This window comes from Sander vitreus, chromosome 23 (genome assembly GCF_031162955.1).
Source record: "Sander vitreus isolate 19-12246 chromosome 23, sanVit1, whole genome shotgun sequence".
Taxonomy (NCBI): domain Eukaryota; kingdom Metazoa; phylum Chordata; class Actinopteri; order Perciformes; family Percidae; genus Sander; species Sander vitreus.
In genome coordinates this window covers 10,738,464-10,882,642 of record NC_135877.1, presented here as the reverse complement: position 1 = coordinate 10,882,642, position 144,179 = coordinate 10,738,464, and the positions used below count along the sequence as shown (strand labels likewise).

Genomic DNA, 144,179 nt, shown 5'->3' with positions numbered 1-144,179 from the left:
ATCTTTTTCTAGTTTCGGTTCTCCTTCTGAATACTGTGCACATCTGTCTCTCCTTTACTTAATGTAGAGCGCAGGAAGGCCAAGCCAGCTGTTCCTCTATTGTCCAGGTGCTTAACAGGATTACAGGGGGAGGGGAGGGGGTGTGCAAGGCCAGCCTCTTACACACACACACACACACACACACACACACACACTTATATGCAGACTTATAGCACAAGGACACATCATACCACGGCTTTGTGGATAAGGGATGAAGCCATGCTTGGCCAAGCATGCAGATATTGTGTTATTGTGATGCTCAGTGTTAAAAAATAGTGTAAATAAAAATTTAAAAAAATACCACACTGCAAAAAATATACATTGTTTTCAGTCAGTCATTCAACCCTAGTTTTAGTAGTTATTATATCTGCATGTTATTCTTTATAGAGTGAACCTGGCGGTTATATTAAATGTTTTGTCACTATGCTCTGTCTGTCTTCCATCAAGTACCAATGTGATGGCATTTGGTTCAACACGATATACTTAAAGCACATACAGTTTCACAAAACAGGGTTATTAAGTGCTTCAAAGAAAACAACAACAACGCTAACATACTGCTGTTTGGCAGGTATAATGTTTACCAAGTTCACCATCTTAGTTTAGGGTCTTAGCATTCTAACATTTGCTAAAACCACTAAACACAAAGTAGAGCAGAGGCTGATGGTCTTTAATTTTGCAGGTATCTGGTCATAAATCAATGTATTGTTCAAATTGAAAGTTTGACCAGATGATTGAACTAGATCAAAATCCAGAGGCTCACCAAAGTTATAACAATGTACCCTGAGGGGTATATGAGTGTCTGTACCAAATGTCATAGCAATCTATCCAATAGTTGTGGAGACCTTTCACAAATAAACACAAATGTCAACCTCATGGCGGTGCTAGAAGAAAAGCCAGTGGATCATCGAAGTAATTTGGATTCATTCTTTGTGCACGATGAACATCTGGACAACATTTTATGGGAATCCACCCAATAGTTGTTAAGATATAGTCGGGAAGTGGTGGTGGACCAACCTTCCGACTGACAGACATCTCCATCCATAGAGCTATGCCTCTAGCATTGCCAAAAGATGTCAGGACTAGATGAACCGCTAAAGAACTTGTAACTCAGTTAGTAGTTCTAGCATTTGTTTGTAGTAAAAGGGCACCTCACTCAGTAATCTGAGTAAGATTAATCTATAATGTGATCTCTAGTGGTTCACTTTTTTTCCTTTTCCCCCCTTTTTCTCTCTCTCTGTTCTTTGGGTTATCCTGGAAGTCTTTTAAACTGTATCACTCGGTCAGGTTGGGTTTTGGAACGATCCTTTATGCACTTTATATTGAACACATTCCTTAGGTTGCTGTTGGTTTGAAATCAAGAGCAGATTCAGACTCATAGGTTGAACATTATTTGAGCTGGAGCTTGATTAGAAGATAGACCTCAGCTGTGCCGGTGAGCCAGGTGCCCAGGAGAAGCCACACCCACACACACTCACACACTCACCGACCAAAACAGAAAAACGCAGGACACAAAAGGAAAAAACACTAAAAACAACATGAGTCACGGATACACCGTGACAAATACACTATTTTCTGGCTGAGGGAGTAAACAACTAACCTCTTTCTTTATTGAGATTTACCAATTAAAGAAACAAAGTGATTTTCAAAATACAACTGTCTGATTTGGGCTAAAACTCAAACATTTCTTGAAGGTTTGTTGTGTAATAATTTATGGTATCAAATATGTGAATGTGCTGTCATTTTGTCAAGCAAGAATTTGACTAAGGTGTAAAAAGCTTATCATAATTATCTTGATGGTATTAATATTTTTTTATGAAAGGAAGGCACTAGATTTCTCCTTTGAAATTTCAGTCTTACTCTCTTTCTGCTGCCCACTCCTCTGCATTCCATCTTCCTCATGCACATCCTCCCATGGCGGAGCATAGCCCTTTGATTTTTATCAGTGCAATGGCTGGGTTTAAAAGGGCTTCCCTGTTGTGAATTAATGTGGCTTTAATCTGGCCCCCCACACACGGTGATAAAGCGGTGTGAGAGACAGAGTGTGTTCGGTCAGAGGACACAAGATTAGCCATACGCCACTGAGCTCGAAGTGGGGACTGCAATGTTGTGTGCTGTCTCACTTCCTGGTTCCAGCTGCTGGTGCCCCCTTTCCTGTCTTATCCTAACTGAAGACAAGCTACTGCCTGCCAGGAAGGTAAGGAACTATCCATTGTCTCCCTGATCCTCCTTATGTCGGCATATTACGGTGCTTCATCTGGGACAAAAAAAGCACAAACACATGTTATGTTTTTGAACCAGCCCGCCTCACCCAGAAAACGACCACATCGGTTTGCTTATACAAACAGCTTAATGGCCGACAATTAACAGTTTCTTGTTAGGCGGCGACCTCTTGTGCTTTACAGATCTAAATCTGTAACGCAATGACGTCCGTGATGTCACGTTACGTCCTTCTTTTAGTAGTAATCCCTGATGTTTTACTAACCTTAGCTAAGTATTTTTGTTACCTAAACTTAACTAGTTCCGTTTCACAATGTTTACTACGTGTTTAAAACTGTGCTTGTTACGTTACAGTGACTACATGTTGACTTTATGGAACTTTTAAATGTTTCTGAAACTGTGTAATTCTTCATCTTATTATCATGATAGCCTGTAACAGCAAGCAAGACTAAAAGTGAAAAGAACGCTTTTTTTATTTATATATAGTTTTATTAATGCCTTTGTCTGGGACCGATTTTTCCCACAAAGTTACAAAATGATTTACGGCACGAAGAACAGCTGTACAGCAACACGTTCCAATGAGTTACAGATTTTGGTATAACACCGTGTCAAGCGAGTAGCATTGTAACAACCGGAAAAGCCTGTGTTAGTGAGTAGCCAACCAGGTAAAAGGTAGCAGAAGATTTCTTTATATAGGCCTAATTCTATTTTAATTTTATATTAGAAGTTATCTTTTAGGGCCGTCACAGAAAAAAAGGAAATTAAACGAAGAACAACTAAAAGCTAAAAGGGAAAGTGACAGACGACGGGCAAAATCCGAGTCACACTCGGTCGGGCTTTCAACAGATAGTCAGACAATCACGGGATTGTAAATTATTCTAAACCGACCTCGAATTGGCCCTCAGGTATGTAATGTCTATTTTATTCATAAAATACCTTTACAACGCGTGATGTGGTTGAACGTCAGTAGTCTACATTAAATTAAGTCAGCCTTCCAATTAGCGCCCGTTTTTTTGTGTTTGTGTTGGCCTACTATTTTCTTTTCCCTTGTCCCCCTGTTTCTGTGTAAAGCATCCTTGGGTTTCATAATTGCTCTATTTTAATCTAAGTTATTATAATGTTGGTTGCTAAAACAAAACTCCTAATGCTTTGGCTCGTGACACAATAACAGTGATACTTTTACCCTGTTTAGCTCACGATACATCCAGGCTAAGTTACCGTATGCAACACTTGAAATGCAACGCTGCATCTGTAACGTATTCTCTTAATGTAAATGAATATTTTTTTTGTCTGAGCAAAACATTCATCAAGTAACTCTAACTTTTCTTTCTTTTTTTTCTTGGTTGCCAGGCAAGCAGGCAAGCAAATCTCTACTCCGGCAATAGGAAAATAAAATAAAATGTCGACCTTCTATTATAAACGCAAATGTTTTGATGACGTCAATTCCTTTCCATGGCAGGAAGAGCCCACATTGAGTTCACTTTTGAATACCTCATGTGCGCCACATTGTGTCCATACCAAAAGGGGCCCGAGTCCATGTAGTGAATAAGCACACAGTATTGATTCGGGGCCATCTGTGACTTAGGGTTTGGCTGGCTAACTAATACCGGTTGGCCTTACAGTCAATATGTTCAATAGAGTGCAGATTGTAGAACATACAGTGATTTGGCAAATCCTAAAGAACACAGATCTATACTGGGTAAATCTATACAGCAGGTCAGCAGGGACATACAGTACATGTCTATTTTAACAAATCATTTGTTGAGTTCTTTACTCATAGTTGGGCTTATCCCCAATGTTTGACTAGCAAGTTCATCCTAAAGCCATGCAAGATCAATTCACTGTAGCCAAGAAGAGGTAAGACAAATGTCTCTACAAATATTAAATAGATTTTTTCTTTTTTTTTTGGTAGATGATGAATTTAATGGAAAAATGAGATAGACATGATTAAAAAAATATTTTATAAATGAACTGTATCTTCAGATGTTATTGGTGGATAAGGCCTTTCAGATAAAGCCAGACAGATAGTTCAGGTTGTTGTTGTTGTTGCATCATGACCGTAATGAAATCACCAGATAAACAAATCTAAGCATTACACTGATCTGCTACCCGATCCATCCCACAATGCTTTTTATATTATGTACAGTCAGGTCCATAAATATTGGGACATCGACACAATTCTAATCTTTTTGGCTCTATACACCACCACAATGGAGTTGAAATGAAACGAACAAAATGTGCTTTAACTGCAGACTTTCAGCTTTAATTTGAGGGTATTTACATCCAAATCAGGTGAACGGTGTAGGAATTACAACAGTTTGTATATGTGCCTCCCACTTTTTAAGGGACCAAAAGTAATGGGACAATTGGCTGCTCAGCTGTTCCATGGCCAGGTGTGTGTTATTCCGTCATTATCCCATTTACAAGGAGCAGATAAAAGGTCCAGAGTTCATTTCAAGTGTGCTATTTACATTTGGAATCTGTTGCTGTCAACTCTCAATATGAGATCCAAAGAGCTGTCACTATCAGTGAAGCAAGCCATCATTAGGCTGAAAAATCTAAACAAACCCATCAGAGAGATCGCAAAAACATTAGGTGTGGCCAAATCAACTGTTTGGAACATTCTTAAAAAGAAAGCACATCTTGTTCTTTTCATTTCAACCCCATTGTGGTGGTGTATAGAGCCAAAAAGATTAGAATTGTGTTGATGTCCCAATATTTATGGACCTGACTGTATTTCATCTGCTGGAGAGCCACAGGGCGTCTGGGTGGACAAATGTTCACTGTCTGTCGTTCACTTTCTTTTTAATGCTCATAATATGTCCAGATATTTTGAGACAGAATGTCTCCAGAATTATCCACACACAAATAAATGTGATTGACGGCTTGATTGACTGGGCATGCCTTTAGCACCCTGCTGGTCCCAATGTTCATGGAAAGTGACCAATAAAAAATGTACTGTCCCCACGTTGGACATTCAACAGTGAAAAAAAAAAAGGCTTTACGAGGAGAAGCTGACCCATCATAATCCAATTGAATGGTTGCATTTCATTCTGCAAAACATGTATGTGTAACAAGAAAACATTTAGATCTTAAAAGCCCAAAATTACCAACATGAAATAGCAACAGGGGTTTTACATACTTGTGATGACATGTGATTCCTATGATGTACAAATACAATAAGTAAAATTCAAACTCAAGCAAAAAGGCATAATAGCAAGGGCTGTGTTTTGGAAGTAACAAATAAAATGCTAAACAGTAACCATCTGTTTAACATCGACATATAGGTCATTTCATAGATTATAGACTACATGGTTCAAAGCAGCCTGAACACAGACGGTTTAGTACACACACAAAGCTCTGACACTGGCTCTGTTATGACCACAGAGGTCAAAGCGATGCAAGGATCAGATGGCCTCAGTCTTTACAATGCTAATGAGGATTGTGGAGGACCCCTTTTTCACAAGTGCTGCGTATGGCAACACAGACACAAAATTGTGTACCTCAGAGAGGATCTTCTATTGACTTTGTTCCATGACCACCAACCTACTTTAAACTCAAGCTCTAAACTAGCCTTTTAAAGGAGCGAGAGCCAGTGCAAATTATTTCATTCATTTCTAAAGTATAAACCCACACCAGAAATCGTTACAGTGGAGATAATCTTTGGTTTTAGCGAAATATTTTGTCTAGAAGCTTGGTAACATAGTGACTACTTGTTACGGCTAGTTTTGAACTGCTGTAGGCTAGCGGTTTCCGCTAACCGCTCACTCGCTAACCGGCTGGGCCTGCACTAGTCAGTGCACTGGTCTTTTAACTCATCTTTACATTTTCTTCACCATTGTTCACCATTTTGTTGAATAAAAAGTTATCGAAGGAAATAAAGGTATTTTAAATAAAGCACTTTAAGCTAACAAGCTTGCTAACAGTTTCTTTAAAAGACATATTTGTACCATTAAACCAAACCAACCATTCCATCATTTTGTGGAACAATTTTTACTCCAATAAAGGAGGTTAAATAAAAGTGCAAAACAGCTAACAAGATATGATAGCTTCCCCAATTTTGGACTCTCTGGCTTTTTAATGCCCTCAAAGGTCAGCAACTGTCTATTGGTCAACAGTGCAAATTTTGAAGTTCAAAGTTCAGCAAAATTAGACTAGACATTTTTTTTCTGCTGATTTAGCTCACCCCTGCAGGTGAATCCGTAAATGACGGCAATTCCATTTGAATTGTTTTAAATGCTTGTGTGACAAGGATTAACCCTAAAGTTCTCACAAGGATAGAGCTACAAGAACATTCACACTCTGATGTTTACAACTCTCTTTTCACCTTATAAAATCTCTTGTTTTTCTAATACAACAGCAGCCTTGTCAGTTATTTATGATCCAATACCAAGCCATTCTTTTTACAGCCACCCTGGACACGGAAAGGCACAGAAGGTCAGAGTGTAGGTTTTTATTGGCACATACCAATGGTGAAAGTCATAATGCTGTCATGTCATTTCACAGCATTTTAACTGCTTGTTAAAGACATATCAGCCTGTCAGATATGATTAACGCACCTGCGTGCACAGTATATACCATATGTTTTAATCAAATTAATCGTATTTAAAAATAGTAGGGTGTCTGGCACTAGGGCCTTATTTGTTACCTCCCTCGCTTGACTTGACATCATGCCGTGGTTGTCATAGCAACCATGCAATATGACAGAGCCAATGACAGAGGATCACTAAGCGAAGATCTGTCACTGAAATAGCCTCATATGGTGGAGCCATGCTATAATGATGTGTGTACCTGTGTGTGTGTGTGTGTGTGTGTGTGTGTGTGTGTGTGTGTGCACACAGATGAATCAACACACTTCTTCTGCTGCATCTACACAAAAGCCAAATCATTTTGGTTTGATTTGACCTGGGAGTTCTCCTCTGACCACTAACATGACAAAGAGGAGATGTCAAGTGTGTTTGGACAGTATGTCACATATTGATGGCAGACAAAAACAAATAAGGTTTGTCTATGTGGTTGTGCTTGACTGAAGGTCAGGGTCGCAGGAGTAAAAGTAACCTGCACAAAGACTTCTTACAACAGTAAAACACATCTGACAAATAATGTTTGAGAAGCACCAAAACTTATTTTGTCACCTTTGCAGGAGGTTGTGTTTGGTGGCAGAGGGTCGCACACATAAACACAATGGATAAGGCATTTCTTCATTGGATACTGGAAATCTCTGCATGTTGTTGATGTCTTTGCAAAATCCTTCTGTTTTTTAGGCCAGTCACTTTTTATTTGAAATTTGAACTACTGTTAGAACGTGGAAGAAAATTAAATTGTCGGTCTGTAATGCCGTATACAAGCACAACAGGCATTGTCTTGTACTCCAGCAGGGGGTACTCTTAAAAATACAACCTGTTCCTCTGCATGCCCGGTTGACTAGTCAGTGAGCTAGGCTTTTGTTGTTCTCTGTGCTAACGGAAACTAGAGACAAATACCGACCCAGGCTACTGTTGTTATCAGGACATCTCACCATGTGAGGAAGCATTTTGTATTCCACAACATATATGGAAAAATCCTGGATAAAGTAAATTCTAAGCCTATGTTAATTCTGCAAAGTATTTTAGGATTAGGCTGCATGGGTTGTTTTAAAATTTCTTCGAACAAATTATGTTAGGGTTAGGGTTAAATTCCTTCAAAATTGATTTTTTTTTTTTTAAAGCGCCCATATTATGCTCATTTTCAGGTTCATACTTGTATTTAGAGGTTATATCAGGTTTACATGGTTTAATTTTCAAAAAACAATATTTTTGTTGTACTGCACATTGCTGCATCTCCTATGTTCACCCTGTGTGTTGGGCTCTCTGTTTTAGCTACAGAGTGAGGCATCTCACTTCTGTTCCATCTTTGTTGGGAGTCGCACATGCGCAGTAGCTAGGTAAGGACTACTAGCCAGTCAGAAGCAGAGTATGAGGGCCATGCTAGCAGCTAGGCCGTTCTCTTAATACATCCATGAGCTAGGCAAGCATTATAACGTGTGTTGCAAAGTGACGCACATTCCTCACGGAAGTTAAGGCTGGACTACAATAGAGCTGTTTGGAGCAGTTTGTGAACAGTGTTTTCTGTTGAAGATGGTAAGTCCCTTTAGGGTGGACTTTGGGATTTTTCACTTTGTAAACCTATTACATGCACAAAATATATATATATATATATATATATATATAAATCACATCCTTACTTTAGTTGCAATTCTTGATGGGAGATAGTGGTACATCAGATCATGTGTTTGTGAAATGCTTTCAGATTTCTCTGCACATCTCTTGTCAAGATGAAGCACTTTCTCCTTTGTTGACCTTTAGTGGTCAATTCATCAGAACAGAGCATAAGGGCATGTTAGGGTCACCCTGTGTCCCAGTGGGGATCCTCTTCGGTCAAAAAGATCAAAATGGTTAAGAGGCTAAATCTCATGAGAGGGAAGCTTGTTTAGTAGATCCACGATGCCAAAAGGTCAGTAATGTGTCAGAGTTCAAAAGGCACCACTCAACCTTTCATTCTTTCTTTTCAGCTTTCTTTCTGTAAAAGACATAATCATCGGGTGAAATGTTTCAGAAGAAAAAGAGTTCTGTTACTTCAAAAAGTTTGTGTTTAGCCCTTTAGGGGGGGCACATGTCTGACCCCACATATCTCTGCAGATCAAACCTCTCATCAGCCATCACTCTTGGATTTATTACTGTGTTTTTCCATTTCATACAACTCCACTGTGTTGGAGCAACAGTGGTGCAATGCAGTAAGTTTTTTCCCCATGTTTTCTATACAGTGCAGTCAAGTACAGGAACTCTAAAAGTATGCTGCTAACACATCCAGACATATCTGGCATTGCATTTTCACAGTGCAGTTGTAACACAGTTGTGTGTGTGTGTGTGTGTGTGTGTGTGTGTGTGTGTGTGTGTGTGTGTGTGTGTGTGTGTAAAGGAATATTAGAACTAGCTCTTACTCATCTCACCCCCTTCACTACAGATATTACTGCATATAACTGCAGGGAGAAATTGCTTTTTGATTGATTTTGATTCTCAATACTTTTTTATATGCATTGTAACACAGATAAGAGAGAAAATATAGCGATACCTGTGTGAGCAATATGATGCAGGTCATTAAAAACACTTTTAAAAAGTTTGAAGCACCCAGATAAGAAATTATAAACCTGGTCCAACCTCATTGCTGAGTATCTACGTTATTTGTGTGGTTACTTGATCTGAGAGGCCATGTTTGGGTTTTATGATAATTTCAGCGCGGTCTGGCCTCGCAGCATCTATGAGTGTCTTCAAGTGCTGCAGTGGCAACCAAGACCACTCAAAGCTTTTAGAGCATGTGGGATATAAATATGAAGGGCTCTATTAAAAACCCCAGCATCCAATCCTGCCAAACATAGTCATAGTTTAATGTAGGTCTTGATGGCAGAATATTAGGTGCATTTAACAGGCCACTTCACTTCAGGTCTCTTTGCTTCCCCAGCCATTACCTTTTCATCACTACCTCTAATTTTCAGTTCATTTTTCACTTATTTGTCAGCCATTGTCAATTTCTTGCTCAGAAAACTGTTGCAGCATCATTACACATACAAAGAGAGAGAGCGAGAGAGAGAGAGAGAGAGAGAGAGAATTTCCACAACTAAAATTGAATTTAAAACCAGTAAATGAAAAGTGATACCATGTACCATGAGGTGTCATATTATACTACAGCAAAAATAATAGAATGCCTGCAATATCATTGCCCTTGATTAAATATGTCATTGTCATTGTGACCTGAGCATAGAGCTGTAACTAGAGGACAATGAGTTTAATATGCAGTAATGTAATCTTGCCACTGGTAGAGCATATTCAGTAGTGTTGACGAACTGACCGAAGAGCCGGTTAATTAACCCGACTCGTGTCACTGAACCGGGCGAATCGAGTGCCATACGTCAATGAACCGACTCACTCCTGTATTTTTCTTTTGTTTTGTTGTGTGTAGCTGGTATTCTTCTGCTACTGTGTGTGTAGTAATCTAGCTCATTAGCGCCTCCACTGGAGTGGTGGTGGTAGAATCAATCAGGAAATGAGCTACCTAGACCGCGCACCAGGCTAAAGAACGAGACCGAATGTAACTGTGCAACCGGCCGGCCCGCTCGAGTCATGCAATCAAGCGGTGTCTTGGTTCTCGGCAAGTTTGAGTTATTAACCAAGCCTTGTTTCTGGTGCATCTTAGATGATTGTGTTCATGGCAATTCACACATTATCGATGTACATCACAATAAGTACATCACATACAGATACACGTCATGTTATCTTGGTAGTTATGTTGGTAGGTAGGCTGTCACGAGGAGTCCGTGCATCCAGCTACTGAACGAGACCGTAAGGACCGTAACCAAGGGTACTGCATGAGTCTATGTAATCAAACGGGTGTCTAGGTTCTCGGCAGGTTTGAGTTATCAACTGATCCCAGAAGCCTTTATTTCTCGTGCATCTTAGATGATTGTGTATATACAAATTCATAGGCTACATTATCGATGGATATCACATACAAATACACATCATGTTATCTTATGTTAAGTTAAATGTTTGTTACATGGTAGGTAGGCTGTCACGAGGAGACCGCGCACCAGGCTACTGAATGAGACCATAACCATGCCTAATGCATGAGTCTATGTAATCAAAAGGGTGTCTAGGTTCTCGGCAAGTTTGAGTTATCAAACGATAGCAGAAGCCTTTATGTCTCGTGCATTTTAGAATTGTGTTCATGGAAATTCATAGGCTACATTACCAAGGGGAAAGTATTATATCACATACAAATACATGTAATGTTATCTTGGTAGTTATGTTAAGTTAAATGTTAGAAGTGACTGTTGCTACATGGTAGTAGACTGTCACGAGGAGACCGCGCACCAGGCTACCGAATGTAACCGTGGCCAGTGCATGAGTCTAGTGTCGGTTAGTATGAGTGTGTAAATAGTATGTCGAGACCGAATGTAACCGCAACCACTCGAGTCTTCCGCGGTGTCTTGGTTCCTGGCCGGGGAAGTAAACGCACGAAACCCCCCCGCCCGCCGTCGAGAGCACCGAACCGGTGACCGAATCTATAAACTCGGTAGGCCAACCAGCGACCGTTCCATCACTAATATTCAGTGCGGGTGCGGGTTGCATCACTGATCTCCTAGCAGCCGTATTTTACTAAATAACAGGACAAATAAAAGTGAGAAGATAATATGAGTGAGACACTTAATACACATAGTTGTGTGTGTAATTCTGGTAAAAGGTGTAGGCTGATAAAGTAGATTAACTGAATTAAACCATAACCCCCCGCCTCATCCCAATCTCCGTTAACCTTAGAACCACCCCTGTAATTTTTAAATACTTGGTATCTTAATAGTTATAACTTGATGCAGCAGGTGTAAATCATAATTTCAAGCAGCCAAATGTTCTTGGCCCATCCTGTTCCAACATTTCAACAATAAATATACACCTTAAGGTAGAAAGTCAGGAATGAAATGCCATTTTATTATTAGGACTAGTGGCCAAACAGCTTCAAGTAGACACCTTACGTAAAGTGCATGTTATGTTATAAACAGAGACGGGTAAAGAATGCATTAGACATTGCATTCTGTGATTAATACTAAGATGTTTTTGAATAAACACATCGGATGCCAAATCAGTGAATATACCTCCAAATTTATGAAAGGTACTGTAATCATGCCATTTGCTGTCTGTAACACTGTACAGTTATCACACTCTGTGTTCTGTATTGTGTTACCATATATGATTAATATCTGAACAAAGGGTTTGTCAGAATCTTTGACCAGAACCCAAAGCAGACTGAGACAGACAGTAGGTTTCAAACTGTTTATTGTACAAAGAAGAATTAGAAGTAATTAGCAGACTGGCACACAGGCAGGCAACAGGTAAAACCTGAGATTTTGGTTTAGCAAAGTAAATAGTTTGTAGTTGTTGACATCGATTACACACACACTTGTGATACTCAAGGTTCTGGCAGAGACTGCAGCGGTATGGCACTTCAGAGTAGCTGGATGAGGATCAGGTATGTTGATTACTCAATGACAGACAGGTGTGGAAGCGCACCAATCAGGCAACCAGGACCACTTCCTGCAGCTTGATCCAGTGGAGAGACAGACAGGAGAAAGAAAGAACACAAAAAGAAAAACAAAACTAAAACACACTACTCACTCCACACACAACCAAAGAAAGAGGAACTAAAAATAAAACACAGTCATACACATACCAGAATGTGCAATAAGTGGTTGAGACAGGATTAGTACACTAGCAAATCTCTCGACCATTAAAATCCCCTTTAGAAGGTTATATGTTGTACTAAACAACCTTACTAACCACTATGATTTACACAGTGTAATAGCCAGCATAAATGCTGCAGTGTATGTGCGTTGTGTCTACAGTATGGAGAATATAAAAGAAAAAGTATATCGGTATGAACTGCAGAGAAAGAGAGGTGAGAGATATGAATAGAGGACACATGAAAAAGTAGTGTATAAAGAGGAAGAAATGGGAATGGACAGTAAGAAAGAAAGATGGACAAATGAAGAATCCGTTGATCAAAAGATAGGGTTGGCTTGCCCCGCTCTGGGTGAGACAAATAGACAGGGAGACAACCATACTATACTTGATACTGACAGAGCTACTGCTGTCTGTGCCTGTCATGCTCCCCTGCTTCCAATGCATGACAATAATCCTGCTCCAGACTGCATGGACAAAAAAAAAGACAAGACTACATGAAATGACACCCTGCCAGTGTTGTAGTACAAAACCTTAGCTGTAAGCAAGTGCGTTGTGCCTTTTTGACATTTCCTGATAATTTGGTGTTAGAGTGACTGTAATGTATGGGCAACATCAGTCAAAATGATTTGAGAGCTGTGGGAAAGATGTTTGGGAGAGTAAACGTTTCAATCCTCATGGTAATTATTATTTATTAAGAGGTTAACCCTAAAAAACTCAGTCTGCTTTATCAGAACTTTGAGTGTAGTTTGATTACATTTGGTTGACATAACTGGCAATACAAGCAAACAAACCCACAATTGTCATCACACTGACTTAAATGTTAACAAACTCTGATTGGTGCACGGAAGCTCGTGACATCACCTTTTTCCAACTTCAAACTAGTAACAAAACAAAAACAGAAATACAGAAATCGCTCATATTAAATAACCAAAACCGTTCCAACTTTGGCAGACATTTGGCTGGTCATGTAGGACCCTATTGCTCATAGTGAGAAGGTGATTGAGAAAATAGGTTTTCAGGATATTTAAACTGCACTGCCGCTGTTAACACATTTCAATGCAAAAGCAATTTGTCCTGTGCACATGTAGCAAATGTCAAATATAAAATGTAGCATCTCAAAAAATCTTCAATAATAAATAATGAGGTTGCTCCAATTGTCCCCTTCACGGTGTCTAATACGGATTTATGGCTTTGGTCAGAAGCCTTTGTATCCTTTCACAGGTCATAAACTGGGAGTCACAAGAGGTCAGATGAACACTGTGGTCATGACAAAAAACATCCCACACATATCTCGCAAAAAAAAAAGATATATAATATGGTGCGATTTGTGGAAAAAAGCAGAGAATTAAATCCCCCTTGCAATACCTTGGATATAGTGCGACTCGGCCAGGCATGCCAAACACTTAAATATGCACTTCAATATTCAATGGAAAATATAGCGCTTTCAAGCAGGAGAGCGGAGTTCACTTCGCAGCAAAAACAAAATACTTTCATCCAGGAAATGCTTGTTTGTTCCACGGAAATGTCTTCATCCAAACCACAATCTTTTTCCTAAACTTAACTAGTCATTTTGGCACCTAAACTTAATCATCGTCATCGCCGCATGATGATCACTTTTTCTAGCTACATGGCCCCTGAAAGGACCATCATCTGGCGGTGCCTGTACCTGGCTTACAGTCACCTGTTGGCGGCTAAACAACTGCCGCTGGTAGCCGGCGTCCCAGAGCTCTGTAGCCACTAAATACAACCAGCAACTGCTGCTCGGACTTTGTTCTATCGCACTATAGACTGTTCACGTTAGCGCTTTACTTGATTTAAAATACTTCTATTTTAGGTATATAATGGTCTGTTGGTTAAGTAGTATTGATCAATTTGAGGGGGGGATACATTTAGTCTTTTATAGAAAAATACCAAGTTCTGGTTTTCACTACCTTAAAAGAGAATTTTTTCTTTGAAGTCTTATTTTGTAACTTATTTGAATGAATAAAATGCACAGAAAAACCTTTAATAACCTGTTCAGTAGCTGTGTTAAAAACTCTTCAAAGCTGTGAAAGAATTAGACTGTTTTCGCAATTACAAAAGCATCAAAGGCCACACAGCAGGATATCAGAAATGAGATATTGAATTTTCCCCACTAAGCATAATGAATGGATTTGTTGTATTATTTACCATGCTTCTCTGCTTCACTTTATCGGATTTAATGTTTTTTACTTTCAAACTTAGAGCCCCCATTTATTCCTCTTATTGGCCAAATAAAAGTTGGAGAGGGTAATTAACGTGGCAACATAAATTTCAATTACTGATTCCAATTATCTGAAATTGGTTTCACCTCACAATGACAAAATAAAATGAGCTCCATTAACCTCAGCACCCACCCACACAGCTATACACATTGCATATGCACACACTTTCACATGCAGAGGCACACCCCAGGAATGATATAATCTTACAAATTAATGTAATTATTACAAATTTTAAATAATACAGAGCAATTTGTATGCAATCATGAGATGCTCACATCAATTAAACAACACAGTAGGATTCAGAGGGCCGGGTACATTTTTCAGTGTCTAAGGAGAAGGTAAACAAATCAAACACAATTAAAGAGCTGCATTTGAAATTACAGCAGAAGACTCAATGGCTGAATGTTTTAAACATTTAGAGAAATATGCTTACAGGTATTTGTTTTCTTGTCAAGTTAGATGAAAAGACTAATACCACTCTAAGATCTGTCCCATGAATACAGCCAACAGCCGCTTAGCTTAGCACAAAGAGTGGAAACAGGGGCAAAGAGCTAGTGTCCCTGGGGAGTACAGCCTGTGAGTTCGTATGACCTTTTTAAGGTGTAAAATAAATGTTATCAAAATAAATAGTTTAACGCTCTGGAAAATACTATAGTTTTTCCTGCCGAGTGTTAGATAAGAAGCAAGTGCAAGTTTGGTACAAAGGCTAGAAAATGGAAAAAAATATTAGCTGGTCTCTGTCCAAAGGTAACAAAGCACCTCTAAAGCTCAATAATTAACACATTATGTAGTTTGTTTATTTTGTAAAAACAAATCAGTTTAATTTGTTTTTATACTGCCATGGTGCTGGTAGTTTCAGTCTTTGTGCTAAGCTAACTTCTAAGATAGCGAACTTAGCTTAGCACTTCTACTATAAACTGAAGTATCTTGGTGCATATATTAGACTATTTCGAAGAGTAATACTGTATCTCATTAAGACCATATTATAGAGCGAGTGTATGATTGTATTGGGTATACATTCCCTCTGTACATAATGACCCAAAGTATTACATTTTGTAGCCAAGTACAGTGCACACATTTACTTTTAAAGGACAATGTGTTCTTCCATTGAACACATTTTGACAGGACTAGGTAACCTTTATTCTTGTCCTTAATCACATGTGGATACATTGTGGCACAACAGGCACATAAAAGATGTCCCTCTGGCATTGAAAGGCATTACAGTAAACTATGTTCTATACAGTCTCATATCACATATGATGCTTTACATAGGCCACAGAGGAAAACTGCTGGCACACACTCACTGATCGATACCACAGCCAGCAGCTGTTTTAAGGGTCTGCAGGTTTGAAGGTAACCTTGTTTGAGGATTCAGCTATGGAGTTGTGGAGGCTGATAGAGATTAGTGTTATTTGTTTCGCTACTTCCTTGCAGAGAGGACCTGTTGACCCTTCTGTTCAGCTGCTGATTATCTTTTCACTGGTAGAGAAAAATATGTTTCTCATTACAAGCATTGGAGATTGATTGCGGTCTTTTGCCCCAGCGCAGTGTGTCTGATTGGCCTGCGATGGAAATAATTGCAAGTCTTTTTGTCTGAGGAACTGGTTCTCATCCGCAGGATTGTCAGTCTGGCTGCCCACACCAGAGCCCAGTACTTTCATTCATCTCAGGGTCTTCAGGTCACAGTTTTTTTCTTCACTGCACATGCAAATATGCTCCTCTGAATAATACTTTCTATCTTTAGTTGAGGCAAGGATTTTAATACTGGCAGTATTAGAATGAAAGGTTGATCTATTTGTCTATAGCTACATATCTCATTCCTCCACTTTTTCACTGACAAAATCAACATAATTTATCAATCTCTATCCTCTGTATCTGACCTCCCAGTATCTACTCCAGCACCTACCATGGCCCCTCTTTTCCCCATTTCTCCTGACCTCCCGACCCCTCCGCACTGCCTCCTCTCCCAGTCTGACCCGGTCACCCCTCCTGAAATCTCCAAACTCATCAGCTCTTCCAAACCCACTACCTGCTCCCTTGACCCCCTCCCTACTCCCCTCCTGAAGTCCTGCCTCCCCATCCTATGCCCCTACCTCACTAACCTCTTCAACTCCTCACTGTCCCTTGGAACTGTCCCCTCTGCTTTCAAAACTGCTGCTGTCACCCCTATCCTAAAAACCTGGTCTGGATCCCTCCTCCCTCAACAACTACTGCCCAATATCCAACCTCCCCTTTCTGTCTAAAACCCTGGAACGTATCGTCGCCAATCTTCATGCTAATAACCAATTTGAACCCCTCCAATCAAAACCGCTCTCCTCAAAGTCCTCAATGACCTCTTCACCTCTGCTGACACCAGTTCCCTCAACATCCTTATCCTCCTCGACCTGAGTGCAGCCTTTGATACCGTGAGTGATAACAAACTGCTCACCAGACTCAAAGACCTCGGTATCGAAGGTACTGCACTCAGCTGGCTCCGTTCCTACCTTTCCAACAGATCCCACTTTATTTCTCTCCATAAGACCTCTGCCACAGTCACTCAAGGCGTTCCCCAAGGCTCCTCCTCTTCATCATCTACATCCTCCCCCTTGGTCAGATACTCCCGCCAATTCAACCTAGCCTTCCACTGTTACGCCAATGACACCCAGATCTACCTCACTCTCACCATCGACGATACCATTGTCTCCCCATCTCCCCAGGGCCGCAACCTTGGCGTGATCTTTGATGCCACCTTCTCCCTTGAGCCCCACATCCGCCATGTCATTAAAACCTCCTTCTTTCACCTCCGCAACATCGCTAAAATCAGAACCTCTCTCACACCCCCCGCTGCTGAAAGACTCATTCACGCCTTCATCTCCTCCCGACTGGACTACTGTAACTCACTTCTCCTTGGCATCAGCTCTACCTACATCAACCAACTCCAACTGGTCCAGAACGCAGTCGCCCGACTCATCACCCGCACCAAATCCTGGCACCACATCACTCCAGTCCTAAAACAACTCCACTGGCTTCCCATCTCCTCACCTACAAAGCCCTCCACCATCTGGCCCCCTCATACCTCACTGACCTCCTCTCCCCTACCAACCCTCACGGTCCCTCAGATCCACCTCAGCCGGTCTCCTCTCCATCCACAAGTCCAACCTCCACAGTTTTGGGGACAGAGCCTTCTCCAGGGCAGCTCCCAGGCTCTGGAACTCCCCCAAGAGAGCCGCACCTTTGAGTCCCTCACCATCTTCCAGTCCCGCCTCAAGACCCATCTCTTCACCTCTGCCTATCCGTAGCCCCACGCACCCCTCCCTTTTCATCTGTGCCTGAATCTTTTGTTTTGTTTTGTTTTCTACCTTGCCCTGTAAAGCGACTTTGAGTCCTTGAAAAGTGCTATACAAATTCAATTTATTATTATTATTATTATTATTGTTGTCTTTTATTTTATTATTTTTGCCTTAACTTTCAGTTAGTTGCATATTATTTGATTACTTAAGGTACCTTATTCTTGTCTCTGTCTCACTCTCTGTGTGCTTGTTTCTTTTGTTTGTGTAGTCTGTCGGTACCTGGAAATCGATCAATGTCCTCCTGGATCCATATTCTTTATATATGTCTCAATCTGTCTAGACTAGAGTCTTGTCAGCCAGATTGTCCACACTGTGATTTTAATTTACTACGTTGGTGTACTGTACGCAAGTCTGTCGGCCCTGAGGGATCCCTCCTCTGTTGCTTTACCTGAAGTGTCTTCCCTTTTTTTTCCCAGTTTAAAGTTTTCTGGGGTGAGTTTTTCCTTATTCAAAATTAGTGTCTAAGGATTGACACTAATTTTACTGTATGCTGTATAGCTTGTAAAGCCCCTTGAGGCAAATTCAGTGCCACATAAATGAAATTGACTCGACTTGACAGAAAGGTTTTGTTCAACATCAGTGCACCCAAAACATCTGTCTAAATCCTGTCTTCTAAGTAAAGCCTTTTAAAAAATGTCATTGCTTCCTGTCGTTTAATTCTTTTTCCAGGCTAGTTAGTCCAGATGCTACCGCTAATGAAGAACTGTTTCACAAAGCTCAAGACGCACCGCAACAGCTTTGTACCTATCAGCTGCCAAAATGTAATCCATCAGCCGTGTGCCATGTTAGTTTCAGTAACACGCTCTGCACACAGAATTTGGCAGATTACCCCATTATCTGCAAACAACAATCTCCAAATTATGAGCGACAATGTGTTGGGCATAAGCAGCAAGATAAACCAATCTGTGAAGTGTGTCAGATCGTGTTTGCCATGCTGAAGTGTGAGGATAAATACTGACTGTGGTGTATTTTACCATGCTTTCACTAAAGCTTTTAACCTTTTAAATCTTTGAATGAAAGATGGATTAGTGGCCACGGGTCTCATTTATAAAACTTTGCATAGGATCCTTCCTTACTAAAAGTGTACGTACGCCCAAAAGTCAAAAATGGCGTATGCCAAAAAAAATTTCAGATTTATAAAACCGTGCGTAGTACTGCGTACGCACATCTGTAAGCAATGTTCCCTTTATAAATTACAGATTACCCACAAGTGTGCATACGTAAATCAGCCTCTTATCCTGCCCTGTACACGCCCATTTTTAACCATAAATAGTCAATGCAAAGCACCTCATGAATGCTGATCAGTATGTTAATGACCCTGGTCATTACGCCGAATCATGATGAGTGTTGGGCATAAGCAGCAAGATAAACCAATCTGTGAAGTGTGTCAGATCGTGTTTGCCATACTGAAGTGTGAGGATAAATACTGACTGTGGTGTATTTTACCATGCTTTCACTAAAGCTTTTAACCTTTTAAATCTTTGAATGAAAGATGGATTAGTGGCCAGGGGTCTCATTTATAAAACTTTGCGTAGGATCCTTACTAAAAGTGTACGTACGCCCAAAAGTCAAAAATGGCGTATGCCAAAAAAATTTTCAGATTTATAATACACATCTGTAAGCAATGTTCCCTTTATAAATTACAGATTACCCACAAGTGTGCATACGTAAATCAGCCTCTTATCCCGCCCTGTACACGCCCATTTTTAACCATAAATAGTCAATGCAAAGCACCTCATGAATGCTGATCAGTATGTTAATGACCCTGGTCGTTACGCCGAATCATGATGACTGGCGGGGAAAAAGCAAAAAACTTCTCAGACGCTCGGGAATTGCTGCAAATTGAATATAATTTCAGCCTGTTCTTGCACAGTGTAGAGAAACCTGATCTATAGACTACCTATATTAATAATACCGTCTAAAACGGCAGGCATTACGGCACTCTGGGACAGCGTTGATATGCCAGACCTATATGATAAGATTTAACAGAACTATATATTATATCCAAACAAGCCCTAGTGATAAAGTTGAATATTATATTTAATATTTATAAAAAAACACTTTATTTCCCTCTGGAAACAGCCAGTTGCCCCCAGAGTGGCGAGGACCTTTATTTGGACTGGGATGGCACAGATAACGTGGATGATATGGAGTGAAAAAAATGTGCGTGAGGCATCAATACTTGAAAATATTCAGAGTAATCGTTATTCCCACATTTACTTTCTGCAGTCTGACTTCAGTTCACCACTTCACCATCTGCGTCGCCAATTCCCATTGTCTCCAAAATGTGCGTATGCATGGGTCAGAGTTTGCCTGGAGGACCGCACATTCTCTCGTCAAGTTTGTTTTTTATAAATCACAACCTTTGCGTGGGAAGTGGCGTATGCACATTTTCAGCAGAAGTTTTGTGCAGAAGTCACGTTTATAAGTGAGACCCCAGGTCTCTCTCTCCTGTCTCTAACAGCTGCTTACAACCATAAGTATTACTCATTATTGTTCATTGTACTGTAATACTATCTGTCAATAGTGAATGAACTGAATAGATAATCACATATGTATGTACAGTGAATGATAAATAGATCAGAAAAAAGGTCAGAAAGAAATACCCTAGAAGATCGCCTTACATCCGTGACCAATATCTCTAACAATATTAGCCCCCCACCCCCAGCTCTTCTTTGGTTTCTCTCAGCTCTTGAAGATTTGTTTGCATTAAGGCTACAGTAATATAACACTGTCTGACCCAATTACCCTAAAGCCCCTGCCATCTGACCTTTAACCTCATCCTGACGTTCAGGCACACCCTGGGGTCACGCCCTCTGTCCACGATTGTCACTTCTCTAACCTTTTGCATGGAAAGGAAACCGTGTATTTGTCACAAGAGGTTGACAAGCCCCACTTGTAAACCTTCTTGTATGTAACTGTCTTGTTATGGCAAAAAGTTACTATGAGCCATTTCATTATTTATTATTTTTTTTATTTATTTATTACAGGGACAGTGCATATTAATAAACATTTCTGTCAATATGCCAGAGTTAGACAGAAGGCTATTTGTCATCTGCAGTCCCTAGGCGGATGGTAAAAAGTCACCCTAAAAGAAAGTAAAATTACGTATTTACATAACAATATAACATGTAAAATACATTTAGTAAAAAGTACTATTAAGCTAAAATGTACAATAGGAGCACAGCAGACCACAATCAGACAAACATCAGACTAAGACATTAACACATGCACACACACAAGGCAAGAAGCCAGCAGGGGGCAGCGAGAGCAGGTCAATAATTTAATGGTAATGTTGACAGTTATGATTATCAATGTGCCATTTCTTTAACTGGATATTGAATGTACTATATGTGTTTAGATTTCTGATGGTTATCACTTCAAATGCACAGTGTGCCGCCCTAGTCTGTTCATCCACAGGGCTCACCATGTACATTTTAAGGTGTGTGACAAATGGGTTCAGAAATCAACCCTGACAAAAGGTAGTCTGGAATCGATGGTTTGTTGAGACAGGGGGATTGTACATTTCTGCTTTTTGGGATTTACTTTGCTCGTGTTGGGACAGAATACAGGGGAGAATGACGGGAGAGGTGAGACAAAAAATGGTGTCGTGAACCCAATCATGGACCAAACTCAAAAGTTTGAAACACATCACACAGTATGTGCCTTTGTGAGATGACCCATGAGTGGCTTTGTGTATTTGAAGAGATTCGTTCCAAAACAAGACGTTTTAGTAGAGCTGCAGTATCCCTAAGTCAGTAAGTCACTGATAGCACAGAATTGAGACACATTATGATAAGGTCAGGTGAAGTTAGGCTTAGGCTCTATCTCAATATTTATCAATTTATAAATACATATCAAACAAACTTAAACCTGCATTAACATAAGCTCTTCATTCCCCATTGTTTCTATAACATGAAAAACAATGTGTCCTTATGAAGTGTCCTTGAGTAAGACATTTAATCCCTACTTTCTCACACACTTCTTCAGTCTAGATCAGGATGACAGCTAAATAGGTAAGCAGCTTGGTGTGAGGAAATCAACTGTGGGAGCAATTATAAGAAAATGGAAGACATACAAGACCACTAATAATCTCCCTCGATCCGGGGCTCCACGCAAGATCTCACCCCGTGGGGTCAAAATGATCACAAGAACGGTGAGCAAAAATCCCAGAACCACACCGGGGGACCTAGTGAATGACCTGCAGAGAGCTGGGACCAAAGTAACAAAGGCTACCATCAGTAACACACTACGCCAGGGACTCAAATCCTGCAATGTCAGACGTGTCCCCCTGTTTAAGCCAGTACATGTCCAGGCCCGTCTGGAGTTTGCTAGTTGGATGATCCAGAAGAGGATTGGGAGAATGTCATATGGTCAGATGAAACCAAAATAGAACTTTTTGGTAAAAACTCAACTCGTCGTGTTTGGAGGGGAAAGAATGCTGAGTTGCATCCAAAGAACACCATACCTACTGTGAAGCATGGGGGTGGAAACATCATGCTTTGGGGCTGTTTTTCTGCAAAGGGACCAGGACGACTGATCCGTGTAAAGGAAAGAATGAATGGGGCCGGGTATCGTGAGATTTTGAGTGAAAACCTCCTTCCATCAGCAAGGGCATTGAAGATGAAACGTGGCTGGGTCTTTCAGCATGACAATGATCCCAAACACACCGCCCAGGCAACGAAGGAGTGGCTTCGTAAGAAGCATTTCAAGGTCCTGGAGTGGAACTAGCCAGTCTCCAGATCTCAACCCCATAGAAAATCTTTGGAGGGAGTTGAAAATCCATGTTGCCCAGCGACAGCCCCAAAACATCACTGCTCTAGAGGAGATCTGCATGGAGGAATGGGCCAAAATACCAGCAACAGTGATTTTGAAAACACCTTTTTGACCTCTGTCATTGCCAACAAAGGGTATATAACAAAGTATTGAGATGAACTTTTGTTATTGACCAAATACTTATTTTGACTACTAAACTTAACTGTCATCGCCGCATGATGCTCACTTCAACTACAGTGGCCCCTAAAAGGACCATCATCTGGCGGTGCCTGTAACCAGCTCGCAGTCACCTGTTGGCGGCTACTGCCGCTGGTAGCTGACGTCCCAGAGCTCTGTAGCAGCAAAATACAACCAGTAACTGCCGCTCGGATTTTATCGTTCTATGGCACTGTTCACATTACAGCGCTTTACTTAGTTTAAAATACTTCTATTTTAGGTATATAATTAAAAATGGTCTAGGCTATTGGTGAAGTGAAGCTAGCTGTCTTGATTTACCCTGCAGAGATTAGTTTATGCAACCCATCCCTCACAAAGATGAGCATGAACAGAACATATGTTTCTACAAGTAGTATGCATGGGTGTCATTAAATGAGTGACATTATAGCATGACAGGAGCACAGTAAGCATCCTTACGTGGAATGAAACTGGCAGTCTTGTCGTGGAGGTTGGTATAGGAACTTACTGAAAGGTAACCTAAGCATCTGCTGTGCTGTTCATTTTAGCACCCAACTGTGGCACAGTCTGCAGCCTACTATAACTCCCCTGAGGCTTTTACAACAGATGGCAGCAAAGGAAATCAGTCTATTTCTGTGTGTGTGTGTGTGTGTGTGTGTGTGTGTGTGTGTGTGTGTGTGTGTGTGTGTGCATGCACTTTTTTCTGCATATGTGCAAAATGCTTGTACTTGTGTTTGCATCCCTACTGTATGTTGTGTGTGTGTGTGTGTGTGTGTGTGTGTGTGTATATATATATATATATATATATATATATATATATATATATACTGGTCCCTGCAACACAGAAATGTTATATGTGCCTGATTCTCTCCAGGTAATTACAGAGTTAAAATTCCATCTTAAGCTTGGAGATGAATACCGTTGAACTGTGGAGGAAAACAGATGTTTTGTTTGGTGATTGTGAATACAATTATGGTTCGTGAAGCCATAAACAGTCTTTATTCACTAAATGCTTTTGTGTCCAACAGCATGCAACCGATTATTTTAGAAGAACTGAATATTATTATAATATCTACAGTGCTAAAGTTAACATATTTGACTCTAATGCAACAATATACTGTACCAGCATCCCATAATTTGCAGATGAACCCTTTCAGCATTTCAGGTCTAAAACAAATGCAGGTTAAAAGATTTCACCAAGGGGAAAGGACATTAATAAACTGCAAAGTTCGTCTTTTCAGCAGTGACCCAGAGCCATATCCATTAGTGTTTTTCACTTCCTTGGCATAATTTGATGCCTCTCTGGCTGTGAGCAAGGACTGGTCATTAAAAATGCATCTGTCTCAATTAAGGTGATAACACATTAACTCTTTACAACACAAGGCAGTTTCAACCCCTTGTATTTACCCATATGTGTGCAATGATTTTCTTATGTACATCACAGGTGTTCAGCCAACACATTCTCACTCCCATCTCGTAAAATACGGACGCTTGGTCAGGTGCCTTTGTCGTCGTTATTGACGCTGAAAGTCTCCTTTAGCGTCATATAACTCTCTTCAACTTAACGCGCTTGGTCGGGACTATTGGCGTCCCTTATGACGCAGTTGGGTTAAGGAAAAGGTTGTGGGTGGGCTTACGCTTTAGTGACAAGCAGGAAGAACGGGACTCGCTAAACCCTGTGTAGCTGCTGCTCTCCCCGGTACGTTCTACAAACTCGCTGAAGGGCCCTTTTTTCGTTGCTTCAGACGCTGACAGCCACTGTCCAAACGTCAGTATTTTACGAGTTTGGAGTGAGAACGGGTTGGTTCAGCATGTAGCTTCACAAGGTCTTGTGTGCATGAGTGATCATAATGGAATGGGAGCTAGGCTAACTTAAAAAGGCACTCCACTGATTGTAATGTCAAAGCCAATTTATTAATCAGGGAATATTACACAGCCTGTGGAGATAATATAATAAAAAATAATATAATTTTAATTTGTCCACTGCTTTGGTTTATGTCCAAACAAATACTTGGAAAACTAATGACATTCCCATCAGCCCAGCTGTACTTTGTGTTTAGTGTTTTTTAGCAAATGTTTACATGCTAAAATGAACTAAGATGACAAATGTGGTAAACATTATGCCTGCTAAACATCTGCATGTTAGCATTTTGATGATAGCATTTAGCATTAGCAGTACAGCCTAACAGAGCCAGCATGGCTGTAGTTCCATTTAACGTCTAATATCCTTTTTCCACCAAAATTAGCATGTGTATGTTTTTTTTTTTAAAGGCACGCTATGCAAGATTTGTACCTTAATATAACAGCTTCGAAGTAATTTCGATGGTAAACAAGTCGTAGTAGGGTGAATCATCCCGATTGCAAAGCAGGGGAGGGACGCCTCTGAGAAAACCAGCAATGCAAGTTTGGGAGGTGGCGCCCAGCTAAATCTCGCGAGAATCACGAATTGCTTTACGACTGTCGGTTCTGCAAACATCCACTACACCCGCCAGAACCTTTTGGACATCGGTGACCAGCACCAGATATCTATTTTGAGTGTCTTTCATTATACCACAACATCCCAGACGACATAGCGAGACCGCCGGGCTCTTTGTGGATTGTTGTCGGGTCTAGGAGGCGGCGCAGATGGAGGAGGGAGTGGAATAGCGGGGCCGCAGGTCCGGTGTTATGCTAAAGCTAGCATAGCACACACGCCTTCTCTATCAAGCCTGTATATCTCCAATGCCAGATCCCTGGTGCATAAAGACTTGGAATTACAACTCGCTGGAAATCGCTATGTTCGTGACTGCTGTGTTTTGATTATTACTGAAACCTAGCTTCACCCGGGGATACCCGATGCTAGCATGCAGCTAGCATGCCGCACTCTGCTTCGCTGGGACAGGACGGAGAACTGTAAGAGCAGAGGAGGGGGGCTCTGTATGTACGTGCATGATAACTGGTGTAATAACGGGACAATTATAGATAAACACTGTTCCCCTGACCTTGAGTACATGTCTGTAAGATGTGGCCTTTTTTTCTACCGAGAGAGCTAACAGTAGTGATCGTTACGGCGTCAATGTAAACACAGCACTCTCTCTCCTGCTGGACACCATAAACGAACAGCAGCGGGCCCACCCTGATGGTGTTCACATAATCGCAGGAGACTTTAATAAGGCCAACTTGAAGACTGTACTCCCGACATTTTATCAACATGTCAAGTAAACTTGCTTGCAGTCCATGTTGTATGTTGTTGCGCTTGCTTGTTGTTGTTGTTATGTCAGTTTTTACCACCACCTGCCTATACTTTGTATCACATTGCACTTTCCTGCTTTTTTTGCACTTCTGGTTAGACGCAAACTGCATTTTGTTGTCTTTATACTTGTACTCTGCACAATGACAATAAAGTTGAATTTAATCTAATCTAATTTACGAAGTTGTTGATTCATCCATTGTTGATAATAAGACCAGGGGGGAGGCGATCAGGCCATGAGTGGAGAGACAACTCTGCGTGAGTGGTATTTACGACAGTAACGTTAAATACAAGTACTCCACAGCGACTCTAGGGGTAGCTGTTTGACAAAAAACGGAAACTGCATAGTATGCCTTTAAATGCAGGAAAACCCGGTAAAAAATGGTAAACAGTAGATGAGTATGCATTTCCGATTTGTTTTCCTGGTGTGTCACACAAACGCACTAGAAAACAGGGTTAGTAAACACTAGAAAGCAGCCTGGAGGCAAGTGAAAATGTTCTGATTTTTTTTATATCTGTGACTTATTCAGCTTCTCTTTCAAACTGACTAATAGGGAATGATGTTCGAGCGATGCTTGCACGAGACAGACGGAATTTGTAGCTGAGATAGCCGCCCAAAAAGGTTTGAAAATGAGTGCATAAACCTGGTTTTCATGTTTTCATCACTGCAGATCGGAGCTGCAGCAAATAAATACCCGTGACTACTGCAGTCATTTCTCCCGGGAATAAATGCAGATTGTAACCTTTCCCACCTTTGTTAGTGGGTGTTAGTGGGGTTTTTGTCCAGTGGGAAAGGGGCTTAAGTGTTAGGAATTTATTTATCCAATTTTCAATTCAACGTTATTTCAGACACACAGGTCCATATCAGTATAACAATATGTAAAACACAACACAGACAAGACAAAAAAGTTATGTAAATAAAATTTCATAAGATCAAAGTGATTAAAACACATGCAGACATTTTTTCCAAAGTTTCCAAGAGCAAGACGTGTACCTTGTGTCACTCTGTGTGGGGTCAGTTAAAGAGATTATAATTACATTTTTTGAATAAGTTAAGCGACACATAAATTTGTACATCAAATTTCTCAATACAGCATGAAAGGTGGGAACATTACTAGTCACAAACATATGACTCGCACTTGTGCATCTTGGCAGTTTGAGAAAGATTCTGAATGAATCATTAAATGCCAGCTGAAGCTTTCTCATTTTAGCCTTATTATAGCTGCACCATAAGTGGGCTGTATAGAGTGGGTTACAGTAGGCTCTAAAAAGGGCAGTTTTAACATCATCTGTGTACATGTGAAATTTGCGTGCCAGCACATTGGCTTGTGCATACAATTTGCAACACTGAGGCTGCACATCATCATCATCACATAAATCATTTCTGATGATGTGACCCAAATATCTCAATTTGTTTACCACATTTAGTGCTTTGTTTGCCATAAAGAAGGGAGGAAAAACTTGCCCCTGATCCTCCTTAGTTCTTGCAATCATGACAACACTCTTTTTAGAGTTAAATTTGTTGTCATGTTGCACACCATACTGTGAGCAAACTCTAAGCAGTTGTAGGCCAGCACTATACGGAGACAGGACGACTAATTCATCAGCATACATCAGATGAGTAATAACACATTCCCCACAAAACATCCAGTTTTGCGCTCTTCACTTTTTAGAAAGATCATCCATATATAAATTAAGGAGAAGAGCATTCCACCTTGTCGAACCCCATTAATCACTAAAAAGGGTGCAGATATACTTTTACCTCATCTTATCTGCATTGTTTGATGTGAGTACCAAGTGCAAAATCCTTATCAAATATCGGGGGACCCCTCGCTGAAGTAGTTTGTTAAACAATTTTCCATGATTAATACGATCAAAGGCTTTTGAGGCATCCAGAAAACACATAAATATTGAAGTGTTATGTCAGGGCTGACTGTGTGTGTGTGTGTGTGTGTGTGTGTGTGTGTGTGTGTGTGTGTGTGTGTGATATGAAATGTAAAATATTGTTATTTGTTGGATGTTTTCTTTTTAGTCATTAAGCGATGTTTCAATTTTTAAAATGTTGTATTTGTGTTTTTCGAGGGACTGCAGATGTAAATTAGCCAAAGGCTAAATCTGGTGCAATGCACCAAATGGTCACATTTATGTTTTAATTGCACATTGTCTCTTTTATAAATAAACTGAAAACTGAAACTATGCACCAGTCCACCTTTAGCCTTATTACACTGATCAATGGATCAGGTATTATGCCACGCACTTTTCTGTACTGAAAGTTCTTGTAGACTCCCCAGCCCCGTGGAAATCATTATTAACAGAATTAAGTTTATACAGATCTTGTTTGGCTACGAAAGTCTCTTGTATACACAATATATCAGCATCGTCAAGGAGCTTGTCAACAACAATGCCCCACGCTTTCTCCCCAGCGCTTTGTCCGAGGCGCAAGCCACGCAAGTTATACGACACCACTCTAATTTTCATAAAACTCTATCAAAGCTACAAAGCAGCAGATGCCCCAGCATCAGGCAGACACACATTCCTTGTAGCAATAAGTTTACATCCACTGGCACTGCGGTAGCTCTAGGTTTGCGTGGCTCATAGAAACGCCATACAAAAGTCCCTTCTGGCCAGAGCTGCGGCTCATACATTTCGTCATTTCATTTAATTTCCATAGGGTAATTTAGTGCATGATTTTAATCAAATTCTATGAAATGATGCCAAATATTTTTAAAAGAACACTGACTGGCCTAATGGAGGCATTACCATACTTAATTTTTTTTTTTATTTAACCAACAACCAGAACCATAACACCACGTACTTGCAACATTACATTTATCAGCCCAAGCAGAACACCACAAATGCTATCAGTGTCAAATACTCAGACAAAAAAGGGGAACCATTGTTAAAGCTTACAATGTCACACGTTTATTATTATTTGGCCCACACAGGGAAGTCATAATTTATAGTGGGGGACATATTTACTGCTGTGTTGTTTTTTCAGTGGAAATAACATTTTATGATTGACAGAGGATAAAACTTCTTGTTAAGATGGACAGTGTCTGCTGAGTACAAATGCGTGTAACACAATAAGATGCATCGGATCGGTCACCTTACTTAACAACGCAACACCATTAATGATTATGTAACTGCTGCGTTGACAATAGAGCCTGTTTCTGTGGCTGAACCTGAGGCTGCAATACCAATCTGCTAGCCTTGATGACACCAGCCTGAGATAATGTGAGTCTGTGCATGATAGGGATTTCATGTAGCGTGCCGTCAGAGGAAAAAAAGGCGAATTACCCAAATGCCTTTACAACGGAGACAAAGGACTATGCAACACACACTCAGATATAGATGCATAGACAAAATAAGAAGACATAGACAGACAGCACAGATGGCCCATCTTGTTGCATCTGTTCCCACTTCGGATTCAGATGAAGACAATTTTTAAGTATGAAAAGACATTTGAAGCTGACAGCAGGACATCTATCAGTATAATAATGGGAACAGGATTTTTTTTTTGTTGGTGTGGCTCAGCAATTTCATGCTATTGAGCTGTTTCTAAACTTTCACTTTTAGGTTCTACTTTCATGTAATCTCCTCCCTGTTGGAGAAATCTTCCCTGTGAATAGGGAATGCATAATAAATCCTGCCATCATTCTGAGGGTGTAAAGAAGGATGTAGGTGATGATTTTGCCCCACGGGCACTGAGTAATGCCACATCATTTTGTGGTGTCATCTTATTTCCGTCTCTCACTATCTATCTTCTGTTTTTTTTTCCTCCTGCCAGCTAGTTTTCTGCCTCTCTCTGCTTCCACCCTTCAGCTTTTCCTTCCTGACAGCACAGGTATCACATTCCTCTCTTATAAAGCTGACATTCATCCTTCATTGCATGGCCTCTTGTGTGACAGCTGAGAGTGCACCACACTAATGGCTGACGCCCTTCTCTTCCGTCCATACCAGATACAAGGGCAGTCTTGCATCTTCAAGATTATTCAACCTTGAAGAGTTTCAAGAACAAGGCACTAGTATCTGCATTTTAAAGAAGAGAACAAAAGAAGCAGAAAACAAAAATAAGATATAAAAAACAAACTGACCAGAATCATGAGAAGCAATAAAAATAATTATTACAGTAAACTACAGGAGGACAACAGAAGCAATATAAGAAACACCTGGAAAGTGTTGAATGAAATTATCAAAAATAAAAACGGCAAAACAGGAGACTCTAACTATTTTCTGACTAAAAAACAATACAGCAGTTAAGGATATGACCTTAGCTGCAAATTAATTTAATGATTTGTTTTTGTTGGAGTTGGTCAAGGTTTAGCTGAGGAGCTTGCAAAGGCTGGCAGTATAAATGATGTGCTAAGCAAGAATTTAAAAGTATTATTGGTTGTGTTGTTAAACCTCTAACGCATGTATTTAATCAATCTCTGAAAACTGGAGTTTTTCCAGATAAAATGAAAATGGTAAAGGTGATACCAATATACATACACTTTCAAACTACAGACCTGTTTCACTGCTCTCCCAGTTCTCAAAAATACTAGAAATAATATTCTCTACAAGGCTCGACAATTTCATTTCTAAACACAATATACTGTGTGATTAGCAATATGGTTTCAGGGCTAATAGGACTTCACATGCACTTATTCAATTTGTAAAAGAAATAACAACAGAAATAGAACATAAAAAATATACAGTGGGGATATTATTGGATCTTAAGAAGATACATTAGACCACAATTTATTGATAATGAAATTACACAAATATGAAATTAGGGGGACTGCACTTTCTTGGTTAAATATCTACTTACATAATCAACATCAATATGTTGAATTGCAAAACCTTAAATCAAAGTTAAAGAAAATCACCTGTGGGGTCCCCCAGGGTCAGTCTTGGGACCATTGTTGTTTAACTTGTATATAAATAATGTATGTGAGGTGTCAAAAACACTGAAAACCATTTTATTTGCTGATGAGACTAATTTAAAATCTGGAAAAACACTTGGATACAGTGGAAAAAGAAGATGAAGAGATGGTTTGATGCAAATAAACTAACACTGATCTTATAAAACAAAATGTGTAATGTTTGGGAATTGTGCAACAAATTTACACAAAAAACGTATGATGAATGGCATTGAAAAAGTAAAAGAACTTAAATGTCTGGGAGTAATAATCGATGAAAAATTATGTTGGAAGCCACACATACATCATATTAAGGCCAAAATATCCAAATCAATTGTGATACTGTATAAAACCTAATACCTATTAAATCAACGCTCATTGTACATTGTATTGTTCCTTCATACTGCCATATATTACTTACTGTTTGTAAGTGTGGGGAAACACTTACAAAACAAACACTGAACCTATATTCATCCTTCAAAAGAGAGCCTTAAGAATTGTAAATAAAACCACTTATAGAGCACCAACTAATCCACTTTTCATCAAACTAAAAGCACTGAAATTCAAAGATATTGTTGACTTTAAAACTGCACAAATCATGTACAAAATAAATTAACAGTTATCGAACAGTATCCAAGGGTTGTTTCAAATGAGAGAGAGCAAACATCACTTAAGAGGAACTTTTGTATTTCAAAAGAAACTTCTAAGAACAAATGCTAAATATCACTGCATCACAACCAAAGGAGTTACTTAATGGAACAGCTGCAGTGAAGCGATGGAATCATGTACAACAAGGAGCAATTTTGAGAGACTATATAAAATGAAAATATTGAATGTTTACGAAAAGGACTCGAGGTGATAGTATTGTATACCGAATGTATGGTTCCTGGGCTTATCTACTAAATCTAGTTTGGATGGGTTATTATTTGGTTTGACGAAGATAGGAGACAAAGTAGATAAATGGAAAAAGAAAAAATGTGTAACTGTATGCATGTATGTATGTGCATGTAGGTAGGTAGATATACGGTACATGTATGTGTATGTAAACATTTATAAATAAGTGAAGCATCAAATTGTTTTGTATTTAACTAAAGTATAAAAATAGAAAAAGGGGGTAACTTCTTCCTACTCCTTTATAAACATGGGAATTTCTTTTTTGAATCACTTACAATACATTTGGAAGATTGTGCTGAGATGTACATGTTCATATTTATCTGTTATTTTTTAATTTTATTATATATACTGTATTTTTTTTAAAAAACTTTAAAGTAAATAAAGGCACTAGTATCAAATGCACTTTTAAATCATTGAATCTTAATATCTTGAAAATCTTCTGTCTACAATATTCTCATTTCACACTTCAGAAACTTCTGACTTCAGATATTTGTCACTAATTTAAAAACTCAACAGTTGTTAATGTATATACTTTGCTTCCAAAACTCAACAGTTGTTAATGTATATACTTTGCTTCCAAAAAAAGCCCTTCCCTTTCGTCTGTACTAAATATTACATTTTCACTCATAAGAATTATGTATAAATAAGGCAAATAATTCATCTTATACAAGTAATTCTACTTCATACAGACAACTTTGTACTGCTTCATCCTCGTCTTGCTGGCAGTACTTAGGCGCAGAGGTGCTTTGAGCTAAATGCCCACACTAGCATGGCAACATGTTCACAATGACAATGGCAAACATTCTGATGTTTAGCTGGTATATTGTTAACTTATATATGTTCAACATCTTAGTTTAGCGTGTTAGCATGATAACAGCTGCTAATTAGCGGAAAACACAAAGTACAGCTGGCTGCAGGTATTGTAGGTAATGTATGGGACAAAATTTTACTCCATGGTGGCACTACAGGAAAAGTCAGAAGATCACTAAAGTCATTAGGATACATGGTCTGGGAACCATGAATGCCTCTACAAAAGTTTAGGCCAATCCATTCAGTAGTTGTTGAGCTATTTTACTGGATAAGTGAAAACATTGACCTGCTGGTAGTGTAGATGAAAGGTCAGAGAAAGCCATCTAGATAGGGTTCATCATCTGGGGACCATTACTATCTTTAGCAAATTTCATGGAAATTTCACTAAAAACCTAAAATGTCAACTAGCGGAGTAGTCAGAGGATCACCAAAGTCATTAGGGTTCATCTTTTGGGGACCATGAATGTCTGTAGTATAGTTCATGGAAATGCATCCAGTAGTTGTTGAGACATTTCAGTCTGGACAATCAAAGTTGTGGACGACCAACCGACCATTTGTGGCTAACACATATTGGTGCAAATGTCCTAACTTTTACAGTATTATTATAACCAGTGGTGCTACAGATGTCAAACAACGACAGCTGGTATGTCTTGTGGACTCTGGACTGCCCATTTCCTATTTTCAGTAATCCACTGAATGAACATCCCCTAAACAAAAGCTGAAAATCTATTTATAGCAATAAAGGTTCCTGGCTCTGTAGACATACTGTGTTAATCTTTAATTGGACTCAAAGAGGATTGGAAACAGTTTTTCTGGCATCAGCAATACCATGTAGGTATCAGGTCTGCCAGCACAAGAAAGAGAGGAAGAGAGAGGATTTGCCAAAGCAGACAAGGGGGTCCTGGTGCAGAGAGAGCACAAATCTGGCAGAGGGTGATGAGCCACACAATAGTACAACCTGTCTGTTGTTATTTCTGAATTTAGACAGCACTGTCAGTCAGCAGGCTACTGTGTATCTAGGGAATATTTCCACAATGAAGTTTCCCAATTTAGCTAATGGACAGAAAAAAAACATTTTCTGTGAGAGCATACAATGCTCAGTAAGCAATCAATTATCCCTCAATGCCACACAATACATCTAAAATTGTTTCCTTCAGCCTCAAGGTGCACATTCTTTTTGTTCACTAATAGCCAGAGGGCACTTACATCAACCATCAGCCTTACAAAGTACCACCACCAGAAAGAGGGATATGGGAAGGAGCTATTCTTCACAGGGTAAACAGGGTCATAAACTACCCATAGAGGAGGCAATTACTTCCAATCTGACACCGCAACCCATTTCAGGCAATCGAACAGCGGGAGGGGCCTCCAACCATGCTCTTACAGGCTGGTAACCAGGTTAGCTGCGCTACTAACACAGGCCAGCTCTGCCACGCCAAATTGTCTGGAAAATTTAGTGTGGCGCTTTCCAAACCCCGGGAGCCATCTGATGTTGCTCAATAGGCTATACTCTGTTCTGTGGGGCCAGCAGGAGAGGCTTCTCTAGTCTGAGGTTTACTAGCCAGCAAGCCAGGGGGCCCTGCCATGTGTATGTGATTTATAGGCTAGCGCGAAGGCTAATGCAGACTCCTTTGCATATGTCCTAGTTTGGCTCTTTGCTCTCTTTATTTTGAGCTTTCCCATGCATCTGGTGCTTATTGTATTCATATCATTCCCCTTAGTGCTGCAACACTACTGTTAAATTATTGAAAAATGTTTTCTATTTAAATTTATAGTGTGCTGTTGTGCAAAAACACAGCCACTGGTACTAGGATGGGGATAATTCAGAGAATGGAAATGGAGCTAAAAAGGTTGAGAGGATTTGATAAAAATGCAAAAGGTGCATGTGAGAGGTATGAAATCACACAGTCTGAACCTGCTTTGAGCACCAAGGGCTTCACCTCTATTATTAAATCTATTTATGTGCTCCCACCATCACTATGGAGGATTTATTTATTCATAATTAAAATTTAAAGTTCAAGAGAGATCAGAAAGCGAGATCAAATTAAAAATTATTATTTTACTACACTACAAGGAAAAATCATGCCATAATTGAATTTAAAAAAGAAAAAGGAAATTGAAAAAGCTAAGTAGAAAATGTAAAGTGCAATGTAAAAAGTCAAATTTAGAATGCAGAGCTTAAATATATGCTTATACTGAAATCTTTGAAATCTTTTATCGATTGAAAATCACAATGGAAATAAGAAAAGAGAAACATCAAACATGAAACTCTAATTGGGAAATGGAAAAGCTACTTAAATTAAATTCTTAAATAGAAAAAAAGAAATTATTTGAATTGTCTTTGGACTTTATAATTTGAAATTTGAAATGTTATCTTTTGAATTTTACATTTGGCAATTGCCCTTTGACATTTTAAGATTCTCCTCCATTTGGATTTAGCATTTGGCATTTCAAAAACATATGTAAATCAGGAGGCGTGGCCCAAAGGCTGGTGGGAGGGTCTAAAACGAAAGGTGTGCAGAGGCACCTTATGGACAGCAAGGGGAGCTGACTGCTGGGAAGCATACTGTCTGAAACTACTACGGCGACAACACAGCAAGTTGAGGGAGCAGGGCTGTAGGGAGGACTGTTATTTATAAGGCAAGGGCTTCAACTTGGTGAATGTGTTCTTACATGTCTGATCATGTGGCCTCACACACAAACTCGCCAGGACTAAAAAGCAGCATTAACAACTACACGCAGTTCCCTATCGGTCTGATAGCGAGAAAGCAACGGGCCATGCAGCAGGTAAGAGGCTGCCTTTAGCGACTAGCTAACATTATCAGCTGTTACTGCATGACTAGTTAAATTGGTACCATGGCAACTTGCAGAATAGAACACAGGCAGTGTCAAGTCATTTAGGACGCAATATGCTGTTAAAAAAAAAAAAACCTGCTCGACTCGCCTCGATTCTACTTGCCTTTTTTGGTTTTCCATTATGAAAAAAGTCCCTGTTACCTGCCAACAGGTACTTTTTTTCATATCACCTCCGTCGAGATTCCAAGCAAGCTGAGGCGATACCAAAAGGTGACGTGAAAACCTGCAGATTTCTGACTGGTCAGAGAAAATCGTCACTAATCACTACGTCATCGTTGCTAGCGACAGACGGGAGTGTCCTGAACATACCCGCCATTTTTAAATAGTTTAGCCAGCGTTTTTTTTTTTTTGCTGCCTCCAGTTTTGAAACTAAATTTGTCTTCTGGCTGTGGCAAACAGCCACATGCCGAGAGTCAAAAACAACACACCTTCGACGTTCTGTGTGTGTCGCGTTAGGTCACAGCAGTTTCTTGCGGCATCGCTATGACGACCAGCCACGCTCCCCTCACGCATAGGCGGTACTAAATCTGCAATGGAAAATGGAGGACGGGGCACCACGGTCAAGTCGCGCAGAGCCGAGCTGAGTAGAGCTGGTACTAGCAGTGGGTAAGCGTCATAATTAAAGGTGGTGTAGGTGGGATTGTGAAGAGCCAGGATTTAGCCCAAGAATTTGAACATTGAGGGAGAATGAATGCGTGTGCATGAGCAGTGATTGACATGCAGTTAGACACCCTATTCCCCTGCCCCCCCCCCCTGAACATGGAGCGGTGGATTTTTGCAAATCGCACTACAGGCTATAGGTGGTGCCAGAGGAGACAGATTTGTTTTTAGAGACATACTACGTAACTTTTCCCTCTTCGGTCCCCCTACAGGTTGTCTCATTGGAACTACAGCTTAATATGACAGAAAGTTAGTTTTATAAGTCTTACCTACTGCACCTTTAACCTGCATCTGATTCAGTTCTGTGTCATGGCAATGTGTTTAGATTACCTGTTTGGCTTCCATCATTAATGTTTGTTTGATGCTATCATTATAGCTGCTCTGGTTGAACAGTTTATCTGTAGAAGACATAGACATTACCCAAAACACTTTAGTCTAAAAATGTAATAGGCCTGATATAATGCAGGATGAGACTGTTGAAGCAGTGCAGTGGATGAGGTTAAGACCAGCTTGGCTGTTTTTCTGTTGCACTGACTTGTCCTCCTCTCTGGATCAATGGACACCACTAGACTCAGGACACTCCCTTTCTCTAACACATTGCCACATTATTAAAGTCTTGTATTTTTTAGCGAGTACATTTTTTATTTATGATATCATTTCTGGACCTTTTTTATTTTGCTTGTTATATATTTCTATTCCCTACCACTGTGCATATCTGTAATTGCTGCTGTGACACCTGAATTTATCCTATAGGGGAGCAATAAAGTCCAATTTTATCTTATTTGGCCGCCAACTGTATCTATTATAATTCAGTTATGATTATGTAGTTAAAGATTTGTTCTGTGGAAGAATCTGAATTTGTTGAGACAGCAAAAATGATTTGTATTTGTCTTTCAATAAAAGTGAAAATAGGCATTACAATACTGTTTTGGTTTTTTTCATTATGCTTCAAATTATAAGAAAATGTTAAAATAATTGTTCTTTAATAAACTATTGTTACATTGAAAGGTTCCCACATGTCTTAAGACAACCGTCTAGACAACGGTTGTCTTAACCGACCACTCAACCAAACCATGCCTCAGCTCCATCATACCCACAGATCTTTAGTGATGTCACCTCGCTACGAGTCCTGCACTGTGAACTTTTATAAAGTTATATTTTTAAAGTTTACCTTTCATCCAAGGCAATGTATTATTTTCCTCTTTTTGAGAAGCACAGTCTAATATTTACAGTATATATATATATATATATATACAGAATTGTTATAAAATGAAAATTACAGATCCGCAGTAACTATAAGCAGTGATACTGTGGAAGTTGTAGAAATGAGAGACGAGCAGCTTCTTTCTGACTGTACTTCATGCTACACCTCTGTGTAGTGAGCAGCATGGCAGTGATACAATTTCTGAATTTCAAAGCAAAGCTCCTTTTTAGTCCTGGTGATAGTGTGTGTGAGGCCACATTAGCAGACATGTAAGAACACTTTCACCATCAAGTTGAAGCCATTGCCTTATAAATAACAGTCCTCCCTACAGAACTGCTCCCTCAACTTGCTGTGTTGTTGCCGTTTTTAGGGTGCAGAGTGTTCTGCCCAGCACTCAGCCCCCCCTGCTGTCCCTAAGGTGCCTCTGCACCTGTTCCGTTTCAGACCCTCCCACCAGCCTTTAGGCAACGCCTCCTCATTTACATATACGCTTTTGAAATGCCAAATGCTAAATCGAAATGGAAAATGTGAATATTAAAATGTCAAAGGGCAATTGCCAAATGTAAAATTCAAAAAATAAAATTGAAAACTGAAAATTATAAAGTGCAAAGGCTAAAATAAAATTAGTAGTTTTTTCGATTTGAAATTTTCATTTAAGTATTTCCATTTAAGCTTTTCCATTTTCACATTTTGAATTTCATTTTGAACATTTGATGTTTCTTATTCCTATTGCGATTTTCAATATCATCTTTCAATTTAAAAGTTTGAGCGTTTATATTTAAGCTTTGCATTTTAAATTTGACTTTTTACATTGTCACTTCACATTTTAAAATTATCATTTTACTGTACTATACTATGGCTTTTTTATCACTTTTTTCAACATACTATTCTTTGGCTTTTTTATACTTGTTTTTGACACACTATTTTATGGCTTTTTTATCACGTTTCTCGACAAATTATACTAAGGCTTTTTTATCACTTTTTCGACATACTATACTATGGCTTTTTTCGATATACTATACTATGGATTTTTTCGAAATACTGTCATATGGCATTTTAATATTTTTTTTCAACAGACTACATTACGGCTTTTTTATCACTGTTTTCGAAACACTTCTCCGGGAACCATCACCTTATCGTGGTGGAGGTGTTTGTGTGTCCCTATGAACCTGAGGGCTGTGTTGTCTGGAGCTTTGTGCTCCTGGTAGGGTCTCCCAAGGCAAAGTGGTCTCAGGTGAGGGGCCAGACAAAGAATGGTTCAAAAATCCTATGAAAAATCGAGGAAGGGATGAAGTGATCCTGCCCGGAGGAAGCCCGGGGCCCCCGTCTGGAGCCAGGCCCAGATGGAGGGCTCGTCAGCGAGCGTCTGGTGGCCGGGTTTGCCACGGAGCCCGGTCGGGCACAGCCCGAAAAAGCTACGTGGCGGACATCCCTCCATCCCATGGGCCCACCACCTGTGGGAGGAACCGCTGGGGTTGAGTGCGCTGCCACATGGGTGGCAGTGAAGGTCAGGGGCCTCGACGGACCAGACCCGGGCAGCAGAGGCTGGCTCTGGGGACGTGGAATGTCACCTCTCTGTGGGGGGAAGGAGCCGGAACTTGTGCGGGAGGTGGAGCGCTACCGGTTAGATCTGGTGGGCTTACTCTCACGCACAGTCTTGGTTCTGGAACCATACTCCTGGATAGGGGTTGGACTCTTTTTCTTCTCCGGAGTTGCCCAGGGTGTGAGGCGCCGGGCGGGTGTGGGGATACTCACAAGCCCCCCGGCTGAGCGCCGCTACGTTGGAGCTTAACCCGGTGGACGAGAGGGTCGCCTCCCCTACGCCTGCGGGTTGTGGGGGGAAAACTCTGACTGTTGTTTGTGCATATGCACCAAACAAGAGTTCAGAGTATTCGGCCTTCTTGGAGACCTTGAGTGGAGTCCTGCATGGGGGCTCCAGTCGGGGACTCCATAGTTCTGCTGGGGGGACTTCAACGCGCACGTGGGTAATGATGGAGACACATGGAGAGGCGTGATTGGGCAGGAACGGCCTCCCTGATCTAAACCAGAGTGGTTGTTTGTTGTTGACTTCTGTGCTAGTCATGGATTGTCTATAACGAACACCATGTTTGAACATAGGGATGCTCATAAGTGTACTTGGTACAAGAGCACCCTAGGCCAAAGGTCAATGATCGATTTTATAATCGCTTTCATCTGATCTGAGGCCATATGTTTTGGACACTCGGGTGAAGAGAGGGGCGGAGCTGTCAACCGATCACCATCTGGTGGTGAGTTGGGTCAGGGGTGGGGGAAGACTCTGGACAGACCTGGTAAGCCCAAACGGGTAGTGCGGGTAAATTGGGAACGTCTCTGAGGAGGCCCCTGTCCGACAGACTTTCAACTCACACCTCCGGGCGGAGCTTTTTCGTGCATCCCTGTGGAGGCTGGGGGGCATTGAACCCGAGTGGACAATGTTCAAAGTTTCCATTGCTGAAGCTGCGGTGAGGAGCTGTGGTCTAGGGTCTTAGGTGCCTCAAGGGGCGGTAACCCACGAACACCGTGGTGGACACCGGTGGTCAGGGAAGCCGTCCGACTGAAGAAGGAGTCTTTCCGGGATATGTTATCCCAGACGACTCCGGAGGCAGTTGCAGTACGGGCAGCCCGAAGGGCCCGAAGGGCTGCAGCCTCTGCCGTGAAAGAGGCAAAGCAGCGTGTGTGGGAGAAGTTCGGAGAAGACATGGAGAAGGACTTTCGGTCGGCACCAAGGTACTTCTGAAAAACCGCTCGCCACCTCAGGAGGGGGAAGGGAACCATCCAAGCTGTGTACAGTAAGGATGGGACGCTGTTGACCTCAACTGAGGAGGTAATAGGGCGGTGGAAGGAGCACTTTGAGGAACTTCTAAATCCGACTAATACGCCCTCTATGGTAGAGGCAGAGCTGGAGGATGAGGGGGGATTGGCATCAATTTCCCTGGTGGAGGCTGCTGAGGTAGTTAAACAACTCCACAGTGGCAAAGCCCCAGGAATTGATGAGATCCGTCCAGAAATGCTTAAAGCTCTGGGTGTGGGAGGGGTTGTCTTGGTTGACACGCCTCTTCAACATTGCGTGGAAGTCTGGGACGGTGCCTAAGGAGTGGCAGACCGGGTGGTGGTTCCCCTTTTTAAAAAAAAGGGGGACCAGAGGGTGTGTGCCAATTACAGGGTATCACACTTCTCAGCCTCCCGGTAAAGTCTACTCCAAGGTGCTGGAAAGGAGGATTCGGTCGATAGTCGAATCTCAGGTTGAAGAGGAACAATGCGGATTCCGTCCCTGGTCGTGGAACAACGGACCAGATCTTTACTCTCGCAAGGATCCTGGAGGGAGCCTGGGAGTATGCCCAACCAGTCTACATGTGTTTTGTGGATCTGGAGAAGGCGTGATGACCGGGTGCCCCGGAGATACTGTGGGAGGTGCTGCGGAGTACGGGGTGAGGGGGTCCCTTCTCAGGGGCCATCCAATCTCTGTACGACCAAAGCGAGAGCTGTGTCCGGGTTCTCGGCAGTAAGTCGGACTCGCTTTCAGGTGAGAGTTGGCCTCCGCCAGGGCTGCGCTTTGTCACCAATCCTGTTTGTAGTATTTATGGACAGGATATCGAGGCGTAGTCGGGGTGGAGAGGGGTTGCAGTTCGGGTGGGCTGGGGATCTCATCGCTGCTTTTTTGCAGATGATGTGGTCCTGATGGCATCATCGGCCTGTGACCTTCAGCACTCACTGGATCGGGTTCGCAGCCGGCCTGGGAACGCCTCGGGATCCCCCAGTCGGAGCTGGTTAATGTGGCCCGGGAAAGGGAAGTTTGGGGTCCCCTGCTGGAGCTGCTACCCCCGCGACCCGACCCCGGATAAGCGGATGAAGATGGATGGATGGATGGATGGATATACTTTGCTTTTTTATCACTTTTTTCGACATACTATACCATGGCTTTTTTAACAGTTTTGTTGACATACTATACTATGGCTTTTTTCAACATACTATAATATGGCTTTTTTTGTCACTTTTTCGACATACTATACTATGGCTTTATTATCACCTTTTTCGACATACTATACTATGGCTTTATTATCACCTTTTTCGACATACTATACTATGGCTTCTTTCACTTTTTTCGACGTACTGTACTATGGGTTTTTTTATCAATTTTTTCGACATACTATACTATGGCTTTATTAACAGTTTTGTCGACATACTATACCATGGCTTTTTTAGACATACTATATTATGGCTTAATTTTCTCTTTTTTCGACATACTATACTATAGTTTTATCTGACATACTATAACATGGCTTTTTTATCGTTTTTTTCAACACACTACCATGGCTTTATTATCACTTTTTTCAACACACTATACTATGGCTTTTTTCAACATACTATAATATGGCTTTTTTATCACTTTTTTCGACATACTATTCTATGGCTTTATTAAAAGTGTTTTCCGACATACTACACTATGGCTTTTTATCACTTCTTTAGACATACTATACTATGGTTTTATAATCACTTTTATCGACATACAATACTATGGCTTTATCCGATATACTATAATATGGCTTTTTCTCACTTATTTCGACCTACTATACTATGGCTTTTTTCAACATACTATAATATGGCTTTTTTATCACTTTTTTTGACTCACTATACTATAGTTTTATCCGACATACTATAATATGGCTTTTTTATCAAGTTTTTTTCAACATACTATACTATGGCTTTATTATCACTTTTTTCAACATACTATACTATGGCTTTATTATCACTTTTTTCGACATACTATACTATGGCTTTATTATCACTTTTTTCGACATACTATACTATGGCTTTTTTCGAACATACATAATATGGCTTTATTATCACTTTTTCGACATACTATACTATGGCTTTATTATCACCTTTTTTCGACATACTATACTATGGCTTTTTTCAACATACTATAATATGGCTTTTTTCTCACGTTTTTTTCAACATACTATACTATGGCTTTATTATCACCTTTTTCGACATACTATAGTATGGCTTCTTTCACTTTTTTCGACGTACTGTACTATGGCTTTTTTTTCACTCTTTTCGACATACTATTCTATGCCGTTTTTATAATTTTTTTTGACATACTATACTATGGCTTTTTAATCACCTTTTTCAACATACTATACTATGGATTTTTGATCACTTTTTTCGACATACTATACTCTGGATTTTTGATCACTTTTTTCGATATACTATACTCTGGTTTTTTTTATCACTTTTTCGACATACTACAGTCAGGTCCATAAATATTGGGACATCGACACAATTCTAATCTTTTTGGCTCTATACACCACCACAATGGAGTTGAAATGAAACGAACAAGATGTGCTTTAACTGCAGACTTTCAGCTTTAATTTGAGGGTATTTACATCCAAATCAGGTGAACGGTGTAGGAATTACAACAGTTTGTATATGTGCCTCCCACTTTTTAAGGGACCAAAAGTAATGGGACAGATTAACAATCATAAATCAAACTTTCACTTTTTAATACTTGGTTGCAAATCCTTTGCATTCAATTACAGCCTGAAGTCTGGAACGCATAGACATCACCAGACGCTGGGTTTTATCCCTGGTGATGCTCTGCCAGGCCTCTACTGCAACTGTCTTCAGTTCCTGCTTGTTCTTGGGGCATTTTCCCTTCAGTTTTGTCTTCAGCAAGTGAAATGCATGCTCAATCGGATTCAGGTCAGGTGATTGACTTGGCCATTGCATAACATTCCACTTCTTTTCCTTAAAAAACTCTTTGGTTGCTTTCGCAGTATGCTTCGGGTCATTGTCCATCTGCACTGTGAAGCGCCGTCCAATGAGTTCTGAAGCATTTGGCTGAATATGAGCAGATAATGTTGCCCGAAACACTTCAGAATTCATCCTGCTGCTTTTGTCAGCAGTCACATCATCAATAAATACAAGAGAACCAGTTCCATTGGCAGCCATACATGCCCACGCCATGACACTACCACCACCATACTTCACTGATGAGGTGGTATGCTTTGGATCATGAGCAGTTCCTTTCCTTCTCCATACTCTTCTCTTCATACTATACCATGGCTTTTTTATCACTTTTTTTGACATACTATACTCTGGCTTTTTCCGATATACTATACTCTGGCTTTTTTTTTCACTCTTTTCGACATACTATGATATTGCTTTTTTATCACTTTTTCGACATACTATTCTATGGCGTTTTTATAATTTTTTTCAACATACTATACTATGGCTTTTTAATCACCTTTTTCGACATACTATACTATGGCTTTTTAATCACCTTTTTCGACATACTATACTATGGCTTTTTAATCACTTTTTTCAACACACTATACTATGGCTTTTTTCGACATACTATAATATGGCTTTGTTATCACTTTTTTCGACATACTATACTATAGTTTTATCCGACATACTATGATTTTTTATCGTTTTTTTCAACACACTACTATGGCTTTATTATCACGTTTTTCAACACATTATACTATGGTTTTATAATCGCTTTTTTGACATACTATTCTTAGTTTTTTTTTGTCATACTATACTATGGCTTTATTATCACCTTTTTTGACATACTATACTATGGCTTCTTTCACTTTTTTCGATGTACTGTACTATGGGTTTTTTTATAAATTTTTTCGATATACTATACTACGGCTTTTTAATCACCTTTTTCGACATACTATACTATGGCTTTTTAATCACCTTTTTCGACATACTATACTATGGATTTTTAATCACCTTTTTCGACATACTATACTCTGGCTTTTTTCGATATACTATACTCTGGCTTTTTTTATCACTTTTTCGACATACTATACTAACGCTTTTTTATCCCTTTTTCGATATACTATACTGTGGTTTTTTTCGATATACTATACTATAGCTTTTTAATCACCTTTTTCGACATACTATACTATGGCTTTTTAATCACCTTTTTCGACATACTATACTATGGCTTTTTTTTCACTCTTTTCGACATACTATTCTATGGCGTTTTTATAATTTTTTTCGACATACTATACTATGGCTTTTTAATCACCTTTTTCGACATAATATTCTATTGCTTCTTTCACTTTTTTCGATGTACTGTACTATGAGTTTTTTATCACTTTTTTCGACATACTATACTATGGCTTCTTTCACTTTTTTCGATGTACTGTACTATGGGTTTTTTTTCACTCTTTTCGACATACTATTCTATGGCATTTTTATAATTTTTTTCGACATACTATACTATGGCTTTTTAATCACCTTTTTCGACATACTATACTATGGCTTTATTATCACCTTTTTCGATATACTATACTCTGGCTTTTTTTTATCACTTTTTCGACATATTATACTATGGCTTTTTTCAACATACTATACCATGGCTTTTTTATCACTTTTTTTGACATACTATACTCTGGCTTTTTCCGATATACTATACTCTGGCTTTTTTTTTCACTCTTTTCGACATACTATGATATTGCTTTTTTATCACTTTTTCGACATACTATTCTATGGCGTTTTTATAATTTTTTTCAACATACTATACTATGGCTTTTTAATCACCTTTTTCGACATACTATACTATGGCTTTTTAATCACTTTTTTCAACACACTATACTATGGCTTTTTTCGACATACTATAATATGGCTTTGTTATCACTTTTTTCGACATACTATACTATAGTTTTATCCGACATACTATGATTTTTTATCGTTTTTTTCAACACACTACTATGGCTTTATTATCACGTTTTTCAACACATTATACTATGGTTTTATAATCACTTTTTTGACATACTATTCTTAGTTTTTTTTTGTCATACTATACTATGGCTTTTTTGACAAACTATAATATGGCTGTTTTATAATTTTTTTCAACATACTATACTCAGGCTTTTTTCAAAATACTACACTATGGCTTTTTTTTGTCACTTTTTTGACATACTATACTATGGCTTTATTATCACTTCTTTTTGATACCACAACTGTTATTCTCCTTAAACAGCATTCTTCCACGCAGTGCTATGTGATCTGACACACTCTTAGACTGTTTTAGAGTGTATTTGACATGTTCGCTTTCGCACTTTAAAATTAAACACACCTTGGGAGGGTCGAACCCACAACTGCTGTTATCTTCTAACCAACACTCTATTACTCTGAGCCATCCAATCTAGCACGCTCTGAAGTTGTTTTAGAGTGTATTTGACTTGTTAGCTTTCACTGTTAGACCGTGAAAATAAACAACCCACAAGTGCTATGTTCTTCCAAGCAGCATTGTAGTACGCTGAGCCATCTGATCGGGCATGCATTTGGAATGTTTTAGAGCATATTTGTGTTTTTCACTTTAACTGTTAGACCTTAAAATTAAACATACAGTGGTGTGAAAAAGTGTTTGCCCCCTTCCTCATTTCCTGTTCCTTTGCATGTTTGTCACACTTAAGTGTTTCGGAACATCAAACCAATTTAAACAATAGTCAAGGACAACACAAGTAAACACAAAATGCAATTTGTAAATGAAGGTGTTTATTATTAAAGGAGACAAAAAAATCCAAACCATCATGGCCCTGTGTGAAAAAGTGATTGCCCCCTAAACCTAATAACTGGTTGGGCCACCCTTAGCAGCAACAACTGCAACCAAGCGTTTGCGATAACGTGCAATGAGGCTTTTACAGCGTCCTGGAGGAATTTTGGCCCACTCATCTTTGCAGAATTGTCCTAATTCAGTTACATTAGAGGGTTTTCGAGCATGAACGGCCTTTTTAAGGTCATACCACAACATCTCAATAGGATTCAGGTCAGGACTTTGGCTAGGCCACTCCAAAGTCTTCATTTAGTTTTTTCTTCAGCCATTCGGTGGTGGACTTGCTGGTGTGTTTAGGATCATTGTCCTGCTGCAGAACCCAAGTTCGTTTCAGCTTGAGTACACGAACAGATGGTCGGGACATTCTCCTTCAGGATCTCTTGGTAGACAGCAGAATTCATAGTTCCTTTTATCACGGCAAGTCTTCCAGGTCCTGAAGCAGCAAAACAGCCCCAGACCATCACACTACCACCACCATATTTTACAGTTGGTATAATGTTCTTTTTTATGAAATGCAGTGTTCCTTCTACGCCAGATATACTTGGACACACACCTTCAAAGAGTTCCACTTTTGTCTCATCGGTCCACAGAATGTTGTCCCAAAAGTCTTGGGGATCATCAAGATGTGTTCTGGAGAAATTGAGACAAGCTTTGATGTTCTTTTTGCTCAGCAGTGGTTTTCTCCTTGGAACTCTGCCATGCAGGCCATTTTTGCCCAGTCTTTTCCTGATGGTGGAGGCATGAGCAGCTGACCTTAACTGAGGCAAGTGAGGCCTGCAGTTCTTTGGGACGTTGTTGTGGGGTCTTTGCGACCTCTTGGATGAGTCGTCGCTGCGCTCTTGGGGGTAATTTTGGGCGGCCGGCCACTCCTGGGAAAGGTTCACCACTGTTCCATGTCTTCGCCATTTGTGGATAATGGCTCTCACTGTCAGTTCGCTGGATTCCCAAAGCTTTGGAAATGGCTTTATAACCCTTTCCAGACTGATAGATCTCAATTACTTTCTTTCTCAATTGTTCCTGAATTTCTTTGGGTCTCGGCATGATGTGTAGCTTTTAAGGATCTTCTGGTGGACCTTACTGTGTCAAGCAGCTCCTATTTAAGTGATGCCTTGATTGTGAACAGGTGTGGCAATAATCAGGCCTGGGTGTGGCTAGAGAAATTGAACTCAGGTGTGGACAACCACAGTTATAGTATGTTTTAACAAGGGGGGCAATCACTTTTTCACACAGGGCCATGATGGTTTGGATTTTTTTTCTCCTTTAATAATAAACACCTTCATTTACAAATTGCATTTTGTGTTTACTTGTGTTGTCCTTGACTTTTGTTTAAATTGGTTTGATGTTCCGAAACACTTAAGTGTGACAAACATGCAAAGGAACAGGAAATGAGGAAGGGGGCAAACACTTTTTCACACCACTGTACCTCATAAGGGTTGAACCCACAATTGCTATGGTTGTCCTACCAGTGTGCTTCCACACTGAGCTAGCCGATCTAACACACTGTCCAATTTTTTTACAGCGTATTTGACTTGTTCGCTTTCACTGTTAGACCTTAAAATTAAACACACCTTTTAAGGATTGAACTCCCAAGGTCTCCCAACCAGCATTCTTGCACACTGAGCCATCCAATCTTACATGCTCTGCAGTTGTTTTAGACTGTATTTGACTTGTTTGCTTTCACTGTTAGACCTTAAAATTAAACACACCTTATGAGAATTGAACCCACAGCTGCCTTGTTCTTGCAAGAAGCATTGTATTACTCTGAGCCATCAGATCTGACTGAGCCATCCAATCTTTCACACTCTGCAGTTGTTTTAGAGTGTATTTGAGTTTTTCACGTTAACTGTTGGACCTTAAAATTAAACACACCTTGTGAGGATTGACCCCCCAACTGTTGTGGTCTCCCAACCAGCGTTCTTCCACGCTATGACTTTTTTAATCATTTTTTTCGACATACTATACTATGGCTTTTTTCGACAAATTATACTTTGGCTTTTTTTCACTTTTTTCGACATACTATACTTCAGCTTTTTTATAATTGTTTTCGACATACTATACTACAGCTTTTTTCAACATAATATACTTTGGCTTTTTTTTCACTTTTTTCGACATACTATACTATGGCTTTTTTATTACTTTTTTCGACATACTATAATATGGATGTTTTATGACTGTTTCGACATACTGTTTTATGTTTTTTTCCGATATACTATACTATTGCTTTTTTCGCTTTTTTGACATATTATACTATGACTTTTTTCCCTTTTTTCATCATATTATACTATGGCTTTTTTCACTTTTTTCAACATACTATACTACGATTTTTTCGACATACTATACTATGACTTTTTTCACTTTTTTGACATACTAACTATGGCTTTTTTCACTTTTTTGACATACTATACTATGTGTTTTTTATTACTTTTTCGATATTCTATAATATGGCTTTTTTCGACATACTATACTATGAATTTTTATTACTTTTTTCGATATTCTATAATATGTCTTTTTTCAACATACTATTCTATATTTGTTATCACTTTTATCTACATACTATACTATGACTGTTTCGACATACTATTTTATGGGTTTTTTCGACATACTATACTATGGCTTTTTTATCACTTTTTTCGACATACTATACTATGACTTTTTTTTTTTTACTTTATTCGACATACTCTATGACTTTTTTTTTCAGACGGCCACACCCATGTTACTTTTCCTCTGCTCTCCTTTTTTCCTCCTGCAGCTGTCTCATTTCAATCTAACATACATCACCCAATCCTGTGGCCAATCCTGAGCTGTGGAGGGTTGTGTTCCAGTCAATCAAAGCTGTTTCTCACTACTTTGATCCCCAGTCCACATGCAATGTCCCAACCAATCCCAAACAAAACACATCACATTCACAAAGCCATGCAAATAATAACTGTTAAAACATGCAACATATCAACCAATAAAACCAAATGTAATATACACAAACACTGATAACATTCAAACAATAAACCAAAACATGCAATGTTGCGATCAAAATCAAAAGCTGCTTAAAGTCAAATTATTACCCATATCCACACAGTGTGCCAGTCACCACCCGCTGTGTCGATGCATTTTATTTTGATAGTACAGCCGATGTAGTTTAGTTTGCATATGCATCCTTGATCAGATGAGTTAACTATATCTACTTTCAGATTTACAGTTGCAGCCCAAGATAGTGTACTGCTTCCTGCACATATCTAAGCCCAATTTCAGATCCACCACAAATAAATCCACCATAATAAAGTAACCTATTAGCAGCATTTCATGTTTTGCATGCACACAGTCCTCTTAGTGATTATGTTATGTTCAGCTTTGCACCATGCTCAGTTGCACCTCACACAGGATCTTTTTATCACATGGTGGAGTTTCGACTTGGCAAATGCCTGGTCAGAAGTTCCTTTTCACCATGAATCTGACAAAGTCACAGTGGCATAACACTGTTACGCATCTTCTGAAATGCAGCGGTTGAAAGAAACAAAAAAGCACTGACTGGCTGTCTAAGCCACAGAGACTAAAAGCATATAGCATGCTGCTGTTCATTGCCACAGAAGAACCACAAAGCATGGAGAAGGGGGCACCATGTATCACCATAACAGGCTCTTCAATGTCCATCTCTGGAGGAAGATTCCCTCCCCTGCCTAGGAGGACTCACCTTCGTGCATCTGCTGTGATTGTTTGTAAATGATAGCAGCATTGATTTTAGCCTCACATGGGATTTTCTGTGTCTAGGCAATTTGTTTGAAGGGAAGGAGGTAAAATGGGGGAATTGGCGGTAATGGAGGTGGAAACGGGAGAGATGAAAGCCTCCCACACAGAGACAACTGTACAGTATGCACGCAAGCTCATTTTAAAGCACAAACAAAAAGCACACAGACATAAACAAGCCCTTTCTTTTCTTGTTTTGAAACACCATAACAGAAAATAATTGATAAGCGATAGCAGAGAAACCTTAAGAGAAACCAATACTGCATATATTGCTGTGAAACAAAGAATACCCATCCATACAGAAAAGAAAAAAATATATAGTAAAACCTGTATTATAAGATGAGAAAATGGGTATGTAACAATTCAGATTACAAATAAAAAACACTATATTGGGTATGTGAAGGACCAAATAATACTGCAATTGTTGTTAAATGGCATGTGGATATACTGCCACCTGCTGATTAAAATGACACATATTTATTTGCAGGCTCTGAGAGAGCTCAAAAAGTCAGAAGAGAATAAAAGAATGATTGAATTACTTAAAAATTAAACTAGAAGCCTAGGCAATATGAAATAATGTCTTTTAAGTACTTCCTGAACACAAAATACTGGTTTATAGAAATGGCAGTAGTACCTAAAGGTGGATTACATATTTTGTAATTTAAATAATGTTTAGTTGGATGGACACGCCCACTGTGTTGAATTAAACATCTGTAATTGGCTAATCAAAAATTAACTAAAACTCAACCAATGAGACAATATAGATTGTTGTACTCTGTTTAATGGTTTTGCAGCCTGGCACAGAAATTAGCATACATACATGTATTATTCAGCAATCCAACCCTGGCCTCATCATTCAAATTACATTTTCACTTTCAGAAAACATTTGTCTCAATAGGAAGTTGTCATCCAGGTTATATGGCTTTAATTGGTGCAGCTAGAACTCATACTTCAATTGTCTATGCACATGATTCTAATGAGGATGACAATTTAAATTAAGATTAAGCAAGCATTCTCTATACCTGTCACACAGCACCTCTGAAGATCTAAAAAACAAATCTAAAAAAGTATACATGATTGTGAAGATGTGAAGAAAATGTGATATGCTGTGCTCCAAGAAAGAAAATGGAGTGACATATGTTCATTAAATCTATACGCAGTCACACATCCTTCTCTGCTCATTTCAAACCAAAAATGTATTATTATACAGTTCTTTACATATTAATTGCTTGGACATCTGAGATATTTATAATGCTTGTAAAATAACATTTCCCCATTCTATAAGTTAAATTCTACTTTGGTACTGTGTGTTTAGTTCATTTCAACTCCAAACAGGATACAGTGATTACAACATAAAGAAAGTTGAATGATAGAAGAGGAACAGGACATAATGTTACAGTGAAATAACTGGTTTTCCCATTCATTAAACAACTTTAAAGTAACTTTTTGTGAATTATTTTGTTTGTATCTGAACACAGTGTGTGCAGAACTTAATCATGTCATCCAACAATCAGCATCTGTCATCATTTATTTTGGCTTTTGCTTTGAGATGAAAGCCTGGATTTGGCAGAGCACATTTCCAATCTTATTTACGGATATGGTCAATGCAGGAGTCCTGCACAGTTCACTGCTTGTTCATTAAGAGATGAAATCCATAAAAATTACAACCAATGCTTTTTTTTGTGAAAAACAACTTCCTGTTTTGTGTTGCAACACAACAGATGCATGATGTATGATCTTAACCATGACAATCCGTGTAGAGTGTGTTTGGAGGTGAAGACTGGCTCTCTTGTGTCCACACATTTACTTCCCAGAGTCTATTATATACATGTCACTTGTGGATGGGCTTACATTTCCAATCCCACAATGCACAGGGCCAGCAGCATCAAAGATGCCAGGCTTAGAGTTGGCGTGATCATTGACGCTTTACCTGAGGAAGCAGAAACAATATGAGACAAATCGAGAAAGAGGAGAAAAAGCATTTTTTTATATTCATATTTTAGCCTTACCTTTAATGCTAATCTTCCTGATTGGACCATCCCCCCCTTCATAACGGCCGCGTACCATCAGCTCATAGTCTCCAAACTGAGGCATGGGGAAGTCCATGAAGTGCCAGCCAGTGACGTAGACTTTCCCATAGTAGTAGCCTGTCTTTCTGAACATCACCTTGAAATCATAAAGCAGGGGAGATTTAGACTTAGATCTAGGTATTAACAGGCTTAATAGATAGCTTTACAAAGTTTTACACACCCACCTTGTAGTACAGTGGGAAGGAAATATTGCCAAACCAGTCATACTGGATATGATCCCACCACACATACAACCACTGTCCTGTCCAGGTAACATAGCGCCACATCCTGGGAGGCTCTGGTGGTGCTGTAGACAAAACAAAATTATCCATTAAGACCACATCTATACGATAACTATTGTAGGTCCCTATTGTGCATAGATTGTGAGTAATTGGTCTTACGTGGCCTCTTTGTGAACATCTCACAGTGTTCACCGGGGGGTCCGAGGCCGGCTCCATTGAAAGCACGGACCTCAATGAGGTAGTGCGAGTCTGGCAGCATGTTCTCCAACCTGGTCTGGTTGACTGTGGCTGAAACAAATATACGGTTTGCTCCCGGCTCTGGATCATCATATTTCCTCCAGTATTTGACCTGGTTAGCAAGGAACAAGATTTTTTTAAATGAAATGTTTGTTTTGTTGATCAGATAACACTCTCTCTTAATCATTGGATAAAGAGAGAGTTTTCTGTACACTGCTAGGTAACATTGACATCTCGGCCGAAATACATTGAGAGTGTGCTAGAAAGAATTGTTACAATGAAATACATTTTAAAGGGTAAAATGTTAAAGTGCTCATATTATGCTTTTTGGCTTTTTCCCTTTCCTTTATTGTGTTATATATCTTTTTTGTGTGCACATTATAGGTTTACAAAATGAAAAAGCACAAAGTCCACCCCAAAGGGACTTACCATCTCCAACAGAAAACACTGTTCACAAACTGCTCCAAACAGCTCTGTTGTAGTCCAGCTACTAGCTGGTAGCATGGCACACCCTCATACTCTGCTTCTGACTGGCTTATAGTCCTTACATAGGTACTGCGCATGTGCGACTCCCAACAAAAATTTAACAGAAGTGGGATGCCTCACTCTGTAGCTAAAACAGAGAGCTCAACACACAGGGTAAAAAGAGGAGCTGCAGCAATGTGTAGTACAACAAAAATATGGTGTTTTTAAACCATGTATTGTAAACCTATTCTGATATAGGCTAACCTCTAAATACAATATGTAACCTGAAAATGAGCATAATATGAGCACTTTAAGTCATTGGTTGTCCGTAAACAGCAACGTGATCAGTTTATATTCTATTATAGTATGTGTACACTTTAAGTTAAGTTTTTGAGACAGAAATCTTCAGTATGGAACTTGTACTGTAAAAGCTCTGTACCTGGTATCCCTCAATGTACTGCTGCAGGCCTGTACCAGTGTCGACCACAGGCAACCACCAGACCAGAGCTTCAGTGGAGGACACCGGTCTGGCATAGACGTCTGTCGGAGACTCCACAGGTACTGGAGCAGTCAGACAAATGGATGAGAATAAGAAAAAAAGTTGGTCAACTGAACTTTAAAGCTATAGTGCGCAGTTTTTGTCTGCCCCATGTGGAATTCTAAGTAATGACAACAACACTGTTGCATCCACGTGACACAAGCCGTCAGTGATCGCGCACCACCTCCACCTCTCCTCCACACAGTTGCTAGTAGCCAAGGAGGACACGGAGGTTTGAAAAAACATGATGGACTCTTTAGAAGAGGTAATTATCTTCACTTGAGCTTCTGCACGCGAACGTCATCAGACTGTTTCCTAAACATAGCCATACTGAGAACTACAGAGAGAGTTTTGTTGAGCAGATAGGCTTAATTATCTTTATATCAACTCATTTGGCAATAGCTTGAATATAACGGACATACATTAATATAAAATAGTTGCACACTATAGCTTTAAGTTCAGTGTCACACCCTTTATTTGACCTAGGAGATTTAAGATCCCCAAACTAAAACCAAACAAAAAAAGAATCCTCACCATCTCTTGGGTAGTAGATGACCTTGGTGAGGCTGTATGGTCCGTCTCCTTTGACATTAAACGATTTGATCTTCACCTGAAACTCTCTGACCTGGAAATCTTCATCAGTGGGAATGAAGTAGGAGTCCCTGTGAACGTAACGCCTCGTTTCGGGGTCCGAAATGGTCTCGTACCACCAGTCGTAAGCATCGTGAGGCTTAAATGCCACAATGTAGCCAAACTTTTTTCCGTAGAAATACCACGGCTGCACGGGCTAAGGGGTCAGGAGTGGTAAAGTAAAAAAAAAATAAACATCTCTTAGATTTTGGTAACATAGGAATGTTTGCAAGTATTTTTGGTACACGATAAAATTACATTAGGGGTTACTAACATTCCATGTGATGACGATCTCTCCATTTCTACCTCCATATCCCGCCACATCAGTGGGAGAAATAACTGGAGCTGAGAAGAAAAAAGGTTATTAAGGTTGTCGTTTTTGAACCCCTCTCCTGACCTGTCCTGACTGAAATATATGTCAGATATTAGTATTCTTTCCTTACAAGCATCCCAGGTTTTTATCTTGAGGGAGGGGATGCTGGCCTCTCCAGAGCCATACTCATTGGTGGCGATGATCCTGAACTGATATTCCATCCAGGCGTACAGGTCTGTCACTTCTGCCCTCTCCGCATTGCCGTCAAGAAAGGTTGGACCTGAAGGAGAAATAAAAAGCAAGTCAAATTAAATTGTGCATAAGAATTGTGTTTCATTCACTCTTGTTTCGGTGCAAGTAGATTTCACTTGCAGGTTGAAGCAATCAGATCAGAAAAGGTCAGAATGCTGGATTCAGAGTGAGTTGCCCCCTAGCTAGCAGTGAGCAGTACTCACTGGTGCTGGCATCCTTCCAGTCATCTTCATTCAGGGCCCAGAAGTGTCTGGTTTGAATGGTGTAGGAGAGAATGGGGCTGTTGTGCTCGGCTCCTTTAGTCCACAACAGCTTCACCCACGTGTCCCCGATCTCCTCCACCCGGATAACACCGGGAGGCCCAGGAACACCTGGATCAGGGAGGAAAGGCACATGGAAATACATTTCATAATGTGATGGTCTGATCAGTAGGGCTGTCCTCAACTAAAGATATCTTAGTCGACTAACACTTATTTGATTTTGTCGACTAATCGATTAGTTGATTTTCTGTAAAACTGAGTTTCTCCACAAAGACTTTTAATCTTTTGTTTACCAGAGATGTGCTTATACGTTTCTCAGAAATAATTCATTAAGGATGGAAAAAGCATAAAAAATTACTAATCGACTAAAGACATCTTATTCGAATAAGACCAAAACGACCGATTAGTTGACTAATCGACTAAGAGGGGGCAGACCTACTGCTCAGCTTATTCTTCTATTGTACACTTGCTCAGCATATCAAACAAACAACTAAGATGTAATTAAAAATAAGCTTCTATAATCATTTGAGGCATAGCATGCTGGGACTGACCTACAATCTTGAGGTCAGCGTATGCAGTATCGCTGTCCACCACTGTCTGAGCCGTGCAGTGATAGCGACCTTCGTGCCAAATCTGGACATTCTTTATTCTCAGGTCACCACTGCCATCTTCACTCTGAACAACAGGAAGATTACAGAGGAAGGGAGTGAGTGGCAGAGCTGTATATCTGTCATTAGCTGACAATCCAATGAGGCTAGAATGAACCATCACCCTACCATATCGCGTTCGTAGTGTTGCCACTCAGAGTCAAAGTCGATGACCCTGAAGTCTATGGACCAGATGAATGTGATGTCCAGCATAGGGTCGTATGACGCGGCACACCTAAGAATCACCTCATCCCCAACCTTTACCTCAGTGTCTTCGGGTGGTTCTGTGATGCTGGTAGCCTCTAGGGAAAAAGAGAAACAAGAAAACTGTAAATGTTTTTCTGTATTTGAATATGTACACACAAATATGCAAATTTTCACGGACCTGTGATGGTGAGATAGCCAGAGCTGTTGGCCTTTCCTTTGTCATTCTCAGCAAAGCAGGTGTACACGCCCTCATCATTGGTGGTGGCGTTGAGGATCTCCAGACTCCCATCAAACATGATGGAAATGCTAAAAATGAGTACAGTTATTTATACTTTTGAGCATTTTTAGGCCTTTATTTTCATAGGACAGATGAAGACATTAAATGGGAGAGAGAGGGGGAATGACATGCAGCAAAGGGCCGCAGGTCAGAGACAAACCCATGGCCGCTGCGTCGAGGAGTAAACCTCTACATATGTGCGCCCTTTCTACCAACTGAGCTAACCCAGCCACAAATACAGTTATTTAAGCTAAGCTGCTTGACAGTGGATGGGTGATGCATACTGAATGGTACGGCCTTCTAGTACACTGTTTAATGGTAATGTTGACTGACCGGGAATTGTTGAAGAGGAGCTCTTTCCCCTTTTTCCAGGTGTACCGCGGCCTAGGAGCAGCTCGGGGTTTACACTCGATCACCACGCGGCCGTCTTTTGCTCCAAGAAGCTGCTTCCTTACAGGGTTGAACTCGAATGTAGGAGCACAGGCTGAGCGGAGAATATAAAGTGAGAATACATCTTCTAGCAAGAATGAATTAATATTCAATAAGTCAGCGTGAGCACTGTTTTTTGAGACGACTCACAGATGACTCGCAGCTCAGCGTTGGCGTATTTGATGCCCCAGTAGTTCTCAGCGATACACTGGTACATTCCTGAGTCATCAAAAGTGAGACTGGAAAACTTCAACTCCCCTTTCCCATACTGGAAAAACACACACATGACCCAAAAGCTAAGTTTTTCCCCCCAATTTGTTCAAAGGCAGATGACAAAATGACTTACCATATATCCATCTTTGTACCAGCGGATGAAAGGGAAGGGCTTCCCCGATGCCACACAGCGCATGGTGTGCTCTGATCCGATGTCGATCTGAGTGTTGTTGATGGTTTCCGCCCACTCTGGAGCAGCTGAACAAACAAAACATAAAGGCATAAATATAATTATATGCGACCCAATATTCAAATGTATGCACAACAGTCAGCCATGTGTTGCATTATTGATATCCAAAATACCTACTTTTGTGTTGTCTCATAAAAAAAACAAAAAACACTGGCGGAACTATAAGAAATAATCTTTATACTAAGAGCACTCTCTCTCTCTCTCTCTCTCTCTCTCTCTCTATATATATATATATATATATATATACTGTATATACACACTCACATACATGCTAGAGTGCACTCTACATTCTAACATTGGTTAAAGGACACTCTCCAATGAAATCACTTACACTCCACGTACAGCCAGGCCTTGTGCCAATCCTTTCCTTTAGTGTTGATGGCTTCACACTCATATCCTCCCACATCTTCGTACTGTACATTGTACAGATGAAGCACAGCTCCTGATTCACTGATCTCATGGTTTGGTGGGAGGTCTGTGTGGTCCACCTTCCTCCAAACAATATGAGGGATGGGGCTGAAAAGACAGAGATACTAAACCAGTGCCTATGTGAAAGCATCTATCTCATAAGAACTTATCCTTCATTAATTCAGAACATGGGGCGAACACAAAAATGAAAACGTACTTTCCCAGAGCAAAACACTCCATTGTAATATTAGAGGCCAGCATGGCAGTAGTATCTGGAAACTTCACCCTGATGTCTGCTGGGTATTTTCTCTCCTCACCTAAGGCAAAAAAAATGTAAATCCTAAATGTTCAATGCCACAGATCAGAAACATGACGAGATTTTTTTCTGTAATTGTTTTGTTCCTAAATAGAATTACAGAAAATACAAATTTCAATAAATGTTTAGAAGAGGTATATGTTTTTTTTTTCACAGCTAGTATCTGCTAACCATCGTCAGGGGGTAAGGGGATGAGGGGAATGAACTTGGAGAAGACGCTCTTCCCGGTGACGGGGCTGGAAACAAAACAGGAGTAGTTTCCTGCATCCTGAGCTTCCACTTTGGAGATGTACAGGTTCCCCGTCTTCTGCGAGACAAACCGTCGACGGTCTGTGTGCAGGAAAACCGGGAACTCATTGAAGATCCAGCGGTAGGTCACCTCCTCTGAAAAGGAAAAGACAAGAGGGACAAGTTGTTATCGTTATCTTAACAACAATGGCTTTACTAATGGAGACATAAAGACCTGTACGTACGTGGCCAGGCTTTTGGAGGGGCACACAGCAGAACAGCCCCCTGTCCTTCTTTGACATACACTGGGTCTCTTTCCTCCTGGGGAAACTCCTCCATAACTACACGATACGCAGATGAGGGGAACATAAAAAAGGATAAACAGGAATTGTAAATGCCAAAAAACCTCAAAACCGCAAGACAAGCTTTAAGCAAGAAGGGAAGTTGTGGCATCCATGTTTCTTCTGTGACATCAAGGAAATATATGAAAAACTACTACTACTACTACTACTGCCCTGCTGCGCCAGCAGGCTTCACATGCTCACATCCAAACTTGACCCTGGCCTCCTTGCTGATGACGGTGCCATAGATATTCCTGGCAACGCAGACGTACGTCCCAGCGTGTTTCTTCTGTCTGGGGTTAGTGATAACCAGGTTCCCCCCCACGAGGCTGTAGTGTTCGTCTGGCTGCTCCATCAGCTTGATTTCCCAGTTATCACGGCGCCACCTAGCAGTAATACAAAACAATTCTATATAAGATTTCGACCCATGGGCACCCGGATAAGCTCAGTTGGTAGAGCGGGCGCCCATATATAGAGGTTCACTCCTCGATGCAGCAGCCGCAGGTTTGACTCCGACCTGCGGCCCTTTGCTGCATGTCATTTCCCCTCTCTCTTCCCTTTCATGTCTTGAGCTGTCCTATCAAAATAAAGGCCGAAAATTCCCAAAAAAGATATTGACCCATGACAGAACTTAAAATTGTAACTACTGTATGAAAATCTTCTTAAGTGTGTGTCACCTGTATGAGGCAGGTGGGTTCGCTCGTGCCCTGCAGTTCATGGAGATTCTCCCATCGGGGGAGTCTTCAGTGTACACCACATCCACAGGCTCCTCCTCAAAGATGGGGCCATATCCAGTGGCATCATCTGACACATTTTACATAACAATTAGCTGACGTACTGATTTAAAATCACTCATGAAACATTGTGATGGATGTGCAGCATGCCCTTTTTTTGTCCCGACTCTTTTGGACAACAATTCCGAAAAACTCACCTCCAAAAATTCTAGGCTCGCCAAATAGGACCGCCACTGCAAAGCAGAAACATGGTCATGTCAGCTAATGGCGTGCAGGATTTACACTTGACTTAATTTAAGAGGGTAAATGGTATATTTTCAGGCACCACTCTTCCTCTTACCTGTGAGGGAGACTGAGGAGGAGAGGGCCAGCAGCAGTAAAGCAGCGGAAGCCATGGCGGTCAACAAACCGACTTGTTGCAGCCACGTGAGTTAGGCGGATGGGCACAGGGACACAAAGAAGAAGTCGATGGACAGGACATAAACTGGTGAGGGCTGAGTAAGAGACAAAAAGAAAGAGGCTGTCAAAAACAGAATTACTGTTTCTTTTTTTTAACATCATAAGTATTTTGTTTAACATGATCTTCTCTCATTGTGTATTTTAAAAACAAAAAACCAGACTGATGACTCTGCATGATTTTCCACACCAGAAACAGAATGCAGAGCTAGCTGGAATCCTCCCTGTGTATATAAATAATTCAGGATGTGAATGACTCAGCAAAGCACTGCAAATAGTCATTCGGAGTGCGTGCACATCCACGAGAGCGTGCACCTGCAGAGACACACAGGCATGTACTGTGTGTGTGTGTGTGTGTGTGTGTGTGTGTGTGTGTGTATGCGTGTGTGTATGTATGTCTGTGTGTGTGTGTGTGTGTGTGTGTGTGTGTGTGTGTGTGTGTGTTCGCACGCTGACACACACTGACACACTAGAGCCGTCTGTGAACAAAACACAAGGTAGCACTGCAGTACCTAGACAGCTCCTGCTGCGCCGTCACACATGCTTACACATCACTTCTGCAGGATGAAATAGCAGCACTGCTGTGAGCAACTGCAGTGTTTCTATTCTCACTGTCAAACAGGACATACTGGGAGAGACAGAGATATTAAGAGAGAGAAAAGATTGGGGGAGGAACATGGAGATACAAAGCAGGATGAACCCAGGATTGATAAAGACAAATGAGATGGAATAAAGTGGGGGAGGATTAATCTTTCTATGTACACTTGTAGAGCTTCCAGTGGAGAACAATATGTACAAGCTTAACATGTTAGGGAAAGGAAGCTTTTGTTCCATAAAATAAGAATCCCATTGCAAACAGTTTAAATTAGGGATGCACAGATCCAACAGGCCAAATCAGTATCTGCACTGATACTGACTTTATTAATTCGTTTGAGTGTCATTGCCCATTGCCCATGATGGAACTGATCGCTATTAAATACACTTTCTTTAAGTAATTACAAAATACAGTGTTTACATTTGCAGATACAGTTTTTGAGACTACAGCAATCCCTGGCGTCATGGCACCATACATTAAAATTATCCCAATGACTTCCACATATACAGATTTTAAATTTGGGAAAAAGACGCCACTGGTATCGGTTAGCTACTCTGTATTGGATTTTTAAATCTGTATTAGGACAGAAAATGTTCTATCGGTGCACCCCTTAAGTAAATGAAGTGATTTCAGATAGTATATGTTGTAAAAGAAGGGTAGTCAAGACTCAAGTGTGTGAATTTAGGTATAAGTATATGGAAGGCATTCACGTCAGCATTCCAAGGGACTGATTTTGGTCAGAATGAGTTACAGTATCAGAAGCTCATTCTAAGCCATGCAATTCATTTGAGTTGTGGTGGCAAAAGCATCCAAGATGCATAAAACTGCAGAGCCGTCTGCTCAAATAATGGTTATCAGTTTAAAAAACAGCTAGTTGACAAAAAAACCTGCAGGTATGAAGGGCAGTTGGTATTGTTTACTATATAGCTGAGTTGTCTTAGGGTTCATGTTCACTGATGAGGATACACTATAGCTGGAGGAACATGTTTACTCCAAAATGCATCACAGACCAAGGAACTAAACCTTTGCGCTAAACAGCAAGCTTAAAGCTCAGGCTTCATCTGATAATAATCTTCCTATAATGTCACAGGCGAAGGAGGTGTGATCAGGGACAGGAAATCAAGAGGAAATCAGGAAAACAGCAATCTTACCTTAGAAATGTTTAGATGTGTGTAATTCTGGGAAATAAAAGTCATATTGTGATATTATACTGAAGTACACATTTTAAGAAGAAAAAAAATGACACTACTGTATGTGTTTTCGGGTAAGTTGTTTGGGTAAATGTGACCATCTAGAGTAGCCACCATCTGACAACAAATGCCTGCTTACGTATCCCACAGTTTGCTACGTAGCAGCTATTGCAGACAGTCTCACAGTCCTTTGCTGAGTCATTCTGGGTGTGAGAAGAAGAATAAGACGGCACAATGTACGAAGAAAAATGGGCCTCCTCCCATGTGCCTCAGCAGCCACAAGGCAATGGAGAGAGAGAAAGAGAGAGAGAGAGAGAGAGAGATACACCCAGTATACAGCACATCCATATGCAGAGACTGCAGCACCGACTCCTCATGTGCACTCTTGATGACTCAACACTAATATCACAACAGTATACCGGCAGTTGGCAACATCTATCATGCATCTGCACAGCTATATGTCTTCAAACGGTTTATCTTTCACATAATGTAAGAGCAGCAAAAAGTGAGAGCTCTTCTGCATCTGCAAGGTCCTGAAGATGGATGGAGGGGGGGGTCTCATACTAACAGTGTTGCATCACAGGTCAAATTCAAATCAATCAATAAACTTGAATGCACAAGCTTCCACAACACTTTCATTAACAGCTTTATTACAGCAGTTGCAGCAATCTGTTCCATCACCAATAAATTCATCAGAGAGTGTTTTCATGGGTTTCCCCTGGCCATAATCCGATCACAGATCCTCTTTGGACAGACAAATTTAGGTCAGCACATGTATTAAGCCCAGTGTCTTAGTGATTGCCTGAATAACCATGTTTGCTGTGTGTGTGTGTTTTATGGCTACACAAAATCATTAAATTCAAAGTCATGTTTGAATTCAACAAGAGGACGTCCCAGTGATGTTTTAATCTGGAGTTTTGTGGTTTAGTGGTGAGTTGATTAAAGTGGGTTGTGCCGGTTCTGGATTTCTATTGTGTGTCACAAGAGCTGGAATATGTCAAAAATAAAAACATGAAATAAAATCTGGCCTCATGTTGAAAATGTGAGGAAAAAAATAATAAACCACCTTGCAGGCATGATAGTTTGCTTCATCTTTTTGACATCTAAAAGAGGGGTGGCTTAATTGTTCTTGGACTCTCATTGAATTGCATTTTTCTGTTACAGCCCAGGGGATTAATTGATATAATGATGATACAAATATTTGACTAAATGATCAAGTTAATGATGTAGACTTAATAGCTACAGCTTTTATGCCAGTACAGTACAGAACAGTGGTTTTATGTATTTATAAAGGAGTTGTCCTTTGGCCCATGAAGGACAGTTTGCCCCTTTTAACCAAATAGATGCCATGGTGCATCCGGCAGCTTACTGCGCCCTTGACGCATGCAGTGTCCCACTTTCACCTTGCGTCTCCTCCCTGCATCCACAGAGACACACTTTCTTATCTAAAGTGCAGAGTGAGAAGCTAAAACAACCTTTTATCAAACACCGCTCACTTCCTCGCGGTCATAAAAATAAAATAAACACCTGCCTCTAAAAGTAAGCTAACTGCGCAGCCCCTTACATCACTTCACCCCATGACGCCTGAGCGGCACCGGTAATTCACTGCTCTGCATTGCGGTACTCTTGTGCTGGTCCATTTCAGTTCTACAGCGCCCAACACATTCCAGTTTATTCTTACTCAGTTCAGACACAAGAGCCAGTTAGATCATGCACACACTCGCATGTGGTGTCGTTCTTACCTTTGAGGGAGAATGGGAAATGTCAGTACACTGTCCGAATCGCACACCTGGACCCGAAACGCATCGGCCCAAAGCCCACCCGCAGCCGGAGCGTCCCGTTCACACGAACTTTTCTATTGGAGGAAAGCGGCTGAGTGACACCCCTGGATGGCAGTGAGGATGCCGCTGCGATTGGTCAATGAGAGAAGACGAATGGGAGGGATGTGGGCATCATGCTGATGCGCATCCCAGATAAGGCTTAATGGAAAATCACATAAACGGTCGTTTTTTTCTTCAAATAAGCAGCATAGAATATTATTGGATTACTTCAATACCAATTATATGATTAAAAAAACCACACCAGAAAATTCGACAATTAGTAGGCCTAACTGTACCATAAACCCCATAGGTCTTAAGATGAATGTTAAGGTGTATTTAAATAATTAGGCTGTAGGACAATATGACTAGAAAAGGTGCCTGTAGTCAATATAGTCCGTATCTTATTCCCCACCATGTGCTGTGCATCAAAAATGACTCTCAGATCAATCTATTATGTATGAGGGATACCAGACACCATGAGGGAATGAAATATGATTTGATCCGCTACAATGTGACTGTTTTGGATAAAGAGGGTTAAAGATGCACTTGGCCAGTAAACACTTTTACACTCAGCATATATTACATATATTTATTTATTTCTGATTTCTTACTTTTTAAATGTATGTTCTTATTTTGACTGTTATTCTAGTTACTAATCATTGCACATGTATGAGCATGTGGCAACGAAAATCTTGAAATTTAAAATGGGTCATTTTAATCTGCATTTTAGCAGTATGCTGTATACGTTTCCTTTCGGAGAGACACCATTTGGAAAAGTACAGTAAAGCTCTTCCAATATGAGAATAAAAGAGATGCCACAGCTCATGTGCACATACAGTACACGAGATGTATGATAAATAATCCATGGAGGATACATTTTTGGTGGTTTATCTTTGTGGTGTTATTTGACAAATAATACATTATCATTTTCATACACTAGATGGAGCTACCCACACACTTTTGCATCATGCATGACAAAGAAAAACAACTGATTTGAAACCTGAAACCAACATTTATTTCATATTTTTTAAACTTAATTTGAAATACAAAATATTTTCCAATATTATATTGTAGAGTAAACCATTTCGACAGCCTTTCATGCTTCTCATGTAGCTTTAACATTAACCAGAATGTCATATTATATCATATACTGTATATCTTACTGTATGTTCACCAGTCACTACATTGTTTTCAGTGCCAGTCCGTTTATCGGTCCATGCCGGTCATCCTTCTGTATGCTCCAAAATATATATATATATTTTTTTTTTGTTTAGGTGTACACTCTTAAAAGCATGTGTCAGTTTCATCTGATGTCTAGTTTGGTACATCATGCTGCGTTCAGATACCAGATGCTGTCGTAAACTAGATGCACAGATGTATTTTAACACAGCACATCCTGTTTAAGTTTGTGCCTTTTTATAAAAAATACAGAAAAGGTGCATGAACTGTCAGAGACAGAAACAATACAGGTGTCACAAGAGCTCAGTCACAAGTTAAATAATCTCCTTTGATACCTGATAGGCTAAACATTTGAGCTAGCAAATTCACCTGACAAGTAAAAAAGAAATGAAAGAAATGAAAGAAATTTCACAGCAAATGAAAAGAGTGAAAACTGTAAATAGTCTCATCTCACACAACGCCCTCCTACCCATAATGCAGCGGGGCTGATTGTGGTCGAGCCCTCACCCCTGACCTCAACGCGTCTGCTCTCAAGTCAAGCCATTATTTACAAAGTACAACAAAAATATCTACATGTGGAAAGCGGACACATTGCAACCTAAAAACTTGATGCAAGTTATGGTAAACCTAAGATGTGGAAATGTTCTCTGGAAGAAGAAAAAAATGCTCTTGTATCTCAGACACATCAGAATTATAGACTGTTATCCATGGAAAAGCGATATTATACATCACGCACGCTGTAACGCAGTAGCATGCATGTGACACACACACACACACACACACACACACACAGGAATAGAAAACCCACTAAGTGCTGCCCTCAGAACGTGACAACATAATCAGATATAAGGTTAAATGCATAAACCAAAGTCACCAGTGTGTTTTACCATTTGCAGTGAAACAAGCAATATTTTCATCCACATAAACAGATACACTTGCTTCCACATTCAGTATCATTACGCATATTTTTCCGACCCCTTCATTTCTAAGTGCTACCAGTGACAGAAAGTCCCGTTCGAATAGTAGTCTGTGCCAGATGGTGAGTCTGGTTGCCGTAGGCCGTTACCTGGTGAGTAGGTTGGCAGTAAATAAGTGCTGCTGAAGCAGCGGCTCCTCCTCAAGACAAATGTGTTCCGAGGAGCATGTTTGAAATGAATACATTAAGACATCTCATGAGGTGTAAATGCTCTGAACTCAGGTTTCCTACACATTTGAATATTCCACACATTTCCTTTCATTCTCAGATGGTATGATTTGGCGGTCTGTTTGCATACCATATGGGCTGATAATTACTGGTGATGATGATTGTCAACAAGGCCATAATCTATAGCTGAAAATTATTCCTCGCAACTAATGCCATGTCATTTTTTAAATAGCTTTCAGCCCTGTGTAGGAACCCTAGACCCTAAAGTGAGACTCAAAGAGGGTATTTTAAGTTAATAAGCCCACAAGGATGTTTCACAAACTGTTTTAAAGACTTGGTGACAATATAGCTCAAACTAAAAGGCCTTAGTTTGAACACGCCCTTAGGAACACATACTGAAACAGAGCTTATTTTTCCAAGTTGTCTATTGAGTAATATGGGGTGGTAGATCCCAGGTCTGTCCTGTGTATGAAGAGGGATGTAACTCTATGGATCTAAGTCACTGTTCTCTACGAAGGCACTAGAAACCGTGCTGAGAGGTTCTTGATCATCAAAATCTAAACATCCAGAAACTAAAAGTGGGTACCACTTAACCCTGTTCAGGTGCATCTATTGTATGTAACTGCATCATTTCTCTTTTTTTTCCTGACATTACATAGGTAGAAATGCTATTGGAGACAATGTTGGGGTAGCTTTGACAATACCACGATTGCCTAAAGGAAGGCGTGCACAGTGGCCACGATTCGGGGGGAGGGGGGGTGGACGCACTTAACAATGACACTGGATCAATCACGGCTGTCTTCAGTTAGTGCTCAGTAGCCAGAAGCATAAGCTTGGTGTAAAGTAACAGATTGGGAGTGAAAGCAAAAAAATAAAGAAATACAAGCAAAGAACAAGCTTTACAAACCGTTAGGCTAAAAACAGGTCGATTGATATAAATGTGGGACTTTTGGTTGGCTGGTTGGTGACCGAACGCTGACTTCAAAGTGTTTCCAAGGTTTCCAGTAAGTACAAATGGACAACCCTGGCCTTAAAACATAGCTTTCTTCTTATTCTTTTATATACACAGTTCATCTATCTCAACAAGACATATGCTAGCCTCTACTTTGAGTCACACATTTCACAGCAGTATCCACAAAGACCCTGCAGGACTTTCTTCCTCTATATAACATACGCCATTTAACACTTTGACTGGCAACAAACAAGAGGAATACCCAGTCGCTAGTAGACGTGCACCATATACAGCCTCAACCACAGCTCACCTCTGCAACACGAGGGTGGTAAAATGCTGAATAGAATCATGATTTACTCCATGCATGTGATGAACGTGATTCAATGCATATTTGTCTGCCTGCGGGTCATGTACTGTACTTTGATTATATATATATATATATATATATATATATATATATATATATATATATATATATATATATATATATATATATATATATATTTGGATTATTTGGATACATCATGTTTATGAATGTTTGCAAAGGAGATGAAATGGCACTAACACACACACTTCTGCTCAGTCTAAGTGGTAAAACTCCCTAGTACATTCCTTCTGCTTTTCTATATTGCTTCCTCTTTCCTTCCCTCTTCTTGGAGTCCTCACATCCCTCCTTTCACACCTTCTTTCATTGGTTATGGGGGATACGGTGTCAGTCTTTGCCATGTTGTGTGTGTGTAGATCAGAGGAAGTCACAGTGTGACAGGGGCTGGCGATGTGGAGATGAGGGCGTGTCAGCAGTCTTGATGACAGGTAGCCATGGCGAGGGGCCACCGCAGTGACAGCCACCATGGTAAAAGTAGGTGTCCACGAATGTCACCTTAGCAACTGTCACCACAGATATGGTCACATTTGCCAGGGTGACAAGGAGTGGCCGCAGCAAACCGTCGCAGCCATGCCACGGGCCCTCCGTTAGACAAACGAGTTCATGGCGTTGACAGGCGACGGGGCCTCCGAACTCTCGTTGCCTTCGTGTGTGTCTTTCTCTTTCTTGCCGCTGTACTGGCCGATGAAGGAGCCGTCCTCATTGAACTGTCCGTCCCCACCCTCACCGTAGTCCACCAGGCTGTCATCGCTCTCGTCGCGGCGCACCGTCCCGTTGGATGGTGTCCGGCTGCCCTTCAGCGGCTTGTGGTCCTCTGTGTCACTATAAAGGGCAGGGAAAGGTGAGAAGGAAGGTTATTGAGACAACACTTCATGCAGTCTGTTGAACTTTTTTTCTGCAGTGGTCAGAAACCCTGTCATCGCACAGAGGACAGGCCATTACCCAAGCATTAGCCTTTTACATGAGTAATCTGGCTTTTCCAATGCACAAATACCACATATGACAGAATATACTGCTGTTGTGTTATGTACAAAGTATGGTACGGATGTGCTGGGAGAGCAACATTAAGTTGACAAACATATGGACAACTGCTCATTAAATTATAATGCACAGTAACAATAGGATGCCTGAAACAATACACTTCATGGTACTTGTACAGTGGAGCAGCTCAGCTACATCTATAGTATTGTATAGTACTTTCTACAGTGTTAGTGCTGTTTTAAGTCTGGGTGCTGTTAAGGTTTAGGGTTGGTGACCACTGCTAAAGATTCTGCAAATGCGTGCTGTTCAGTCTCTTGCAATACTTTTTGGTAATGAAAATCAATCAATCAATATGCTTTTAGTTTACATGCAGTAATAAAAAATGCACTCTTATTTTCAGTCCCCCCCCCCAACATAAAGCCTGTTTTCATCTTGTCTAAAAACATTCTATTCCAGTATATAGGCAAGCTCTACAAACTGATTCTAATACATTTCAACTCTATTTGCAAGCTCAATGCATTTGTACTTTAAAAAAAAAATTAAGCAAGCTCATTTTTTATGTTTTATTTGAGTGTTAGGGTTGTAACAGTTGTTATAATGTTGACTATTTCAGTCAGTATGATGACATAGTAAACCAGATCAGTTGATGTTATTTCTCCTTGCTTTAGGTTTCACTCAAGTCAGAGACATGGCTTGATGTGTTTTATAGAATTGCATGCTGGTTTTACCGCATCTCGTCTTACCTTTCCATAGACCTAAACCCGCCATAAAACAGATAAGAATGGAAGGACATATGAAAAGCAATTCATGAGCCACAATGTCTTTTATGCACAGACAAGACAGAAGCATGCATATGGAAACATTTGAAGCAGAGTGACATCCATGTTAAAATATACATTTCACCGATAGCAACTACTTTGTTTCAACTTTTAGACCTCTAAAATCCTGAGGAGCCTTAAAGGTACAATGTGAAGCAATTTACGTGTATTGATCGTTTTGTATTGTAACATATAAACGGATTGTAACGTAACTTAAAAACTGAGACCTTCCCCAACTTTGTTGGTTGCCTAGCTTGTGAAATCCATAGGATGTGACGTTTATGCACGCTCCCGAATGCCTCGACTCTCTTTAGCTCCCATACTGCGTCAACATTGTGCTACATTAGCTAACGTTAGCTTAGAAATGGATTCCGCTAATGTCAACAAACGACTGGCACCCACCACAACACAGAGTCCACGTAGGCACAACATTTCTTTTGTGACCAACATTGGGGAAAAATGAAGGTTAACAATGGCAGGGCCTTTCGATTCATCGAGATACCTTTGTTTGGTTTTGGGGATCAAAACGGACCCCGAGCTGGCTTTCTTCCCATTGGACTGGTATACTAACATTATTGCAAAGCTTGTGAAATATATTGTAATAGTGTGGTTTTAGCTAGCCAATGGTAGCTTGCTTGCTAATGACGACAAATTGCTAGATAGCTAACATAACAAAATATTGACTTGAGTGGATAACGACAGCCAATAATTTCAGACTGATCTGGCTGGTACAGTATATTGGCTAGCTTGCTGTTTGCAAATAATTTTATCAGCTAATGTTACGAAACAACCATCGCCAGATCCATGCAGCATGTCCTATTAATAACAAGGAATTTCTGAAAATTCTACATAGTGCCTGTAAGTGATAAAATCCTCAATATTCCTAGAAAATGTGATGAAAAAAAACAAAAACTATGTCACCATGATGGAATTTGTATTAATTGTTGTTTTGAGAACAGCATATAATCGTTAAAATGGATATATTTTGCATTGTGCAAAGTGTTGAATAATGTCAGTGTGAGTTGGTCATTAAAAGAAACAACACAAAGTGCAGATTTTTGTCTTGCCTCTATGGAATGTTTGGTAATGGAGAGAGTGTCTCTGCAGCCTGGTAAAATGTTCTACATACAAACAGTCAAGTCACGAGATAATTAATGAGAAAAGAAAAGACATTTCATACACTATTGTATGCTGTGATTCTGAGCCATATGTCTTCTTTTCCATCGCTCACCTGTACTCTCCAAATGTACCATCATCCTCCTTCATAGGCTGGATCTCTGGGTCTTGGTGAGCATCTTCTTTCTCTTTCACTGTAGATTAAAAAAATAAATAAAAATAATAATTGTATTTTAAAATTTCCACTTGAATAGGTCTGAAATTACAGTAATGTGTGCATTACCTGGGTATTTGCCACCCTTGTTCCTCTTGATGAAGCACACTATGAGAAGGACCAAGATGAGGAGAGCGATGGCACACATCAGTCCAATAAACCATCCCTGGGTGGCAATGTCTACCTGCCGGCTAGGTACAGCTAGACACACACATGCACAGAAAGGAGAAGGGAAAGATGGAGACAAACAGTTACCATGACTGTCAGTCCAAATCTCAATCCAGGCTGTTAAAATGATGGAATTGGTTTTCTTCATGCTGAGCAACACTGAGATTAAAATAGGCTGTAAACACAGAAATGAAATTTTCAAATGGATTAATATGCAATGATTGTTTAGGCACTGTAAACACAAAAAAAAAAAAAAAAAAAAAAAAAACACAACAGTAAAACAATGGACCTCTTAGTGATGATTTTAAGTGACATGCATCAGACCGACCGTTGATGGCAACTTCTAACATGCTTGTACACTAGACTAGAAAACTAACTACCTTACATTCATGTCTGAATGTAGCATTGTATGTCTGATAATGAGATAGTGCTGTAACAGAAAAGGGATGAGAAAAATGAGACAAAAATGAAACACAAAGACCGTCTATCCTGAGGCATGCCGCCTCACCTGGCACCGCAACCAACACTTCGTCTGTGCTGTGAACCGTCGGGTCAGCTGGGTCTCTAGCTACCACTCGCACCTTATAGGATGTCCCCGGCTTTAAACCTTTTATCATATGCCAGTGTGAACCATTTACCAACTCCCTTTTCCAGTCCTCTTTACCTGGAATTGTTGAAGTGGATGGAGAGGAATTAGATTCAGGGAGCCTTTGGGTAGAATAATTATTGGATGCTATTTAAACATCAGTTTTGATGGTTATGGATCAAACTGATTCAATTATAAAAAAGCCAATCAATACATGCACTCATGTTTTTGAGATAACTGCAAATACAAAGCAAAGCCTTACTGTTTTCTACAACATATTCCACATATACATTCTTATGGTGTCCAAAGTAATCCCAACTGATCACTGCACCGTCCTCCAACGTGGACGTGTTAACTTTGCCAAACGCAGGGCCTACAGGCGGCACTGAGCACACAAGAGAGAAAAAAAAATTAAAAAAAATAAAGTGCTTTAATTCCAAAATGTATAAATTTCACAAAGTCCTTACAATGAAATAAAACCTTTCCAATACTGGTATTAAACTTAAAAGGGGCAAGTAGAAATTTAGGATAAAGCTGGTGCCTATAAATGGACTAAACCAGAAAGAAATACATCAGCTACTGTAACCTGAGCCACCAAATCCAAGTCAAGAATTAAAAAGAAACTCCATGTCTGTTCCACCAGTTTGAGGATTAGATAAAAATTTTTTTTTAAATGTACAACTGACCAGAGCCTCAATTTACAAGCATTTGGCTGTTGGCCGTCTGTCCCACCTCAGTTTAAGAAAAATGTCCCACTATACAAAACAATACATGGCAACACCGTTTTTATTATATGACAAAAGTAAGTACTTTGAGCGCAGTGTCAGATCCTGCCACAACATAGAAACAGGTCAGTTATATAGTTGCGGAAAAATGGCCATCTCAGTGAGGACTTATTAGTCCTCCTAAAACAAGTCAAACAAAAGTCAGGTGAGAGAATTTCCTATTAATAGAACTGATATTTTAAAGAGTTGTTTTTGCTGAGATGGACCATTTTTTTTGCAGGGCAGATAATACGTGAAGATATTTGGCGAGGTAGAAGGGGATACAGGGAGTGCTTGTACCCTTGTGAAACGGGGGTTGCGGAGACTGAGTGATGGGGGAGGTTGGGTGAGGGGACTCTGTAGGGCCTGAAAGAACATGGAAAAGAGTGAGACAACACGCATACACAACACAGTAGACAGCTAACAGTGAACGGCAAGGCCACCGTTTTACAGAAAAACTTGCTACTGACATGCCAAGTTAAAAACATGTTGCGACATCTCTCAATCCTGAGATTCATGGAGGAGTTACGCACCTGGTTCAGCATCCAAACAAATGAAATCACAGCACTGCAGCATGCATATTTTCAAAATCAAAATCTAGTCATTTACACACACACACACACACACACACACACACACACACAATCGGTTTATAGAATCAGCCGGTATATAAAGTATGCGTTAGTACTGGACTGAAACATTCACAAGCATCATGCGTAAGATTTCAAATGAAAATATGTTCATTTGAAGAGGGAAAATGCAAGAGGTAAAGACTGCAAGCACAGCTAATTCTAAAAACCCAGTACTTTAACCTATGTTGCAGTAAGTGCAACCTATTCTCCCAGAACAGGACGCAAGCATGGTTTGCTTGCAGACGCCATGGAAGTCATTAAATCCTATTTATTCACTTTCACATTCTAAGACATGCTAACATGCAGGGATAATTTAACCAAAGACAATTTCTACGCTAAGCTCTTTTTCCGTGTCTAATATCTGATGGTATGAATAACATGCAGGTGCTTCCAGTGGCAAACTTGGGTTACCTTTGCCCATCTCTACAGTGGGCTGAGTACGAGCTTTAGACAGAAGAAAAAAGAGAAAGAGATAGAGGGGATATAAATTGAGGAATCCAGTAGGACCTCATGCTTGTGCACTTAAGCTCACAGGAATCTCTAATATCTGTCAGAGCACTGTGATTCTAACCCTTGCACTCTTTAATATGTTATATAACAGGACTTTGGCCTTTTCCTCCTATTGTGCTTGTAATTTGCTACAGATGAAGCTAAATGGCTAAAATAACTCACTTGTGTCCATGGCTGTGAAGGCTTCCTCTGTGATGATGGGGCCAGAGCCCTTTATTGTCTTTGCACTCATGTAAAACTTGTAGAGCATGCTAGAGTTCAGGTTGCCCAGGGTAATGGTGGTCTCGTTGGCAAGGAAGTTGATTACCTTGACAGGCCCCAGTTCATTGGTGTTGTTGACTACAGAGACAGAGTCACAGGAGTGATATGAGGAAATTGAGAGGAATGCACAACATGGTTTTCCCATTTGCACAAATGCCGCATAATACTGAGTAGAACACAACAGGTGTGTGAGGCAGCTTGTAAGCCTACCTGGTTGGTATTTTAGTGTGTATCCAGTGAGGCGTCCATTGTTGTTCATTGGTGGGCCCCATTCCAGAGTGAGAGAGTCCAAACCAGGGTTTACGACATTCAGAAAAGAAGGAGGCCCTGGGACTGAAAACAAAACCAGAACCACAGTCAGGGTCTGGACATTGCACAGGACCATTCATGGGCATTTATAGTATAAGAACATAAGATGGTTGTTGTGGAGCAGAACATGGACCTGTATGATTGTTAGGGGACTTTCACATTGTTGCTAGGGTGTTCCATGAGGTTTCAAGGGTGTAACGAAAGGGTTGTAGGGGGTTCCAGGTAGTTTAAGGGCATTACAAGGAGGTTGGTATGGCATTCAATTGCTAGGGTGTAGCTTCAGGTTTGCTAGGTTGTTTGGGATTTCTATTGACACTCTTGGTGGTTGCTAGGGTAGGTTAGGGGGTAACTGTGGTGATTCTGTGTGGTTTTCAACAAGTACTGCAAGGTTGTTGTCACAGAAGTAGTACTAATAATGCTAGTTGCAGCAACCATGCTATTTATAGTAGGCATCAAAAGGCAGATACAACACAATAGAGGTTTTAATGTATTCAAAGCCTGGTTTAGTGCAATTGTGGTCATCATTTAATATTTGGAGGTAGTTTCAAGAAAATACATGCATAATGCTTTAGGCCTGCAGAACAACCACCTCAGCCAACGTCAGCCATACACACCTCCCTCAGGTGTCTCAAATTTCTTGCTGGGGCTAGGAGGCCCTTCTCCTTTGATATTAAGGACCCTGATGGTGAGGTTGTAGAGGCTGTAAGGCTGGAGGCCTGGCAGACGTCCCTCGCTACGATTCCCACTGAACGTCAAAACCTGCTCCTGCTGCTCTGTGTCCTCCTCTGTCTCATGCAAGCCACGAATGCGTCGGAAGTATACCTAGAAGAAACACACCAGGAGTTCGTTCTTGTATTAGCCTGATGTGCACTATAGTTCTGTTATTTCCTCATGAACATGGTGAGGGCACCATGCACACATGCAGATATGGTAAAAAGCCTGGCTTTAGAGAGCCTTACAAACGGAAACTGTTTTGTAATGTCAACTTCCAGGTAATGTGATCAGACTAGCTCCAGCTTGGCTAAAGAGCCTTGTGTTCATGCCTTTAAAACACAGGCCAAATAAAGCACAGATCACATCAATTTACACTTTAAAAAAATTGCTATATTCAAGGTCCTGAAAATGAATGTACATGACATTAACCTACTCTGAATGATCAAATAGGACCACAGACAGGTAATGTATTTTATAGCAAATGAAATACAGTTTTTTGGAAGTTGTCTGATTTCTGGGGGTCTGTTTCAATACTTTTATTTACATGCCTTTAATAATGAAAGCAAACAGTGAAAGTGCCTCTTTTACTCTGAAGCCACAGCTATGGGTCAAATGTGTTTATTAGCTTATTTTCAGTGCAGTTTGGAAGCACATGTTGCACTTATACTGCGCAGATACTTAAGATTTATAAAAGGTCTGAGCTAAATATTTTGAGATGAATTTAACGTGCTGCCATTTCATTCTGACTTCACAGTGCAGCAGTATTGAGGGGCGACTGGAATTTTGGATAAAACACTTTCAGTTTGGTTGGTAGATTGTGACAATGACCAGTTTATCTGGAGGGTTTTTTACTAGCAAGTACTTTACACTACTTTAGCACTTTATAAAACTAAATTACCTGAACATAAGCCTTAGTTAATGAAGTACACCTGGCTTAAATGGTAATATTGCTTTATTAAACAACCCTCTGCACGCAAATGTTCGGCACCTAACATTTAACATGTTTTAGGATGTGCAGCTACACACTATGTGCAAGAAAACTCTAACAAACTAACAAAAGGTTTATGCACTTTCAACCAGCATATCTCAACACACATCCTTTAGCACAGATTTTACAGACTAAACAAAAGCACTGCCTATATACTGTATACACGCACTGCAAAATGCCTGCCTCCTTATCAATTATCCAATGAGGTGTAGACACAGATTGCCAACCTCTGAGGAAGTTGTTCCTGCAACACATGCCACTGGGTGTTCAATGTTTTCACTTTTGATGGAATATGTTCTCTCAGAGCGGCAGCTAAATTAGGGCTTTTTTTGTCATCTTTATTTCCCTACACAGTTTAACAGTGTGTTGCTGGTTGTATTTATAGCTCATATTATATTGCCTTATGCTTTGAACTTTATTTTTAATTTCTGTGTTGGAGGAGCAACATCCTGAAATGCTGGCCAATATGTGTCTATGTTTAATTGGATAATTGATCATGTCTGTGCAGTGAATATATAGGCAAGGCTTTAAAACACTGAAAGGGTGCTGTGTGCTGAAATGCAGGGATTGAATACAGGGCAAAATGTTCAATATGTTCATGTTGTTGGGTCATTTTTTTCACAATTAGTGTGTGAGCGCAAAAGCTATAACATGCAAGGGTTTTAAAAATCTTATTGAATGCTTGTGTGTGCTTGAGTTTTGTCACTTAAGCACTGACTTGCAGTCAGTGGCAGTAGCCCTACCTGCTACAACCAAAGACATGCTGTAGAAATAACCATTTATCAAACAATACCTTGTATCCCTGGAGTTTCCCTCTAACTGATTGGAAAGAAACAGGCTCCCAGTGTACTTCCGCGAGTGTGCTGTTGTGAACCATGACCTGCACACTATCAGGAGCAGACAAAGGCACTGCAGAGACATATGAATGAAAAGCAAATCTAGTTTCAAGCCACTAGACATAATAAATAGTAAGATGATGATGATGATAATAATAATAATTTGACGTCTACCTAACCCACTGCACGTTTATCAAAAATGTTTAAAAGGCTAAAAAGGATCAGTCAATGGTCAGAAGTATTAGCCTAAATGTGAACTTTCAATCATACCCCTGAGAAACAAAATGGCAACCTATGTTGACTCAACCCTCAGAAAAAATATGTTCATATTAACACTGAATCTAATGATAATTGTAATTGTGATGCTAGTACTACCGATCCCACTGTGAATCAACAGTCTACAGCTGCTGTCTGTGCATTATTTTGTGTTGTGTCTCACAGCAATTTAGTTTGACCAGTTTTGACTATTGATGACTAAACAAAAAAAAAACATTTTTGAACAAAACAAAACTCTCAAAAGTATATTACAATCAGTTCACTCACAGTCTTCTCCAGAGTATCCAATCACTACTTCAGGCTCTGGGCCGCTGCCATAATCGTTCAAAGCTTGAACCTTGATCTCGTAGGGCACGTACGTTGGAGTTCCAGAGACAACAAACTGGGAAACGTTGGCCACAGTCTCTGAGGACCAATCCTCATCCACGTCCTTTTGTCTCCATTGCACTTTGTACTCCAGACCGGGCCCATTAGCCAGAAATCCTGTCAGAGGCTGTACAGAGAATTTATTTATTTTATCAGTTGCTGAAAAAAAAAAAACTTCATATATTCTATCTTAACTTCAGTGAAATGTTTGACAAGCCTTTACTTGCATACAGCCCACAATAACAATCTGAAAGGATAGCTTACTGTCCAGGAGATGACCAAGTTGCCAGGCTTTGTTCCCACTCCCTGAACATCTGATGGATTTTCATCAGGAGCTGGAAAAAAACAAAGAAATTGATGGTTCAATCAATTAGTGTTTTTTAATATTTTAAATATCGCATTACTTTTTTTTTTCTGAAGGGTGACCATGTTAATCACCTGAAGGGTTGGTCCTGTATTGGCTTGACGGCTGGCTAGGCTGGCTGTAGCCAACGCCATTCAGAGCCAGGACTCTGAAGGAGTAGTAGACGTAAGGAGAGAGGTTTAACTGCACCGTGGTGCTAGTACCAGGAGCATCTGTCAGGTTGACCCAAACTCCTGGCTGGTGGAGCAGATCCTCATATTGGATCAGAAACTCTGGGGAAGATTAAAAAAATAAAAAAAAAATATCGAAGTGTAGACACTGCCACAAAGAAACAGGAAAAAATATATATTTCTCAAGGCATTCTGTGTATATTTAGCTGTGGTGGCTCATTGCTCATCATGCTAACTACCAAGTTCCTGTCTTAAATCCCACAAAACTACAGTCGCTGATTCCGGGAAACATAAACTGAATCTGCACAATGGAGGATTCTGACTTTTTTAAATGTGAAAATGCTAAAAAGTGTAGTGTAGTTTGATACATTAAACATTTCATACTCTGTGTGGGACTGTTGTGTTCATCTCCGGGGGTCCAGGTGAGCTGAACGCTCCTCTCTGTCTGGTCAGTCAGTTCCAGGTCCGTCGGAGGGTCAGGGTTCCCTGCAAACACGAGGACCACAAAAAAATGAAAAGTCTCTCTCTGCTATTTGATTACAGCAAGTCATTGCTACTGTTTCGATGGGAAATTTGGGATGGGAAACTGAAAACAGAGTTCTACAATGCCCATGGAATAAAAGTAAACTAACAGAGTTGAGCTTTGGACACTGTTCAGTTAATATTACACCTGCATTCAATACACAGCAGGCAGTTTGTAAAAGGTTTAATAACATTGTTAAGAAAACCTTGTTTCTTAATGTATTCAAAAGTGCAGTATTATTTTGTGCAATTAAACATTTTGAGACCGTGCCCACCCACACAGGTGTTTTTACTTCTGGCTGATTATACCTCTGCAGTCAATCACAGTGAGCACAAACACCTGAGAAGGGTCTTAATCAGGCAGGTTAAGTAAAAACACCTGCATGGTTGAACAGTGCGTGCAGAGTTTATAAATGCAGAGAAATTATAAAATCCTTACCCAATATAAAACAAAACTAAATAAACATCAAATGGTACAATATGAAATTAAACAACCAATACAAACAACCAACATAAAATAAACATTGCGGTGAAATGAAAGGTCTTACAAACAGAACTTGACAACATAAGCTACAAAATCCTAATCTGTGGATATTGTTTACCGTAGACAATAGCTGGAGTAGGAGTTGGCTCTAAGACAGCAAGAAGCAAGTGTAAAGTACAAGAAGAGATGTTAGTGACAGATATTAGAAACAGCAGAAAAGCAGGGAAAATACTGTGGTATTGTGACACTTCATTAGAACTGATACCTGCTATTTCTGAAATTTGAAAGTGGTGAAAAAATGGTTTCAGTGTACTTCAATATTGCTATTTTTATATAAATCACAAGGCAAGGCAGCTTTATTTTTTTATAGCACATTTCAGCAACAAGGCAATTCAAAGTGCTTTACATAAAACATTAAACAGCAGTTAAAACATTCATTAAAGAGAATATAAAACAGCTAAAATAGAATGAGACAGGTATAAAATACAAGGATAAACAGTGCAGTGTAAGACATTAACTATTTTACTTGATGCAGCAAAAAATGCAGCATTAAATAGAAAGGTCTTCACACTTTGTTTAGTTCTGACTCTGGGGACAGAAAGCAGACCTGTCCCAGACAACCTGAGAGGTCTAGAGGGTTCATAATGTAGCATCAGATCAGAAATGTATTTTGGCCCTAAACCAATCAGTGCTTTATAAACCAACAATAGTATTTTCAGTTCAATTCTTTGAAAGACAGGAAGCCAGTGTAAAGACCTCAGAAATGGAGTGATGTGATCCACTTTCTTGGTCTTAGTGAGGACTCAAGCAGCAGCGTTCTGAATCAGCTGCAGCTGTCTAATTGATTTTTTTCGGGAGACCTGTAAAGACACCATTACAGTAGTCCAGTCTACTGAAGATAAAAGCACAGATACGTTTTTCCAAAGCCTGCTGAGACATTAAGTCATTTAACCCTTGATATATTGTTAAGGTGATAGTAGGCTGACCTTGTAATTGTCTTATTGTGGCTGTTAAAATGCAGGTCTGAGTCTATGACTACACCAAGATTTCTGGCTTTGTCCGTTGTGTTTAACATTGCCCATTGAACCTGACCGCTGACTTTTAATCGTTCCTCTTTGGCTCCAAAAACCAATACCTCAGTTTTGTCTTTGTTTAATTGAAGGAAGTTCTGGCACATCCAATCGTTGATTTGTTCAATGCATTTAGTGTTTGTTTTGGACCATAGTCCCCTGGTGATATGGTTATGTAAAATTGTGTGTCGTCCGCATAATTATGGTAATTTATTTTGTAGTTTTGCATAATCTGAGCCAGTGGAAGCATGTAGATGTGAAACAGAAAAGGCCCCAGAATGGAGCCTTGGGGAACTCTGCATGTCATATTTGTCCACTCAGATGTGTAATTACCTATAGACACAAAGTAGTCTCTGTTATTTTAGTAGGATTCAAACCAGTTTAGCACTGTACCAGAAAGTCCAAACCTGTTTTCCAATCGGTATAGTAATATATTGTGGTCGACCGTGTCAAATGCAGCACTGAGATCAAGTAATACTTTGAGTGAAAATGTGTCATTGAAGACTTTAAGAGCAGTCTCATTGCTGTGACTGAAGACCTGACTGAAAGAGATCAGAACAGTTGTTTAGTGACAACAAAATGTTAAAAATAAAACACTTTTTCAATTATTTTACTTAAAAATGGAAAGTTTCATATGGGCCTGTGATTGCTCATTAGAGACATGCCTAGATTGCTCTTTTTATTTCATGAATGCCTTGATTACAGCAGTTTTCAGGACCTGTGGGAAGATACCTGGAAGAAGAGATGTGTTTACAATCTGTAGAATCTCTAAAGCCAAACACTTTGAAACATTTTGGAAGAAGCCCATTGACAGAATATCAAGGCAGCAGGAGGAAGATTTCAGATGTCATAATGTCCTTCAGTTTTTTTATGGTTGATTGCATAAAAAGTGTGTCATAGTACTTTAACTATTTTTGCGTGGGGACCAACGCATATCCTATATCTGGTATGGAGGCACTGACTGCTTGTCTAAGCAGGACAGAAAAGAGGACTGAGTTGTTCCTTTGTGTTGAGTCTAAACCATTAACACTATATGTTGATGGATAATTTATCTGATTCATTACAATTCATTTTTTTTTTTTAAATATGTCTCCAGAATTCACTGTGTGTGATTTCCACACTCACAATCCCTGTTACATCTGGTAACCTGTTGATTGTGAAAGACCCTGGAATGCACTAGGAACATACCTACGACAGTCAGCATAGCGCTGGCTGAGTCCTGGTCCAGGGTGGTGTTCTGGATGCAGGTGTAGGTGCCCTCATCTTCATCTGTCACGTCTCTGATGGTCAAACTGTCCATGTCCACATCAAACCTGATGAAGATGATGAATTAATTTCTCTTTTCTCCAAGTTGTATCACTGTTTTTTCATGGTGCAACATGCAACACTTGATAAAATTGCATTAAAGGGGTGGTTCAGAATTTTGGACATAGGACCTAATTTCCAAGTTAGCCAGTTTGTTATTTATCAGTGGAGACCGTTTTCAACACTTTTCATCCAGTCCTTCCAGTTGCAGAGTTCGCTGGTGCTAGGCTAGCGCAAGTCAACAGTATCTGCTAGCCTGCCATTAAACCCACTCCACAGTGCACCCGAGGCAAATAAATTATAACGCCAGAATATCAATGTAAATGTCTGTTGATAGAATAATGTTAGAAATAAAACTACCCTTGCATTGCATTGCAATAGTTATACTTTGTTCACTGTAATTGGTAGCATAGGTTACAGCAGCGGCGGACTGATATTACCTAGGCTAGTTTCCATGACAATCACGCAAGTTGATCTGTGTGTCTTGATGTCCAAGCCAGCAGCAAGAAGCCACAGTTGGTTCCTTTCTGGATCTCCCAATGGAAATTTGTGGAAACTTTGTGGTTTTGGCTGTTTGGTTTATTTTTACAATTTCTAAATGCACACTGAAACACCATGTTGCCTAGTCCTTAGTTTCCAATCCAATGTTTCAATACCAATGTACTAGGCTACTACTAGGTGTCCTGACTGTAGTGCGCTTCTCTGTTTACTTTTTGGTGCAGTACTACTAACTGGAGCAAAGTAAAATTCCGCCGCTGCTGAGAAACTAGTCCCTCAAAATGTAATGCGATCATTGTGATGCAAGGGTAATTTTATTCCTAACATTATTCTATCAACACAGACATTTACATTGATAGTCTGGTGTTATAAGTTATTTGCCTCAGGTCTACTGTGGAGTGGATAAGACTGTTTTTAGTGGCAGGCTAGCAGATACTGTTGACTTGCGCTAGCCTAGCACCAGCGAACTCTGCAACTGGAAGGACTGGATGAAAAGTGTTGAAAACTGTCTCCACTGATAAATAACACACTGGCTAACTTGGAAATTAGGTCCTATGTCCAAAATTCTGAACCATCTCTTTAATTAACCTATTATAAGTCTTTGTACCTCTCATCATCAGGCAGCTCTCCATTATCTTTGAGCCAGATCACAGTGGGAATAAGGGATGGGTCATGTTTAACTTTACACTCGAACACAGCGCTCATTCCTCTGTGTACATCCTTGTACTCTGGCTGTTTCAGGATACGGGTGGGCTCTGAAAGATGGAGAAAAAAAGAGTTTATACTAATAAATAACAGCTTGACCTAATGGTTATCAAGGCCTAAAATATAATCTATTTATGGGCTATTATAGTCTTTAACAGGATAAGTGTCAATATCTATATCTGACCTTTAACCTCCAGGTAGACATGGTTCTCCTTGATTCCCAGGTTGTTGGAGGCAATGCAGGTGTACTTCCCACTGTGTAGTGGCTGGGCCACATGGATCTCCAATGTACCATTCTCATGGATTACATAAGGGTCATCATTCTTAACACTGGTCTGGCTGTCTTTGAACCTGCATGGAAACAGCAAACAACATTGGGTTTAAGTGTTTGATGGTGTCGTGCAGAAAAACTGGGGAGGCAATGGCTAAACCAACAAGACTTTGAATCTCACTGGCGTTACCCATGCAAACCTGTTCTGAATCTTACCATGTAATGGTTGGTATGGGTGAGCCAAAGGAGGCACAGTGAAGTAATGCAGGGTTATTGGCGATGACCTGGTACACTCGGTTGGGTGGAGTAAGCACCCTTGGTGCCTCGGCTATGGAAAGAAGCACAACATTATCTAAATCAATATCTCCTCTCTCTCACACACACACACACACACACACACACACACACACACAGTGGGCTGTGTGTCCAAAATGTACGATCAACTTATATATCTATATTCATATTTACAACAAAACAGATGAACTCACCAAGAACGTTGACAAAAGCGTTTGCCAACAGGTAACCAAATTCATTGGATGCGTTACACTGGTAGACAGCACTGGACCCAGTTTGCACATAGCTAAGAATCACGGTGTCACCATCCACCTTCCGACTGTGGTCCTCGGGTGCGTCTATTACAAGGCAACAGACAGGATTTATGGTCAACTGCACTATTAAAGTTTTGTGTATGTAGAAACCACTCATAACAATCCTGGTGCATTATGTTAAACTATATAGAATGGGAGTTTAGTTCCCACTACAACTCTGCATGTAGATTTATACTTTCTGCTGCTGGCAGGTGTTTTGGATATAAGTGTGCGCAAATGTAGTATATTCTATTTTTTTAAAAGCATGGTCTCATTTACTTACTCTCTATGGGGACTCCATTGACAAACCAGCTAATCTTGGGTTTGGGTTCTCCGTTGACTCGACAAGTCAGGATGCCGGTCTCATTCGGGGCGAGGATCAGGTTCCTGGGAGCGCTGACCCAGAAAGGAGCCGCTGTGGATGACAATAGGAAAGCGAGAGAGAGAGCGAGATTTATGAGGGAATGACGGAAAAAAACAAACTTGCAGTGCTCTTCGCTACATGATAAACGTACTTTAGGGATGTAAAAATAGTTGCATCCATGTTAACGTACGATTAAAACATGTCAGTTAAAGCTGACGTAAAAAACTAATTTCATACTAGCAATTCTGATGTAATGATAAAAGAAACTTACACAGTGCACCAGTACAGTGAAAATAACCTGGTTAACCTGCATACCTTTAACAGAGACCTTGATGATGTGTTGTGCAGTGCCCAGCTTGTTTGTGGCTGTACAGCGGTAGTCCCCAGCATCAGCTTCATTCACGTCAGAAACCTTAAGCGTTTTCTTGAAGTTATAAAAGGACATCCTGCTGCTCGGCAGCTCTCCTCCATCCTTCTGCCAGGAGATCTCTGGAGTGGGCCTGTCACAGAATTAAATACAACAGGATGTTTTTCTGCTATTTCTGCATTTCGTTTTGTGCTGTCAAATGCTTTTTTTTTTAAGACCCTGACGGTTTCCTATAAAGCACATTTGTTGTATAATACAAAAAGGTGTATTTCTTCCATGTGGATTACGATTTAAGCAGACGCCTACTTACAAGCCGTCAGCAATGCATTCCAGCTCCAGAGTCTCCCCTCTCAGAACCATCTTGGTGCTGGTGATGCCCAGAGGTGTCATGAAACCGGGGCGACGCTCCCCATCTGGGCTGTCTGAACACACGAGGACGCACGACCAAATCAGAACCAGACTGCAACATAAGACTTGGAGGCTCCTCTTGCCACACAATGTGAGGAGTCGGGTGAAACCATGAGCTCAGAGGGAAATTCATATTCTCATGAAGGAAATAGGTAGTAGAAACATACACTGTCATGAAGTGAGACATGAAGTGGATTGTCAAAGTGGATAGAACAATAGTCAGTGAGTGAGTGAGTGAGTGATTGCTTCGAGCATCATTGCATACTGTATGAACAGCACATCAGAATTAGAGAGCAAGGGGAATCTCCCTGAGGAGTAGCCGGTGGTTTGTTGCTATGGCAACATGGGGGTCTCATCTTGAAAGCAACAGCCACACACACATCCTTCAGAAGTTGTTAATGGAAGGATTTAGAGATTTCTTTAACGTTCCTTTGCCGAAAAAGGTCACAAAATAATAAAAGATCCTCTTCCACATCAAAAGGTGGAAAAAGAGCAATGCCATGTTAGAACACTAATATCATGCTTCATTTGTGGCCATCTGGGATAATCACTGAGGGTGTGCTTGATGTAGCAGATCATGAGATCAGTCCTAAGTGTGTCTATGATTCCAGGAGAGATGCAGTTAGCTGACATGTATTGTTATGCATGCTTTTAAAGGTTTCTCAAACCATCTTAGGCTTTAATAGTATCTGTATACAGAGGTAATCACTGATATTGCTGTTTTGCCATGTAAGTATTGTATTGTGCATTATAGTCAAGTCATGAAAAAAATATGTATGTCATGTTTGTTAATGTAGTCACAGAGGAGGGGATTGAAGCCAAGTTTTAGGTGTGTGTTGGGTATGGTTAGGCTATGGAGTAAATACAGGGCTGGGTTCACACTGAGGGGGCTGAATGGGAATAAACCGGCAGCACTCACCACTATAGAAATCAGTGACATTGTATAAAGCAGCCACAGTCTCATTCATTGTTTCCACTGTAATATAACAGAAAATCATAAGCATGCAAAGCTAGAAAAGAAAACAGGAAATGTGTTACTTTACAATGGCTTTTTTTCTCTTCAGTGTGTATCAGCAAAAACGTTAACACATGGGGATGACACTACAGTTATATTACTGTGACAATTGTTCTATTGCTAGAAGCATGTCATAAAACTCAGGAAAGGTAGAATATAGGAAGAACAGCTCAAACATGTATCTAAGGCTAATGCAGGTTTGCAGGAGCAACACATGGATTTAAAATGGTAGTTAAATCTCATTGATAACAAAGCGTGATAAAAAACATATCCGTAAATGTGAACTAAATGGGACTGTAAAAGGAAAAATATTATATTGGAATAATAATCAAGACAATAACAATATAAATGATCAGCAATCCAAAACTCAAATCTTTACTACATATATTGTGACAATTTGAAAATAAATGTATATTCCAATGTTGTGGTAAAGTGAAAAAAAAGTAGAAGTTCTAAGCAAATACTATTCAATTAATTCAGTGACTTACTGTCCAGCACGGTGACTGAGATGGGCTGTTTCTGCTGGATAGTTTGTGTGTGAGGGAAGCGAGCATAGCAGATGTAGTCATTCCTGGTGTCTTCTGGGAGAACGTTGGAAAAGTACAAATCTCCATTTAGAGCCTGGGACACTCGTTTATCCAGCGGAAGCCTCTGGAAGTCTGAAGGACGGGCAGAGAAAGAAAGTTGGTTAGTGGTCAGTTCATGGTTCATCAGGCGTATTTTCTATCAATTCTCTCCACAAATACCTCATGATTTAAGCTAGCATGTACAGACAGGGTCTCCACCATAGTGTGTCCTGACTGAATGTTGATTACACATTACAGTGTGCAATCCTTTTGTCTGGTCTATTGAATGTCCATTGAATTGAGAGTCCTATGTCCTTGTGCCATGAGTGCAGATATGTATACATGCAAAGGACTCACTGTTATCCATCCAGAAGATGACAGGAGGGGGCAGCCCTGCAGGGGGTCGGCACTGCAGCACTAGGGAGACCCCCATCTGCACCACAATGGCCTCATTTCTCTCCTTCGACCACAAGGGGGACCCTGCGAGTCACAGAAACATCAAACAAAGGCACTGGAGGCCATAGCTTCACAAATAGTGTGGATTATTTTTATATTTGTATATATGTCAATGTGTGGATCACATGAATTCATAATGTTTGCAAAAGTGATGAGATTGAGCATTTTGTGGAAGCTGGAAACTAGGAATCAATGTTAAATTCCAAAATGAACTTGATACTTGACTACCCCAAAAAATAACTGCAGTTGAGGCTCAGGCCTTTAGAATGTATTGTAATTTTTGAAAACCAATGGAAATAATGTAATTTAATATAATTAGAAGTCTTACTGGACTGTCTGATGAAAATGCTGTTGGATACAGCGGTGCCATGCTCGTTGTGTGCCGTACACTGGTATGTTCCCTCATAGGCCTCAGCCTTTTCCCCGCTGATGTCAATGACCAGAGTTCCTGAACCAGGCTTCATCAGGACTTTGGAGTCTTTCTCTACATCAAAGTGGGTCCCGTTTCTTGTCCATGAAAAGCTAGGATCAACAACAACAATAATTCACACTGTGTTTTCTAGGCTAGAAGCGATGAGGAAACATAAAAGACAGGAAATGACAGTGTTGGCATGTTTGTTCAAATCATCAAGATGCATTGTGGTCTCTTCAAGGAGACTGATTGTAATCACTGACTTCATAGCAGGGAGTTTGACGGATTCTAACTTGATTCAGGGGCTAGTGGCATATCTAAACTGTGTCTAATTCACTCTGCCATGTGTGTTTCTCAAGTGGTCTCCATGACAATGGTTGCTATGGCGATTCATATTTCCACAGTGCTCCAGGTTAAGTTGAAACATCTATAATTTCACAGAGAGGACCATACAACTGAATGGAAATCAGGGTTTCCTCTTGATTTCTGAAACTCTCAGGTTGAATCTTTAGCACATCATTATCATTATCAATATTTTTTTTCCCTCAATTATACTGTTGACTGGGATAGTAACCAGTGAAATATGCTAGCAGAGTGTGCGGCTGGGATGGATAAACAAGCATCAGTGGGCTGGGAGGAGTGATTGTCTCACCTGGGATGAGGCTTCCCCTTGGCCTCGCAGTGGATGACAATGTTCTCCCGCGGATCAAAGATGTAATCCTTTGGGGACTGTAGCGTTATAGTGGGGGGTTGGGGCACTGGAGAAACATGAATAGAAGCATAGTTCAGACACATGCAGTGAAATGTAAACATAGCACATTGGGGGGCTTACAGAATCAAGCATATGCATGCAACATGCATTCACACAATCAAGTATAACACCATCAGGAGCTGCAAACAGCTCTCTGATCTGATAACAACTTACCAGCCTAATGAACTGACATAAACCAAGCACCACTCCAAAACAAGCAAGTTACTTCACACAGTAACCGCATGCACATCTAACATTGCTAGAACACACAAAAGCAAGTTAAAATAATGTTTAAGTGCAAAAACTCAACACTAGAAGTCACAGTAGTGTTTGAGGCAACTTACATCCTTCCAGTACTTTAGCTTTTTGTCCAGTGTGACACGCCGTACCACAGTGATAGAATATTGAGGAAAGGTGTTAGTTTTTGCAAGCGGTAAATCACAAGTTTAGGTGAAATAGTTGCTCGTTCAAGTACTTGGAAGCATTTTATTGAGTCTGCCTGAAGTTTGGGAGATGATTTCCCTCTTTCTTTTGTGAAGAATTCTATGGCTTCAGTTCCATCAGGCAGGTGCAATCAATGCAAGATAAGTAGTTGAAGACATCATAATGTCATGATATACTGTTTATAGGGAGACAGAGTTCTTCAGAATTGCATTTCATAACTGAAAGTCGCAAACTGGATTCCATGCTGAAACATGCAAAGCTGAAACATAAGAAAACCAGTAAACTGCTGCTAAATCTGCAGCAACTCGAGAGCCCATTTAGTGGCCCATAGAGGCTGTAATGTTCTTCATTATGCCCCCACATTATGAAAGCGTTAAATGGATTTTCCATTGCAGTTCCACATAGAGCCTCAAGTGTTGATGCAAGCAAAATAGTTGGTAAAAAATAGTTTTTTTTAGAATTTATTATTTTGGTAATCATAGTAAAAGTGATCATGAAATGGACAATACTTACGATCAAGAGGCACTTCCAGCGCTGAGGTTGTGTGACTCAAGAGTATCAATAGCACGGCTCCAAAGCCTGGCACCCACTTCCTGTTCCTGTCCATGGTCAGGTGTGTCACGATGAAAACCTTCTGTCCAGATTCAACGACGCGATCAGGGCGGTCAACGGAGTGACAACGTCTGAATCCACACTGCAGAGAGGTACAAAAAAAGAGCAGATTTTATTTTAATGGATTTATTTGGACTACGTGAGCTCCAAAATGGGTCTTCACAATTGTTTTTTAATGAGAAGTGCATACACTGATAAGTCTCAAAATGTGAAATGTATATAAGATCAGTCCAATAAAAGAAAAGATGTGAGTACACAGAATATTTAGTCTGAACCACGAATGGAAAGTTTACTTTGCTGCAAGTTCATTGACATTCTTAAAGCTCAACATCTAAACTAGGGAGTGTAATTCACGGAAGTGGCTTGTCCGTTGGATAGCATGTCATCCTGCCAACGTAACGACTTTGGCAGGAGGAAAAGTCCAAACAAACTTGATTTTAGTCCTTCTAACTTAAACAACTTGCAGTCCTATATTCTACAAATAACACATGGACTGTTTAGGCAATCTTTGTCGAGCTAGCTGTCTTCACGTTGCATTTTTCTCAAAACAAGATCGCCATTGCTTACTAGAACATCCCATGTGCGGCAAGATTTGCCCCATCTGACACGTGTTTGCCTGTAAACATATGGCATGTGAGCGCACTCGGCCGGAACAATCACAACTCTGCTGCAGATATAGCTGCACACAGATTGGCACTTGCATGCACAAACGCACCACATAAATGGAAGCATCCTTGCCAGTGTGTCGTATGGATCAAAGTTAAACATGAGTGCAGGCCCATGAGCGTTAGCTTCTGTTGCAGGGTGGACCTTTAGAAAGAGACACAGATTGATATGTACAGCCGCCACAAACACGTAGAACCATGTTGGCATTAATGGGGAGTAGGACATTCTGTCTCTCTGTCTGTGTGTGCGTGTTTTTTTTTCCTTTTATGTGCTTTGTCTTGCAGTGTGTGAGCCTCTGTCACATGTGCATTAGCCAGAACTCATTTATTAGCAAATTGGTATTATATCACTGCACCAATGAGATATTTGTTGAAATAGATGAAATGTTTTCCATTGCATGAGCCAGTTAAATCGCAGTATGGGAGACAGTAACTCCTGTCAGCAGGCTGCGATGGATTTTCGAGATGGAGCAGTGTGTTGCTGTCAGGTAAATGGCTCAGTCCACCCTGACATCTTCATTATTCATGACATGCATCTTTGCAAATATAGACTCACAAGCACGTGGATACACAGGCAGAGCACACGCACAAATACACAGGGGGGTTGAAGTCTTCAGAGGCATTTGAAGGTGAAACTATCAAGCTGGCTGGGAGTCAGGTCTGTTACGTCTCTACTCTGCTGGAGAGGAGGCATGTCTGATGACATAGGGAGAGTATCGGTAATGAACACACACACACACACACACACACACACACACACACACACACACACACACACACACAGAAAGTAGTGTGTCAGATTGTATCTAGCTGAGCTAGGCAGAGTGTGAGAGCTGATACACCCCCAGGACACAGCTAATTACGCCGACACGTCCTATTTGATATTACTCTCACTAGTTAATCGAGAGAGAAGTCAACTGAGAGAGAAAGAGAGCAACTCAATGTACTGCACTGAATGCATTAAAAGCAGGCCATGCATGCTAAATCTTCTAATCTCATTGTGAAAAAGGCAATGTTATATTATGCAAATGTAATAGCCCATCTTCAGATTAATAACAATAATGCTCCATGCTGCTGCAGCAAAAAAAAAAAAAAAGTCCTTCCCCCACAGCGACACATATATTAAGCCATGCTGGACCTCTGGCCATTTTCTCCCATTCCCCCATTCACCTGGTAGGGCTGCTTATAAGTGGGACTTTTGTAAAAAAAAAAAAAAGAAGGGGAGATGGATGATTGGAATTGATTAACAGAATATACAAATAGGTAAAAATCAAGACATTCAAAACATTATAGAGGATGGAGAGGAAAGGGAAAGAGAAATTCTATACCCTAAGGCAGGGTTCAACAATAAGGGTTGCCCGATTTGAATTTGAATCATGTTTTCTGATTATCATCATATCATAAATTACGTTGTTTGATTTGAATGTGCCGTTCAAAAATTGAGTTGACGCATAGTAGTGACGCATGACTGCCGGCTGTCTTGTTTTAAGAAGAAGAAGATGATGATGGCTGCGTACGAGCAAAAGAGAGTGTTTCAAGCGTCCTGGAAGAAGGCGGTAGAGAGAAGAGAGAAGAAGGGGCCAGTAAAAATGTACTTAGGGCATGTCGAATATTGTTTTTTACTTGCCCGACCAGAAAACAAAACAAAACATTGAACCCTGCCCTGAGGGGAGAGTGTGATACGAGACGTGTGAAAAAGGAAATGGGGCATCAATTTATGTACTGACCTTCTCCTTTTACAGTAGGGTAAGACCAATTCTAGTTTTGAGGCCTATATGAATATTTATGAATATAAAAATAATAAAATCTGCAGTACTGTATGTCAGCCAACATCCTCATTTTAACATTCCAAAAAACTTTATTATCAGAAACTTAGGGGTTTGAAAAAAGTATGAGATTGGGATTTTTAATTTTAAAAGAAATACAACTAAATAAAGACACATTCTCAATTCAAACTTCAATTGAGAAAGTCAAAATGTATATATCAAAATGCTACAGTTAACTGCACAGCAATTTTCTTTGCATGTCAGCTCTAATATGTGATATAAGTGATCAAAGCCTATTATCATAGGTAGGGGGTAGGGCTTGGTCAAGCTCTATTTTAAAGTAAAATTTGCTTCAAATTTGTAAAAATAAAAAAACAACAACAACCCTGAAACCAGTTATAGATTTTGGGGTACACGCCTATTTGCTTTCTGTGCTCGGCACGATACTTTGCATCAAATACTCGACAAGAAAGCTAACGTTCCTGTTTCTAGTCTTTAGGCTAAGCTAAGCTAACCCACTAATTATATATAAAGCAACTACTTCCCCCCAAAAAAAATCCCCAACGTGGAAATGTAATATAACTCTTTATTTTGTCCTGTGTGTCTGTCTGTTTTATAATGTCTGACCTGGGTCACATCTCCAGAGAGGCAGAGAGAGATTAACTGCCCCGGGGTAAAAAAAACCCAAATCAGTCGACAACACAGATGACTCCCCAAGCACGGGCACAAACAGAAAACAGACACAGACATACAATTTGCTGCCATGTTCAAATGTCAACATCCACAGCTTAGAATGCCACTCAGTGTTAACAGGCCTAAACTGCTTAAGACATTCCTTACAGCCTTTGATTTGCATGATCATGCACCATAAAACGGAACTTTTGACCTGAAGAGGGCAAACAAGCTTTCGTACCTGTTTGACCGTGCAGCCTGAATTTTCCATAGTTACAGGCTATACCACGAGGCTGTACTGTGCTGTGTGGTGGAAAGACATTTTGCTTGAGGCAAATATTATCCAAAGAAAGGCTCTCACAGAAGCACACATATACAGCCTTACATTCATCCTTAAGCTAAGTGGGTAGTAATCATTTGCCGTTGCTCATTTACCAAAGATGATGACAAAGAGGAGTTAAAGGAGGAGCTAGTAGGCAGGTCATCTCTCATCCTCCTCTTTCCCTCTCTTCTCTGACTCATTGGTCTAAGCCCAGAGGTCAAAGAGTCGCCCTGCAGCTCTGCCTTTCCATCTTGATCACTCTATCCCTGTCTTTCTTTCACTTCCCATCTTCCTTCCTCTATTTCACTGTCATTTTGTTCTTTGCCATCCTTCCTTAAACAAAGCCCATGAGCACATGGTGTCGTCCGGTTTGTCAAACTGAAATTGACAATTTAGGCCTCAATGTTACATTTGCACAAAGGAAGGTGTCCAGTGAATGTTTTAAAAGGACATTTTAAAGGATGATTATGGCAGATGTCCACAAGCCATTCCTACATCTATGCCCTCAAAAAAATCAAACCTTTATCCTCAAACATTCTCCCAAATGATGGCCGCCCTCTGTTGCCCCTTTCCAGCTTAACAGTGAGAATTTGCAATGGTAGCTATTCATTTAGTTATGGTAAATGAATGAGTCAATATGACTCACTCCCATACAGAAAGCCATTAAAGTGCACCACACGACCATTATATAAGTGCTTATTGAAAATTTAATTCAGTGGCGCGGTCGCACAGCAGCTACGCTTCAGAATTAATCCACTTTATGTTCCTGCTGGCCGCCACACATTGACTTCCCGTAACCTGGATCTATTCCCGCTTTTGCTTTGTGCATGTGGACTGAGCTGAGCACTCAGCATTTAAGGGGCTATTGAAATTAAATTGCTGTAGATTTAAACTGTAAGTTGTTCAAAATAATTTGGCAGTGGCTTACTGCAAATATCAGACGATGATGGACTTTGGTACTAGAATTCCACGTACCCACATACTTAATGTATCTGTTAATTTTCAATTTAATCAACATTCCCTTTTTTATCTCATGTTCATAGCTGCTCTTTACATTTGAAAGTTTAAAATATTGCATCCTGTCATGATGTGACATTTTGGGAAATACTTATTTCCAAAATAAATACTTATTTGCTTTCTTGCTGAGAGTTAGGTAAGATAATTGGTGCACTCTCATTTTGTCACCCCTGGACATAGACAGGCTAGTTGTGTCCCCGTGTCCAGTCTTTATGCTAAGCTAAGCTAAACTAAGCTAACCTGCTGCTGGCGGTAGCTTCATATTTACCGTACAGATATGAGAGTGGTATCGATCTTCTTCCCTAACTTTCAGCAAAAAATAAGCATATTTTATCCAATTGTCAGATTATTCCTTTAAAACAACCTATTTTTTACCCCAATATCTGTGTTGCATTTTCTATACTGCAACTCTATTATTGAACCGTTTCAGCACTTTGGACTTGTTGGAGAATTCTTCCAATAACAGGTTGAAACCGACATCTCCATTTAGCCATTTGTGTACAGTTCAATGTCTTTGACCAGGACATTGAACTATGAATTGCTCTCAATGAAATTACCTCAAAAAAGCAATCCCTACATATCTTCAGTTGAGATGAGAAAGGACTTTGAATATATTAAATACTCAGTATATAACCAGAGCCAACAATTCTCAAACACTAAAGAATGACGTGAAGCCTGCTGACACAAACCCAACTACCCAACTGTCTTCCTGCCTCTCAGTTTGCAAACCCTGAAGCAACTTGCTAAGTTGGTCACTCCGCAGCCTTCAGTCACACTGAGAGACACTGAGGCATGACAGCCTGACTAAACAGATGAGTGGGGAGGCAAAGGGAGTCATGAAGAGAATTAGAATGGGGGGGGGCAGTCATCTGCAGTCACATCAGATCACAGTAACAGAGGTATTTCTAAGACAATAGACACGACCGCTTTCGGCCAGACTGGACTCTCTCATCTGTAGCTCGGTACACAGACAGATCACTATTTGATAACACCTTGACGCCACAATGACAGTTTGTATAGTATACCTTTCAGTCTGTCTTTAAATTAAATTCAACATCAGTTGTATTTTCTTTGCAGGCTGAAATTCCACTCCTTTGGGTAGACAATCAGCACATGCATCATAACATACTAACCAGACGACACTGAACTGCGGTGGCCTTCAAGCATTCATACAGTCTGAGTGTCTCCAGTAACCAGGTCACTAGAATAGGAGCTGTGAGCCATGAGAGTCCCCACAAACCCACAGAGAGAAACTGCAGCTTAAATGTGAAGCCACCGTGACTGCAACTTTACTGTTGACATTTGAGAAGGCAGACTATTACACTTTGGTTAGGGGGGATGTGCTTCTGAATTTCTTTAAAAAAAAAAAACACACAAAAAAAAAAAAAACACCCTTAAAACTGTGGGAAAAAAACAAAATTTAAATATCAGTAGTTGAAACAAAAAGCCAAACTCCCTGAAACTAAAAAGATAGTGGGGAACGAAAAAGAAGACACTGACCTTTTATAAAATACACATAAACAGATACAGACCAACACCTGACTATAGCAGCTTTAATATATCGCTTTTTCTCACACATTAAGATGCCAGGGTTGGGGTGTTGAACACACTTCCAGTGTCCAAAGAGGAGGAATGCAAAATGTATAGCAATGCCAATGGATTCGACTTCAGGAGAGACACAAAGACATGCTAACATACCAGTCCTCTGTTTAAACACATGAAGTAAGGGCTGAACCCGAGTAGAGAACACCAACCTGCTTTTAGTCCTTGTCTCTATATCTGTCAATTTGATAACTTTATTGGCCATCTGCTCTGTCTCTTGTTCCCATATCTCTCTGTCTGTCTCCCTCCTTGAAAAACCCCCATCAAGCAACGGTCTGCCATTAACAAAGCCCATTGTAAGGTGATAAAATGGCCCTACGTCTTCAGGGGCACAGCCTTGACTGGACTTTTTGATCAAAAAAGAAAACAAAGGGGTAGCAAGGCATCGCTTATGCATTTTGATAGATGGGCCACTATTCATGCATGTTTCATATCTTTTTACTGAGTTAAGTATTATTTACTAAAGCACATTTGTGCCACAGACAATAGTTGGATAATGTTACACTTTCCTTACCTTGGAAAGTAAGGAGATACGTTATTTGAGGGATGGGAATAAAGCACTCACTCTCAAGGTAAATAGAAGCTATGCAGGGTGTGATACAATGTGTATTTTCTGTTAAACAAACACTTGACACTGGGAAATGCAGAGGTGAGGTGTGGAGTTTATTTTAAAAACAGAAAAGACTTCTAACTTCTAGTGAAGATGAGGTAATAGCAAACTTGTGTGGTTTTATTTACAGGGAAATGGTCACACAAAATGCACCAAATATGTTCACAGATCAGTTTGTACATTGGATTCCTTTTTACCAGGGGAGAGAGATACTGTGTGTTGTATAATTTTCCAACAGCACAAAAATGACAGACACTTATGCCTGAAAGATGACCAGTATATTCTTGTTGGTCAGTAAGCAGTGTAACTGTTGCTGTTTCCTTGTCCGGAATGAAAGATAGCGTCAACTGCTCATATAATGGGAAGCCGTCTGCTACAAGTTATTGTAAAATAAGCTTTCACTAACACCACTTCTTTGCAGTAAAAAGGACAGAACTGGCAGCCTCTTTGTGTCCTATAGCCCCCAAACCGGATCACACACAGCCACCTAATCACAACAAACTATCTCAGCCTCTTTTTGCACGTGTGCACATACACACAGAGGGCCTTCCCTGTTTGGGGTCAGTTTTTCTAGCACCATCCGCAGAATCCCCCAGCGCCTGCTTTTTTCTGAGGCTTTGTGAAGTGCTGATGGTCAGCACGCCGCCCCCTCCCTCATCCGCACTTCTACAACCACCACATGGGGGCCATTGTCCTTGATGTTGTTTACCACTGGGATAACGCTGAAATGGCAGGGGTGTTCTAGGGCACAAGGTGATGCCTCCGGGAATAAAAAAAATATCCCCACAATTCAAACGGGTTCTTTAATGCCTCAGAAAGTGTGCAGTAATGACAGAAAAGCAAATGCAGAAATATATGGTTTGAAAAATTGGTTTTGAACCAATTTTTAAACCAATTCTGCTGTGTCCAAAAAAACAAGATTCTTTACAGACAAAAGGGGCAGTGTCATCTGCATAGGTGTGTGCATAATTCTTCATTTAAATATAGTTTTAAAACTTGGGGTGTTGTATGAGTATGGTGTTGGAAGTACGGTCTCAAAAGACAAATGTACATCAACATTTGACCAATTTGACATTAAGCCAAGTTCTTAACCAAGGCCATATACAATAAAAGAGAAGGTAAAGCTTGTGCCCATTGCTCAAGGAGGCATATGACAGCATACCGCAGAAACACCTATCTTGGAGAGCACGCACGCACTTATACAACAGAAGAAAAACTGAAAGGGAAACTTATATTTATCTACGTAATGTTATTCTGTGTAATTAAATGGTTTAACAATGAAATATAGAACTACACTCCAGACCAGAGTCTCTGGTAATAGTGACGACCAAAGATTAAGAGACAAAGAGCTGCTGAGCCCTCCTCCTATAACCAACTTAACCCTGTTGCAGTGAGTTCCCATGCATCTCCCAGCACTTTTAAACCCCTGATATGCATAGCCTAAGAGAAGTATATTATTGTCATTTCCTGTTCCCGTTTCATTTTTCCTATTCAGGGAATGTGAGCGGCCCTGCCCTTCCATGAAGTGAATCTTAACAGCTTTGCTCCAGGTACATTCAGGTAACAGAGTGATCCTCCCTGAAAAGGTGAAACAAGGGGAAGGGAAGGACATCTCAGAAGATGTCACACCTGACATCTTATAAAAGGACTGATGATAAAATGATTACAAAAATAAAGCTCAATCTTAAGTGTTCTTTAAGTGTTTTTGTAAACTAAAAATACAAAGGATTATGTATGTATTTAAAATACAAGCAATGAACATTCAAAAATATATTCAAATTACTGTAAATTGTGATTTTGTTAAACCAAGAGTGCAGTATTAAGCACTAGACTCAACCATGTTTAACTCATAAAAAGCCATTACTGATAGCTGCCATTACAATTCGCTTCATCTGACATCCAATTATAGCACTGTGATATTTGGACAATTGCACACATTTTGCCACGTGTACGGACCGGTTTGTTGGTTGCCCGGGGCTTGGTTGGGTGTTGGGTGTGTGCCCATGTGCGCTGTGTGTGTGTGTGTGTGTGTGTGTGTGTGTGTGTGTGTGTGTGTGTGTGTGTGTCGCCTTCTAAGGTCATCTCATCAAAAGCTGTGGGCTCAGCCAGAGCAGAGGGTCATGCTCGCTATATGTGTGTGTGTGGGGGGTTTTATTTGTGTGTATCTGTGCTTGTGTGTGCGTGTATTTATGTACAATTTTGTATGACATTAAAACTACAAACTGAACCTTGTGTCCGATCATTTTCTAGCCTATAAAGTGATACATTCTAGTGGAAACAGAGGTTTGGGTGTAGCAGTTAATTTGTTGCATCAATGCATTTTTCATAAATACAGTATGTGTCAACCTGTTATAGAAAATATCTGAGCAATAATCAGCTTTATATGAAACACATAATTCCTTTAAAAAATTGATTATTTTCCAAATGCAGCACATCACACACCCCTTATTCTGCCACAGAATAAGAGTGACTTCCTCTGGCAGTTGCTCCATATTAGTCATGTATTGCTGTCTTTTTGGTTACCCCCAAATATTTTATCCAATCAGTGTATTTCTCTCTCCCATTTACCAGTCATAAACTCCCTTCCCTTTCAAATGAATCAAAATCTAAATAATATCATCTTTCAGTCTGCTGCTCCCACCACTTTAAGAGTCCAGTATATAGCGATCCAGTACATTAAGGTGTAAAACCGTCTGCAAAATCACTGTTATAAAGTTTGAAGCATGTGCCAGGTTTTAATTCCTATACCCTAGTAAATTGAACAGAAACCAATGGCTGTAATAACACAAAAAGTATCTTAAAAACTGAGGGCCAGATGTACTAACGCTTTGGCGCCCACTTCAGGCGTATTTGTTTTGCAACGTGCGCGTAAAAGCATGGCGAGGTATGTACAAACAGGCCGCACTGATGTAAAAGCGCAGGCTGCCTGTCGCGGGGACCGACAATGGCAAATTGCGCTTTTCCGTGTCATGCATATGCATTCATGGGAGGGTGAAGGAGAAAGTGGGAGTTTCCCATAAAGAGATGGGAGGAGAAGCGTAAAGTGCGCCTAATTATGTATGTACAAAATTCTGCACCTCTATTTTGCGGTGAAAATTCTCTGCCTCTTAAAAGCAGGTGTAAACCAGCCGCAAGCGGGTTTCCTCGTATATGCCTCCTGGTGAAAAGGCAACAGTAATCCGAGCAAGACGAAGATAGGCCAAGGAGACGAGCTGAAAAGATTTTTGCCACAAGGATCACACTTTTTCAGTTGAGTGAACACGAAATCATTAAGCGTTACAGATTAAGCAGCCATACAATATTACAGTTACTGGAAGAAATCAAAGATGACATTGAATCTCCGACTCAGCGTTCACATTCCATTCCAGCAGTTGTTAAACTCCTCGCTGCATTACAAATATTGGCATCAGGATGATTTCAAACAGTCATAGCATACAAGTACTTAACGCTTTGCTACAGCGCACTAGTCAATACATACATTATGTACCTCATAAACAAGCAGATCATCTTCGTTATCGCTAAATCTTTGTTTTGACTGACTTTTGGTGGCTGATCCATGATAGAAAGATGCGTGCAATTTACGGTATAGTGGGCGGAGAAAGGCGCTGATTACCCAATGAACTACAGGTTTGGTAAATACGACGTGAGCTGAAGTATCACAGCGTGCGCTTTCTGCGGGTTGCCCATGGCGCTGACAACGCTACATTCGCAAATGTACGTACATCTGACCCTGAGTATCTTAAACAGTATGTTTTAGATAATGTTCAGCAGTGGTGTATAATTTACAAAATAAACTTGTAGCTGATGGGCAAAACCATGCAAAATAGCACCTACAATCAATAGTTGGTCTCATTTTAATACAGTGTGACAATGTGAACCTAGCCACATAAATCCAGCTGGGCTTGTAAACCAGCCAAGTCTCATTGCTATGCCTGGGTGCTACTGCTCAGTAAAAGGTATTGATGAGCAGATGGATGCACGTGGCCTTGGTACGTGACTCTGGGCTTTACTGTGATGTGAGTTACAGTGTGTGTGCATTTGTATGTAGTGTCTGTGTGTCCTTCAGGTCAAGACTGTTATACCTTTTATGGCTGATGTTCCTACTGTACACATCTTTTCCATTTTACTAGGTCGATCAAGGTCTGAAGACCTTGTTTGTAGCAGCGTCATCATACCCTTCAAAGGCGGAGTATGGGATGCTCGGCATACTGATGATGTAACTATTCTTAGGGCTAAAAATGCAAAGTTCTTCCCCATGGAGTGTCAAAATTGGTAATGTTGTGTTGTCTGGGGTGCATGAAAGTACACAGTAAATTGTATGGTGGTGGTGAAAAGGCAACAATAAGGATAGATATATAGAAATATAAGGATAAAATAATAAAAGAGAGGTAGTGCATGGGGTGGATTGAAGTAGATCAGGCTGAAATGTTATAGGAGAGAAAAGTGCCCTGATGGGATGGGAACGGGGCAGGAGGTGAGAAGGGGGAGGGGACTGATTGACATGTTATGGCAGAGCAACAAGCTGGCATTCCCCTTTTTCTTCTCCTCCACCCATCTGTTCGTCAGGATTACTCATATAGAGAGAGGGGTGGAGGAGGTGAGGGGAAGCTGTAGGAGGGCAAAGACTGGGTTAGGAGAGGAGATCCATCACCACAACCTACAATAACTGAATTCAAACCACTTTTCCATGACATCTTTTCAGTAAACTGCTGTAATAATGACTCACTGTTAAAATTATGGATCAGTGCAATATAGTAGAGTGCTCTCATGGGGCTATTCAGGTAGCAGTGATAGTAATGAGAGGTGGAAACATTGTAGTGGTGTGTTATGTAATACTGTACTGCAGCGCCTGCTCTACTTACTAAGACATGGCTCCCTACTGACAGATATTTAGTTATATTTTATATTTTAGTTTTATGGGTTTTCCACAAGGCTTATACAGCATGATGTGTACTGCTGGCCTGTTATCTGTAGAGTTTTCAACAAAAACTTCACATTCAGTGTTACTCTTCAGAATGCATTGTGTGTATCCATAAGGCAAATGAGTCAGGTGCATTTCTTTCCTCATACAACATTTGCAAAGCCAATAATGTTTAAACCGCTGGAAAACAACTGTATTGTTTTTTGGAAATAATAAAATAAAATACATAGAAATGAACAATTTGGAAAAATGTGCTGTTTTATTTCATGCATTATGCCTGCGTGTGTGAAATAGCATCTGTGTTCTCTCTGTTTTGTGTGTGTGGTGTGTCCAGTATGCACATGAGTGTGTCATGTGTCAGCAGGTGAGCAGCAGGTGATGCCAGGACATGTGGCTCCTATTTTTTCAGTCGCATTCAAACAAAGTCCTCGTCCAAATACATGCTGGGTATTCATATTGTCCTGTCACCTTTCTGGGTATGGACATTCTGTTATTTTCAGTGTTGTTGTTGTTGTTGTTTTTAATTGACGCTTAAGGCTTTTTGTTTTGTTTACATTTCATTGTATTCCAAAAAAATTGCACAGCTTTTAGCAGCACGTTGGCTGAATTAGGGATTGATCTTTAACTCTTCCACTAACAGAACAGTCTTTTAAACATAAGTCCAAACTGACACCACATCTACTCACTAATATTCTTTCACTTCCCTTAAGAGTTAATTTCTGCAGCTGTATAATTGTACTTATTTAGTTTTTATCATCTACAAGGCAACAAAACAAGCCTAAAACCTTAAAAAAAAACTCACCTAGATCACAGCCACAGGGAGGTTGCAACAGCATGAAGCTACTGTACTTTGCTGGGTAAATACATGTAGATACCAAGAGCACACAGCCAATACTGCAAATTGTATAAATCAGTCACTGCCAGCTGTAAGACACGCCTTAACACTCAGCACTTTCCATCCATGCTGACCTTTTGTATATGAAGTACAGCCATGGTTTAAAAAAACTGATAAAATGCCTTTCCAGTGCATCTCCAAACACGAATATGTTTGTAGTGCTGTCAGTGACAGCCACACTAATGTACATCCATTTAGTGAATATATGAATCCAAGCCATAGTACAGTAATCCCCTCAGGGTGATACTGAACACAGGACACAACAGCCCATATCACTGGGACACATGCACACGGCCAGACAGGTCATTAGCAAAAATTGTGATCAAAAGCTAGAACAGGAGGTTTGGGTGTTCAGGAGAGACGCTGATTCACACATCCAGTAACATCAGTGTGCACACAGCATGTAGGAGCAGAGAATAACATCACAAAACACCAAGGGTTACCAAGAGCCACATAACAGATACAATAGGAAAGCAGAGAAAGAACATTAATTTGCAATATCTGACTTACCTGTGAGGATTTAATCTGAGCTGCTGTCTGTCTTCAGGAAGTGGTTCAAACCTGTGACAATGAGAAGGACATCACCCATTAATGGGGCTGTTTTTCACCCAAAATTAGCCTTTTGGACTAACCAGTTCTTAAACGGTGTACACTCATGACACCACACGGTATAATCTTATTCTGCATGCAATCATAAAAACTGTGCAACGACTATTATCGCTGGTGATATTGGGCAGACTGTTGGTACAAAGGTGCAACATTTAAAACTCTTCATAGAGAACTGAAGTCCATGGTTGACGTATCTAATGAACACAGCCAAATATAATTGAGAGAAAGGGACATATTTGGCTCTCAAAGCTATCAGACTTGAATCCATTCATCAATACAGGTCACTGTCACACACACAGCATAACATGAATACATGGGCACATCCTCCTCGCTCTCCAGGGAATACCCAATAAATTAACGTGTCTTACTGAACACAAGGACCTTCAATCAATAACCCAAATGTCTCCAGTCATTTGTATTACTTTTACCTCCAGCGGGGATACACACACAAATGACACAGTGCCCCCCCTCCCACCTCCCGCAAACAGGCTTCCCTTCGTGACCATGAATGCATTATCATAATCTCTGGAGGGACTCTCCATTCATCTCACATTAGCAAAACAAATGTGACAGACAAAGAACACCGGGCAATTTAGATGTGAAGCCATTAAAACTGTAGTTAGCTCAGAGGAGAAAGACTTATTATGTGAGTAGCCATTAATAAGCCTAGGTCGAACTGTTTGAACTCATCGGGTATTGTAAAGGATGAGGAAGGGGTCTTTGAACTCCCTGTGATGACATGGGTGAGAAGCTGCTGTCACTGAGTAAGGGAGAGATTGGAAGAACGCCAGCAACCCAACCCAACCCCAACTCATGACCCATTACCATGGAAACAGAAGGATGGAGAAAGAGAGAGACAAACCGGAAAACAAGGATTATTTGTTAATGTCTAACATCAGCACATTGGAATCAAACCAATCCTAATTAAGTTTACATGAAAGTGTAAATGTACCACGTTGAATTGAATGAATTTAGTAACCAGGACTGAACTGAATCAAAAATTGAACTGAGTCAACTGAGACCAGAGAGGGCAGAGATGAAGGGGGGGGGGAGAGGGAGATGTTAACGAACACAGACAGGGATGCACCGAGACATCAGAAAACCCCGGCAGGAGAGGCAGAGCGAGGATGATGGGCGACAAAGAGAGAGAGAGAGAGAGAGAGAGAGAGAGAGAGAGAGAGAGAGGCAGACAGACCGCACATGAAAAAATGAAGGGCAAGTGGGAATCAGAAACATACATTATTAACGTTCAAATCTAAAAGCGCTTCATCATTAGAGGGAGCAGGAGAGGGGGGTGGAGAGAGATAGAGTAGAAAAAGAGAGAGAGGAGAGCTGTGAGGTAGCAGAAAAGAAAAACTAGCAGGCCTGACCCCAAGCTCCAGCACATTGCCATGGAGTTGAAAAGAGAGACAGACCATATGAAAACAAATATTTTGACTTTTTAGGAAATATGCTTGTTCACTTTCTTGCAGTTAGATAGTAAGATTCATACTGCTCTACAAGATACAGGAAGGAAATGGTTAGCTTAGCTTTGAATAAAGACTTAAAACAGGGGGATACCGCTAGCCTAGCACTGTCCAAATCATCACCAAATCCACCTACCAGCTCACTAATGAACACATTTTATCGTGTCTGTACGAAAACCAAAGTGTGAAGACGAGAATGTGCTGTATTATGGGCGTTAATGTCCTGGATTATTTCTTGGCCAGGACCAGTGACTTTGAAAGGGTCTCTGCTGGTTGCCTAGCAAACTTATGGTAACAACATGACTCTAGGAAGTACAACCACAAATTGTTGTCTTTACACTTAGATTTTTGTAACGTGTTAATTAGCGCTTTAAATGTGCCAGTATGTGGATTTTGTTTCCTTCAGACAGAGCCATGCTAGCTCTTTCTCCCTGTTTCCAGTTTTCAAGCTATGCTAAGCTAACTGGCTGCTAATATTTAACAGACAGACATGAGAGTGGGATCAAATCTTCTCATCTAACTCTCGGCAAGAAAGTGAATAAGTGTATTTGGAGAGAGCGACCTGACAGGCGTTGTATTTTAAAGTATTCCACAGTTTATGTAGAGTAAATGTTCTAAATCTGTTTGATGAGCCTTCAGAAAAATTCATGAAGCAAAAATAGATCTAATGTGTTCCCTATATCTTCAGTAAGGAACTAAAATATCTCTATGACAACAGTGTGAATGAGAAATGAAAGCTCTGTGAATATTTAAACATTCCCTGGTGATGCCAGTGTTTCTCTGAATGTCCTCATACCAACTTCAGTGAGGTCACTATGTCTGAATACTAAAGCCGTATGTCCCAAAGCCCAGTGCAAAACCTCTCAGATTTACTATCTATCTCCTGTTTCAATTAGCTGCCCAGGTTTATGGATCCACTGGGAACCAGTACGCTGCGTGTGTACATGGTACATGGGGTGGGAGGGGATTTTGCAGGCTGTGATAAAATGACCCAAGGAATGAATAGAAATGTGGGTGCACGTGTGTGGGTGCACGTGTGTGTGTGTGTGTGTCCCTCAGTCTAGGGGATTACGGCACAAACACACACACACACACACACACACACACACAGTAGTAAATTAAAGCAACCTCTATGTCACTTCACCATTAAAGGGTTAATACACATCCTCACAAACCCATACACAGAGCAAACAATACTTTCAACATGGGCTAAAATCACTCTTAGTGACCAAAACCTAATTCTAAGTTGCTTGAAATCCATTTAAGGAGGGAAAACATACTTGCAATTCACCAAAAAACATTAAAGCTCAATATTAATAAAAGTGGCAGATACTGCTAACAATATATGCAATAGAAATTTCTTCACTGCTCTCTACTGTAGCGTTTATGGTTTTATTGCTATTATTGTTAAGAAAAATTGCTTTTGTTTTCCTTTTGTAAATTGTACAGTTGAAGCCTTGTAACTGTAAAAGTAGGTGTAAGCAGCCATCCCAATGGATCCGTTCTTTTTTTATGTGCCCACTCTCTCCCACCAGTGACGGGAGGAAAACTGTGTAAAATAATCTGTATTGTTTAAAGCCCAGTGCCTAGGCTGCCATGAATGAAGACCGACTTTCTCCCTCTTGAGAAGACGTTCCAGACACCAGTTGCCCTGGAGCTGGCCAGTGCAAACAACAGAAAATACAAAAGCAACACATTTGCTTCTTCAAACAAATATAGGGTATCAGCAGCACACCAACAAAGGGAAAAGGTTGAAGGCATTTGCAATTGCCTTTCAGTTTCAAGGTAAGAAAAAAAGTGTGTTACATTGCCAAGCAACGTGATCTAAATTACATTAACGCTTGTGAGACATGTAGCCACAGTGACTTGGCAGTCAGCTATGGAAGCGGTAGCACCTGGGCAGTGATAACTTTGCCTGGAGCCTGAATGTTGTCTGTTAATCAAGTATCAGACATACCATCTGCGTGTGTGATACTTGATGATATTTTGGTGTAGGCCTTGGGGTTATTTATTAATCTCCCTGTGAGTATGTGTGTGTTCTGTGTACATGCACATCTGTCCTCATGTACCTATAGTCACAGAAAAAGACAAATGACCTAATTAAGATGGTTGGGTTTAGTGCATGGTTGGGTTTTAGTTGTCGTATACAGACAATGTTCCACACTGCCATTTACAAAATCCCCTGGCACATGGATATTAAAACTGTAACGGTGCAATGTGGTCCCTTCACATTGGTGGTACAAGGCTTTATCGGGACATACAGTTGCATTGAAAATTAATATTATGTAAATGAATGATTTGCCTCAGGGGTGGCGCATATATGGTAAATGAAAGGGGACCCAGAATAGACCCCTGAAGCACCCCACAAAAGACAGAAGCACAGTTTACAGTTCAGAGTGTTTATACGAATAGCAAACAGAAGTATAAAATGTCAAAATTGCATGATCTTTCTAAAGGTAAGGCTAGTTTGAAAAATGCCACAAGCCTGTGTCAGGATGGCCTTTACAGCTGCTTTAGAAGTCTCCACGGAAGAGTTCAAACCCACACATTCCCTTGTAATGTTTGTATATGTGTGTGTGTGTGTGTGTGTGTGTGTGTGTGTGTGTGTGTGTGTGTGTGTGTGTGTGTGTGTGTGTGTGTGTTTAACACAGAAACTGAGATGAGGGGGGTTGGTTACCATGGCTATTCAAAGGTTTTTTAATTTTAACAGTCTGTGAGCATCCTTCGGATGACAGACAACACACACAGTTCAGTCCCACACAAAAAGAGCAGTCAGAGGGAGCTGGGTTTAATCAGAGAGATTTACTGCCGCCTGAAAGTTTTTTTTCTTCCCTCCAGAGGTTAAGGGGACAATTCTCCCTTCCCCACTGTTCCCACTCGACACCACACAATGCATGCAATGGAGTCATCAAGAATGTCACACATACACACAGAGATGGTAAGAGCAAGAAAAATAGATCAAGATTAAGGAACAGTAAGAAGTAGCATTCATCTGCTGCTGATCCTGCTAAGCTTTCTGCAGCTAAAGGGGAGCATATTGCAAAAGTGTCCAGGTACGAGAGCTCTCCGGGGATTGGATGCAATCATCAGAGTCATTTTACAGCCCCAACAGATAGGGACTGTATTAAAGCGAGAGTGAAGTGGTACAGGAAACATGAGAATGACAGGGATGAACAGAAGAGTGGGAGGTCTGTAGCAACAGACAAAAAAACAGAATAAAACATGATTTGTAAGCTGACTGAAAAAGACTACCAAGTTTGGCTACCATCAATGCAGATGAAAAACCTTGCCGTATGTTGGTCGGCTCCATTAAATCAGTCACAATGAGAGAGAGTCCTGGCGTAGAGTTTAATTTCTAATCTAATCTGAGTGAGTATCTTATAAAATTACACTCTTTTTAGTACAGAATTCCCTCTTGATGTTGCTGATACTAAGCAAACTAAGAAACACTTTCCCAAAGCACAATGTAGCAGAAATCCCAATGCAGCCTTTTAGGTAGCCATGTACTGCCATAATTGCAGAAGCCCAGGGTATCATAATGAAACACAGTAGTAGTATGTGGCCTTGAGGCCATTGTGCAACATGGACAACGCTGTAAACAATCAAGATAGGATCTGTCAGTATTAGAGAGGAGACAACAGGCAGAGATAGAAACACACAAATGTGAGAAACTGTGAGAAATTTAGACAAATTGGATAAGACTTAGTTATCATTGTACTTATGTATCAGTTCAATCAAGAGTATTTCCTTCAGCCTGGAAAAATCTTTCAAGATAAACAAATATTGCTAAAGAAACCAGATCTATCGAGATCTGACAGGCTGTAACTAGCATCACCATGGAGAGAGTCAAGCAGAATAACACCCAGAGTGCTCAACCGAGCAGATCTTGGCAATCAGTGACGTGACATGTCATAAACACGTTGGAAAAATGCCAATGCAGCCAGCACCCTAGAGACCATCTTATCTAAAGGAACAACACAAACGGGAGGCAAGAGAAAGACAAAGATGGAGACAGATGTAGAGTGAAAATGAATGGAGGGCAATGAGAAATGGAAACATGGAAATGAGAGTGTAAGGAACAAAGGGGCTGTTGACAAGGGTGGGCAAACAGTGGAAGATCTAGACCTATAGGATGCCTGGGAGACGTCTAATATTGACTGCATATCTTCGACCTAACGCAGAGAAAGGCAGGAGAAGAGGAACAGAAGATTGAGGCCTCCTGATATTAGTAACAGCATTGGAGAGGGATTTCTCTATGTGATCTCATTAATGCAGGACTCCTCACAAAAACCTTGTTCTCAGGCTTAAGACTGTGATGAGGAAGCAACAAGCTCACACAAAGGCTGCTCAGACACCAACGGCTTACTGTGACAGTGAAGTGTAGATATTACACTTGCTGCATTCTGTTTGGCATTGAAGCTGTAACCAAGTGAGACTACTGTAAATGGGATATCACTATTTTTTTTTTTTTTATCGTTAAACAAAGGACACTGCGTGGAGAGTTACGCCAGATTGTAGCTTTATCATACTGAGAAAAGACGACGCACGCTCCTCACTCTTCTGCTAGTCTCACACCACACAAACAAAGCACCTCACAGCTGTGCAGCATTTGGTATATCCTGCAGCAACCGTGTGACGCAAGACTCTTTTGAAGGAAGATCAAAACTGGAGATGATCGGTGCCAGTTGATGACATTACTGGATTCGCTATTTTTAGAAAACATGTTTTTTTATCTTGCATTTCATTTTCAAGTATGCCTCCCTCAAGGTTGCTGTGTGTATGTAAATGTGGGTATGGATCAGGCTACGCATGTCCTGCTGACAGTACATCAATCATGATATTTCATATCAGTCCCAACTCCGGATTTTGATGGAGCTTGATGACCATTGCATCTTCACACAGATTAATCCACGGTGAACCCCAGCATTTGGGATTACCGGCCTGATTTTTCCACGTCCAGTATGACTCTCTCCACTGTACATGGATGGATTTCAGAACTGGCCTGCTGGACACAGGCCCAGAGCCTTTGTTTAAATGGTCTATTTTGTAGAGGATAGGTTTGGAATAGTTCCAATGATCATCATCAAAAAAAAAAAAAAAAAATAAATAAAATAAATAACAGAACAGTTGAAAAACTAATATGTAGGGTGTGTGCACGATTGGAGTGAGGTATGATCATCTGTGTGTCTGTGCATGTGCAGGGCTAACACAAAGTGACTAATTACACTCCACTCAGCAGTTCCACTAGATTGAATGTGAAAGCTCTATAACACACACTGCACTAGACCGGTTAGACTTGACATTAACAGTCCACTTCTGAAAAAGGACTTAGAGCTATGAGCAGACAAACCAGAGTGCTACCTAAACAGCAGCATTAAGCAAGAGTAGCCAGGGCTCTCATGTTCGCTGAATAAATGTGCTTGTGTGCTTTTCTTTTTTCACATTTATAAGTGCTGTATTTGTATATGGCCCCTTGCAGTCAAATAAACACTCAACAGCCCGTTGTGTAGCATTCGCCTCTGTAGCTCTCGACTTTGTTAATTGAGAGCTACGGAGCCTGAATTTTGTGGGTTAACAAAAGCAGTCTTAAAAAGCAACAGAAGCCACATGCAAATGTTTCCGAGGCCATCCTGAAATATGTGATTTGCCATGATTCACGACCTCACCTGAGCAGAAAAAATTGTCCCACTTATTTGGATGCTGTCATGGTTCAATAATGCAGTGATGTTGTTGCTTCCTTGCTGCGCAGGATCCCCGTAGCATGAATTGGACCCATGCTACTATATTTGCTTACCACCTTTGCCCTGCTTCTTAAACAAATTTACAATGACACACAACATTGACCAGCAGTCAATCCAGTGAACAAAACAGACCATAGACTCAGCCACGCCTGGTTTACAATATGCCAATATCACACTCTTGCTATTAAAAACCCTTATGGATAAAAATGTCTGACAATGAAAATCCATTGAGGAAACACTGTGTGTGTGTGTCCCAATAACCTCATTATTTGACACCAATCTTAGAACTGAGGAGGACTGCTTATATCTATCCTTTGACACCCTTATGTGGCTTTTGGAGCAGAAGAAATCAATATTTCAGGAGATGGTTACTTTCACACCTGCCAATCTCTAACAATTCCTCAAATAACTATAATCATCTCTCTAAAACACCTCTTCCTTTCTTTATCTCTGAAGAGTACACTCAAGAACATCCGGTGTCTTACATTAGTTAAATCACAACGCCTAAAGTATATAATAAGCCTGAAAACTAGATCACAAAAACATGTTTGATTTAAAATGGGTTGAAATTAATTAAACCTCAAATAAAGTCTATATTTTAAAGCAGCTTTCGATGCAGAAACCATGTTGATTAGTGTAGGGGAAAGCGTAGAGGTAGAGATCTGTCCTTCTTGTAAACTATAAAATGTCCATGTTAAAATGTATATCAAGTTTTCCAGCCACACCTTCTTAAAGAAAAAGCATATTGTAGGCCTCAGTACTAACCTGAATGAATGCAGCTAATGTCTGCAGCTTCACATGTACAGTAAAGCGTATTGGCTCAGTGATGGACCAACCAAAGTAGCAGACCCAAGCAGCTTGCTATCACTCAATCTCTCGTTGCACACAAACACACAGGCAAACGCTATTCACTGCTGCCCACAGGGCTGTACGGCCTTGTTGGCCAGCGTTGCTGATCTCGTGGCGGGCCAGACAGCACGGACCCAGCTGTAAAAGAGTGGCTATCTCTATACAAAGGCCCCAGTCAGCACTTTGGTACTCTAAAAACAGATGCTGCCTGAGCTGATGAGTTTCCCTCCCAGCAAAGCAGCCAATTTATAATGGGACAGTCCACAACTTGCGTGCAAATTCATCCTCTATTATGTTTATTAGCCTTGTTTGAGAAGTATTTACATTATGACACCGATAGACCTGATCATTGTTCATTGAAGTACATCTTTATTGTCCCACTTGGTACATTATGTTTGCACTTAAGACTTTGCGTCTTTATGTTTGCACCTAAAGACGACGTGTAGGAGAAATCAGACTCAGCAAAAAGAAAGGAGGTATTGAGCAGAATAGCAGCTCTGTGCCTCTTGTGCATTAAAATATGACTGGCCATTAGGGCTGCATGACATGAGGAAAGTGTGCAATATGCGATAATGTAACGATATTACTCACGATAAATAAACAGATATTAAAGTGAACCCAGTTCTGCTGCTTTCAGTATTCTGATAAAATACAACAAATCAAGTAAATCATTTACAACATTCTTTTATTGAACACATTTAACATTATATTGAACATAAATGGCACCACTAAAACAAGACTGACATTTTAATCGCAGCCTTTCGCGAGGTGTATATTGCGCCAGTTGATATTGCGATACAAAAATGATATACTGTGCAGCCCTACTGGCCATGAAAATCTTTTTTGGTTGTAGCGAGAACTAAATCCCCCCTCCTTTTGGCTAGAGGCTCCATCTAAAAAAATGCCTATGTGACTGCTGGGATTTTGGCTAACCAAGATAAACCGAGTTAACCCACTCCACCTCGAGTTAATGAGCTTGTGAAAGATCAGCTGTCTCAGAAGAGGGGTCTCTGCTTTCAGCTACACTGATGCCCTACGGGTCCCCGTGCCTAATCCAGGGATCAATAATCTTGTCAATACAACCCCGTAGGCTGACACTTGGCTTTGTGATACCCGATACAAACTATTAATGATTGTGTGTTCATGTGAATGCTCTGGTGTGGGTCTAGGGTGAGAAAAGCCAGTGTTTTGAGTAAATCCCAAATCAACAAAAAAGGTTAAAGTAAAAGGAAATTGACAACAGGAGGATGGAACAACCACAATCAAATCCGAAACCTGATTTTGAGACCGTATCCCTCTGCCGTTTCTCTCCAAAATTCGGCCCCGCTACATGTCAGATTGTGAGTGCAAGTGACAAGAGCAGCAGAGCGTTCAATATTTCATCACTCAGTATAGTATTTTGTGGCCTGGCTTTGATACACCAAAGCAGTCACAGTGCTTCTAAGCAAGAAGAAAAGAGACATAGTTTTGCATATGTGAGATAATATCAATTATTCACTTACAGTCAACCAAACAGTCTTCCTGGGTAGCTCGTAGCACCAGACGGTGAACAAAACTACATATTTTTTATTTATATTTATATATATATATATATATATATATATATATATATATATATATATATATACACATACATATACACACACACACACAAAAAATATTATACATTATATTATAGACTAAAAATATGTTATAATTCCGTAAAACATTAAATAGCAGTTTAGGGCAGCTTAAAGTTGTTCTGGTGTGCTCAGGTTTTAATTCAATGTCTGAAGAATTGCAAAATATTCAGTTATGTATAGTAGGTAGCTTTGGCGTTCCTCTACATCTTTTTTTTTTTTTTTTAAATACTGTAGAATTATGTCATGAGGCCAGACTTAAATACTCAAATATCACACAGTATGCCAAATACAGAGAAACGGAATTTTTAAAAAGGAATAATGGTCAATAATGTACCGAAAGACAACAAAAAGCTTAAAAATAGGGCTGCAACTAAAGACTATTTTCATTATTAAATTATTATTATTGCTTGATTTGTCTGACAGTCCAAACCCCAAAAATAGTAATTGGATTTTATATATGGTTAAAAAATACAGTAAATATTTAAATTTGATGGAATTTTTGCATGAATGCAGTGTCACACTGTAGCCTGCCTAACTGTCTCTCCTTAAAATATTTCATGCATTTTTGCATTGTCCAATTTAAGGCAGCCACACATCAGTCAGGTTTACCCTGAAATCATCAGATGATAAAGATTGATGTGTGAACAAATAATTAATAAGAAGATAAAAGAGAGTTGGACAGCCACAAAATGGTTTAGAACTGCATCAAGGCTGTGCTTTATTTAACATTAAAACATACAATGAATGTTACGAGCCAGCACAGGGAGGTGAAAGGGAAGAAACATAAAACCAGATGTTTTTAATAAAAGTAAAGTTATTTATTGGTAACAGAAAAGTGAATCAACAAAATAAGGTACACAAACTACATAGGGAAAAGGGTGTGACAGTCATTATCAGTTAAAGGATCTAATGCCCGGCCGCCTTGAGTCGCCTTGAGTGACAATTTGACACACACACACATACATACATATATATATATATATATATATATATATATATATATATATATATCTCAGCAGGTGAGCTTGATTGCTCCTCTCGGATTGGAGGGTGATGCTAAGTGCCGCTCCAATCAGTGTCCTTAGAGCACCAAAACAGGAAGTGGGAGGGATCGGACCCAGCTGGACCAATCCCCGACTGGAAACCACACATCCTACTTCAGGCTTTATCGGTCAAGTACTGATGTGTGTACAGATAGATTGATAAACCGATATACTTATGAGACTCTTAAAGAAAACAGTTAATTAAGTAAGTCACACAGACACAAACAACTGTATCATCGCTGACAAAGTGACAGTTAATGTGATCCTACAGTTGTGGGACACTCCCTGGACACCTGATAGCTTGTGCTACCTGTTTATGTGAGTGTGTACACAGAGGAAACCAGCGTGGGAAAAGTATGTGATACCCATTTTAGAAAAGTAGCTGTTCTTCCACTTATTAATGGGCCTTTTGTAGAGTGAATATCTGGCAGGTAATATATCACATAGCCTTAATGGATGCTTGAATGAAAATATAACAAAGTGAAGGGGTTTCCTGTGCTTTAGAAAGGACACACTGATACATTGCAGTCATCAATACCAGTGGTCTTTGAGCCAGTTTTCGCTTCTTTTTATTTTCATCTATATTTGTTGGCAAAATTATATTAGGGTTTATATTAGTATATCAGACAAACATGGACTGTCTCAAGCTGAAAAAAGAACAAAACGTCAACAGCACACACACAGCCAACGGCTACATTCTCCAATAATTCCATAAAAACGAGCAGAAAATACAAAATGTGAAATTTGTCAGCCAGTGGGGTTGCAACCGAGCGCTGGGTAAAGGTTAAATGGGCTTTGTGAGTCATCAGTATCAGAGCGGAGAGTGGAGGAGAGATGGAGTGGGTTGATGGTCAATAGCAGCAGTGTGTATATGGTGGGAAAATGCTGGGAGGACACTGGGGGGGGTGTGCAGCCCTCCCAGGCATGGAAGTAATTACAATTTAAATAATGTATACGCGTTCAAATGTCATATTTGATAACATCATTTTTATGTAACAACAAGCTTGTGTCCATGGCATTTCCATTAAAGAACATCAAAAGGCTGTGACAAAGGTTATCATATTAGCTGAAGAACAACAAAACAAGTAACATCATATGGTTGACAAGATAATGACTAATGTTTTTCCTTCCTGTTGATAAGTGAATTTACATGTTAGAACTAAAATCCTCTAAGGCCCTACATATCTGTATATACGGAGCAGGAAGTGTGTCTGATTTCAATCTAGCTGTGTCATTATAATCACTGTGTATCTTAGCAGTCTGAGCAGGGACATCAGGGTTATCTCTTCCCCACAGAACAGGCATGAGGAAAGCAGAGGTAGTAGCTGATTTGGAAGAAAATGGCCTGGTCACAATCTGCTCCTCCTTTTGATCAGTACCAGTCCACAGCGTTTCAGAGAGAAAAATCACTGAAAATTTGTTTCATGCAAAGCTGATGTCTACATCTTCAAATGAAGTGTCTCATATCTCACATCCAACTGCAATGAGCTAAAGTGCTACAACGGCAGCTGGGGGTGCATTACGTCAGGGTGCAAAAAGGCAAGGTGACTGAAGCAGCCTGGCTCTGATAGGACAATGCAGAGTATCTGGCAGACCAAAAAACAGCCAGCTCAGCAGTTCTAGGGGTGAAAGAGATATACAGGAGGACAGTGTGGCTAGAGTGGCAGGGTGGCAGGGTGGGGCATTATCACTGATGGGATACGCCATTGACTTTTTTGGGCCAGCATCCAGAAGCATCAAATGATGCCGAGCAAGAACAAAAAAGGAAATGACTTATTCTAACAGTAAGTCATAGCACCCGAAGCCTGGACTGCATCCTGGTCTGTTGACATGTGCTCAAAGTACATTAAAATGGGTTTATGTGCTGTTCACAACTGAAGGGCAAATTATCATCAAACTGGCTTTTAAATCAATGAACCGAAAAACGTCGGTTTTACTGTCATTTTTCAGTAATTCTGGCTGTCAAAATTCTATATACTCTAAGTTTGGCTCACCACACGTACGCGAGTGAAGCAGTACAGTAATTATGGATGGATCTTCTTTACTGCATCTACGTAGCCCAAAAAAAACAAAAAAAACTCAGTGACTATATTGTAGATTCAAAAAGATTTCACTTTTGGTCAATAACTTAATATTTACCCTTTCCTGTGTATGCAATGGATATATTTTTTATTCTAAGCTTCTAATACAGCATGGCAGTACATGCAGTACATGCACACTGTGTGTACTGTACATCTCATCTCTTTACATAACACATTGAAAATGTCATCCTAATTCTCTGGAGCAGCACTGTACTGCATGTACATGTGCGGTGTGTGGGGATTTCCACACAGTGTGGGAATGTCCATTATGCAGTTTAAATAAAATTAAAAGGACTAAACAAAGCATGCTCAACAAGACCGATGTTACTCAACTGTCCCTTTCTCTCTTCAAGGCCCATAAAGATGGGGCTCTGTCTGCCATACATTGGTTTATCAATTAACAGAGACATCTTAAGCTGATAAATGACTTATACACACTGAGAACTGCTTCTGTTCTCCACCCTACCCCTTCCCTTCGCTGGACAGTTTATATTTTTCTACAAAGGCATTCTTTCAGTACGACCAGAGGGTACTTATTGATGGCGGGCTGGCCTCAGACAGGCCTTCTCTCTGGGGTCAGACGAGTAGGATCGAGGACACATGGGCGCTCCATTGAACTGGAGCCGCACCATGCACAAATTGGCGATTAGCAGATGCTCAATATAAAGTGTCCTCTAAACAACTGAGGCCACACTCACAAAAGTAGTTTTTTTTACTACAAGGAGTTCCTCTTAATGCCACGAGAAGACTAGAATTCACAAATGCTGCTGATAGCAACTTTTGGAGAGAGATGTATCAATACACATGGTGAAATGTACCACAACATTCTGCAGATATAAATGCATCCTAAGGTGTAGCAAATGACACCAGAAATAAGTCTTGCCACAGGGAGCAGTTGGGGTCCTGTGTGGCATGATCACTGTCTGCTTCGGGCCAATGAAATGTCTTAAAAAGCAATACATAATTACACACTCTACAAATCATGTGTAAAGGCTCCAAGATAAATTTCCCATCAAACTAATCTCTCCTCATGGCTGGGGGTAAAAACATGTCTACCTATGATGAAAGGCTAAAAGAAATCTGTTTTTATCCACCCATATAAAGTGCTATTGCAGTTCTCCGTAGAATACAATCATCCATAGCTGACATATTCAATTATGCCCTGTAAAAACATCTTTAATGATCATTCTTAAGGCTGGTTGGCTCCCACCCATCATGTGATGCTGGTGCTTTGAACCAATTGGATGTTTGGTGTGATAAGAGGAGCTTTTTAATGGCTTCTTTGACCCAAATCCTCACTAATCATTTTAGAGCTGTGACAAAGATTCTGGTGGATGGGGGGTAATATTATTTTTAAGCCTACTGTACAATGAATTAAGCTCTAATCACTGGGGTTTGAACATTCCTCCTTCGTTTCCCTTAACACTGGTAAAACAAAAGAGGATATATACGCTTGTGTTGTGTGGCACCATGGTCAAATGTCAAATCTTTTTTAAATGTTTCTTAAGCTATGAGTACGATTAACATGGCAGGAATCGTCTGCCATGTTGAAAACAAATAATCTTTGCCTGCATATGCCTCAGTAAATCATGTAAAAGTAAATCATTATTTTCAACAATCAAATATTGCTGGTAGGTTTCCTACACAAGTGACAGCTACTACCAGTCTGGCAACTCCTTTGCTCTCACCCCCTCTCCCATCTGCTGCCCACCTGATCCACACAAACAAGTCATCTTCGGCCTACAAGCAGCGTCCTATTCAAAAGAGCCTGATAGGACACTAAAAACATGTATGTATCAGCTACGGGCCCTCAGAGTGTGGATGGACCCCTCATCTACAGTTTCATGGAGAGAAATAGCACAAAACCTCATTGGAAGTCTAAGACTGCAAGACCTTGCCTTTGCAGGTGTGTGTCCAAAAAAGTGTATGCTAGCCTATGGCCCTATTATCACCAGCACATTGACTAACTTTAAACAGGTGGAGGAGCAACTGCGCTACACCAATAAGTGGCATTTGAACACCCCAATTTGGCACAATACACACTTAATGTCTGGTAACAAACCCTTTGCTTGTAAGCAGTGGAGTGACAGAGGCATTTATACTGTAAACCAGCTATTCAATGAGAAAGGTATGTTGAGTTTTGAAGACCTGAGAGCTAGTTTTGAGGTGCCCAGGACATCCTTCTTCTTGTATCTGCGCTTAAGATCAGCCCTAAAATGTTATGGAGTGCCATGGGGAAACAGTCTTGAGCCGCACCCGTCATTAAATGGAATTGTTGATTTTCCTGTGAGATGATTAGTGTTCAAGATCTATGCTAAACTGATGCAAGTATCCATAGGAGAACTCCCAATAGCAAGAAAATGGGAGTGAGAGCTGAGCCCTGAGGGGAACGCAATTAATTGGGAGATTGGGACATTTTCCATTGTTCCAAGAACCCAAATCACCAGCAGATCCACTTCAACATATGTCATAGGACATATTGGACTCCTCAGAAGAGATACGTCTCTAAAGTCATTCCCACTCCCTATTGCACGTTCTGTCAACCTGAACAAACTGGAACTTTCCTGCACATGGTCTGGGAGTGTGAACAGGTGCATGAGTTTTGGAATGAAACAACATCAATAATATCTGATGTGATAGGATGTCGAATTCCTACTGACCCGATTGTTTTGTTACTTAATGACGACTCTAAATTACACCTGCTTGGGAGACAGAAGAAAATTTGGCTAGTCGGCTCAACTGCAACCAAGAAAATGATAGCTCAATGCTGCCCCCCCCCCACACACACACACACACACACACACACACACTCACTTTGTATAAAACAGTGGTTGCCGTATTTTCTAGACATAGTTATGCTTGAGCTCTCTACAGCAAGGATTAACAAAGCCAAATCATTGATTATGGACCTATGGAAAAACACAGCAGCACAAATATCAGACCTAATGACCTCAGCATCGCAAGAACTAGAAGAGAGTGACTAGGCAATGTGTGATTTTTTGTTTTTTTGTTTATTTGTTTTTGTTTTCCTCGAGACCGCAGAGGGTAGGGGGTGGGAGAGGGTTTTTGTTCTATGTGTGTGTGTGTGTGTGTGTGTGTGTGTGTGTGTGTGTGTGTGTGTGTGTGTGCGCGCAGGAGTGGCATGTTATGTCTCCTTTTATTAATCTCCACTCTCCAGTCTCTTGTTTTACTTCAGATGCAGCCTGGCACAGCTGGTGACCACAGCAGCACGTCGTGCCGCTCCTCTCCGTTTCTCTTTACTCCACTCCTCCTCACTGCAGCTATACCTTTACTTTTCCTTAGTCATTCAATGTTTTTCTTACTATTTTTGTCCTCTCTTTCCCTTTTATTTCCTTTCCTCTCCTATGTGTCCCCTCTCCTTTCCTTTTCTCTCCACTCCTATCCTTCCATTTTATTTCCTTCCCTTTCATCTCCTCCCATTTCCCTTCTATCCTCTCATCTATTCTCTTTTCCTCTTCTCCTTTCCCCTCTTTCACTCCTCTCCTTCCATTTCATTTTTCCATCCTCTCCTCTTCTGTCCTCTTTCCATTTTCTCTTCTCTTCTATCCTTTGCTCTCCTCTCAATTCCATTCACTTTCTTTCCTTTTATTTCCTTTTCCTCCTCTCTTGGTTTATAAACCTCAATTGATGACTGAAAACATATTATATAATAAACTGTAAACTCTTATACTGATATCTGTATATGGTTGCAACTAATGATTATTTTACCTATCAATTAATGTGATGTGTCATTTTGTCTATAAGATTGTCTATAAAATGTCAGTCATATAATTGTGTACAAACCACATATAGCCTATACAGGTATAGTGGAAATATACCTGTAGGCTACTTCTCATAGTCCTTCATTGTGAAAGAAAACAGGGTCTCTCTCATCTCCATGTAATAACATCATCTTCCAAAAAAAAACACAACAAAAAACCTTCTGTCTTTTATGGAAGGCAGAGAGAACAACAGCATCTGCTCTCTTAAAATTCTTCCAGCAGCAGAGTGTCACACTCCAGACTTGGCTTTAACATTTCCCCCATTTTCCAATTCATCAATCTTCAGCCAGTCATGCTAATTTAATGTGTCCCGGTCCCTTAATGAAAACAGCCACCCAAACATGTCCAGCTGTGAGCCAAGAGTGCGGGGGTGTTTATGTACCTCCATCCCCCTAACCCACCATCATCGCTGCAGGGTGCTGATGCTATTAACCCAAAGCATACAAAAGAATCTATGATTCTAATTGTGTATATATATTTGGCTAGTCTTGAGATGAGCCAGAGCTTTAGGACAAAAACCCAGAAATATCTTTCTGTTTTGGACTGTAGGTCCTGACAAAACATGGCATTTAAGGTCATCACCTCTGGTTTTCAGACAGGCATTTTCCACTACTTTTTTTTTTTAAATTTTTTCATAGAGTAGGCTAGCCTACAAATCTAGACGCACCCTAGCGGCAGCAAATTTAATTTGCAGCCAGGTGGGGGGGGGTCTAGGCACTCTCCGTTGGCTTGCGAGCTGGAAAAACCAAACTCTGGTCAGGCCAATCACATCGTGTATAGAGTCGGTAGGCGGGCTTATGGCTACTGTTGCTGCTGGGAACAGCAGTCTTCTGGAAGACTTGGAGTTAAGCTTTTCTTTGAGAAAAGAACAAAGAACGGCACTGAAATCTTTCTTAAAAAAGGAAGATGTGGTCTGAGTTTTGCCGACCGGATACGGCAAAATTTGAATCCGTCAACTAGCTTCGCTACCTTCTTCGTTGCTCTGCCTGGTTGTAGCGCTATCCTATTGCGTGCAGAGGGAATTTGAAAGACAACTGTTTATCCCGCCCCTCGGATTGAGCCCTGTCAATGGTGAGTTCCCAGACCCACCATCTTGATGTGGGTCTGGCTTGTCAGGCTAAGAGAAGGCCTAAACGGATAGTAGAGCTGAAACAATTAATTGATTAGTCATTCAACAGAACTACTTTGATACTCAACTAATCGCTTATGTCATTTTTTTTTAAATAGCAGAAACACTCAAATGTGCAATTCTTATCTACTTTATATAATTGTAAATTTAAAGTTTTTGGATTTTTTGAACTATTGGTCGGACAAAACAAGCAATTTGAAGGCGTCACCGTAGGCATTTCTGACGAGCAATATTCACTATTTTCTGAAATTTTACAGACCAAACCATTAATCAAGAAAATAATGGGCAGACTAACTGATAGTATGTCAATGTATCAGATCCATAATATATATACAAAAGAGGTTTCCTTCCTTTTCAAAATATTTTTAGAAAGAGAAATAACTACCCAATCAAAACGTCATCATGAAATATATTGAATCTTATTAAATGAATTAATATAGTCTTTTCCTGCAAATGGATGTATAGCGTTTTGTACTGTTTCTTTGTGAAATGAAAGAAAGTTGACCTCAAACCCTAATCCCCAAACAGCCTGAAAGCAATATTGTGCATTTTCATGTCTGAAAATTGTGTCATCACTTAAGGCGACAGAATGAGAAGGAGAATCCACCATAAGCTCCATCACCTGACTTGTGTCTAATGGGCCATAGATAAATGTGAGAGCAGGATGGGAGAGCAGGAGAGTGACGATGACACTGCATCTGCCATGAGTAATGGCTCAGTGCTGGCTCTGCACTGACAAACCTGGGGAGTTGTCACAAGAGACTGAGGTCATGTCTTGGGATGTCTCTTAAGGGGGGGGGGGGAATCGTGGTGCCATACCTGCCAGCCATGCCATGCCATTGCATGCGTTTCATTTTCAAAATGAGATGTACTCCCACGGTAATCATACTAATTGATTAATAGCCAAGATAAATTTAAGTGAATGATGATTTTCGGGGCGGCCTCTAGCTCACCCAGTAAGAGCGTGCGCCCCATGTAGGCTGAGTCCTTGGCAGCGGCGTGGGTTCGAATCAGACCTTCGGCCCTTTGCTGCGTGTCATCCCCTCTCTTTCTCGCCCCCTTTCCTGTCTATCCACTGTCACTATCGAATAAAGGGAAAAGCCCCAAAAAATAATCTTCAAAAAAAGTGAATGATGATTTTTAAAATGCGGAAGGTCTAATTTGAGGTTTTTAAAATGTGATATGTATGCTTGAACATTATGACAATAGGCTGACATTTTGACTCGTTATAGTAGGAAAAGCACAGGTGTTACTAATAACATTAACGATGGCTCCGCTCTATCTCTAAGTGTCTTAATGGAATTCACCCATCATTTAATTTGACTGTTTACACCTGTGCTTTTCCTTCTGTGACATATCACAAGGTCTTCTGTGGAAAGGGCCTATTACTGTCAAATCTAGCTTCACTTTCCGGTAATTGCGATTCAAAAACAAAAAGGTCATAACATACAACTGGCACTGCAGAGAGCCTCATCCAAAGGTTGAATGCTTTATAGAGAAGAAAACATAGAAAACAGTGAGAGTATGACATGCCTCCTCTCTTGTCTTAACACTTCCTATACTCCTGAATACAAGAATACAGTATGAAATGCTGACTGCAACTTTCAGAATGTAGGTTATCCGGCTGATATTAGCATTCTAGTGCAGCTTCAGGTTTGCACAACAGAAGGCTTCCCATTTACAGCAAACTGATCACAACTAAATACAAAACTTAGTAATATAGGGACCTATTTGCATGAAGTTGAAGGTTCACAGTGAACACTCATGTCATATTGTATCGCATAGTGTTACAACAACAGATACTGACTGCACAACTCGCACTTTTAATTCCACACAGATAGTGGGATTCATCACAATGAGTCTTCCTACTCATAGATGTTTGTGTAGTCAGTCAGTCAGTCAAACACATGTTCTGCAAACTCCCTGTAACATGATGACATGGGCCCCAAAGGGGATTAAACCAAGAGCATGTTTATCGATTATCTATTGCTGAGCAACAGGACAAATCTGCATATCACTTCATTTCTTTAAATCACAATGTGAAAACAATATAAACCTTTAGTACAGAATGTGATGCAGTGATAAGGGACACACATCCTTTCATATCAGCATGCATAGGCTTATACAGCTTATATCTTGACATTGCCTGCAATTGGTTCATAATTGTGTCGATAAAATGTCTGAAAATAGTCACACTGTCCCTGTTACTATCACATTTCATTTGACAAGGAAAAGCAGCAAATCATCACATTTAAGACACTAAAACCAGACAGCGTTTTGCCATTTTTCTTGAAAATTGACTGAAATGATGAATCGATTAATTGAATAATCCTCTCAGCACAAATACTGACTGCAAATGCCTAAGATAAGGCTTAGAATTCCTTTACAAATGGGTTTTCAAATCCAACAAGATGAATCATCTTTGACTGTAACCAATCCAACATCAACTCCAACTGAGTAAATCTTGAACATATTCCACTCCTTTCTGTCATTTGGAGACATGTAGAAAGAGATATTTCCCCTCTATTAGACAATCTTTCAAAGGGTAAAACCGTACAAATATCACATAACTTTCCTTCATGGAACCATTTGATTTATTTAATGGAAACAATGAAAAATGTTGATCAATAATTAAAGAAAAAGGAGGCTGTTGCCCCCACCCCCTATAGCCTACGGATCGATAGACACCTGCTGACTATTCATATCTCTACATCTGATATCTGCAAGCTGGGCCTTGGTGCTGCCCGTGTTGAAGTCAAAACCCTTGGATTGACAGCTAGAGGAGCTGAGCTACATCTGGCAGCATCACTGGCAGACATCAAATAATCCGCTCAGCCCGTGGGCTTGCCCGGCACCAACAATGAGGAAAAACCCTGCTGCTGCTGCTGCTGGTGGTGGTGGTGGTGGTGGTGCTGCTGCAGCAACCACCGCTCAATGCATTCATTCGGTACAGCCGATCAACACATTGCTTTCCCTCCCTCTGCTTGCTTTCATCGTTGCTCTTCAAGATGCAGTGTATGCAGTGCGGTGAAGCTGCAATGGTCTGCCTTTGATGCTCAGCAGAATCCAGATTTAAAAAGAAGAAGAAAAAAAAAAAAAAACGCGACAAACGACATCCATATTGCTATATTATTTGCACCTGGTCATCCTAGTCAAGCAGCAGCACCACCGGGATGCTGGTGCAAATGAAAATGCACCGACTTGACATATCCACTGCACCATTATTCTCAAGCGACATACCGGTATGTTGATACTGAAGACATAATGGGGTAAAAATGCAATCTCCATCTTTGGAAAAAGAAAAGAAAAGACACAGAAAGGCATGTTCAAACTCACCGTCTGATGCAACCCGGCTCCTGATTCCTCCCCTGGAAGTGAGTGTGTGTTGATGCTGTAGAAATTGATGAGGTGTGTGTCTGAGAGACTGTGCCCGGCCAGTGTTAGTCCGTCCCCCCTCGGCCGCTGCAGCAGCAAGCTGTGGTCCACACGGATCCTCCGCTCTCCTCACCAGCTCCCCCGCCGCTGTCGAAAACCAGCAACGACAAAGATCGTCTATGCTTTCGAGAAGACGAAGCACTCATGAGCGAAAAACCTGTCCCACTTTTCAGACCCATTCGACATAAGTGGGCGTCGTGCCCTATTTCACACAGTCTATGGTCATGCCTTATTTATTCCCAGCTTCAATGCTCACCCTTGGTGGAAACAGATCTGACAATGCATAGTTAGGCCTACACACAGGCCAAAGGTTTTTGCTTTTTTATGTTTAGTTTTATTTCGACAACTACTCCTCACAGAGAAATTGCATTCCGTTACTTATATATGGTGACTTCTTGCAAGGATGTCAAATGAAACACATTTATGTAGCCTACTTAGGCTACAAAATAAATAGACTAGGCCTACATACATGAATAAACAGAAGTCCTGCTACTTTCTTGTTTACAGCTCAAAGCAATCCTGCCATAGACCTACATTAATATTTGTCTATAATGTGCATGGCTGCGTTGGAAGATCTCTACACGTTACTTCTGGTAGATGGAGAGTATATCAGAGTGAGACCTCTGTATTTCACCAATATCTGTCAGCCGGTGCCAATCCGGTGCAGAAAGAAAGAAAGAAAGAAAGAAAAAAATCGCAACTACAGCGACCCCGTTTTAATGAGCGGCTGCAGTGGGACCTGCAGACAGATATGTGTGAAATAAACAATAACCCTGCAGAGTTCTATTATTGTGCCTTACTGTATCCAATAAAAAGCTCTTTAAATATCCCTGAAATAAAGTCACACGTAGCCTTTGACATCTGTGGTAATCATCAGAAAGTTGTCTTTGTAGTAGGCCTGTCTTTTCATCCATTTCTTATGTATTAACCAGGTTTGTCTTCTTCCAATTAGCTGGGGTCATTTTATACTTTCCTTCTAATATTTATAATTGGATTGGCAGATTTTAAAATATTACAATTTAGCAATTTAATCACTAGCTCTTCTGGTATCTTGGTGGACTGTATTTGGGAAATACTTCATGCAGATCGGTGTGCAAGTATAACAAATGTAGTGATACTTAAATAATCTACTTTTCTGGGGCACCCTGGTGGCCTAAGGGTTTAGGACGCTGGCTGTGAAGTGCATTGACACACAGGTGTTTCTCTGCCATCAACACAGGACAGGTGGCAGACATAGACATGGTGTCAAATGCCCCACTGCACATTACACTAGCATTACTGACCCACCAATTCCAATCTGGGACAGACCAAGCATGACTCACACACATTAGGACCTTGTCATCAACATCCATCAATACCAGTCTCTCACTCTTTTCGTCCACCAGTCAAATATGAGTGATGAGAAGAATTTACTGGACATCTGTTTAAACAGCATATTTTCATCATCATTTTTTTTAGGAAAGGTTTACTGCCACTGCTTATTCACGTTTAGCTCACTGTAAAGCATGTTCAGGTCATCAGCACCGTGTGGCAAAATAAAAAGGGTATACATGTACAGTTTCTTCACGTGTTAAAAGCATGTAACACTCGTCCAGGCCGAGGGGCATTAGCATTCACAACCGAGTTAGTTACCGTTAGAACGAGTAATGGTGACAAGTCCTGGGGGGGAAGGCTGGGACCAAGACAAATAAGAGCTCTTCTCACAAAAACATAATATGAGATGATTAAAAAAAAAAAAAAAAAAAAATGTGTTGGTGTGTCTGTATGTATGCATACACAAGACTCCCTGAAAGAACTAACAAACACCAGCTCAATGACTTAAATGTGAAATTGTTTTCCAAGGGTGTGACTTAGAAAATTAACATCGTAATGTTGATTGAAGATTTGAGTTTCCACATCAGGCACAGTCAGTTTTGTTTGATATTCATGCAGGACTGTTTGACAAGGAGTGTGTGCGTGTGTGTGTTTGTCCCCAACCGACTGGCAGAGATCTGCGGAGAGCCACACCACTCTGTAAACTGTTCTGCCATTTCTTCTCTCTTTTTTTCAGAGGGGCATTGCAGACATACTGCTGCAGTGTGTGATACTCCCACACGCTATATTATTTCCATTACCATTTCTGCAACTTTGTCTACTGTCTCTCTGTTCCATAAGTCCATCATACAGTACTGTTTAACCAATAATGAGCTGAAGCGAATTGTTCAAGAAGACACAACCCTCAAAATGTTTTAGTATTATTTTACATTTTAAGGATCTATGCCAAGCCTTCTCTGGGGCACCGTGTACTTTAAAACCAGTTTATACAGGCCAGGATATATTATTGTACGACAATGTCTCAGTGACAGCTTCCAGATACCGGCTTTCATTCTGTTATCGTCTAAACAACAGCCTTTCTAACTTGGTCAGAGAGCAGCTGGGGTCTACATATTCTGAGATGATGCGGTAAGAAGATGGGGATCAGCAGATAGAAAAAGCAGAGGAGAAGTGACTTAATAGGAGTTTTCCTCAGGTCCTTTGGTTGATTATATCTTCTGCGATGACAGACGTTATGCATGAATCCTGTGTGGGCTTCACACACGCACACACACACTTCTAACCCCTGAAGGACTTATTTGCTGGATTACTTGCATAATTGAAGCTACTGTATCCTCAGATTATAATCACCTGTTTAGGGATGGCTGTGGTTACATAACCATTTTTATATATGTGCATTTACAGGCTACTATGTAAGGTTCCGACACTGCAGCACATTAAAACAAAGCAGAGTCATGGTGAGATAACTTATACAAACTTCTCACATGCTTCACTGTTTGTATAAGATGACACAGGAACATCCTGGCAGACGTTAAGCTAACAAACAAGTGTGTGCCAAATGAAGGAGCTTGAAAACAAGAGTGAAAATATTAATGGCAAACTTATATGTGCTCACTTTTTTGCGCATAATGCCAACCGTCATAAAACTCACTTACAGAGACAAAATAAAAGAGGTCGATTGCATAAAACATGTAACACATCAGGGACAATTTTAGGCGAACGTGGGCACATACTCGTTTACATTGAGAAGATTGTAAACGAGAAGGGAACTATAACGGTTGCTAAGGAACACCATAAAACCAGACAATCCAATTCTGCTTGAGGGGGAGGAGAGACATCGCCCGCCACAACAAGCAACCAATATTGCTGTGGTATGAACTATATACACAGGTGCTGGTCATATAATTAGAATATCATGAAAAAGTTGATTTCTTTCAGTTATTCCATTCAAAAAGTGAAATTTGTATATTATGTTCATTCATCACACACGGAGTGATATATTTCAAATGTTAATTTCTTTTAATTGCGATAACTGACAAATAATGAAAATGCCAAATTCAGTATCTCCGAAAATTAGATTACTTAAGACCAATACAAAAAAAGGATTTTTAGAAATGTTGGCCAACTGAAAAGTATGAGCATGTACAGCACTCAATACTTAGTTGGGGCTCCTTTTGCCTGAATTACTGCAGCAATGCGCCGTGGCGTCGATCAGTCTGTGGCACTGCTCAGGTGTTATGAGAGGCCAGGTTGCTCTGATAGTGGCCTTCACCTCTTCTGCATTGTTGGGTCTGGCGCATCGCATCTTCCTCTTCACAATACCCCATAGATTTTCTATAGGGTTAAGGTCAGGCGAGTGTGCTGGCCAATTAAGAACAGGGATACCATGGTCCTTAAACCAGGTACTGGTAGCTTTGGCACTGTGTACAGGTGCCAAGTCCTGTTGGAAAATGAAATTTGCATCTCCATAAAGCAGCAGGAAGCATGAAGTGCTCTAAAACTTCCTGGTAGACGGCTGCGTTGACCCTGGACCTCAGAAAACAGTGGACCAACACCAGCAGATGACATGGCATCCCAAACCATCACTGACTGTGGAAACTTTACACTGGACTTCAAGCAACGTGGATTCTGTGCCTCTCCTCTCTTCCTCCAGACTCTGAGACCTTGATTTCCAAAGGAAATGTAAAATGTACTTTCATCAGAGAACATAACTTTGGACCACTCAGCAGCAGTCCAGTCCTTTTTGTCTTTAGCCCAGGCGAGACGCTTCTGACGCTGTGTCTTGTTCAGGAGTGGCTTGACACAAGGAATGCGACAGCTGAAACCCATGTCTTGCATACGTCTGTGCGTGGTGGTTCTTGAAGCACTGACTCCAGCTGCAGTCCACTCTTTGTGAATCCCCCCCACATTTTTGAAGGGGTTTTGTTTCACAATCCTCTCCAGGGTGCGGTTATCCCTATTGCTTGTACACTTTCTTCTACCACATCTTTTCCTTCCCTTCGCCTCTCTATTAATGTGCTTGGACACAGAGCTCTGTGAACAGCCAGCCTCTTTAGCAATGACCTTTTGTGTCTTGCCCTACTTGAGCAAGGTGTCAATGGTCGTCTTTTGGACAGCTGTCAAACCAGCAGTCTTCCCCATGATTGTGTAGCCTACAGAACTAGACTGAGAGACCATTTAAAGGCCTTTGCAGGTGTTTTGAGTTAATTAGCTGACTTGAGTGTGGCACCAGGTGTCTTCAATATTGAACCTTGTCACAATATTCTAATTTTCTGAGATACTGAATTTGGGGTTTTCATTAGTTGTCAGTTCTAATCATCAAAAGTAAAAGAAATAAACACTTGAAATATATCAGTCTGTGTGGAATGAATGTATACATTATACAAGTTTCACTTTTTGAATGGAATTACTGAAATAAATCAACTTTTTCATGATATTCTAATTAGATGACCAGCACCTGTATATATTTCCCACTCCTTCATGTAAACACAGCCTGTCAGACTCCATCTTACCTTGGCACTTTGGCCTTTCACGTTCAAGGAAATTGCCAACAGGGCGAACATCGCCAGAGAGAGTTAATCTCACGTTCACCTCATTTGTGTCTCAACCGCTTGTCAAAGACACTCAGTCTCTCCGCACAGCTGGACGGGAGACTTAAATAATATGTTGGGCTGTGTTTGACAGTGGAATTTCACGGCAACAATTACACCTATGTATTAAAAGTTTTCAGATCAGCATAAATCTGACCTGAAAATTGAGCCCGGCAAAAGTCAATTCCAGCTGTGTAACAAAACACAAGAACAAAGTGTTGTGTGTTCCAGGAATATAATAGAAAGTAATTTGGCTTAAAACTATGCAATTGTGACAAATACCGCTCAACCTTACCCACTGTCTGCTAGGCCATTCTGTACTTTCTTTATCTTTAAAAGGGTTTGTTATACTTATGTGGTATCTAGTCATTCAGAAAGTTTCAGCTTTACATGGCAATGCTGTGAAGTATTCACTTTAGAAGTATCTGCCATCTTATGCCAACCCAAAACAATGTAGGTGAAGAGAAATATGGTATTTCAAAGTAGACTGAAACTATCTGCTATCGGCATGGTGAGGTACATTAGTTTGTTTTGTGTCCCCTTTAAAAGGAAAGTGTGTTCCAACAATTCATTTCCTTTCTTGTGGATTTTGTTTGCCTACTCGTGCATCTGGAGCGCCTGCTTTGCATTGTAACGCTGTTGGTTCCAAGAGGAGCCACCATGCAGGTAAACTGAAATGTATTAATCCAGCGTCCAATCAGCCCCCAAGAAGTCCTTAGTAACAAGAAACTTAGACTTCTATGCACCCATTGGTCTCAGAAACACATCATCTACCATGTTGCCAGCTTTCAACCTAGCCACTCTTGTAGGATCTGTCACCCCAGTGTCAGCGTTTACCTACTGAAAAGACCTTGCTAGAGCAAGGCCAAGTGTAGGCAGCTCAGCCATAAATCAAACCACATTTGGGGGAAGCTCAAGCTAGCATTGGGGGAACAAAAATGGGCCATCAATCTATCAGTCAAGCCAGTTACAACTTTGACCGTTTGAATCCAGGAGTAAAGGCATCAGTCAAAAGTGCAATGCCTGACATATTATTCTCTATCTATCAGTCATTGTTGCAAAGGTTTGTAGTACTGCTCCCTCGTGGCGTATTGTTCACGTTGATTGGGGTAACAACACTGTGACTGGGAGGAATGATACTATGGAATTTCAGTGGATCTTCAATGAGATCGAAACAATAAAGCAGAAAATCAATGTGTGCGATTGGGAAAAACAGGCAATTCATCATATGAAGACACTTAGCATTCCTTTGTGACAACTCTATTGTGGGGCTCTTTGTGATGCGTTTGTGTTGATTAAGTGTCAGCAGAATGTAGAAGCAGATAAATAACATGACATACATTCCTGTGGATTATTTTTCCCAATAAAAACAAATCAGAGGTAAAAAAAATAAATAAAAAAATAACATAAGTTATATCACGGTTTTGAAAATGTACATTTTATTTTTTCATGACATTTATTTTTCATTTCGCATTCCACCAACTAATGAAGAGAGGAATCGGGGCAATATGGATTCTCACAATGTAAAAAGTGTGTCAAATTTATAAAGTGTGCGACCACGACAGCCAGGGCTGAGGAATTCAGACTAGAGCAAGGTTAAAGGCAAAAGCTTCATACTGAGTAATGGGCCACAATGGAGAACATGCTTCGTACCAAGAGGAAAACAGTCATTCTAAAACCTTACCGTTAGTATCGGAACAGATATTTAAGTTTCTGTAAGTGCATATACAGCACAGTGAAATTAAGAATCAGCAGTATTTCTTTTTGTCTTATTCTTAAATTCTAGCAAGAGCACTCAAATAATTCATAATTATTTCAAATATCATTTACATTTTCATGGTTAAAACTCTGTTTTACAAAGTGCATTAGTTCCTTCTTCTGTACAGTGTTAGAAATAGGCAGTCGTGTTTATGTTTTCACTTTGCAACATACATGTATTAAACACATCTTGTTTTCAAGTTACTGAAAATGCAAATAAATATCAGTTGTTTTTTTTTTTTTTTTTTTTTAACAAAATAACTACAGTTATCATATTACCATTAATTCTTTATATTATGGTCATGTGTCAGTGCCCCATTACCATCTTTGTGCGTTCTGTCAACTAACACTTGCAGCCAGCCTTTCCCTGATCATTCAAGTGATTCATTTCATCAATCATATTCATATATTATTCCGGCTTCATCATAGACACATTCTGTCCCACAAAAAACAAATTACATCACATTTGAAATTTTCACACTATTATTTACTGTATTGTCTTTTTTTTTATGCATAATCATAGTTGTAATTGTCTAGTGTTGTGGTAAATGGTGATCAAAACGTGAAAAAAATCATTGGGTATTTGATTCCAAATTGCCTACCAAAATGCTTAACAAATGTGTCCAGATTGCCCCCTAATCTATCGGGTCTTCTTACCTTTAAAAACTCCCTTGTGGTCACACTGTTGCCAAACCAATAACTACAGCTTGGAGACGAAGGGGAGACCCTCGTACATTTCGGCCTTGAGCTTGGCCCACTCTGCCAGTCTCTGGATGGCGCTCTTCTCCTGGCTGAGCACGCTCGCCACCTTCCTCAGCTTGGCCTCGTTGCGCTCCAGGTAGCGCTCCCCCTCGCCCTTGAGGAAGTTCAGCTTCTCGGCGCGGCTCTCGTTCAACGGGATGTCCTCGCTCATGTAGGGGTTGAAGCGGAAGTACGTGTCAGGGGGAAGGAGTGCGTCCAGCATGGTGTGCACCTCTAAAAAAAATAAATAAAAAAAGGATGGATTGGGACTTTGGCCTTTCACGTTCAAGGAAATTGCCAACAGGGCGAACATCGCCAGAGAGAGTTAATCTCACGTTCACCTCATTTGTGTCTCAACCGCTTGTCAAAGACACTCAGTCTCTCCACACAGCTGGACGGGAGACTTAAATAATATGTTGGGCTGTGTTTGACAGTGGAATTTCACGGCAACAATTACACCAAATAAAAAAATAAAAATAAAAAAAGGATGGATTGGGAGCCTTTAGCTAGCAAAGTCAAACACTAGTTCCAGGCATTTCCTCTTTATAGTTCAAGAGACTGTACTGAACCAGAGAAATCGCAGTGCATTACACACTGCCGGTGACCGCATGCCTCTATGATCTGTGGTTTATAAATGAATGCGCGTTGGACGTCAAACACATGCAAAACTATATTTTGTGTGGTCTTACCCTCGGTATCTGTGGCACTGCTGATGACGTGGGTGAGCTTGGTCTTGAGGCTCGTGTAGGTCGTGCTGTTCTTGCCCACCGCCTCGTACCGCCCGGTGCCCAGAGACAACACACACTGCAGTGGTGTGTTAGGCCACAGACACTTACACTCATGGATGGCCAACGCTGTGGGGTTGTTGATCAGGAGTCCCCCATCCTAAAGGAGAAGGCAGATGGGAAGTGAAATGATAAAAAGGGAAGGAGAACCTCCAATAAAATGTAAAGAATCTGCCAATTTCCCTCAAAGTAAACCAACTGTAGCATGTAGCATGTTCAGGTCTTATTTCTGCTGCAACTGAAGCAGGGTGGAACATTTGCTTTTTAAACCACCAATGGTTGAAGGATTCTAAAACTCTGAAGTCGCCTTCAGCATTTAATCAGTCAAATATGCCTAATAAGCAAGGTTAATGCGCATATAGGACACTTTGTATGTATTGAATGTGCCTCTAGTTTCAATATATTTGATGTGACAGCCTGTAGGGGACAAATGAGGTGAAGTGGACAAGCTGTCCCAGAGCTACACAGCTTTAGGCAGGAGGAAAAGAAGCTCCCTGGCCAGAGATGTGCTGCGCTGGCAAACCGCCCTGTTTATTCAGTAAGTAAACAAGTAGGAAAAGATGTCTTTTTTAAACAGCTATCTGCATCTAAATAAGTCCATTTGTAATTTGGTCTGGAATTCAGCTAAATAAAGATTCTAATTGCTGCATTAATCTGAATTTAGCTTTGTTGATCAACATATTGCATTTGAGGATCCTAATCTTGACCGGCTCCATTTAGAAGCTAATCCCAAATTACGTGCTTTTTCTCTAAATAACCTTACTGGCTTCATGAAAGAGTTGCTGATCTAAATGGTGCCAACAATGGCAGAGAGAAGACAATCAAGCTGAATGGATGCCTGGACCGATTTAGTGCTAAATTCTCTTTCACAGTCTTTCCGAGTCAAGTTTTGGACCATATCCAACCACTGAAGGGCTTTTGGCTCGGATTAATAGAGATGGAGAGTGTGGCACACAAGAGGTCGGACCCGGACCCGGAGCCCCCCAGCAGAGCAGAGGTAAAGGCCATTTCCACATCTCTACAGTACAGGCGATGGGCAGTAGAAAAGTATCCAAAATGTTTAAATTCGCTCCTTCTGGGATAAAGCAAACAACCACACATACAGACTTACCCGTTAACAACGGGCGATGAAGAAACATGAGAGAAATCTACCAGTAACCCCCTAACCCTTCATTATTAATTCAACTTTATTTCTTAACCTAAACTAATTGAGAAATACCTGAATAAGCTTAATATTTTGTTCTAGGAACCTCTTTTTGAATTCAAACGTCGGCCTATGGGTGACTTGTCCACTCTGCTGCCCTGGTATTATAATGGGACAAATACAGCCTAAAACATATCATTCCTAGCCTCATTATAAAGCTGCTAACCTTTAGGTGTTTCAAGATATTGAAACAGCAGGTTAAACACACCGCTGCGCATCAGCTCTGACCCTCAACCTCTCACCCTGGGGTCTGACCTAACTGAATGACATTTAGCCTGCATCCTATCACAACACACAAAGACGACGCTGCTAAAATACAGCATCCTCATGCAGGGAAATGACTGCTATGGCCTAATAATAATAATAATAATAGTTTGCTATGAGAAAGAGAAACATTGAAATTTTGACCTCTACATTGAGTGTGTGACTGTGCCTTTCTCTACTCCATTTATGTGTGTATCTATGTATTTTTGATGACCTGCAATGGCAGAATTCCCCTGAGAAATACCACTGCTAGTGCTGAAAGCTAGAGTAGGAGTGAGACCGGTGGGTGGAAACAGTAGCTCAAACTCTCGATGAAAGACTATGCAGCTCCAAGAGGGGACACGGACACACAGACACACACACCATTTAGAATATGAGGAGATTTCTGTCGTGTTAATACATTAGTAGCAAAAAAAAAAAATATCACATGTTTTTGGGGTTAGAGGTTGCGGTTACATTTAGCTGCTTTGCTAAATTAAGAGCTGAAAAAGCTTGGGCAAATGACTAGTAGGCCATTTGTTTTGATTTTAAATGCAGAGGAGAATCCAAGTTTAGGTCCGTGAGCATGCAGAGTGGGATTGGAGATTAGGATCTGTTGTTAAGTAAAACATTGTAAAGGGCTGTCTACCAGGACTCTCGCATTAGGAAATGGCAGGGGAGAGAAATACTTGTTAGAAGCAGGGACAAGGCTAATTTGCCTAAGTAGGTTATTTAAATGAAGCTAAGCCTTGAGCATAATTGGTGCCCATAAAGACCATCTAAAGATTTCTGGCCTAATAATCAAAAAAAAAAAAAGTACAATACATTAATGCTACAAACACTGTAGTCATTTATCAGACGCCACAACAGCCTGAGCTTCATTCAACAACCTCCTACCGAAACCTAATCTAATTCTTGAACCTCAAGAAAAAAGAGCTAGCATCCATTACCATGTCATTAGTCAGAAATGGAAAACCACTAAAATGGCATTTTATCATAACAGTGTGCAGCCTCATACAGTATCAGATTCAAACATCATCCAATAGTGATTGCTGACATTTTTAACACATACATTATCAGATTATTTATCCAGTAGACTAGTCTCCAATAGGTAGGTCAGGAGAAGCAGTACTGTCTTCCTAAACATAACTCAGTGGGACACGGTTTTCGGCAAACAAATTTGTATTCAAACTAATCAAATATTAGTATTTTTGTTATACTCAAACACGCCTTGAGACAGTGTTGGTCTGACAGACAGGATATTTTCTTTCATGGGAAATCAAATCAGAAGCGTTGTATTTCTCTGCAGGAAGGCAGGCTTTAAGTCCTAAGAGGACGAGGCTTTTGATGTTTAGGGGGCACAGGCCAGGTCCAAGGAATCTCTCTCATTCTGTTCAATTTCTCTCTTGGACTCTTGACAGCCGGAGGAGAGGATGAACCAACGAAGGGGCTGCCTTCAAGGTTATGGTTCGGAAGAGTGAAACAAATCTACACACATACCCTTAGTGTACACACACACACACACACACACACACACACACACACACACGCAAGCACAGAATGCAGTGCAATGCTCTGCGCTTTTGTCCTAGGCACTGGGCAATGCAGTGCCATTGCGTAAGTGTATTGATTGGTAGGATTTCAAGGAAATTACCCTCTCACACTAAACTAAATGTGTCCTCTTAATTACTATTACCATCTGCGCCACTGTTAATGTTAATGTTGATGGAGATGACTTTCCTTCAAATTTACTGTACATTATTGATCATGTTGCTGCATTTATGGACAAAATGACATGTGGCAACACCTAACGCGTTCATCTATTCTGCAACCTGTGTTATTATCAACCTCCTTTTTCAAACTACAATATTTAAATTCAGATAACTAAACTCAACTGAACTAAACTTCTGCCCAGTTCTCTCAGTTCAGTGCTGTACCTGATGGAGGTCTTTTCCCAGGACAAATTCCTGGAAGTAGCCTGGGGCGGCAGACGAGGCCCTGATAGCCTGCCACATTTTGTGGTTGCAGTCTCCAAGGTAGTGGGATCTCACTCCTGGCATGAGTCTGTAGTTCCTAAACGCGTAGGCCTTCAGAGGTAATCCCCTGTTCACAATGGTGCTCACTGCTGACACCTGGTGGACATACAAAAGGTATGATTTACAGAGGAACATGCAAGTCATTCATATTTTTTCCAGCACGTCAACAAGCTGGTGTTTTCCCTGAGTGCTTTGTTACACATGGGACAAACTTTTTTTTATTTCTTATTTTAAAGATCTGAAAAAGAGCAAATACTGCTACATCCATGCATAAATTAAGTGTTTATCTAAATAGTGTAGCGCTGAAAAGACACGTTGCTTACTTTGGGGCAGTGTGGGTCCCTAGCACTCTCAATCATACGCCCCTCACCCATACGTTCCCTAAAGAAAATACAAAAACAGATTAAAGATACAGGCAACTCTATATACTATCTATAGACTACCCCGGTGTCTTTAATATCAGGGATTAAAGAGAGTTGTAATGGAATGGAAAGGCTAGAAAGAGACTAACTTTAGTATGTTTTCCCATATTTCACTATCATAGAAAGCATGGCTCCAGCCCATCTTTACGGTTCCAACGATGACATTCTGTTTGAAGACATCCGAACCCAGCTTCCTGTACATCTCCTCGCACTCATCTAAGGGGATCTGAAAAATTCCCAACATGAAGGCCAAAATAGCACCTAAAGTAGAGAGGAACAAGTGTGATGTGCCAGTGAGCAAGGAATATCAGTGTTCACATAAATTCCCATGTGGGGTCAGTGTTAGAGAAGAAGTAAGAGAGAGAGAAAAAAAAATGACTAACACTAAACAGTAATGACAACATACCTGTACTGACTCCACAGATGTAGTCAAACAGCTGGTGGACTCGTTTACCAGTCAGGTTCTGCAGTTTATGGAGAGTCTGCAGGGCCAGCAGTCCCCTGTAACAAAAGGCACAGGTTTACAAACCTAGACTGACAAAAATGAAAATATTATATTTGATCAATTATAATATGTAGGTCTCGTACAGTTGGACTGCAATGATACTGTAGCCAGCACTGGGACTGTTTTTTAGTTGGCACATTTTATATTCTGTAGGTGGCACTCTATTCCTTAGCCACATAAGTTACTGCTGCTCATACATTGCTTATAAAAATCAGCGAATGTAAGAGTAGGAAGACTCATATTTATTAAAGGAAAATATTTATTTTAGATGTTTTGGAGGATACATATTATTTCATTTTTAAAATTACTTTTCCCCTCCCAGTATAGCTTTACCTTGTTCCGCCTCCGTCTATGGCCAGGACCCGAATTCCTCTGCCTTTGACTGGTTCAGTGTAGCCAATCAGGGCCAGAGCTTCTCTCACAGCACCCTGAAGAGGCAGGTCTCTGGCCTGGCGCAATCGCAGCAGACAGGGCAGCACACTCTCCTATAGGTTGCATTTGCATCGTTATACCCAAACATACTAAAATGTCCCGCTTACAAAAACGTTTGAGGACTGTGCAACACATCTGACATTTGACTGAACTGCAGGGTACGTACAGAAACAATTCTAACAGCGATACAAACTAACCTTGACAGCCACACCTCGCGTCTCGGGGAACTCCAGAAGGTGATGGATGAGCTCCTCCACTTGGCTGGTGAGGAGCTTGACATCAGTGACTCTCTGCAGGCCTTTCACCAGGGCTCTGGTCCTGTTGTCTAAACTCACCCTGGCTATTATCTGCATGACAAATACACACCATGGACAAAACATCAGGACCATCTGACAAATATAAAGCCTCCTAAACACATTTGGCCTAAATAACATACCAAGTGACATCGTAGAAGTGACTGTTTGCCATTTTGATTTGTGCACTGCCCTAAGCTTTGAACATTCATTAGAGCCATACTGAGCGTCTCACCTTCTCTCTTTGAGTCAACAGCTGTTGGTTCACTTCATCCTTTTTCTCCTCTTCACTGTCTGTCTTCTTTCCTGCCTTGTCCACAGTGGGCTCTTCCACAGCTACTGCTGAAGACTTGCTTTTTTCAGGTGCAATGCTTTTGGAATCACCTCTGAATTTGGGGACCAGGGGTGCAATGTAGCTGCCGACAAACGCCTGAACGCTGGGACGAGGGTAAGAAAGATAGTGGGTGAAGCCTTTCTTAGGGGAGGTAGCAGGCACAGGGATGGACTGAGCTGCTGCACTTTCAGTTGCGGGGATGTCAGAGGAGGGCGACGCTGCTGGAGGACTGAGCTTATCTGATGGAGAGGGAGGGGGAGGAGAGGTAGCGGGTGCTTCAATACTTTTAGCTTCTGCCACTGAGGACAACATAGGAATGTGGTCCCTAGTTGTGCGAGCAACGGTGCTGAGAGTGGGCTGAGAAACAGGATCATCCACTTCTCTGTGCTGCTGCTGCTGCTGCTGCTGCAGTGGCCTGTTGTATCCTTCTTCTTCTTCTTCTTGTGTGCTGACGCCAAAGTAACTATTGATGTGCTGAGCCAGAGTTTTGTAGGTCTCATCCATGTTGGTGGACAGAGATGCAGGGTGAAACAGCTGTATAGTTTGTTTTGCTAAAGTCGAGGAAGAGCTAGATGCAGATACATTCGCTGCTGAAGCTAAACTTGATGTGGATTTCTTTGTGGCAACAAAAGGATTTTCTGTAACTTGCTGCTGTTGCATGTCGGACTCTTCCTCGGCTGGGTTCCTCTCGCCATCTTCTGTTGCTTCTTCTTCTTCTTTCATGTTGGCTTTAGGTGGTGAGGCTGTAGCTGTGTTGTTAGAGGTTAAGGTCTTGGCTGTGACCAGAGCCTTTTCTGCATGGGTGCTGTCGACTGTGACATTGCCAGGCTTGAAGCGGGAGAACTTGGAGATGAGGTCTGTGCTGCCTACTGCCTTGGTGACACTATCAAGTGTGGTCCTGATTCGCGACATGCGTTTTCTGGCTCACTCGGAACAGCAGTGGAGAACTTGGAGGTAATCAGGCAATTGGGTGATGCTTCATGTCTGTGTTAAACGATGCAGCATTCTGGCAGACTACCTGCCATTAGCAGGTTTTGGTAGAAAATCCATTTTAGAGGGAAATTAGCAATTTTGCTGCTTGTTCTAAGGTTTCCTAAAAAAGACAACAAACAATATTTAATAAAACAAAAAAAGTGAGCACATTAAAATGGCAAGTGGTCAACAGAGGGCTCCATTTGCCACATCACCTATCCTGGCTGGTAGCCATGGAAACTGTTACAGCAACAAAAACAGATAACAGCATTCACATGCTAACAACTTAGCTAAACCATCCAGTTCCCAGGCGACCTGTTGTGCTGTTCATTGTTACAAAGACAAGATGGAAGAGGACCGAGATTCATTAAATCTGAATTTCAGGACAGAGTCAGCTCAACTTGTGAAAACGTTGCTGGAGAGACACCACCACACTGTCACGAAGGAGCAGCTGGATGACTCTCCTGACAGTGAGATGAGGAATAATAACTGGGTTGCTGGACAAGACTTTACAGTCGAAGTGGGGAAAAAGCAGATTGGGGAGTATATTCAAACCTTGGAGATACAGCCCTGCTGGCTTTACAGTCTGGACTTCCTCTACTCAACCGAGGAGGAGCATCATACCTTTTATCACTACCAGGCCCGCTTCAGTACCCCGACGTCGCGGAAGCCGATTCAGGGGACAGCTAGCGTCTATTTCGTCGTGGACATATCTAAAGTCAAACCACAAACTCTGCCCGTTGAGGTGCACTTCATAGTGGAGTCAAACAGGCTGGTGCACACACCCGGCAGGACCAGGTTCAGAGAGAAGTGGCTCGCGGACGTTATTGAGAGCAAGACTTTGCTCCGATCAGTGATGCACCTTTGAACCGCCGAACCACCCAGAAGAAGATTTCTGGATCTAGATACTACCAGAAGTTACACCCAACTTGCTACGAGTTGACATTAAATCCCATATAATGCTTTGGATTCCCCGTTGCCCTGATATGTCTATGGTATCAATTCCCTTCGAAATAACAAAACGTCAGCTAGCTTAAACTTAAACTGTTAGCCAGTAAACAGTTCTGCTTTTAGCTAGCTAGCTAACGCTAGCAGATAGAACGTTAGATAGCCTATAATTTACAGTAACGTTATGATTCTCTAGTATGACTTGTGCGTTTTGTTGGCCCTCATAGTGTGCTAAGCCTAATCGTTAGCTAGCTAAGTTAAAATAACGTTAGATGTAACGTTAAAACACATATGCAAGACACCAAAACATGGGTGTATTGCACTGAAGCCGTTTGTGTTAGATAGCTAGCTAGCTAGTTAACGTTAACCTTTTTTAAAAACATCAACACCTCATGATGTTTGAAAGCTGGCTTGCTAGGCAAACAGTTGTCAAATATATATAACGTTAGTTAGCGTTACCATAGCTGCTGTTGGCCTAACTTTGCTTATTAATAGAGTGTATATTGTCAGTTTGTCGAATGTTACGCAATGTCACAAAATAAACAAACTTCTTCTTACCATACGAAACAAAGACGGCTAAATATGTTGCCAAAATATTTCATTCAGAAGGGAGGATGTGATCACCTGCGACAGCAGCTGGATTCTCGCGATATCACAACATCACAGATGTGACGCAGTGACTTAGATGTGTGGGCCTTGTACAGTGTAATTCTTTATTTATGCCACGATGTGTCGACAAAACTTATTTGGAATAAAACGAACAAATATTTCACTGCAAAAAAGGAGCAATTACAATTTAAATATATCAAGAATACACCGCACAGTATGTGCAGTATGTTTATGCTTTCAAGCTCTTATGCACAGTTGTAGAGGCACTGTGGCGACTTTGCAGAGCCATATTTCTCTATTATTATCAAAAGTGACTCATAGCTAATGACGTGCAATTGCTTGCAAGCTATACCTGCAGCTCTTTCAAAAACCACATGAACTCTTGTTCATATGTGTTCACATGTGTACTTGACATATGATCTAACAGCTTTTAGGGGGGTATGATAGAGGCTGGATGAGTGACATTAAAACATTATCCTCTTTTTTCTGCTTCGCGCCCACACCACCTTTTTATTGTGGAATATGAACACCCTGTAATGACCGAGAAAGTATGTAGTAAGTATTATATTACATTTGTCATGGGTAAAGTGGTGGTGACATTATAGTTACATAAATACATTGTGATTGTACTGTATGTCCCTGCCATCCACCGGTAACTACTGACACATTCTGTGAAAGGTCTTTCCATTATGCTACACAGTAATGCACACTTTAAAAAAATAGTTTGAGAAAAGAAATAAGGATATACTTTGACAAAAAGTGGATATTTTCTGTATGGAGTGGTGCTTAAAAGGAACATTCCACCGATTTTACGCATAAAGGTCAGTTTACTCATATTTGAGAGCCTGTGAAAGCTGTTGTATTATGACCTCTGAGCTTTCAAAAGCCCTGATGACATTATAAGGGTCATCTTACATGTTAGTCAGGCTTGAGACAAACATTTGACAGAAAACCTGTGTTATAGTTACAAACTGGGGGCATACAGTTTGAAAGATAGGGGCATTGAACAGACCACCAGGATATGATGAAAGAAGCATTGTGGGGACTGTAGGAAAAAATATAGAATAAAAGTCAGGAAATCTTGGCTTCTGCTGCTTTTTTAAGCATGTATCATGCCCTGTAACTTTACGAAAGTGCAATAATCAAATCAAAATCACTTAAGTACCTCTTTCATTCATATTTCATTATGCAACTTTAGGTGTAAATAAACGTTGTGTGCTTGACAGCCTTCAACTCATATCTGAGTAGTCAGGTTTGGTTGACTCAATGTTTAACAAAATGTTTAGCCAAATAGGTTCTCTGATTATCTGATCTAAACGACCAGGGTCTGCTCATTCCTTGAGCAGTCAAAGACTATTGACAGCCTTTCAGGTTATATTCAAAAGAACCCTTTCTGAATGTTAAAATGCATGGCCTTCACATCTGATGGCACTCCACACAGTAGTATCCTCTGGTTTTAACCAATGTTGAGATCACCTTTCTATTGTGTCTGACATTAAGACTGTATTCAGACTTTCCTTTCTGCTCTAGAGTTCTTTCTCTGCCTTCCCAATCCAAATGTCAGAGCTTTTAACTCCTAGTGCAATTATCAAGCCAACCCCTAATAATAGCAGTGAAGAATACTAATGTGTAATTTTTTGTTTTCACAAATTATTTCAGTTGCTCTTTGCTCAGTTGCCCCGCCAAGACCATCAACAAATAAGATGCAGAACGTTTATGAAATTGTTATTAAATTAGGATCATGAGCGGTGAATACCCTGTAGATTGTGATCATATGGCAAGTTTATTATTATTTAGCATAATATTACACTACACCAAATAATACATTTGAAAACTCACGGAGCATGATGTGGTTATTACAGAAATGAGTAATACACTTTTGATTAAATCATTCTCTGGATCTGAAAAACTCTTAGTTGAAGTGTAATCTATAACAGATGCTTCAGCACTTGTTCAGGAGGCATTAGAAAACACCTTTTGAAGATGAGTGAGATATTAATTATGATAAGTTCAGGAGGGAATGTATTTGTATTTCACCGTACATTTTGACATTATGAGTTTGACGATAACAAAATGCATGTGGGTGTGTCTTATATAATATGTTTGTCAATGTCAGGCTTATGGCATACACCTACAATCAGTCATCACTGAGTAGGCTGACCCCCCCTCACCCCTCCAAGTCGATGGCTTTCCCATCTCACAGACGTCACAGTCACTTGCTACACGCGCGCAAAGGAGGAAAATGTCGAAATGCCTGCAGTGCGTCCACATTGCAATAGTCCAATAATCCAACCCCTAGATAATGTACGGAAACGTTAATTGAAACCACAAGTTCCAAACGGGAAACATCAGAAATTGAATGGGTTCCGGCAGCAACAACAGCTCAGAAAAGGCAACAGATGAGGATGGAGAAGTGTATGGACGTTTTGCGCTCATCAGAGTTGGAATTTTGGGTTTGGTTTTTGTGCTTGCAACATGTGGCAATCTTTTCTTCTTGGACGCACTATGGAAGAAGCGAAAAAGAAACACAAAAACCCAGCTGTTCCTCTTGCATCTGTGCTTGGCAGATCTGGTGGTCGCTTTTTTCCAAGTCCTACCGCAGTTTCTCATGGAAATTACGCACAGGTTCCGAGGCACGGACTTCCTGTGCCGGTCCGTAAAATACTTGCAGGTGGTGGGGATGTTTGCCTCCACGTACATGATAGTGGCTATGACCGTAGACCGGTACCATGCGGTTTGTAAGCCAATGGTTTCCTTCTTGAAGGGCTCGTTTAGGAGATACCTCTCTATAGGCGCAGCGTGGCTGATCTCTCTCGCCTTCAGCTCTCCTCAGATCTTCATCTTCTCTCTCCTGGAGGTGGAGGAGAACCAGTACGACTGCTGGGCTACATTTATTGAACCGTGGGGGAGCAGGTTTTACATCACCTGGATCACCCTGTCAGTGTTCGCCCTGCCTGCAGTCATTGTACTCTATTGCCAACTGAAAATATGCACAACAATTTACTTCAACATGAAGAGAAAGGCGCTGCAGACATGGCGCGCGGGCACGAAGGGTGTGTCCAACGCGATGCTTAAGACTGTGAAAATGACTTTTGTTATTATAATAACATACACAGTGTGTTGGAGCCCATTCTTTGTTGTCCAGTTATGGTCTGCGTGGAGCCCAAGCAGTGCGCCTACTAAAGGTTTGTCCAAATGATGTCTAGGAGGTCCACAACCTTTGAGGATCAAAGATGCCTGTAACAATTTATTTAATGTCACCATAGGCCCACATGTCAAGCTAGTCATCAGTTGTGCACCTCGGAATGTTAAGAGATCTGCTGCCACCTTTCCAGTCCTTTCTTTTTAGAGTTTGTTTAACCATTTCTCTATCTCTCTTTCTCTCTCACAGGTCCAGTGTTTGCCATCATCATGCTGTTGGCCAGCCTCAACAGCTGCACCAACCCTTGGATATATCTCTACTATAGCTAAAAATAGGAAGAAAAAAAAGGACTATGTCAGTTAATATACAATCCAGGGCCTGCTGGTGAAGTCCAGATTAATTGCATCATGAATTATGTGTTTAAATCTATGTAGTTGTTGTGTATGAATCTAATAACTGGGTTAGTGTCAGGATCGCTGTAGATGAGTATCAGCTTGCTGGCGTCTTACAGCAATGTTTCAGTGTTGTGACAAATAAAACATCCATCATGCGTAAATGAAAAACACTTATTTTATGTTTTAGCAAAAAAGTTTGAATCGGTGAAACAAGCTAATGCATATTAAATATGGCAGCATCTTTTCCACCGGCATAACAACACCTTCACAGAACACAATAGCTTCTTTCATTCAGTGCTGGAGGAAATACTTTTAAACATACAACAGATAAACATAATGCCATGCTATACATCATCGATGGACATATTTGACTTATTTTGAATGTTCTGTAAATATTTCTTATGTAATTAAAATGTAAACTGCACACATGAGCTATTTGCATTTCTTCCTTCTGCTTGTATAACTTTGCCTTTTTGTCTGATAACAAATAAATGTTGAATAAAATACTGTTCCTGATATTTGCACCTGTTGGATTTCGTCATTGCACTTACCTAAACAGATAAACTGAGGAAAAATGAGATTTAGTTTTTTTTCATTTTCATTTTTGAAAACGTAAATGGACTTTCATCATAAGGCCTTCTGGCTTAATAATCTTTTGCTAATTTTCTCCTTACTGACCGGTCTGTTATGTATTGGTTGCTTTTGTTGGTTTATTGTAAACATTTTATTCCTTAGTCCTTTTTTATTGATGGGCATTTACATTTCCCTGGCAGTGAATAGCTTTGTTAATATTGCGCATATTCAAACAAAGGAAAATTACTCCACCATACTCAAAACATGCACTTATATTTCTATAGGATTTGGTCCTTGCAAAGATACACAACAGTGTATTAGGGGACAAAAGCGCTGGGATGATTAGGGGACTAATGCACTGTGATGGCGTTTTGTTGTCCTGCCGAGATGCAGAGCAGCAGGATTATCACAATTTGTAACTCATTTTGAGAATAATTCTCTTAATCCTCACTGGGGCTTGTGTCATTCTTTGCCAGGAAAATATGTCATCTTGTAACCTCCTCACGTAATGCAAAACCCTCGGAGTCATTTGAAATTGCTCTTCACAAACTATTTCATTCATAATTATATTCATTTGAAACAAATTTAGCCTCTCAGTTGCCTCTCCGTCACATTAAAGACCATTATGAATGTCTACTGCATTGTAAGATATAGATATACATTATCAATGATTAAAGTCTTGATGTAATGCAGTGACGCAATGCTATGCTCAATTAAAAGCGTAACAGGTGGTGGTGGGGGGTTCTATTTTGTCACAACCACAGACAGATGTGAATTAAAAATACAATGTTTTATAATGGTCACAATCCACTCTACACTGTTCCACAGATTCTGTGGCCAGGCCTGCTACAGTGCAGAGACAGCCTATGGCGCATTTCATTCTGGAAAGCTGCTTCAAATAGGATTAGGTATCTGACTTGGCCAAAAAAACTATGATGCCTAATTCAAAGCCCAGGGGTGGAAAAGTGGGAGATAAATCTTGCAGCTGGTTCATGTTCATGTCATTGTGGTGGTTTAAAACAATCACCAGGGATATAGTGGACACAGACACAGCCTCCTGGAAAGCACATGCTTTAAGAAACACATTTACAATACACTTTATTCTACTTCAAAGTAAATCCATCACTGATTTTTCTGTGAAGCAGACTTTTGTGGACTTGCAGGAGATTACACGGAATGACAGAACGGTAGAACTGGCATTCAAACACGGCACGGAAATCAAATGTGCCTCTGCTTACGTGGACTTGATTTCTAGTGATTCAACAACGACAAACGTGTGAATGGTGTTGTTCGAACACAGTCGAAAGAATTGATTTCATGTGCGTTAACACAGCAAGCGGTAGCTGTTCCAGTCAAATAAATGCCAGAGCTTAAGAGCAAACCATTTTTGGCCGTTGTATATAGTATTAAAAATAAGTTAAGGATCGTGTATTGATCACAATCATGTAAAAACATGACAGCAAATCTCAGATACAGTATGTATCAGTAACGCAAAGCAACAAGCTGCTGGAAATCAATGCTTCAGTGACGCTTTGAAAGCCTTTCTGTGAAGATGGTCATACAGTGCCACAGTGTGGACAAAAACATAACAACATATACAATAGGCCTTTTTATACAGTAGACGTTTTTACTTGCCATATAGTGGAAAAAAACACAATAAGCAATGGCAGTGTGACAGTATGCACAAAAGTAGCTAAATGAAATGTAGTCCACATTCATTTTTACTTTTTAAAGGTCCAGTGTGTAACGTGTTTAGTTGTTCATTATCAAAATCTGTGTTGCCCGTTCACAAACTTGTCCTTTTTCATGAATATTTACCACCACCATCAATTCCAAGTATTCCTTTTGGCTTGAAATTTTACATTTGCATTCGCATGAACTGGGGTAGACGGTCCATACTCATGCACCATCTTGAAATACGTTAGCCGGTAAGGGACATACAGGACATCCTGCTCCGCCTTTCGCGTTTTCGCTGTCACACGATAAACTCACAGGTGCTGCTAATGCTGCTAATGGGTATCGTAGCTTCCCGGCC

The 144,179-nt window shown here is 40.5% G+C and overlaps 4 protein-coding genes across 5 annotated transcripts; 1 reads left to right on the top strand and 3 right to left on the bottom strand.

The window, feature by feature from the left end:
- Window positions 1–50,713: 50,713 nt before the first annotated feature.
- Window positions 50,714–59,385, bottom strand: cntn1b (contactin 1b). The gene is made up of 23 exons (XM_078242636.1): window positions 59,331–59,385; window positions 59,188–59,223; window positions 58,934–59,060; window positions 58,461–58,642; window positions 58,161–58,256; window positions 57,859–58,071; window positions 57,589–57,688; window positions 57,295–57,479; window positions 56,847–56,971; window positions 56,651–56,768; window positions 56,405–56,555; window positions 55,973–56,100; window positions 55,717–55,889; window positions 55,492–55,615; window positions 54,884–55,051; window positions 54,559–54,708; window positions 54,390–54,460; window positions 54,020–54,272; window positions 53,387–53,508; window positions 52,405–52,594; window positions 52,189–52,310; window positions 51,944–52,100; window positions 50,714–51,864 (listed from the first exon to the last, which is right to left on the bottom strand). The coding sequence occupies exons 1-23, from the start codon at window positions 59,383–59,385 to the stop codon at window positions 51,782–51,784; spliced, it is 3,129 nt and encodes a 1,042-aa protein (XP_078098762.1). The 3' UTR covers window positions 50,714–51,781.
- Window positions 59,386–66,837: 7,452 nt separating this feature from the next.
- On the bottom strand, window positions 66,838–121,925 carry nrcama (neuronal cell adhesion molecule a). Of its 2 annotated transcripts, XM_078242958.1 has the most exons (28): window positions 121,750–121,925; window positions 100,602–100,652; window positions 87,523–87,703; window positions 86,467–86,572; window positions 85,731–85,924; window positions 85,304–85,426; window positions 84,869–85,039; window positions 83,268–83,379; window positions 82,906–83,090; window positions 82,510–82,641; window positions 82,128–82,271; window positions 81,856–81,967; window positions 81,553–81,719; window positions 81,271–81,418; window positions 80,049–80,173; window positions 77,169–77,270; window positions 76,689–76,886; window positions 76,515–76,585; window positions 76,152–76,377; window positions 75,566–75,681; window positions 73,685–73,892; window positions 72,972–73,094; window positions 72,663–72,839; window positions 70,857–70,979; window positions 70,517–70,672; window positions 69,910–70,041; window positions 69,742–69,820; window positions 66,838–67,533 (listed from the first exon to the last, which is right to left on the bottom strand). In XM_078242958.1, exons 3-28 carry the CDS (start codon window positions 87,614–87,616, stop codon window positions 67,299–67,301), a joined length of 3,759 nt encoding a protein of 1,252 aa, XP_078099084.1. In that variant the 5' UTR covers window positions 87,617–87,703; window positions 100,602–100,652; window positions 121,750–121,925; the 3' UTR covers window positions 66,838–67,298. The 2 variants fall into 2 exon arrangements, with proteins under 2 accessions (XP_078099084.1, XP_078099083.1); XM_078242957.1 differs by lacking the exons at window positions 70,517–70,672; window positions 70,857–70,979.
- Window positions 121,926–128,737: 6,812 nt separating this feature from the next.
- pnpla8 (patatin-like phospholipase domain containing 8) lies at window positions 128,738–138,091 on the bottom strand. Its single transcript, XM_078281646.1, has 10 exons — window positions 137,984–138,091; window positions 135,407–136,598; window positions 135,076–135,225; window positions 134,780–134,931; window positions 134,348–134,442; window positions 134,031–134,202; window positions 133,843–133,900; window positions 133,421–133,615; window positions 129,941–130,136; window positions 128,738–129,485 (listed from the first exon to the last, which is right to left on the bottom strand). Exons 2-10 carry the CDS (start codon window positions 136,415–136,417, stop codon window positions 129,211–129,213), a joined length of 2,304 nt encoding a protein of 767 aa, XP_078137772.1. The 5' UTR covers window positions 136,418–136,598; window positions 137,984–138,091; the 3' UTR covers window positions 128,738–129,210.
- A 2,302-nt stretch (window positions 138,092–140,393) lies between these two features.
- On the top strand, window positions 140,394–141,505 carry avpr2l (arginine vasopressin receptor 2, like). The gene is made up of 2 exons (XM_078243214.1): window positions 140,394–141,219; window positions 141,426–141,505. The coding sequence occupies exons 1-2, from the start codon at window positions 140,394–140,396 to the stop codon at window positions 141,503–141,505; spliced, it is 906 nt and encodes a 301-aa protein (XP_078099340.1).
- The last annotated feature ends 2,674 nt before the right edge of the window (window positions 141,506–144,179 follow it).

Coding starts and splice junctions, on each gene's coding strand:
- cntn1b (XM_078242636.1), bottom strand. CDS start 59,385: ATGGCTTCCGCTGCTTTACTGCTGCTGGCCCTCTCCTCCTCAGTCTCC. Junction 58,257..58,460: donor GGCCAGGGTCAAGTTTGGAT/GTGAGCATGTGA, acceptor CGTATCGTGTAG/TTATGGAGGAGTTTCCCCAG. Junction 56,101..56,404: donor CTCCTCTTCAACAATTCCCG/GTCAGTCAACAT, acceptor ACTCATTTTTAG/CATTTCCATCATGTTTGATG.
- nrcama (XM_078242958.1), bottom strand. CDS start 87,616: ATGGACAGGAACAGGAAGTGGGTGCCAGGCTTTGGAGCCGTGCTATTG. Junction 86,573..87,522: donor GCTGGAAGTGCCTCTTGATC/GTAAGTATTGTC, acceptor ATGTTTCTCCAG/TGCCCCAACCCCCCACTATA. Junction 85,427..85,730: donor CATTTTCATCAGACAGTCCA/GTAAGACTTCTA, acceptor TGTGACTCGCAG/GGTCCCCCTTGTGGTCGAAG.
- avpr2l (XM_078243214.1), top strand. CDS start 140,394: ATGGGTTCCGGCAGCAACAACAGCTCAGAAAAGGCAACAGATGAGGAT. Junction 141,220..141,425: donor AAGCAGTGCGCCTACTAAAG/GTTTGTCCAAAT, acceptor TCTCTCTCACAG/GTCCAGTGTTTGCCATCATC.
- pnpla8 (XM_078281646.1), bottom strand. CDS start 136,417: ATGTCGCGAATCAGGACCACACTTGATAGTGTCACCAAGGCAGTAGGC. Junction 135,226..135,406: donor TGTTGACTCAAAGAGAGAAG/GTGAGACGCTCA, acceptor TTTGTCATGCAG/ATAATAGCCAGGGTGAGTTT. Junction 134,443..134,779: donor ATAGACGGAGGCGGAACAAG/GTAAAGCTATAC, acceptor CTTTTGTTACAG/GGGACTGCTGGCCCTGCAGA.